The following is a 144,179-nucleotide window of genomic DNA, read 5'->3' on the forward strand; positions in this document are numbered from 1 at the left end:
TGGCTGTGGACAAGATTACTAATTAGTTTAAGACATCAGCGTTTAACTGTCATGCAGAGAGAGGTTCGCAGTTGTACCCTAGAAAAGGGCACAAAATAAGGATGATAATACTAGGGGACGGGAGGTGGGTTTGGGAGCATGAAAGAACCTGGATGGGGATGAGTTTGGGAGCGGCAGTGACGGAACGCGCTAGGAGGTGGAAGGTCGCGCCAAACCTCAAGCGAGGACAGACGCTGTTGGCCCTGAACCAGGGCGCGGGGGAGGGGGACGGGCTTTGAGCGGAGGCGGCATCCGGCCAACAATGTCCGCTGCAGGCCGAGCAGCCCCGCGGAGCGCAGTTTTCTTCTTTTGCCAAAGGTGCGCTGGGCATCCACCCCAGGTGAGTTAACAGCCGGCGTGAGGAGGCGGGACCCGCGGGGTGAGGGGCCGCGGGGCGAACGGCCGCGGGCTCCTCCCCCGGCGCTTCCGCGATCTGGGTCAGGACGCCGCGGGGCCGGACCTCGAGTCCCGGGGGCTCGGGGACTAAGATCGTCTCGCCGCTTCCCTCCCACACGCTCTGCCCGCAGGTTCCAGGTTCTAGGTCCCCAGTCTCCCACGGTAGAGAAGCCTCTGCGACCAATACAGGTGCGTGCAGAGGGCAGTGGACAGCTCGGCAGACCAGGGCTGGACGCAGCCAGGGACGTGCAGAGCGCTGAGGCAGCACTTCCGGTGGCGGCCACTGCACTTCCGGGCCGCGCGGACGTGCTGCCCTGCAGCGCCCCTGCACGGCATCCTCCAGCCTACCGACGCTGCTGTTAGTTCTCCCGACCGCCGAGCGGCATTATTACCTGCCGCTTTCCCGGGCACAACCCTCGCCGAGACGGCGCCTCGGAAGCTACGGCCCCGCGGGTCGTGGGGTGCGTGGGGAGTGGGCAGTGTGCTGCCTCGGCCCGGCAGGTCCCTGCAAACCCCGATGAGTTTCTGTCGGAGATACTTGCTAGCTTCTCACTTCGGCTCCTTGGGTCTTAACCTTTCAGTCTCCAGCAAACGATTTTCTTTTGTTTTGCTCGAAACGAACTTGGATTCTCTACCTATTTTACACAAAACGAAGGCCAGATTTTCAGTGCGACAAACATTTGCAAATAAGCCAAACATCAGACAGCCCTAAATTTAAAATATTATAAAATAGGAAAAATAAAACCTAATGAGATATGAGTATTGGAATTCACTTACAAGTATCAGGTTATCCAGGTTGCTGTGGGGAATCTGATCACAAACTCAAGGTCTTAGAGCGATTCCTTTGAGAGGCTTAAATCTCAGGCTTGTCTAATCCATAATATTCTTTTACCCCTCTTGCAAAACTTGTCATAAATTACCCGAGTCTGTCGGTTATATACTTATTTCTCCCTAAGACTCTGCTGATGAATTAAGAGAATATACATGCTAGGTATTGGTGAAAACATTATAATTTTAATTAGTAAAGCATGATTTCTATCAAAATTTAAACTAGAACATGAAAATGTTTTCGAAGTTAATTTTTCATGACAGTTTCTACAAAGAAATTTTAATGTAGAAATTTCTTTAGCGTCAATATTTTGATTATTTCAATAGAATTCTTGATTCTCATCTCTGAATAACAATTATGTATCACATTAATTTTAGATACCAATAGTTTATATTAAAATTAGCACCTTGCAAATTGAAACTTATTAACAGGAATAACATTTAGCATCTTATCTAGTCTATAAATTTTTTAATTAGTGTTTTTATTCTAATGTGCAAGTATATATTACTAATTTCATAATTAAATGTATAAAACATAAATGATGTGATATAACCTTTCAAATTATACTACAGGCAAGCAAGTGTTTTAATTTATTTTCTACATCAGTATTTAATAAGTGGCATTTTTCAAGTTGTTTGCTCAGAAGCACATTCATTTTATAGTGATACAAAACTCAAAGGTAACTTGAGCTATGTCTCTAATTGTTGTTATTTAAAACCAATACCTGCTCCATGGATTCTGGGGTTTTTTTCCAGTTGATTTTTATAGTTCTGAAGTCATATTTCAGCTCTGAACATCTCTGCCCATTCAGCATTCTCCTTCTTGTCCTCAATGATAGTTTCTGAATCTTCATGCAGCAGTACATCCAGTACTTATCAAGGGTGATAGTTCTCACTTCCTAGTTGGATGACACCTAGGTAAATGACTTGGCATCTGTGTGCTTCAGTTTGCTATCTACAAAGTAGGGATCATAGTAGTACCTGCCTCAAAGAGATAATTTGGGATTGGTATAATTCCTTAAGAAAAGATCAAACAAAATTTGATACTCTGTGTCACCTGTTTAAACCTGGTACCATCTTGGGGAGATTTTGACTTCCATTTATTAAGTGAAAAAAATTTCAAACTAGGCTGTTTTTAATTGTAAAGTCAAAGGAAGGCCCAGCAGCTATGAGTCAAGAAAGTAATCAAAATAGGAATATTTCTTTTAATAGACCTCAAGATCAGCATTTGAACATCCTGCATGAATCTTTTTACTGACAGAAAAGAGCCAAGATGATCAAGCTTGTTGTATAATTATTAGATGTGATGGAAATGTAAGTCATGAGCATATAATGGCTTTACTTAATATTTCTTGCCTTTTCACAATATTCTTTCAAAATAGTTTAGTTTCATGATACAGTTTTTTTGTGTGTGTGTGGAAATAAAAGTAAACAGCTAATAATAATTATCTACAACTTCAGCTGAAATTACAAATTGATCTTAGTTTACTGCTGACAAGTCTCCTGGATGGATGGGAGTGCATAGATGGTTGCTCTTACAGTTCACAATCATACCAACTAGGTATAAAAAAAAAAATTTAAAAAAAAATCTTTTTGCTTAAAAAGATTAATTCCAGGAAAACTGTAACTTGAGGTCAAGCAGGCCAGTTTAAGTACACAGACTTTGTACTTGAATCTTTGGCTTCAGAAGAAAAGGTTCTTAATTCTCTTGGATATAATATTCACCAACATCTGAGGCAATTTCTGAAAGATTATGATTTTAAAATCATTAGTCTTCATTTACACTCAGACCTGTAGTAAAATAGAGTTTCCAAATAGTTCTTTCTCTGCATATCTCCCTCATCTACAGCACTGTGCCACAAAAATTCTAGTTTTCTTGAACTCTGATCTCTGTTCAACTCAGACTACCAGGCTCTGTTTGGTTTTCCCCTCCCTGTGCCATAGTTCAGAGGTCGCCTCCAGTTGTAAACTTGGAGAGCATAAAGGATTTACCTAATTTGTTTCCTTTTTCTCAGGGATCATAGGTGGCAGTGCTGTAATAATCTGCTCCTTGAGAAAGTGTCAGGAAAAACAAACCAAAAAATTTACAAATTTAATTTAATGAACAGTTTACCCCCTATTAGTAACATTTCTCCCAAGTTGCTAACATAATTTAATACAGGTGGTTACCTTTTTACAAAATAGGGGAAATTGATGGGAAAACCATTTGGGAACTTTAAAGTCTGTGAAAAAGCCTTTTTATATTGTACTGTGATTACAAAAGTTCACCATAGTTCTACTATACTTATCGCCACTTTAAAGCCTCTGAAGGAAAGGGGGTCTCATATTATTATGTTACTTTAAGGGTCTTCTTTAAGAACAGAAAAGCAATAAAACTAGTGAAAATGGGAAATACTAAAGAAAGATTATGGTGCATTTAGTCAAAGGAGCTAAATTTATATGGAATTACGTGCGCCAAGCTTGGGCCTCAAATACAAAAAGGTGAAAGTTTAGGAGAAAGGAATCAAGGAAATTACTTTTTTCTCACTTTTTTAAAAAGTGAAATTTTGAAAGAAAAGGAAACCAAGACCTCAGCAGAAATGTAAGGAGCAGAAGAATTTGGGGTCAGAGGAAGAAAGGAGATGAAGCCTGCACATATATTAGCATTTCTGCTTTCCATGTTGAAAAAAACAGATGGGGTGTGTTACAAACTTGCCAAAGTTCTCTAATATATTTTGTTTCTCAAAACCCTGGACCTTAAAAACTTATCACTCTAAAGCACAAATGTGAACTAGGTGCTAAGGAAGAGCATTTTTTTGGCCTCCCTTAAGATTAGATAAGACTCAGAAATCAGCACACAAGTTACTTTAGACAAAAGGTTCAGATGGTTGAGCATAATTTGAATTCTTAAATAGTTTTTACAGAAATTTATAATGACGCTTTTACCTCTATTTATCACACCCTTTAAAAAGATTCAATAAAGAGTAAATTTCAAATCAGTTCTATAGAATACAAATTTCGAATTAAAGTTGATACTTTACACTGGACTTAAGTAATATCCTTAAAGTAAATTTTTTCACTAGGCCACATACATTATAAAGGTAACATATTTTAGTTTATGATTTATTTTACCAAGTACTTTTTTGTGTGTATATGATGTAGATTGGCTTTTGTTGATTGGATAAACTCTATCATTTTTGTCTTGGACAAAGATAGAAACAGCATTCGTTTACATTTATGCTTTTTAATTTTAGAAACAAAAACCAAGAAATGCCTCATTCCACAAACAAAGAACTGATACTTGGCATTATGGTGGGAACTACGGGAATCAGCTTACTGCTTTTGTGGTACCACAAGGTTCGTAAACCAAGGATAACGGTGAATTTACCTAAATTTCTTTCTCTGGGTAATACATTTGATTCGATGACTTTGCAAAATGAAACATACAATGGCCAAGGAACAGCAGCAATCTTTCAAGGAAGGCAACTTCAGATATTAGAGAAGTTAAATGAATTACTGACGAATATGGAAGAACTCAAAAATGAAATCAGAGTTCTTAAAGAAGCCATTCCAAAACTGGAGGAATATATACATGGTGAACTTCGAGGGAAGACAACTACTCATAAGATAAGTCCTCAGCACAGAGCTAGAAAAAGAAAGCTTGCCACAGTTCGAAGTTCAAGAACAAGTAATAGTTCAGAAGAAGCAGAAAGTGAAGGAGGGTAAGTTTTTTAAAGATGTTTCCCATGTTGAATTGATGATTTATTGCGTTATTACTATTATTTAAGTACTTTCATTATGCATTCCCAGTCATATATTCTGTTACTAACAAGACATAAAAAAGCGATTATTTTGGCTTGCATTATAATTAAAACCATATTCAATAGAAGGTAGCATGTAAGCTAGAGTACACTATGTTGAGAAAAAAGATATAAGTAACTTCCTAGTGCTAGGTGACATCACGTGAGTATTGAAGAAGACGGTAATTGTTTGCCAAAATTTGTAACGTATTTTTATATGTGGCCACTGTGTGACCCCCAATAAATGCAATCCAATAGAACCTTCTGCGATGATGGAAATGGTCTAAACTTGTGCTGCCTAGTATGGTAGTCACTTGAAGTATAGCTGGATAGCTGGTACAACTGAGGAGCTGATGTTCTAATTTTATTTAATTGTAATTAATTTAAAAGAAATAACCATATGGGACTAGTGGCTACTGGATTAAGCAGTGCAGACCTAATAAGATTTGAGAATGTACAAGTGATACAGTTTTATCCTCACCTGGGGTAATCCATTTTATTCTGAAACCAAAAGCAAAATAATATTCTTTTAAGGAAAAAATGATTTATGAATAAAGAAATTGTGCCTGACTAGTGTTTTTGAGGAGTATAGTAGGCAAGTAAATAAAGAAGCATTAGTAAATATGACATAGCCTGAATTTCCTTAGGGCAGGGACCTCATGTTTTCATCCTTGTAGTCCTCACATCTGATGTTGCTGGAACACATCTGTACTTCTTGACCTAAAATATGTACTTTTTTTGTTTCTATTGTTTTTAAAACTACTTCTAATTTGTTACTGGATCTGTTCAGACCTTTGACCATGTCCTGTTTCTTTATCTTTACTAGACTGCATTTAATAGCTACTATTTAGTGAATTAGTAACCCTTTCTTTCAAAAGGAACTAATAGTAGATAAGGCAGTTCTAGAGATAGCCTATATTAAATTGTTTGGTGATCCCCAAGCAATACTCTTTCTGTCTTTCAAGTCTCATACAGATAACCATGCTATCTGAATAGCAAACTACAAACAGTGAACCTATGTGGATAAGTTTAATGTTGTAATGAACGAAAACAGAAAACATAACAGAGTTAACCTGGTGCTGATTTAGTGATGACTATTATTGTTATTTTGCATAACTGGGCATATCTGGTAAGCCATTTGTACAAATAACAATAATTAAGGTAATAGATGGAATAATTTACATTCACTACACTCAGATCAGCTGAATATATAACTGTACATTATAACTGAATTCAGAGTAGTTCACTATCTGTTTTGAATAATGTGAGAAAAGTTGAACATGTCAATACACATTAATTCAGTCAATTCTAGTTTAGAGCTAGTTTTTTTGTGTTAAAGACTCAGTCACATTCAGGGTTCTTCCAACTTCCCTCACCCGACTTCCCCTTCAAGTGTGTACTAGGATGCAAAAGAGACTTATCATCTAGGCACAAAGAGAAGGGACATTCAGTCTTGATATCATTTGTTGGGAAGCTCCTGTGAGGTACCTCCGAAGGCCCTTTTAATCATCACTCTGAGGGTTTACTAATTACTCAGATGTTCTAGAACAGCTACTCAAAATGAGGTCTGTGGACCAAAAGCAGCAACTTTTCATCTAGTCTGGGAGCTTTATGGAAATGCACATTCTCAAGGCTCACTTCAGACCTAGTAAATCAGAACCTCTTGGAGTGGTGCCCAGGAATCTGCATTTTAACACACTCTCCTAGTGACTCTGATGTACCCTTTGTTCTAGAGGATTTTCTAACTGCTGAGATATCATTATGAAATTGTTTTAATTAGTGACAGTTATGGTTACAAGTAAACATGGGGCACAGTGAGCTATATCATGATGGAGTATTGGTTTTGGTGGGGATAGGGTGGCTGAAGTAAGAAAGGAGGGGGTTTAGGTCGACCATAAGACATAATCAACACAGAAGGTGCCTGAGATCATGGAATTGATAGAACAAAAAGAGTCAGGAATTGATTGAAGGAGAAGCAAATTTTGTATGTGTGTCATTGTGAAGTTTACTAGCTTCTTTTGGGCTAGGTCTAATTATGGGTTTCTTAAAAATAAGCAGTGAGGGGGCAATTTTAGGAATAGAAATTTAGATAAGTTGTCTATCCAGAAACTATTAAACAATTTCTATATATTACCCATACTAGTATGTGATTTCTTTTCTTTTCAAATGTTTAGGCACATCTGGATCTTCTTCCCAATCTCCAAACACATATACCTAGACCCTTTCTTAAAAATTGATAATCAGTAGGGGGACAGTGGAATGGTCTGACATCATTTATTACCTTCTTTGGGCAGAAATATTTTTCAGCATCGAGATCCAATTATAACATCGCCACTTCCTTTGGGCTAGCTCACTGGAGGAAGTGCTTCTTTTAGAGGCCCTAGATGAGATCATTAAACAACAAGCTGGCCCAATTTTGGAAAGGAAAGTTTCTTATAGAAACTATATATGGATCTTAGTGTGACTTAAGAACAATAGACAACCATCTCACATGATAGGAGAACAAAATAATAGATTGCTGTAGTGAGAACCAGTCCTCCTTGGGCTTCTTACTCTCCTACACATCTTGCTAGGTGTCCCAAGAATATAAGGCCCTGAACAATCTTTTTTTTTTTCCCCCTTGATTTTTTTGAAAAAATTGAGACTTTACTTTTTTGGAGCAGTTTCAGGTTCACAGCAAAAATTTAGGGAAAGACACAGAGATGTCCCATGAAATCCCTACCCTCACACATGCATAGCCTCTCCCATTATAAAACTCCAGCACCAGAGTGGTATGTTTGTTACAAACGATGAACCTACACAGACCGACACATCATAATGGACCAAAGTCCATAGTGTACATTATGGTTCACTCTCGGTGTTGGACATTCTGTGGCTTTGGACATGAATCTCATGGTATCACCAGAGTATTTTCACCGCGCTAAAAATCCTCTGTGCTCTGGCTATTCATCCTTCTTTCCCCGACAGGCCCTGACAACCACTGATCTTTCTACTGTCTCCATGGTTTTCCGTTTTCCAGAATGTCATAGTTGGAAACATACAGTATGTAGGCTTTTCAGATTAACTTCTTTTGCTTCATAATATGCATTTAAGTTCCCTCCATATCTTTTCATAGGTTAACAGCTCATTTCTTTTTCATGCTGAGTTATATTTCATTGTCTGGATGTACCACAGTTTATTTATCCACTCATCCACTGAAGGACATCTTGGTTGCTTTCAAGTTTTGGCAATTATGAAGACAGCTGCTATAAACATCCATGCGTAGATTTTTGAGTGGACATAGTTTTCATCTCATTTGGGTAAATACCAAGGAGCATGATTGCTGGATTATATGGTAAAGTGTGTTTAGTTTTCCAAAGTGACTGTCTTCACTTCCAAAGTGGCTGTACTATTTTGCATCCCCCCGCTCCACTTCCACAATGAATAAGAGTTCCTGTTGCTCCACATCCTCATCAACATTTCAATGTTACCTGCGTTCCAGATTTTGACCATTCTGTAGATGTCTAGTTGTATCTCACTGTTGTTTTCATTTGCATTTCTCTGATGACAAATCATGTGGAGCATCTTTTCATATGCTTATTTGCCATCTGTATATACTCTTTGATGAGGCATCTGTTAAGGTCTTTGACCTATTGTTAAATCAGGTTGTTCATTTTCTTATTTTTGAATTTTAAGGCTTCTTTGTATATTTTGGATAACAGTCTTTTTTCAGATATGTGTTTTACAAATATTTTCTCCCAGTCTGTGGTGTCTCATTCTCTTGACATTGTCTTTCACAGAACAGAAGCTTATCAGTTATTTCTTTCATGAATTGTGCCTTTGACATTACATCATAAAGTCATCGCTTTTTAGTTCTCAATATCCCAAATACCCTACTACCACTTCCTGTTTTTGTTCCCTTCCTAACAACCTTCTTTGGGAAACCTTTGAAGAAATTCCTTTCCAGAGGACTAAAGCTCTCTAATTCTCACAATACAATTTTTAGTTTGTCATTTGATTTTACCCTACATGCAAGCTAATAATTTATCCAGGTTTTCTCCAGTGTAACCTTCTAGGATTTTTATAGTTTTGCATTTTATATTTAGGTCTGTGATTCATTTTTGAGTTAATTTTTGTGAAGGGTATAAAGTCTGCATGACCACCCTTTATCCTGGCCATTTCTCAGGGTTGTGGTGAGAAACACTGAGGAATGAGGTAATGTCAGCAAGTTTAGCTGATTTACATACTGCTTGCTAAACAAGTAGCGGATTCCCTAAGCTTCGTGTTCTTTTCTTTGTAACACAACTCACTGCAAATGCAAGAGTCTCCAGGCCCTCTGCACTGCCCTTGTGGGACCTGGGTCAAGGAGTACCAACACAAACATGCTGGTGATCACATTGCTTGATTTGCTGTGGCTAATACAGTTCTCTGTTTCGGACCCAAGAGTGGTATTTCTTCAGTATCCATGGAATAGTAGCAGATTGATTTATTAGCTTGCATGTAGGGTAAAATCAAATGACAAACTGACAATTGTATGGTGAGAATTAGAGAACTATATATATATTGGAATAGTGCTGTTAACCTTACCTTGAAATGGGTATAAATTATTTCAAGGGTTTATAAACAGCAGAACAACAGATCTCCACAGCCTGTGCCCGTGGCCCACACAATCAGATAGCCTGCTTTACTGCCAAGGTAGCTGAATCTTGTTTCATTTGGGGCCAATGACATTTGCTATTTAGGCTTTTTTACCTTCTCTATATATCTTCGACCAAAGTTTGTAAAGTTACTTTTCCATATCACTGGAAGTTTGAAAAACATGGGGGTAAAGCATGTTCAAGTGAAAGAAGAATGAGTTAATAGGCCAGAGAGCAGTGAGTGAGACAGTTAGTTCCAAGTCAAGAATTATACAGATATCATATATGTTATGGCCTTCATCCTGCTGTTTTCCCATCCCTTGATTTGTTGGCTGACTCCTTGAACATAATGAAGGTAGAATACACATTTCAGTCTCATGAGTTGGAGTTTTTCAGAAAGATGAGCCACAGGACAATTTTATTCTAAACTGACGTCATCAGATTCTAGAGTCTGCTGTCATCACATTCTATGTTATTGCCATGTTAATTCCACATGCGGCTTAAGAATTCAGTCTTCTGACCTGTTCCACCTACACAGGGCAATTTATAGCTTAAGGGTGATGGCTTAGAAAGGAATGGAGAGATTTATTTTGGATTGACTTCAACATGGGAAAATGCATAAGGTAAGACTTTATAAAGAAAAAACACTTCTCCATATGTTTCATGTGCTGAAGAACATTGATATACCAGTAAACCAAGCTTTAATACTTCCTTTAGTTTCCCACATAAATGAAATATGGAATAGCTGGATTTGTATCTGAAATACTCTCCAGACAGATTCTGTTGATCCATGGTTAATATTTTAAAATGAATTAATCAACAGTATATAAATTTATTCTACTTAACTCCTTTAAATAGAGTAGTTTAATAGTCTCACACAGATATTATGGTTTATTATTTTTAAAACAGAAAGTTCTACCTTTTCCTTTAGGGGATCCTTTAGTTCCAGTGCCCTCTGATCTTTCCTTATGCCTGCTTCCCTGAGTCTTTCAACTTACCTTCCCAAGGTTTAATAGACTGAGCAGGTACTACTGTGGGTAATCAGAGGCAGTCTTTTAGACTTAGGCATTCTTCTGGGTGCCTCTGTGTGACCATCCACTGCAGCTGCCATAATTTTCTTATTCCCTGTTGTTTCCATGTTAATAAGGTGGATGTTATTCTTCAAGAGACTTGGCAGGTTTCTACTTCTGCTCCCTATTTTTTTCCTCATTTGACACTTTTCTCACTCTAGCTGCTGCAAAGAGGACCAGAGCTTCCAACCTAATTGTCCTGAAGATAAAGTACCATCAGATCCCCTGCTGCACCATGGAGCCTCTTCTATTATTCAGCCAACCACATCTCTTGATCGTAAAACAAGTCGCGCTTATACAATACGTAGAGTCAGTTTACGTAGAGGAAGTAAACATTTATATTCTCCATCAAATACATCTATTCACTCATCTCTCTCTGAAAGAAGATGCTCTTTATTAGCTAAATTTCAGAAGAGCTGTGTTTCCTTTCACCGTCAACAAAGTAGAGCAAACTTTGATTCTCAAGAAAAAAGAAACTTCAATGATTTAGAATCTTCCTCGGGACATTTTGGCTTTAGATCTCAAATGATCTCCTCTGCCCCTAAACTAAGTATAATTTCCTGTTATGATGGTGCTGCAATTTTTGATCTTCAATCAAGTAATGAGAACATGTGTAATCCAAGTGAAATCGAAATTGTTTCTAAAAAGTCAGATCCTACTGATGCTGAAAAATGTAAAAGCTCTTGTTCTCCTGACTATACTATTAAAAACTTTATAAATTTTGAAACAAAAGTTAATTCTTCAGCCTATCAGAACTCTGTTAATAGAAGCACCCATCAACAGCAAAGAGCAACCTCCTATTCAGTTCCACCTTTTATTTCCTATTCATATCAACAAAATGGAATGGCCACTGATATGCAAGGAAGAAGCCAATTAAGGGAAGCTTCCCTTCATCCTGGTTCTCAAAGTCACAGTACAAATAATTCTTCATCTGTGATTCAACTACATCCCTCTCAAAGTGAAACTTTATCTGTTCTCCATAATATTCAATTTTCTTCATTTCGTAAAAATACTAGGAGCTTTACCCCATTTCAAAATGAAGTTACTGCAGATTTCTTTGAGGATGAAAATATTGCTAACTTGGAAAGATTTGAAGACCAGTTTTCACCAGTTGAAATTCCTGAAATAAGGTCACCGCAGACTTTACCTTCTCTTAGAAGGGCAGCTCAAATCAGAAGTTTTCCTCCCAGCCACACTGTAGTCTGTAGAAATCACTGCTTGGTTCTCATAGATGTGTTCTCACTTGTTAAGCATCACAGCGTTTTCTGAAATAGGTGTCTACGTTACAGTCTAAATTTAGCTTTAATTGCAGTGTTTTTTGAAAGATAGTTTATTAACATTATTGAAATATGGAAGTCAGAGATTATTCATGTGTTTCAGGCTTTTATCGGATTTGGGACAGATTGACTAGTCCCAAATTTCTGAGTGACTATTATAATACATTTGCGCTCTGAAAATAACATCAAGCTTTGATATATAGGTCTTCTAAACATATTGCATTCTTTGAGAGTTTAATATCTTCTTTTATCCTAGTCTTATCATTAGAGATAGTATTTCTATATAATCTATGTATTACTGTATTTATCAAATTCCAAATTTTCATTTGTATAAGACTTACTAGCTGTATTTCTCATGCCAGACATTCCACTGACAGATGATTTTTACTAATGCAAGGATCACAAGTAAAAACATATTGTCATGGAAATATGTAGAATATATTGAAACCAGATATTTTAACTAAATACTTTTAATACACATTAATGTATGTATATGTCTAGAAATTCAGAGAACTCTGAAATCAGAGATTTAAAAAATGTATGTTTTTTATTTTTTAAATAAAATCTTTTCCAAAATTTTTCCAAGATTTTTATTTTAAAAAAGTGTCTCTCCAAATTTTTAAAGGAATATTTTTTATATTTTTCCATTATATTAAACAAAGTTTATAAATATATTTATCAGAATAACTAATGAATGGAAAAAGTATGTAGGCAATTAAAAGTACTTAAGTTAGAATATAATTAGTCTTTTTACAGGAAAGGAATTTACATCATATTCACTTATTTGTCATAATAAAATGCCGCCTAACTCTGTATCATTGGGCTAAGATGCTATTTTTGTGTTTTTCTCCCCCCCTTTTTTTTGCATAGAACTTAAATTTTTTTTCCCTTTTAGTTTTTCAGTTGTGAAATATATATAACATAAAACTTACCATCTTAACCATTTTTAAGTTCAGCGGCATTAAGTATATTCATATTGTTGGGCAAACATCATCGCCATCCATCTTCAGAAATTTTATCTTGCAAAACTGAAATTCTGTACCCATTAAACAATAACTCCCGATCCTCCTCCTACTAGCCTCCAGCAACCACTATTCTACTTTCTGACTCTTTGAATCTGATTCCTCTAGGTACCTATGTAAGTATAATTACGTTATAGTTGTCTTTTCATAGCTAGCATATTTCACTTAGCATAGTGTCCTCAAGGTTCATCCATGTTGTAGCATGTGTCAGAATTTCCTTCTTTTTAAAGGTGTAATGGTATTCCATTGTATAAATAAACCACATTTAGTTTATCTAGTCATATGTCAGTGGATACTTTGGTTGCTTCTACCTTTTGGCTGTTAATAATGCTGTTATGAACATAAGTGTGCAGATACCTCTTTGAGACCCTCCTTTCAATTATTTTAATTATACACCTACAAGTGTAATTACTGGATCATATGGTAATTTTATTTTTAAGTTGTTGAGGAACTGCCATACTTTTTTTCAATGCAGCTAGAACATTTTTCATTCCTCCAAGAGTACACAAGGATTTCAGTTTCACCACATCCTTGTCAACACTTGTCTGTTTTTTTTTTTTTCTTTTAATTGTAACCATCCTAGTGGGTGTGAGGTGGTATCTCATTGTGGTTTTGATTTGCATTTCCCTAATGATTAGTGACACTGAGCATTTTTTTATGTGCTTATTGGCCATTTGTATATCTTCTTTGGAGAAGTGTTTATTCAAGTCTTTTGCCCATTTTGTAAGGCTGTTTACTTTTTGGTTGAGTTGTAGTTCTTTGTATATTCTGGGTATTAACCCTTTATCAGATATATGACTTAAAAATATTTTCTTCTATTTTATGGGTTATCTTTCACCTTGTTGATCATGTCTTTTGATGCACAGAAGTTTTTAATTTTGATGTCTAGTTGATATTTCTTTTGATTTTTTTTGATGTTGATGTTGACTAGTCCTTCATTCTCAGAAAAAATCCCACTTGTTTGTGGCATATAATCATTTCAATGTTTTTGCAAATCTTTTTGCTAATATTTTGTTGAGGATTTTTGCATCAATATTTACCAAGAATATTTATCTACTTTTCTTAAAGTATGTTTGTATGGCTTTGGTATCAGGTAATGATGACCTTGTAGAATGAGTTAGGAAATGTTCTTTCTCTTTAACTTTTTGAAGGATTATGAGTAATACTGATGTTAATTTTTCTTTAAATGTTTGTGGAATTCACCAGGAAATCTATGTAGTCCTGGGCTTTCCCTTATTGGGAGGTTTTTGATTCCATCGCCTTAATAGTTATAGATCTGTTCAGATTTTTTTTCTTCCTGATTCAGACTTGGTATGTTGTATGTTTCTAGGAATTTGTCCATTTTATCTAAGTTATTCAGTTTGTTGGCATTCTATTCTTCATAGTACTCTCATAATCCCTTTTATTTCTGTAAAATTGGTAGTGATATCCTGTCTTTCATTTCTTATTTTAGTTACTTGATTCTTCTCTTTTTTTCTTAGTCTAGTTAAAGGTTTGTCAATTCTGTTGATCTTTTTGAAGAACCAACTCTTGCTTTTGTTGATTTTTTCTATTGTTTTTTATTCTCTATGCGTTTGTTTTTGTTCTAATCTTTATTATTTCCTTCCTTCTACTAGCTTTAGGTTTAATTTGCCCTTTTTTCTAGTTCTTTGAGGTAGAAATTTAGGTTGTTGATTTGAGACTTTTCTTCTTATAAGGACTTAACAGCTATAAGTTCCCGCCTTCATACTGCTTTGGCTGCATCCCATAAGTTTTGATATATTGTGGTTTTATTCTTTTGACTCAAAGTATTTACTAATTTCTCTTGTGATTTTTTCTTTGACTCATTGGTTGTTTAAGAGTATATTGTTTAGTTTTTACATAATTATGGATTTTCCAGTTTTCCTTCTGTTGTTGATTTCTAGTTTCATGTCATTGTAATTAGAAAAGATATTTTATATTATTTTAATCTTTTAAAAACCATTAAGACATGTTTTGGCATATCATGATTTATGCTGGAGAACTTTACATGTGCATTTGAGAATATTATGTATTCTACTGTTATTGAATGGTGTATTCTGTATATGTCTGTTAAGTCAAATTGGTCAATAGTAATATTCAGTTCCTCTGGTTCCAGGTGATCTTCTGTCTAGTTGTTCTACCCATTATTAAAAGTGAGATATTTAAGTTTCCTACTAGTATTAAACTGCTGTCTCTTTCTCCCTTCAATTCTTTCAATGTTTGCTTCATATATTTAGGAATTCTAATGTTTAATGAATGTATGTTTATTATTGTTACATATTATTGACAAATTGAGTCTTTTATAATTATATAATGACCTTCTTTGTCTCTTGTAAGTTTTTGACTTAAAGTCCATTTTGTCTGATATTAGTATAGCCAGAACTGTCTCCTTCTAGTTATTATTTATATGAAATATCTTTTTCATCCATTTTCCTCCAACCCATGTGCGTCCTTAGTTCTAAAGTGAGTCTCTTATAGACAACATATGATCCTGATTTTTTAAATTCATTCTAACCTGTATCTTTTAATAGGAGAATTTAATACATTTACATTTAAAGTAATTATTAATAGTGAAAGACTTACTATTACCATTTTGTTATTTGTTTTCTGTATCTCATATAGCATTTTTTGTCCTTCATTTCCTTCCTTACTGCCTTCCTTTGTGTTTGCTTGATTTTTTTTGTAGTGACACAGTTTGATTCCTTTCTCATTTTTGTGTGGATGTATTCTATAGATATTTTCTTTGTGTTTGCCTTAGGCATTACGTATAACATCCTACAATAGTATAACAACTATTTTAAGCTAATAACAACTTAATTTCAATTGCATATAAAAATCCTTCTTTATACAGTTCTACCCCCCATTTATTTTATTGATGTCACAAATTATATCTTTATTTATTGTATAACCATTAGCATAGACTTATCATTATTTTAATGCTTTTCTTTTTAAATCTTTTAAGTAAAAGAATAAAAAGTAGAGTTATGAACCAAAAATACAATAATACTGGTTTTTAGATTTATCGATGTATTTACATTTACCAGAAAATTTTATATTTTCATGGCTACAAGTTACCATCTAATGTCTTTTTGTTTCATTTTGAAGGATTCCCTTTAGAATTTCTTATAGGGTAGATCTAGGGATAATGAACTCCCTCAGCTTTTGTTTATCTGGAATGTCTGAATTTCTCTCTCAAATTAAAGGACTGCTACATTGCTAGATAGAGAATTCTTGGTTGACATTATTTTCTTTTAGCACTTTAAATATATCATCTCACTGCCTTCAGGCCTACAAAGTTTCTGTTGAGAAATCTGCTGATAGTCTTATTGAGGATCCCTTATTTGTGACAAATTGCTTTTTTTCTTGCTACTTTTAAGATTTTTAAGATTTGTTTTTAACTTTCTACAATTTGTGTGTATGTCATGATGAGGATCTTTTTGAGGTTTATTCTGCTTGGAATTCATTGAGCTTCTTGTATTCGTATATTCATGTCTTTTCTAAAATATGTGTATGGGGGGGGTTGGCTATTATTCCTCAAAATAAACTCTCTACCCCTTCTCTCTTCCTTCTCCTGGGATTCTCATAATATGTATATTGGTCTGATCTATAATGTTCCATAAAGTTTCTTAGGCTCTTTTCACTTCTCTTCATTTTTTTTTTTTTTTAAATCTTTAGGTTCAACAATTTTAAATGATTTCTCTTTAAGTTTGCTGATTCTTTCTTCTGCTTATTTGGGTATATTGTTGATGCCTTCTAGTACCTTTTTTTTCTAGTGAGGCTCATTACTGTATTTTTCAGCTTCAAAATTTCTTTGTTTCTCTTATAATTTCTAACTCTTTGTTGACATTTTAATTTTGTTCATCTATTGTTTTCCTGATTTCCTTTTGTTCTCTCTCAAAGTTTTTCTTTAGTTCTTTGAACATACGACTATTGTCTTGTTAGTCTAAAGCCTGTATTTCTTTAGAGCCGGGTTCTGAATATTTGTTTTGTTCATTTGAACGAGGCCATCTTTTTCTGTTTTTTTTTGTGTACTTTGTGGTGTTTTGTTGAATATTGCATATTTGAAAAAATAGCCACCTATCCCATCCTTTGTAGATTGATTCCATGCAGATGAAGTACCTCACTAATTAGCCCAGTGTGAGGGTTTAAGGTCTTCTCAGGTCCTTTCTAGGCATTTGTTTTCCCTAGGCCTGTGTATATGCTTTTTCCCGTAGTTCCCTTATATACACAATTGTTATTAATTATCTTAATTTCAATAAGAGTTTCACTCCTGTTTTTCTTGGTGTCTTAGTTGTCCTGTTGTATTCCTATCCCCATATTCTTTGTACCTAGGCTACCTGTGAGTCTGCAGCCCCCCTGTAGCTCTCACATGCTATAGTGCCTGCTACTGCTTTTAGTGGCCTCCAGTCTGATAGCCTAACTATGCCTTCATTTCTGCCTGAGCTCTGAGGCAAACGAAAAGAAACCAGTCTCTCAGGAAGCCCCTAGACATGCGAGAAAACAAGATCCACTCTTTTCCTTCTGTCCCAGCAGAGAAGACTAGAATAGGACAATTTCTTCCCAGCCATGCTGTGCCATGGTAAGCAAAAACACCATGAAGTTTACCACTGTTTTGAGTATGGCTTTTTCTTTCTTGGGCATTTACTTGTTTACTGCAGATCTTTGACTAGTTTCTAGATCTCCCACAAAGCTGCTTCAGTTTGTCTATTTTTATTTATTTAGTGTTTTCATAGTCCACCATCTTGCCGACATCAGTTTCTTTTATCATGTATCTTTTGAAAAACAAAATTGGGACAGTGAGGTGTCGCATAAGGCTGAGCAAAGGGAACCGAATCAGGGTGCCTGATGTAGGAAGAGACTACAGTACTATAGCCAGGTATGCTTTGCTTTTTCTGATGGAACACACTACTGATATAGCTTGTAAATACACTATTTTATTTTCATAGTAAATAATGTCATTTCCTCTTTAGGTAAGTATGCTTTCAGAGATGCTGTTATTGCTACTGAAGCTAGTAATTGTGCAGAAAGGAAGGGATAGAGAACATGGCGTAGTTCTTATTTCAAATTGGGAGCAGCAAATAGGGCCAGAAAAAGTGTATGAGGAGACCAGTGTTTGTTGGTAAATTTGATTATTTAGAGTGAACTTCTCCAGGCCTGCTAAAAGAGTGTTGGAAAATTCTGTTTGACATCAGATAATCTATGAAATACCTTTTTCCCTCCCAGTATAAATCTAAACTCTAACCCAAAGTTGATATGATTTCCCCAGGCATATTTAGATATCCCATATTTTTAAATTTTGCTTTCAAAACTTTCTCATAGTTTTTGATAAATGCTCAGTTATTAGTAGAAGACCCCTGTCCAAAGTAGGAAAACAATTTTCATACACTTGGGTGTTTCTCAATGTTGAAAAGGGATTAGCCTAGATGTTCTCTTTTGTTTTGTTGGCCAGTTTGTGTATTGTTATGATGTTACCACACTGACTTACTCTAGATCTGTCTTTTATATTATAGTTCTGAAATCTGTTCATTAAAATTCTCTTGGTTCTTCTTGCACTTGCCCTTCCATATTAATTTTAGTCAGGTTAAATTCCATAGGAAAACACCATTGTGGTTTTGATTGAAATTGCATTAAAAGTGTAGGTTAATTTGGGGCCATATGAAATAATTTAATGTTACGTTTTCCTGTCCATGCATGTGATATCTTTTTCCATTTATTTAGGTATTCTTCAATGTCTTCTGATGACATTTTGTAATTTTCTATAGAAAAGTCATTTAAAAAAACTGTTACAGCATTTTTCCTTGGTACCGCGTATTTTTTTCTACTATTATAAATGTTATATTTTATAAAATTGCATTTTCTAACTTGTTTTATAGATACAAGGGTATAATCAATTTTCAAAAATTTATTATAAATGTAAGTTTTATTTATCTGTAAATTCTGTTGGGTTTTTTATTCTGTTGAATAATATTCAAATAGTAACAGTTCTGTTTCTTCTCTCTTAATTTTTATAATTTTAATTGCGTTTCTTTTAATGTTGTGCTAAGAGGACCTGCAGTACAATGTTGAATAGAAGCAGCAATATTGTACATCCTTCTCTATTCCTGATTTTAAGAACAAAGCTGCTAATATTTCATCATTAAATTTAAAATGTATTACAGTTTTTAGTATATAAAAACTATATCTGGTCAGAAGTTCCCTTCTCTTCCTTCTTTATAGGTTTGATATTTCTTTTGTCTTAAAATTATTTTTAAAAAATTTTATTTTGGTAAACACTAAAATGATCATATAGTTTATAAAATTTATTTGTTGTACCAGAGAAATTTTCTAATGTTAAACTGTGCTTTTAGTACCCAGGACAAACTCAATTTGGTTAAGATGCTTTCTTTCGTGTTCATCGCAGTTTTTTGGTTGATATTTTTGAAAATTTTTCCATCTATATTTATGTATTAAATTGGCTCATGATTTTCATATTTTATACTATTTTTGTTTGTTTTAGGTATCAATTTTACTAGTTTCATAAAATAAGCTGAAAGGTGTTCTCTCTTTTTTAATTCCTCAGAAGAATTTGAGTGAATCTAATTCTTTGGATATTTGGATGAATTCACTAAAAAACTCTGTTTTCTCTCTCTCTCTCTTTCTCTCAATCTTGGAATACATATATAAATTCTAATTTATTTAATGGCTGTAGGGATATTCAAGTTTTTGTTCTTTTTTCTTATAAAAATAATGTCTTTATTGAGATACAATACATACACCCTAAAATTCACCCTTTTAAAGTATACAGTTTGGTGAGTTTTAGTTTATTCACAGAGCTGTACAGCCATCATCACTGTCTAATTTCCAAACACTTTCATCACCCCAAAAAGAAAGCCTATACTGTGTACCCACTCATTCTTTATCTGTCCTCACCCCTAGACCCCATCCACCATTACTCTACTTTGTTTCCATGGCTTTGCCTATCCTATACATTTTATAAAATGGGACCATACAATATATGGCCTTTTACACAGCATAATGTTTGTTCATGTTGTATCATGCAACAGCACTCAATCCTTTATATTACCAAATAATATTCCATTGTTTACTCATTTCATTTATCTACTCATCTGTTGATAGGCATTTGGGTGGTTTTCATTTTTTGGCTGTTATGAATGATGTTTTAATGAACATTCCTGTGCAGGTTTTTATGTGGGCATGTGTTTTCAAGTCTCTTAGATAGGTACTTAGGAGTGTAATTGCTGAGTCACATGGTAACTCTGTGTTTAACATTTTGAAGAACTGCCAAATTGCTTTCCAAACTTGATGCACTATTTAACAGTCCTATTAGTAGTGTAGACGGGTTCCAATTTTTCATTGTCACTTATTTCCTTATCACTTGTTTCTTTTATTTGAGAAATCCTAGAATGTGTAAAGTGATATTTTATTGTGAGTTTTGATTTGCATTTCCCTAATGACTAATGATATTGAGCATCTTTTTCTGTGTTCATTGGCCATTTGTTATCTTTTGGAGAAATATTTATTCAAGTCCTTTTCTTCTTATTAAATCGAGTTATTTCTTTTTATTGAGTTGTATGAGTTTTTTATACATTCTATATAGAAACCCCTTATCATATATATGATTTGTAAGTATAGTAGTCCCCCCTTATCCACAGTAGACATGTTTCAAGACCCTCAGAGGATGCCTGAAACCTTGGATAGCACCAAACCCTATATATACTATATTTTTTTCTATACTAAATAACAAGTATATACATGAATGAATTGTCATGCTCTAAATACAGTTGTGAAGCCAGCACCCAGATTTTAAGACAGAATATTATCAGCACCTCAAATATTTCCACATGCTCTCTTCCAGGTGCTCTGTGCCATCAGCCCCAACAGGATAACCCATCTTGATTTGTAAATGCATAAATTAATTAAACTTATTTTTCTTTTTCATACAAATGAAATAATACACTAGTACGCTTGTGTTCAACTTCTCTCAATCAACATTATCTTGTGATATTCATCCATTTTGTTGTGTGCAATTGTAAATTGTTCATTCTCATTACTAAGTATTCTTCCATTGTGTAAATATACAATATCTAAGCTATTCCTAATTGGTATTTGGTAGTTTCCAGTTGTGGAAAATTATGTTAGCATAAGCATATATACACACATATCTTTTAGGTATATACTCAGGAGTGAAATATGCCAACTTTAGGATATATTGCCAAAAATATTTCCAAAGCGATTGTACCAGTTTACACTCCCATCAGTCATATAGGAGAGCTCCATTTTCTCCACATCCTCACCAATGCTTGGTATGTCTGTCTTTTGTTATTTTAGCCATTCTTGTAAGCATATAGTTAGAGGTGTATTTTTAAATTATCTTCAGATATTGGGTTTTTCTCCCCTATTTTTTAGTGGTGATTTCTAATTTAGTTGCATTGTAAGTGAAGAACATAGTCTACTTAATAGATTAACTTTTGTGGCTTGCTTCATAGCCTTGTGTTCATGCCTGTTTTTATAAATATTACAGATGTATTGGAGAAGAACGTGTTCTCCAGATGTTTAATGTCTAGTTCTATATGTTGGTTGGATTTGAACATGTTAATTTTGGTGTTTAAATTATATCCTTATTTTTTTTATATGCTTTATCAATTACTTAGAATGTTACGTTAAAAATCCCTTATTCTGGTTAGCGGATTTAATTACTCTTTGTATATCTTTTAATTTGTGTTTTTTATATATTTGAGGCTTGTGTTTTTAGTACATAGAAATCTAAAACTGCTCTTTCTTCCTTACAAATTGAACCATTATGTGTTGTTTCATGGCCATCTTTAAATTTAATGCTTTTTACTCTAAAAAAGATTGTCAGATGTTAATTTAGTTACTTTCTTTTGATTATCATTTTATTATATTTCTGGTGCACAGAATTGGATTAAAAACTATCTTTAGCTTATGCAAACTCCAATTTTGGCCTAAGTAACTAAGTGTCATTTTTACTCAGTTAGTTAGTTATAAATAATGTAAGGCCTTGTTGACCACTATACGAACTTTTATTTTCACTCTGATTTGGACATCCATTGGAGGGTTTTGAGCAAAGAGTAACATGATCTGATCCTTAGCTTTTAAAGAACCATTCTGGCTACTGTGTTGAGAATAAACTATAAGGGTCCAGGAGATGTGATAGGAAATCATTACAGTAATCCAGGTGACATGATGATGGTTTAGACCAGGGTAGTAGTGGGTAGAGGTGGTGAAAAGTGGTGAGATTCTGGATCTGTTTTGAAATAGAACCAACAGGAATTTCTAACAGATTGGATGTTGCTTAAGAGAGAAAAAGAAGAGTCAAGGATAGTTCAAAATTTTTTTTTTTGATTTGGGAAACTGAAAGAATGAAGTTTCCGTTAATAATGTTGAAGAAGTTGAATATCATTTCATATAGTATCTTCTTTATAAAGACTTTGAACTAAATTTGAGTCTCAGTATTAGACATGGTTGCATATCTCTCAAGAAATTATTTCGTTTGTGTCTTTGATAGTATCTGCTGGGGACTGGGACTATATGATATAAAACCACATTTGTGTCCCTTGAAGCAAAGATATAGATATATAATGTATATGTTTTTTTTTTATTGACCTCACTGACATTGGGCCTTATTTTTATCTTTTATCACTACTTTAATTTGTTCCCTTATATGTTATATATCTTTATGTGCCTCCTTAAAATCTTTTTAGAACAGGACAGGGTCTGAATAAATGAAAATAATTTGTTTGCATTGTATGACACCAAAAGGAAATGTGGAAAGTAGCATGAATTTTTAAACTAAGTTAGAGCATCATTTGAACTATAAATGTGTGTGTACATGTATGTGTGTTTGAGTGCCTGCTGAATTCCTACAACTCTGTATCATTCATTAAACAATATTCAGTGCATATCCACTATGTGTCAGGGGCTATTCTAAACACTTAATATATCAGTTAATATATTGCAGGAAGCATACAATCTAGTGGGGGTGATACTGACAAAAATTACACATGTAGTAGATTAGTAAATTATATAGTATATTAGTACATGATGTTATAGGAAAAATATGTCAACAATGGTAAGGGAGATTGAATGTGGGTAGGTCGTAGTATGGAGGTTGCAGTCTTAAATAGAATAGTCTGGATGGGCCACACTGAGAAGATGACATTGGAGCTAAAGCCTGAAGGAGGTGAGGATGTGAGTTATGTCCCCTTCTGAGGGAAAAGCAAGCAAAGGTCCTGAGATAGGAGTAGGACCGGCATGTTTAAGGAACTGCTTGGTGGCCAGTGTAGAGCCGAATGAGAAGAGTGGTAGGTCAGAGAGGTGACGCAGTTGGGAAACAAACCTCTGGTGTGAGAACTTGAGCTTTTTCTCTGAGTGAAAGGGGGTACCACCACAGGGTTTCAAGCATAAAGGAGTTATGATCTGACTGGCTTTTTAAAAAGGTCACTCTGGCTACTATAGTATAACTTTCAAGGAGTTGATGATTATTTCTGCAATTTTAGGTATATTACAGCTAATACCGATACAGAAGAACAGAGTTTTCCAGTCCCTCAAGCACTTAACACACACGTAGAGGAATTAAATTTAGATGTCCTTCTGCTGAAGGCAGATAATTTACGTTCAAACGAGTCTAGCAAGATGGAGAGTTTTGAACTACTTTGTGACCACAAAGAAAAGGTAAGCGATATCGGATAATAACATGTTTGAATAGTTTTAATTTTTGATTTAATATACTGTCCCATTCATATTGTAACCATAATTGTTTCGCAGTTTTTTCAAGCTAATTGATTGATGCAAAATTTTTTATAATGTGACTAAAATTTTAAAAAAGTAAATAGAGTTTATCAGACTCTCAAATCATAAAAATGAGAACCAAATATATGAGGATACAGATTTACTTTGATCTTTATTAATTTGGTATATTTATTAAATATTATATAATAGATAAAGAACAAGATGCACTGCTTCTCTGGGGGGGCTACATTTTAAGTTTTCTAACTTATTATTAATATAAAAGCCATCAGTATTTTAATCTATTTCTACCACTGGTCATTTTTCAATGTTTAATGTTATGCTGAATTGGGAAAACCCATCTCTCTCACCACTACCACCACCACACACACACACAAAAAGGTTTGCAATATCCCAAGATGCAATAAATCTCTTTCTTCCCCATGAACAAGTCTACCCTTTGAGGATTTAGCAACTCTAAACACATTGTCAACATTTTTAAATCTTCAGGATTATATTTAGATAATATAGGTAAAAACCGTGACTGCTCTTTTGAGTATATGTGATCCATAATGACTTGCAGATGTTATTTGAAATGCTCATTGAAACATCATATTGATAGTAGATAACTGGAAAGAGAATAAAAAGAGGATACTACAACTCAGGGAGAATGTATAGATTCTAGGGACTATCAATTCTCACTTCTACGTAGCCATAGAGCCAGTGTCTGGATAATATTTATTATTTTTCAGATCCAAATGTAACTTTACATTAAATCACATTTTGTAGCCATGAATATTTTAGTTTAAAATATTATACGTACGAGAATAGCTTCAGTCATTTATAAAAACCAGTTTACCTGCCTAATTTTTTTTAAGTTGCAGTACAAAATATTTAATAGTCTTGTCAAGTTACTAAGTTAATCTAATGTGAAGTTCTATCTTTTCAGTTTAGAGATGAAATTGAATTTATTTGGAGGTTTGTTCGTGCTTATGGAGACATGTGTGAGCTATCTACAAATATACAAGAAAAGAAACATTATGCTAATATAGGTAAGTATTTTATAAAGATTGATTATCATCAAGTGACTATTATCTGTAATAAACTACTAATTTTTAATTAAAGCTAAATTTTCTTAGCTGAAACCAATCTGTTTAATCTATTTCAATATATTGTACTGAAAATATATTGGTACTGAAAAATACACATAGTCTAGGGACAGAAAGGTTTTTTTAGGACTAAAGAATAAATATATTCTGTAAAAATATTTGAGCATATTAGAATAGACAACTGAAAAATTCACATTTCAGCTTTTAAAGTTTCCAAATTTATCATTATAAAATAAGATTAGCCTTGAGTCGATAATTGTTTTAGATGAGTAGTGCATCCATGGTTGTTTATTATACTGTCTCCTATACTTTGGGGCATATTTTTGAATTTTTTTATAATAATAATAATAACAAAACAAAAACAGCCAAATGTCACATCATTTATATATATTTATGTCACCTTGACTCTTACCGAATAGCAAAATTCTTTCTTGCAAAAAGCCCCTTAACTGCCATCTCTATGTTTCAGGGTAGTAATTTGATACCAGAACTTCTTTAATTCTTTTTTTATTCCCAAGTCCTCTCTTTTCCAAGCTTTCTTTTTCTAAAATAGCACGAGGAAGAAATAACAAAAAGGTAATGATACTTCAGATCTCCTTCTAGTCCAGGTACCTGTCATTTTTATTTCCAAGAAAGAAATGTTTCCAAACTCCTTGTAATTATGTTTTTTAATGTTTGTACATTTATGTTTTTCGATTATTCATTTTCAGGTTACTGTTATTATTGAAATCCTTTTTTTTTTTTTTTAGTTTATGTAGATTTCTACACAGGGTGATTCTCTTAATGGATAAAGCTATAAAATACCACATTAACAAATTAACAATAGGAGAATGGTTTTAGAATAAAAGACTCTTTTTTTATAAAGATTATATCAACGACTCATTTTGCAGCATTAGATAGCCTATTCAAGCCGTGGGGAAATGGGTCAAGAAAGGAGGAAAGGACGTGGTATAAAATAAAACAGCTACTTTTTGAGAGAGATTTTCAGATTGTAGTTCAGTTTTGTTGCAAGCATTTTGATTTTTCAAGCCTATAGACAAACCTCTATCTAAAGTAATTATTGCATTATTAAAAGTTATTCTAAACTAAGTAAAATGATTTGAGAGAATTATTTATGTATTGAACCTGTTCGTTATTGTGAATTATGAGGTGAGAACCTCTCTGGGCAGCCTTCCCACCCTCCTTTAGATAGAGTTATTCTCTTCTCTGCTGCGTGCTCTTTTTTACCCTGCTTTTATTTTTTGCGTGTAATTTGTTTATATACCTACTGCCTCCTGAGCTGTAAACCTTTAGAAGTCAAGAACTGGGTCTCATTTGACTTTTTAATCCAAGGCTTTCATACTATGGCACTTAGAAGGCACTCAGCAAATGTTGGCTGAGTTAATTACAAAACAAGTTCTATTAACATTTTAAAATAATTATCGAATGACTTTTCTTGCACTTGGTGAAATCACTTAGTCCAGTGAGTCTCAAACTTGAGCATACATCAGAATCTCTTGAGGCTGGTGAAAGCAGATTGCTCTGTCCCAGAGTCTGTAATCAAGTAAGTCTCCCATATGGCCAAAAATTTGCTTTCTCATAAGTTTCCAGGTGATGCTTTTGGTCTTGAGACCATAGTTTGGGAACCACTGATTTAATTCAATAATCTGCCTCCCACGAACTCACATGAAGGTACTAAGTGTAAATACATTTATCTTTCAGGGAAGACATTAGGTGAAAAAGCTATTACTAGAGCACCCATGAATGGGCATTGTCATCTGTGGTAAGTTCATAGAATTTATGCAGTCTTTACAAATTCTAATACGCCTCTATAGATTACAATGGATTTTTAAAATATTATTGATGCATTTAACCTCTCTGTCACATTCACTGAAAAATATAGTAGATAACATAGTAACTGTTCTTGTTCTGTTTTTCTCATATTTTTTCAGTATGTATGTTTTAAATATATTTAAGGTAAACTTTCTTTGAAGATTTCATAAGTGAATGTATCAAGTCTGATAGCTCTGAACATGATAAATTCTAATTAAAACTAATTTAATAAACATTTTGTTTGACAACAAACACAAGAATGATGTCATGTTTATAACTGAAATGTTGAAAGAATGCTTCAAAGAATAAAAAGCTCATCAGCCATTTTTTATACCAAATGAGCCAAAGTCTAAAAATTCCACAGGTCAAAGAAAAGCCATCTATAATATAAGAAAGCTCAAACAAAGGAAATGTAATTAGGTTGGTGGGTACAAGTAAATATCCTTGGGACAAAAAAAAATTTATTCTTGAGTATATTTTGTTTTGAATTCTTTATATGTGTAGAATTATAAAACACAAATAAGAAGAGATGTATTGTTTTTAATTAACATTTCCTTTTACTCCTAGTTGTATTTTTGCAATTGTTTTAGTTCCTCAGTTTTATTTTGTTGTTTTCTTTTATAGCAGCACAGGTAATTTATGTGCTAAGGAGATAGAGTAATAAATTAATTTATGAGCCTTTTCTCAGACCTAGTTTTCCAGAAATCCACCCCTCTTGGACATTATTTTAGTCTTCTGGGGAACTCTTAGGCAAAATCTCTCTCATAATGGCTCCCTTTCTTTTTTTTTTTTTTTTTTTGGCCAAATCTGTTATTTTTTAAATTAATTAATTTTTTATGGCGACATTGGTTAACGAAATCAAATAAATTTCAGCTGTACACTTAAGAATAAGACATATATATATATGTTTACACTGTGTGTTCACCTCTCATAGTTAGATTTCCTTCTGTCACCACATATTTGACCCCCTTTATCTTGTCTACCTCTTCCCTCCCCACCGATCCCCTACCCTCTGGTAATCACTAGTCCATTGTCCATGTCCATCAGTCTCTGTTTGTTTGTCCTGTTCATTTGTTGCTTTTAGGTTTATATCCCACATATAAATGATATCATGTGATTTTCAGCTTTTTCCATCTGGCTTATTTCGCTTAGCATGACTATCTTGAGGTCCATCCATGTTGTCGCAAATGACAGTATCTCATCTCTTCTTATGGCTGAGTAATATTCCATTGTATATATGTACCACAGCTTCTTTAGCCAATCATCTATCATAGGATACTTCGCTTGCTTCCATGTCCTGGATACTATGAATAATGCTGCTATGAACATCGGTGTGCAAATATCTTTTCGAATATGAGTTTTCAAGTCTTTGGGGTAAATACCGAGTAGAGGGATTCCTGGATCATATGGTAGGTCAATTCTTAGTTTTTTGAGGAACCTCCATACCACTTTCCATAATAGCTGTACCAATTCGCAGTCCCACCAGCAGTGTATGAAAGTTCCTTTTTCTTCACATTCTCTCCAGCATTTGTTATTACTCGTCCTATTAATTATAGCTATTCTAACAGGTGTGAGATGGTATCTTATTGGATTTTGATTTGCATTTCCCTAAGAGCTAGCAATGTTGAGCATCTTTCCATATATTTGTATGCTCTCTAGGGAGAAATGTCTGTTCAGGTCCTCTGCCCATTTTTTGATTGAATCATTTAGTTTTTTTGTTGTTATTGAGCTGAGTTCTTTGTGAATTTTGGACATTAGGCCCTTATCGAAGGCATTGCTTTCAAATATATCTGTAAGTCCACATTTGCCCCACTGGAAATTCATTTTTGCCCCACCAACTCTGAGGTGCGAACCATTTCCCAAAGCAGACCCATTATTTCATTCTGCTACCAGCAGGGGGAGCTCCACCCACAAACGCTCATCTTAAACTTCCCTGGGCAAGAGTCAGGTAACATTTTTTTTTATCCCGGAAACTCCCAAGGACACATGCCAAATTAAGAAGAGATCTTTTGAAGCAGCACTTACTTGGTTTAAGATGAGATGCCACTTATATAATCGTGGGATTTAACTCCAAGGTTAAATCTTCCCAACACACACACAGTATTGATCCGATTGTGTTTCACATGATTTCTTATTTGGTATCAGCTTTAATTATACACACACACACACACACACACACACACACATACATACATATATACATATATGTATATATATTAAAATCTAATGAGTTGATAAAAATTAACAAATTCAAATGTCAATTTTATCTAAATTCTTAGAATATATGAAAAAGCAGAAATTAAAACTTGAGAAGGAAGGGGTAAAATTTAGGCAAACTGATTCCATAGTTAATTGTAATAAAATGTAATGAAAAGGTCTTATTCTGCTGGAATCTTTGTCAGTATGTTAAGATATTTTCTCATTCATTCACCATAAATGATAAACTATGGCCTACAAACCAAATCCAACTGCTTGCTTTTGTAAGTAAAGTTTTATTGGCGCACAGCCTTGCCCCTGCATTTGTGCATAGCGATGAAGTCAGGTAGTTGCAACAGCAATTCTCTGACCCCAGAGCCTAAAATGTTTGCTAATTGACCCTGCAGCAAAAGTTTTCAGACTCCTGGTTTACCAGGGGTCCCCAAACCCCAGGCCACAGACCAGTACCAGTCCATGACCTATTAGGAACTAGGCCACACAGCAGGGGGTGAGTGGCAGGCGAGTGAGCAAAGCATCATCTGTATTTGCAGCCACTCCCCAACACTAGCGTCACCGCATCAGCTCCACCTCAGATCATGAGGCATGAGATAGATTTTCTTAGGAGCACCTGTCCCTGGGTCTCTGGTGCCAAAGGTTGGGGACCACTGGTTTACAGAGTTATATGATTGTTTTTAAGCTTTCTGTTTGAAATAAAAGATGCAATCTTCAGGAATAATTATCATAAAAGATTACCAGTGGGGGAATAATTGAAAAGCAAATATTATTTTAAAAACTTGCGTTTTATCTTCATCTTTCCCAAAATGAAATTGCTTTGAAACTTTAAGGCTACATAAGCTTTCTATAAAATTCTGCTGTTTTTTGTTGTAGCAGCCTAAGATACTTCTGGAATCAAGAGAGTAAAATCACCAATGGATTTGCAATTTATTAACCAGATAGGCCTGACCTTAATTATAAATAATTTCTTAAATATTTGTTGTGCTCTACTGTTCAGAAATTATATCCACATGCCTTCTAGCATGTGATTCACAGAACAACTTGTTTTCATTTTATGAATAACAGTAAGCAAAGCAGTGTGTGTGTGCATGTGTGTGTGTGTGTCTAGTATGATGTGTTGATTAGTAACCAAGGTTCACAATAAATAAAAAATAAATAAAAAGCTGATCTTACAATCTTATATACTCAGTATACTCAGTATTTCATCTGTTACATTATTCTTCAGTTTTCTCACAGTATAACTAGCATTTGTGCCGAATCAAAAGTGCTGCAGGGAAATTAATGGAGCTGTTTTAGTAGTTGTTGAAACAGGAATGTTTGTGCATGATGAAAGATATATTCAATATCAAAGCAAAGAAAAGACAGAATTTTTGTCAAAATGCATAGTTAGAATGACCTCTAGATGGAGGTAATATACTACATTGTGTATTAACTTTTCTCCGAGTTCCTTTTAACCTGAGTGTTTAGGAAATAAAATTTTAAAGATGAACAGTATAAAAAACAGCAGCACACACAGACATAGGTGGAATTTATTGCCAGAAAAGAAGTGATGATCCTTTGGGAAAAAAATAGTCACGTGCACTTTGAGTGTTTGATATGTGGGAAGATAAATAATATTTTAGACTTTAAAGAAGCAAACTTCAAAAAAGATTACAAAAAACATATGAGTCTAGTGACAGATTATTTATAAGGGAAAACATACATATTTCATATAATGGTATTCATAAATCATGTTTTTTTCTTTTTTTCTTTATTCAGAATAGCTTGGAGAAAATGCTGAGAGAACACTATAAAAGCCTAAAGATATGCGTAAATAGTTCTGATATTCAGAAAATAGAAGATTGATTCCAGTTCTGATAGTTAGGTTGTTCTGTGAACCTCTGGATGAAGAAGTTCAAGTAGACCCAAAATAGATTTTTCTAAAAATTTGACATGATCTGTTTTTATTATTATTCTTTCTTTACTGGTAAATGGAGTATGGAAACCGAGCTTGTACATTTGGATTTAAGCAAGGCATTAGGGCAGGTTCACTCCTAACATTCTTGTAGACAAGACAGACAAGACAAGGCCCAGCTTCTGGGCTACCCATGCTGACAGAAGGGTTTGAGCCTCAGTTATTCAATAGAATAACTATCGACAATATTGTTGTCAATCTGCAGATGATTCTAGAGTTCCAGTCCTCTATCATAGACACTAGTATGTTCAGAAATTTTGCCAGTGGGCAAAGATATAAAAGGTATGCTTATAAAGCTATAAATACCCAAAATTAGGAGGAATTGGATGTATGACAAGTGACAGTAGTAATTCAAAAGATTTTCACATATCGAGATATTGAATTAATAGGGATAAATATGGAAGAAGAAATGGAGAGGAAGTATCAAAATTCAAGGACATTAGGGACAAACAATGGACATTTGAATAAAGTGTGGAGTATAATAGTGTATTAATATTGATTCACTGTGAAAAGCATGTATATTATATGGCAATATTAATACAGTTGTGATAAATGTATGCTAGTAATGTAAGATGTAAACAGTAAACTGGATGTGGGTATATGGGAACCCTGAACTATCTTTGCAACTTTCCTATAAATCTCAAGGTATTTTTAAATTAAAGTTTATTTTTTTGTAAGTAGACTAAGGTTTTAAGTCTGAATAAGTTATAATGCCCATAACAAAAAGAGAGAGTTTGGAGATATAGCTGTGTAGATTTTGCTCCCCAATCTGGAACTCTTTGGGAGGAACAATAGAACAGAACGATAGAAAGGGGACATTTCAAAAGAACAACGTGAGGCTAGGCTGGAGGTGATAATCCCAGTTTTCTCAAGAGAGCTCAAGAGTCTTTTTTTTTCAATAATCTTTTCTCAAATGCTCAGTCTCTGACAGGTGTAGAGATGTATGTGAAATGCAATCTTATTTTATAATTTCTGAGTAGTAGTATTTCCTCATCTAGTTCCATAATCGGATTACTTTTAGTAGGTTGATTTAGTCATCACTCTGGCTTCTATTGTTGTAGATTCCATTGAATATGTAGAAACTGAAATTTTAAGAAGTCAAAAAATTCATAACTGAAGTGGCCATTTTATTGGTTGTGCTTAAGTGGTGTGAATTATGTGGTCTTTTGTATCCAGGAATGGTCTTATTGTTCCAAAATAAGAAAATCGTTCACTTCGTATTTATACTTGAAAGTTATGCTTATCCACAGAAACAGTAGAGATAAATAACACCCAAAGTTACCTTTTTCATTTCATTGAGGACCATGCAAATAAAAATTAACACCTACTCTTGAAATACTTAGGTAAATGACTATTTTGCCTAAGACAAACACTCTGAAATACTCCAAAGATTTTTGCACAGAAACACTCTGAATGTGAAAAGTAATGTGTCCTCAATTTTTAGAGTAAGAAAATTACTGAACAAATATCACACCCAATTTATAGTCTAATAATTATTTATGTAAATTTTATGTTCTCAATTGAGAAAAAGTCATAATAATTCATGGAATGTTCTATTCTGGTAATGCGATGGTTCTAAGGAAGGATTAAAGGACATGGGGAATTTTTTGAAAAAGCATATTTTAAAATTACCTTTGACTTTATTTGGTTTTAATCATGATATTTATTTTATTTTCAAATGACATTTAAGGAGGCCATGAAATTTTTATTTACGAATAACAAGGATTTGTTGATATATTTTCAATTTAATACTTATGTAGTAATACTTTTTCTGAGAGCCTCTTTGTGACTTTGATGTTGATGATGGTAATAATGACAGCTAACATTTTTTGAAACTCACTATATGGTAGACACTAGTCTAAGCAACTACACATTTTAGATATTTATCCTTACAAAATACACATATGATAGATAGTGTTAGTATTCCAGTTATAGATGAGGAACTAGCCTCATGTTAATGTCAAGTGTTTAGTATCTTTAGGGCCCTCGCATTTAATTAATATTTTCATTAAATATTAATGAATGCTTCAGAGATTTTTTAATATCATATTTGATTAAAAGTTCACACTATATTCATTGTTTATCTTTTTCAGGTACGCAGTTTTGTGTGGCTGTGTAGCTGAGTTTGAGGGTTTACAGAACAAAATCAACTATGGATATCGCTTCAAGGTATTTCTTGATATTAAAAATGTTTTAATGTGGCTATATGTTCCATTAACAGGGATATTAAAATTATTCAACAATTAATCTCTAGGCATATATGTTTTTATCTAAGTGAAATGACAGTCTTCAAATAGTACTGTGCCAAAAGGAATCAAATTATTTGGGTGGATAATGATTATTATTTTTCTAGATCCTGAAAGAAGTCATATAGTAGATGAGTATTTTTTTTCAAAGATAGAGAATTAGCCTATTGGTCATGAGCTCACTAACATTAGAAACATGACCGGGACTAATTAGTTAACATTTACTGCATATTGATTTGGTGGGAGGAAAAGAATCCAATCTAGGGCTTAAATTTACCATGTATATAAGTAAACTAAGTAATGCGAAAACTCATAATTTATAATGTGCCTCTAGTTATAATAGCTCAATAAATAGCCCCTCAAGTTCAATAATTATGATGATGGGCAAAGAGTTCTTTGTTTCCCAGCTCCCTGTAACCATTTGACAGTGTCAAGGGAGTAGATTCCTCTACCACCTGTTTCCGCTATTTCCTTTATTGTACTCTAATCATTTGATATTTGTAAGCTTGCCTCTGAATCAAGTGTTAGCTGGGCAAGTCATGGGCAGACAATAATGTGACTGGATGTTTTCTATTTTTATAGTGACATTTGGCTTTAAATCATCTGTTGCATTATTAAATTGTAGTCACAGTTCTGCTTCTAGTTCTGAGCAATCATTTTTGATAATCGAACCATTGCTAAAGCTTAATTGTATTAATGATAGGGATTGAGGAAGGGGATGAAACATAGTAAAGCTCCTTTCAATTTACTAGGCACAATTCATTCAACACTACTTAAAACCTTGGGAGATGATATTTCTTTGGGCTTTTCTTTCAGGAACATCTAGATAAAGCAATCCAATTTTTACCTGAAGAACCCTATTTGTATTACCTCAAGGGAAGATACTGTTATACTGTAAGTTGAGTGCTTTTATCTATTAATCTTATTTGAATATGCTATGATTGTATGATATATTTTCAGTGACTTATACATTCTTTTATTGTTTTACCTGGTATCTGCACCAGGGAAATAAAATCAATACATACTTTATGAGTTTATAATTTATATATTTTATAATTTATATGTTATATATAGAATATTATTTTATATATGTATGTGTTTTTTTCCTTTACCGCCTTTCTATTTCCCTTGAAGCAGCCGCACTATCTTCTTTCGTGCTGTCTCAAACATGTGCCCTGTGTTGGTACACTACTCTGTTTTGTGGGAGGACTTTTTTCATTCGTCAGAGTATATATTAAGTATAAATTATGTGATCACTAGCCAGAAGATTAATAAAACCTTCTCCTTGTCTTTAAGAAACTTAATTTCGAAAGGGGACATGAGACATATAAAAATAAATAAAGGCAGCTGGTAAGTCTAAGATCGAGAGTCTTAAATGACATTAGTTCACAGAAAATTAACAGAAGGTGAAAATATATCTTAAGAGATGCATGAAAAAATTACCATGAAGATAAATGCTCTTTTTGAATGAGAAAATTAGGGTAAGCAAAAGAGGAAGTTTTTTAATTGAGGCTTGAAGAAGATCTAGGAGTGAAGAGGGAAGTTTACTTTTATTGAACACCTGCTACATATCAGGTGTGGATTTTATGCTTTATATTTCTTATCGCAAATAATCTTTATAATAGCTCTATAAGCAGTTTTGATTACACTGCTCTTAAATATTAAGACTCTGGGTTTTCATGAAGGAGGAGACTCCCCTAAGGTTTAAAAATGATTGACCCAATCTCATGTGAGTCTGGAACTTGAATGTACATTATTTGTTCAGGCTTTGAAAACCCAGGAAGGAAATTTTAATTCAAAATGGAACTTGATCTTCATGTCATAAACAAATGGCAGACGCTAATGCTAATTCTTCCTGAGGGAATGTACCTTCACACAGGCCTTATAAAACTCTCTCTGTGTAGTCCAATAATGATGAGCTCACTGTCAAAAAATAATAGAATATATAAGATATAAGACATCAGGAATGACAAATCAACAGAAAAAAAAAACAGAAATAGGTTTAAAAGAACTTCAGATTTTGGGAACATTGAATATAGAATATTAAACAGCTATCTAGATGATGTGTTTTGTAAACATAAGGGGCAAAAATGGTTGAGGAACATGGAACTACAAAAAGACCAGGTAGATTTGAAAAAGATGTCCTGATCTCATCTGATCTTGGAAGCTAAGCAGGGTCGGGCCTGGTTAGTACTTGGATGGGAGACAACCTAGGAAGACCAGGTGCTGCAGGTGTAAAAAATAAAAAAGAAAGGACTGTAAGCTGACAAGATCTTTGCAATCTGTGAGGTCAACCAAGGGTTGTCTTACCTAAAAAAATAAAATAAAATAATTAAATAAATAAAATTAAAAACTAAAAAGATGAAACAGCTTTGATATAAAAAGCATATATTATTTGACTTTCACAAAGGCCAAGAACGTGTCCCCAGAGACATCAAGTTTGGTCCTTTTCTTTTATGTATGACCTGGGCATGTTTCTTTTTCTCATCTTGAATTTTTCCTCTATGAAGTAGGCATAATAATACCTACTTTGTATAGTTTTTATGAAGATTGCATAAAATAATGTAATTTTCTTGGCCCAGGGTCTAGCACATTAAGTGCGCTCAGTAAACGTTGATGTTAGCTGCTATTATTTGCTCTTATAACAGGTGAGCTCTTGTTCTCCACAACCTCAGAACATCTAGGGAGGTGGTGTGAGACCAGGAGTCATCTGTGAATCCACCATTGTTTCTTTCTAATGATAGCGTGCCTCTCACCTCATTCAGAATTCTGGCATGATTAACTAAGCAGTGGTTATCAACTTTGGTTAAAAATATCAATATGAGATGTCGCAAGGATATGGAGCAACAGGAATTCTTACATTGTCTTGGGAGCATAAATTGGCATAACTACCTTAGAAACAATTGGCTATTATCTTTTAAATTTGACTGCTTGCCTACTATGAGACCCACACTGGTGCCTACCCTAGAGAAACTCTTGCAGATTTGCCTCAAAAGGCATGTACAAGAATGCCTGAAGCATCCTTGTTCTTAAGAGCAAAAAAATAGAAAAGACCCAAAAGTCTATTGACAAAAGCTTGGATGAAAAATCACTGATGCAGATTTAAGTGATAGAATATTTTATAGCCATTAAAATGATTGAGCTTCAGTTCACTTATCAACCTGGGTGAAATCTTAAAACTATAATGTTCAGTAAAATAATAATAATAAGTCATAGAAGGAAATAAACAACATGGTATCATTTTTCTAATAAGCCACCTAGAAAACTAGAAGGTGAGATTGGGAAGAAAGGCACTTGATGGGGTTGAGGAGGACAACAGTACTCTTTTAAATGTTCATTTCTGAATCCTTTCACTCTTTTATGATAAACACCTAATGTTCATATTTGGGAAAAATGAAAACATTTTAAAACAAATCAAAAAGTAAATGGTCATATAAAATTTAATTTTGGCAGTTATTAGTTTAAAAAATTCTCCTGGACTGTAAATATGTATATTGGACCCTCACTCTACACTCCCTCTGCATTGAGGATACTCGGAGTAGGCAGGAAGAGAGCGATGTCAGGGTCTTATAGCTACTACGCTCTCGTGCAAAGAAATACTTGCAGTCATCACAGAATCATGAATCAGATAAACAAGCAAGATCAGCATTATTTCTCACCCACACCTCTTTTTATCTGATTGAACACAGATCTTCTTATCACGAGTATTTCAAATTAGTATCTTCATAAATTATAGTTTGTTAGAATTATGGAAAAGGAATACCATAAAGGTGATACCAATCATTTATATTATTAATGGCTATGTATTTATATTTTTATATATTATATGGGTAAACATATATACATATACATATCTATTTGGGGAGAAATTATTTATTCAAAAGGTGAACAACTTTCTAGAGTGATGTTGCTCTATATTTGCAGGTCTCGAAACTGAGCTGGATTGAGAAAAAAATGTCTGCTACTCTATTTGGAAAAATACCATCCTCAACTGTACAAGAAGCTTTGCAACATTTCCTTAAGGTATATTTTGCCTATCCATTATTTTAGTGTCAAACTGGCTGCTCACCACATTAGTCCTACTACTTGTCAAGGAAATCTTTCTCTTCTCCATGTGTAGATCTCTAATAGTTTGAATCCTGGTTTTAGCATGTTCTGTTTTAAGTTTCTCATAATGGGAGTTATGTTTAAATCTAAACAACTACTTAGAGCAGCTAGGTATGCTGTGGGTCCCAAATCCAAGAGCAACTCTCCAGGTCGTGTCCTGATTATTAGACTTGGTCTCAAATGCTCCTGATTAGCCTTACATAAAAACAGTTTCATCTTAAATAACTAAAAGATACCAAAAAAGGAGAGTTATTTTAAAAGCCATTCCATAAGCTGCAGAGAGTTCTATGAAACATACTTGGAACACCAGACCAAACCACTATTTTCATTGTGTCTTAAAATGTACAGTTGATAAATGTATAATCAATAAAATGTATAAGCTGATAAAACTCTCAACAGTAATATGTGTGTGTGTACACATGTAAACATGTAAAATGCTCCACATAACCAACTTCCTATTGGCCTACTCTGTTCACCTTTCTCTGGAACCAAATATAGAATCTTAGAAATACTAAGATATCTCCCCCACCTCTGCCACCTACAATTTTCAAATTTCTAACAATATAGACAAAATTAGGCTCTGAACTGTATTGTCCAACATACTGTACTCACTGATTTTTTTTTTTTTTTTGTCGTTGTAATTTAGGGATCAATTCTGTAGAACTGAGAGGGAATTTAGAGTTCATAAAGTCTAACATGGCAAATAGATTTTATCCCACTTTCCTTCTGTAAACTATGGCTAGAATGCTTTATGAAAAAAGCATTCTAGCCATAGTTTGCTGGGATCAACCACAAGCCCAGTGGAAAAGAGTGAGGAGAATAAAAGTACAAGAGCCATATATTTATTTTTTATTTACTATAATCTTTTTTGTTTTATAAAGAGGGAACCAAGACTTTAGGAACTTAATTTTTTCCAGTGTCACACAAAGGCGAATCGAAGGTATAAATGAAGTCTAAGTCCTTTTCTTCACTTTTTTTCTACCACTGAGAATTAGTTCTCCCATTTCAAATTTTATAAGAGTATAGATCATGGTATATTTAAGCCTAATGATTTATGAAAGGTGCTAAGTTAGTTAGCAAAACTGTCATTTGAATTTGAAACTCACTCCTTCATAGTATCAAAGTTATAATGGGGGTGGGTGGGCAGGTCTTCAGGACACTGCACAGATGTTCTTAAGGTGCTAACGTATCTAAAATATTACACAGGTAAAATCAAAAGTGGTAAGAGGCAAAAGAATGCAGCGGTAAAGGTTGCAAACGCTGCATCCGACCACCTGGCTAAATCCCAGTTCTGCCCCTTAGCAGCTAATTAACATTGGGCAAGTCACTTAACCTCTCTTTCTCAATTTAATCAATAACATGGAGATAAGAGTACCTGATTCATAGTGTTGTCATAAAGATTAAAAAAATTAATACAAGTGAATTACTTAAAGAGTGCCCAGTACCTATTAAGCGCTCAGTAAAAGCCCACAGAATTTTAACTTCATTAAAATGTAAACATCTTGGCAAACCGTCTTGGAGACCTCACCATTCACTCATGACTCAGATTCTTAGTGAAAATGTGTTCCATGGTGTTTGTCTAGAGAGTGAGAAGGTATTGGAAATGCTTCTTCCCATATCTACTGTAACAACTGAGGATCCTGAGGAGCCTAGAGTATTGAGGGCTAAGGCTATGGAAGAACTAGGAGATCTGGGAGGTGGAGGGGAGGGAAAGGAAACACTACAGACCTTGGATGCCACACCCTAGGAGTGTCTGCACCCACCCGGCCCCAACAGGAGGTCATGTTCTTGGAACCCAGACATAGGACTCCCACTGCCTACAGTGTCCCTCCAAAGAACATTCACAAAGGCCAAGAACGTGTCCCCAGAGACATCAAGTTTGGTCCTTTTCCTTTATGTATGACCTGGGCATGTTTCTTTTTCTCATCTTGAATTTTTCCTCTATGAAGTAGGCATAATAATACCTACTTTGTATAGTTTTTATGAAGATTGCATAAAATAATGTAATTTTCTTGGCCCAGGGTCTAGCACATTAAATGCGCTCAGTAAACGTTGATGTTAGCTGCTATTATTTGCTCTTATAACAGGTGAGCTCTTGTTCTCCACAACCTCAGAACATCTAGGGAGGTGGTGTGAGACCAGGAGTCATCTGTGAATCCACTATTGTTTTGTCTAATGATAGCGTGCCTCTCACCTCATCCAGAATTCTGGCATGATTACTAAGCAGTGGTTATCAGCCTTGGTTATACATTAGAATCATCGGGAGAGTTTTTAAAAATGCCAGCCCAGGCCATGAGTCAGACTAATTAATTCAAAATTTCTGAATATATTAAGTTAGGGTTTATATACAATAAAACAGCCCCATTTTAAGTGTGTAGTTCAGGGAAGTTTGAAAAAGTTATGTACTCATGTAACCACCATCATTTCAAAATATAGACCATTTCCATCACCCTAGAGAGTTATCTTTGCCTGTTGGCTGTCAAAGGAACCTTTGACAGCATCCACTGATCTGCTGCTTTCTGTCACAGTAGATTAGCTTTGCCTGTTCTAAAATTTTATATAAGTGGAATCATAACCCTCATACCTTTGTGTGTTTCTGGCTTCTTTTGCTCAGCATAGTGTTTTGAGATTCATTCATTTTATCGAGTGTATTAGTAGTTCTTTTCTATTGCTGGGTAATATTCTATTATATGGACATGTCACAATTTGCTTATACATTTACCTGTTGATGGATGTTTCAGTTATTTCTGTTCAAAGCTATTGTGAATAAAGGTTCTGTGAACATGTGGATGGGTGTGTATACTAGGTGACAGGTATGGCAATATTGGGGGCAGGCTGCCCTAATCTCACTCACTGTTTGCAATCATATGATCCCTGCATCTCCTTCAGTGGGTTCAACAGCTGCAGGGTTTTCTTCAGTGTCCTGATATGATGGAAGGCTGCTGCTTGAGGATATGAGATGTTTTAAAACAAAGCTAATTTATTCAACAGTGTTTATTAAGCACATGCCTAATACCAAATAGAATCAAATGTAGGGAACACAGAAATGAACAACACAGCCCTTGCCTCTAGGGAACTAGGACAGCCAAGACCAAGTAAACAAGTACACTATTTTTTGCCAGCTGTTATGATAAAGAGCATTCTACGAGCCTAGCTAGAAACTGCCCCTTAATTAGAACATTCTACTGAGTAATACAGTTCCTTCCTTGTTATTCAGCTAAGTCCTGTGTTCCTTTGGGCTTCATTTTCTTTCGACTATGAGAGAGAAAAGAGATGTTCTGATTTATAATCATTCTGGTAATTAAACATAGTGTTAAGGTATATATACAGAATTTAAATGCCAGTACTAAAGATATAAGAAGCTGCTTATTTACATATTTGGGGGAAAGTTATCCAGATAGAAGTTAGACAGAGTTTGAGGAAACTACTGGACATGGAAGAAGTTGCGATTAAACAAAGTTCAATCTATGCCCTTCTTACTAGAATGGCTCAAGAAATAAACTTAGTAATTGCAGAGCATTGAAATGGAAATAATTGAACAAGACAGGAGAACTGGAATCCATCAGCATCATGGATGGTTCTATGGGATGTTCAAGGCTCTGGCTGAGACTGAACTTGATAACTTCCTTCAATCTGTTGGTGACCTTGCTGTCTCACGAGCAGGTTCTAGACCAGATCCACACACTGTTTATCTACTCAGTCTTGAAGAGCTATACCCAGTCTGGCTCCCCAGCCCAAAGGATTTTTGTCCTCCTACTCTGAGGACCCTTCCTTTGGGATTCTTTAGAGAGTAAATGTCCTTTACAAGAGATTTGTTTGCTTAAGGTATTGGAGCACTCCTTGGGAGTGTTAGGTGTTGAATTCCCCTCAATTAGTATCCATCTTTAAAATGTGTATATCCTTTGACTTAGCAATTCACCTTCTAGGAATCTCTTCTACAGACATAATCACATATGTATGCAGCATATGGGAGCAAGTAAGTTCATTATGTAATAGTAAAAAATAAGAATAAATGTAAATATCTAATGCGGAATGCTTAATTTAGTTATGGTATATGCATAGTATAAAATATAGCTCTTAGGATTGAGATAGACATGTGTATGATAACTAGAAAATGTGTTTGTGCTATGTTGTGGGGAAAAAAGTTTGGGACCAATATATATAAAATGGTCTCATTTTAATTTTTTTCCCCCAAAACCAATTATCTTTTGTTTATTCATTTGGTTTGCCTATGCTTGGTAAAAGGTCTGGTGGGATGCACGTCAAACTTTCAGTAATCGTTACCCCTGGGGAATAAGATTGAAATGAAGAATAAAATTAGAGAAGCTTTTACTTTTTAAATTTAGCAATGTCTGGATTGCTTGTATCTTGTAAAACAAGCATCTTTTGTAATTTTTTAAAAACATTTTTCTTCTCTTGCGCTCTGCATTCCTCTGGGTTGGGGATGAGGTCAGGTTGGGAGCTTACTTACGTAGGACTTTACAACAGCAGAAGCTGGCTCAGATGCAAGACTGACAGGTTCTAAGAAAAGTGTTCGAGTAGCAATACTGTACACCTGAAAGAAGTCTTATTTACCAGAGATAAAGAAAAGGAACGGGAATAGAAGTAGAAGAGGAATGAAGTACTTTCATAATTCCCACTTACTAAACTCTGCAGGTAGGGCTGCTACTTAGACCAGTTAGTTGTTTCAAGGATCCATCTTTAAAAGTACTTGAGGTGATGAACTTCAGATATTATTCAACTCATGGAATGTGTTGAAATGATAAGAAATCAAAATCAAACATTAATGCCAGAAGGTGCTTGCCCTGGGATCCCAGTCATGCTCTCCTCTTATTTTCTAAATAGATTGTGAGATGTCTAGTCCTTTTCCAGGGAGAGTATATCACCAGTTGTTTTTGTTCTCGAAGGGAAAGGAGAGGAAGGATAATGCGGGGGAAGTGAGCAGATGGTTATACAAAGGAATCCCAAAACCTTAAAGTATCTCATTACTTCATAAGCTTTATGATCATAATAATAATTTCATTTTAGTAGATAAGCTCAAAAACTATCTTTCTACCTAAAGGATACTTGAACTGATAAAGTGACTCAGAAGTGACATAACCAACCTAAATTCTTAGGGCAATGTGGTAAATATTTGAGTTTTTGACATACTTCCTTTTCACTGGCTGTTGGTGATGTTATTTTAGTATCACCCTGTTAATTCTCTTTTCTGTTTTCTCTTAAAATCAGGTTGAAGAGCTACACCCTGGTTTTTCTAAGTCCAATTACATGTTCCTGGCCAAGGTAATAAAGACCGCTCCTTAAGATCACTTTGAATTCATTACATAAACATGTGGTTACTTTAATGTTGTTTGTTTTCCATTTCCAGTGTTATAGAGATCTTGAACAGGTAGATAAGGCTGCAAAGTTCTGTAATTTGGCAGTGTTGCTTCCTTGCGTTACCAAAGAGGTAAGTCCAAGCAGTGCCAACGAGTGCTGCTATTTTATCAGTACTGTTCCAACTTCAAGTATGAATATCTGGAGTTTTCTTCTAAAACATTTTGACTTGGATTTAATGTGTACTGTGAAATTTTTTTAATTGCTATAAGTAACCCTTCAGCAAGAGGCCTCTGTACCTTTAAGGGACATGCAAAATTGTGCGCTAGCACTTAAAACATCCTGATGCTTGTTAGGTAGGTGTTAGACAGCAGGTAACGGAACAAGCCACACTAGGAAGGACAGAGGTCAGCATAATTCTGGGGAGCTGGTGATTAAACTGTGATAGGCGGGAAACAAGCTAGACAGGTGCCCACCTTAGAACACAAGGAATGTCCATGGGGTTCCATCTGCAGTCCCCAGATCACAGGGCTGTGGCTAACCAAGGCCATGGAGAAGATTGAAAGTGTGTATTGACATTTTCTTGGTCTTTGAACACCTACCATTAATAGAAAAGAAACTATCACATTGTTAGTTTTACTTACTAATTTGAGATTCTGGATGTGCTCTAAGTTTTAGGAATCTCACAGAGTTAACAGCTCAGTCAGTGTTCCTGTGAGCCATTTACTAGTATCATGGAAACAAAAAGAAATAGATAAATGTTGTCCTGCTCTCTTCTCATGCCACCAACCATTATCCTCATCTGAATTACAACGGAAAGAAAATGCCTCAGAAATAGGCACTCCTCCTCATCTCTTTTGGAGCGATACAGGCCCCGACGTTTGTCAGACTCTGGAATATAAACATGTAAGACATGCCCGTTGCCCTCTTGGGGCTTATACCCTGGGCCTTATAACATGAGGCCCATACCCAGATAACTCAGCTTAGGGAGAAGGCATGGAGTGCTAAGAGAGGTACCAGTAATTGGTTATAGAAATACTGAAAAGGGAGAAATCATTTTCACCTAGAGGAGATTACATAGCATTAGAAATGGTCTTTGAAAGGTGTGGATGACATGGAGGCGTGGGCGAAGCACATCACAGGTCATGAACAAAGGCACAGAGGTGCAAAAGCAAAGATTTGTTTCAGGAGTGTTCAGGGCACTCCTGAGAATAAGGCCGAAAAGGGGAAGTAAAACAAGGGTTCAGGGGTGCCTGTGGGGGTAAACACAGCTGATCAGGCTCCACTGGGCCTCTTCAGCAACCACCTGTGCAAGGCCTTGGGCTACTTATATGTTCGAGATCCTACAGGGTTGGTTGTCCTTCTAACTTGAATCTCCAGTTGGCTCCGTTGGTTAATAGTTAGTGCCAAACAGCAATCTCAGTAGCAGCACTCTTTCTCCAGAAGACAATTTGTGTAATTTTTTCAGCAAAAAATAGATTTTTGTCCTGCCGATTGCTTGCTCTGTGTTGGTGATTGGGATCCTACTGTCTTTTATGTATCTTCTGAATGATGTCAGTTTGGGTTACATGCAGTTTAAAGATGAGTGCCTATGCATTCTTACTAGAGTACAGTATGATAGTGAGGTATGATACCTTGTTTGACAAGCAAACGTTTATGCATGAAATATTGATCTCTCATAGGAAAACTGTGAGATACTGATGATCCTCAGGGTTTGATTTCTGGTACCTGAGCCTCTTGTCTCCCTCCTACCTCCCAAACCTATCTCTGTGGCTTCAAATGCCATCTGTCTACTAGGGATGGTCAAATTTTTAGCTCTAGACCTCTCTTCTGAGTGCTAGACCTGATTATCTATGTGCTACTTGACATCTCTACTTGACATCTCAAACTTAACTTGTCATCAGGCCTTTGGACCTCCCCTTCCTCCATCTTCTCCTCTTAGTAAATGGCATCCCCATCTACTCAGTCGGGAAAACAGAATCGTCCTTGATACCTTCCTGGCATTGTAGTCACTTGTGAGCACATCTTCTGTCCCTGTGAGGGAGCTCATCACACAGCACGGGACACTGGGACTATCAGCCTTCAAGCTCTAGTGCATAGAGTCGTGCATGTAAGCAGCTTTACATTCCCAGAACTTGAAGCTACAGTATTTTATCATTCATATAGACTTTTCTTGACCCTAGGAAGGTTATCTCAGGTCCTGAGAAACATTCCTCTTTTTAAATAAAAGAAATTCCTTTGTCTAAGGTAGTGTGAGAATGATTGCTAAATGAAATAATGACTATACTGGAAGCCTGAAAGGTGGACTAGCTGATTAACTCTGAGTTCTTCATTTTGTTTCAAAGAATGCATAGATACTCTAGATTCATTTGTCACATTTTCTCACAAAAAAAGACTGAATAGTTTTACTACGAGTTGATCAGACAGTACAATCAAATCAGTATATTAATGTTCATTATTAAAACTATTGAAAACCTTCCAGTTTTTTTTTTTAAATCTAGCTTGAAGCTACTTCCAAATATCTACTTTGTCCAGTTTTCTTCACCTGTTTATTTTAAATTTGTTACATTATTTACATTTTTTGAATAGGTGCTCAGTAAATGTTAAATGCAAAAATGCATAGGGATGTGCTACCATCTGAATTTGTTGCCACTCTTCCTAACTTCCACACTTGTTTTAAAGGAATAGTAGTACATGTGGGATCCTTTAAAACACATTACATGATTTTTAATCTTAACTATAAACTTCCTGATAAAGTTGATAATGACATGTATTTGCCTGTCTAGATCTTACAACTAAGTTTATTTCATAGTAGCTAGAGTATCAGGATGAATGTGTGAATTTTCATTGCGTATTTGTGTTTTCTTTACAGGATAAAGATGCACAAAAAGAGGTGACAAAAATAAGCAGTTCTTTGAAGAGGTAAATAAAAGAACTTACTCTTCAACAAATCAGATGTGGTCTCCTAAAATTCAAACTGATCAAAGTTGCGTTATTTTATTATCCTTTTTTTTCTTTTTTGATGTAAGGGTAATATGCTCAGATATGAAGGTAAAACCACATTTCTGCAGACTGTATTCACTAGTAGCACTACAAAACAAATCATGTTATTTGGAAAAATCTATTTCCTATAATGTCAGTACAAAATATCTTTCTTCGAACACGTATGCTTTATATTTTTCCTATCAATAAACTATAGTCTTCAGACTATTTCTTTAAATATTTCTTTAAGTAAAATATTTAAATCAAGCCAGTAAAATGAACTCTAATGAGTGTTTTATTGTTGCTCTCAATGGAGACTTTACAAAACAAAATAACTTCATTAATGGATGAAAATGGAAAAAAAAAATGGTCAAAGGACATGAACAAGTTGTTGGTAAAAGAGAAAAACAAAAGAGGAAATATATTGTAACTAGTAATCAGAAATGTAAATAAAATTACAATAAGATACTGTTTTACCAGGAAATGAGCAAGGATTTGTTTTTTTCTTTCAAGAAACATTCAGTGTTGGTATTGCCATGAGATGGAACATTCTCATATACTGCTGGTGGGAGGTCATTTTGGCATAAACATTTGGTAAAATATATTCAGTCTTAAAAATGTATTAACTCTTTAATCTTGTTATTCCATTTCACAGAAATAATCCTAAAGAGAAAAAGTACAACTATTTATATGTAAATATTCATAACAACACTATTACAGCAAAACACTATGTTCCACTCATGAGGACAGTGATCTTCTAACCAAGCTAAATCAGTTTTGTCTCTTTGTTTGAAATGCATTTTATTTCCTTTGTGTTCTTCAGTCCTAAGTGCACTCAGCAATTATAATTAATCGAATATTTATTGAGCTAATATTATGGAATTATCTGAGGGCTGATCCAAGTTTGTGAGGGCTTAAGCTCCTACAATTTGGAGAATCATTAAGAAAAAGAATATAAAATTCAAAATACAAAATTAGCTATGAAATGGCTTTACATAGAATGAAAAAGACATCACAACAAATTATAAAATGTAAAAAGCTGAAAAATGCCACAGATATTACAAAATTTGGAAAAATAATCTAGCGTTGTTTATGACTGTGTGGCACACTTCTAGGGTGCTCTGCCCCTACATTTTGCCACACACTGTTTGTTCACTTTGTCATATGGCTTTAATTTTTTAAACATCATTTTCTGTAGAGACCATAGAGGATAGACAAATCGATCTTTCCTCTAGCATGATTGATTGGCATTTAGTTTTTATTACCGGTGGTTTAGGAAAGCTCCTCTCGACCTCACTTCTTGTTAGCAGCGTATGCGGTGACTGAGCCCCGGAAGAACCTCAGCCTTTTGAGCATGTTTCGAGCTAAGCCCTGCTGGGTCATAGTGAGCCCTGAGCAGGGAACCAAACAGCACCTTGTTCATGTCCTTCTCCTTGGGGTTGATGTCAGGGTCTGGATCTTGATGCAGGCCCCAGAAGTGAGCTGTCACTGGGCCCAGCGCATACGAAGGTTGGAAGCCCTCCGCTGACTGTACCACTACAGATCCCACCATAGGGTGTATAGGGGGCCGTCAAGCTGGGTAGCTCTCCAAGCCTTCTTCCTGGGGCTAAGGATGCTTTTATGAGGGAAGGGGACAGGAAGCAGGAGGCAGGTGGGCACAAACCCATGCAAGTGAGGTTCCCTGAGTAAGAGCAGACTGAAACTGATCCCTCTCTATTTCTTCCAACTACCACAGCATAGGCCAAAGTCTTCAACAGGGCTTTCAAGATACCCCCTGCTCTCATGCTCTCACCCAGGCTGTCTTTCCAGAGGAGTTCCAACCATCCCTTCCAACACACGCACGAGCGCACACACACGCACATATGCGGTCTGCGTCCCTGACAGACTGGATTGGTTGTTTCTTAAAGCCTGCCTGGGGTTCTTCTGCCCTCTGGCTTGGGTTTTCTTGTGCTGGGGAGCTACCTTCCCTCCCAGGCACCTGTTTGTAGAAATCTTTCTCCCCACTCTACTCCTGCCTTGAATTCTGCATAAAACCTTCCTGACCCACCATGACTAGATGTGCTCTCTCCCTCCTCAAAACTGCAGGCACTTTTTTGTGTCCTGTTTTAGCCCGATCAACCTTCGGATCTTTAGATCTTCAGCAAGATGAAGCCAGGGGCCATCTATTACCTCCATATCTCCTGTCTAGCAGTATGTGCTCAAATAACCTGTTCAACTAAGTAAAACCACTCAAGAGCACTTCACATATTCCTTGGGTTCCTAAGAGAAAATTTCTACCCTCAGATGTGATATGACAGGAAATGGAGAAACCTAGCAGATCAGGGACCAGGAAGGAGGCAGTAAGTCTGAGGCAATGCAAGACCGCCCCTTAGATTTCAAATTTATGGCATTCTCTTTCTACCCTAAAAACAGTACAGAACTGTGTAGATTCTATCCCTCCCCATCCCCCTACTCCCCCACCCCCACTTCAGCCTTCATTGAATGAGATATAGTCCACATAGTAGGGTTAGTCATTGTGGCATTTCTGTGACCCCATTGTTCTTTTTTTTTTTCTCTTTGAAATTTTAATTTTTACTCCATTTCTAGGCTTTAGTTTCCAGTCTATTGTTTTAGCAATTAAGGAATTCCTGAATACTCCAGCGTGAAACTTAAAACTGTTTAGAACAGTCACAGAGGACCAGTCCTGACAACCTGGCAAGTGTGAGTGTTGCTCTTAGAGGATGCTTAACCCCTGTGCTCATTGCTAACAGATTGGAAAAGAGAAAGATGACAGATGATTTTTGTTGTTTTTGAAATCTGGTCCTCCAACATATACATACACTAATAACACATACTATGCTTCTAACATTTAAAAAAAATTTTCTTTTAAATGCAAAATAGACCCCATTTTATATTCATATTAAACTTCTAATTTTTCAGTGTTATCACATCAGATGTTGCAGTGAAAGCTTTTCAGTTGCTGAGATAGGTTAGGAAAGTGAGGCCATCCTCGTTTAATGGGGGAGGAAACTGGAACAAAGATTAGGTTTGCTGGAGGTCACACGCCTAGTTAGTGAGGGAGCAGGGTCCAGAACCAGTCACCCTGACTCAGTGCAGGCCCACAGGGCAAGCAAAGAAATTATGTCGGAACCCTATGAGCAGTCTTAAACCATTTAAGAGTTAATGACCTTAGGAACCAACTCTTTTGTTTCCTTTTCTTTTGTTTCCATTTACCTAAAAAGTGCTTAAGGCAGCTAAAAAAGATAGATTTCTGAAAACAAAGAAAGACTTCTTGAAATGTGTATAATTGTTACCTCAACCAGCAACATACTAGTCTCTCCCACAGCAGGGGAAATGGTTCGTTAGAAGGGAAAACAGTAATTTAAGATGGGCTTTGGCTAGGGAGCTTAGTGTCCGTGCAACATACATTCATGGGAATCGCCTGGGAAGGTGCCTTTTTCTGCTTCGGGAATGTTTTACTTCCATCTGGTTGTGGTAATTTCCCCCAAAGTTGTTGCTCATAGTCATACTTTGTTTCCCTTTTCATTTTGGTATAATTATGTGAATTTTCACTGTTCCATAACTATAATTAAGTTTCAAAACATACTTAGTTGAGATTATGATCTATCTCACAGTTGCAAATACCAGCCCCACCTCCCCCGCACCCCAACCACCAACACCACCCCAATCAGAACTATTCTGTTTGGCTCACTGAGTTGGACACAGAAGTTTAGGGGTGAGGGGAAATTTTTGGATTTTCCCAAACTCAGCTATGTATTAATAACACCGGATTTCTTTACAAAGAGGGCGGCAGCTTGCTGGGGCTGTGGAAGTAATAGCTGCACATCTCCTCCTGACCTCCGACCCTGGCCTCAGGCAGGACATGTTCTCAAAGCAGAGACACTCCTCGGGATGTGCAGGGCCCATGAGGAATGCTCTTCTGGACACAATTAGATTCCAACTTAAGTCTCTCGTTCAAGGGCGGAGCCAGTGAATTGAGTCAGGTCTCAAAAGAACCATCAGACTAAGCAGATTGTACATCACAGCTGCCAGCCTCCGACTTGGTCTCAATTCTCTTACAGCATTTTAGCAGATTTGGGGGATGAGCTGCTCACTGTTCCATCACCCACAAGGCACTCTCTCAAAAGCAAGGGCTCTCTCTTACTGTTTTACTTGTCCCTAAAGCCCATTCATTAGGAAGGGTTCCTCCTTTTCTAATTTTTGCTTCAGTTTTATTACGATATAAATTACACGCAACAAAATGCATCCATTTTCAGTGTACAGTTTTGTGAGTTTAAACAAATTTATACAGTAGTATAACACCTACCACAGTCAAGACATAAATATGTGCATCACTCCAGAAAGTTCTCTTGTGTCCCTTCCCACTCAATCTCCCACCTGCACTCCAGTGTCAGGCAACCATAGATCTACTTTCTGTCACTGTAGTTTATTTTTTAGAACACCATATAAATGGAATCATTCTTTCACTGAGCACATTTTTGTTATGTTATTGGATCTATCAATGTGCATTCCATTTTGTTGCTAGGTAGCATCTCACAGATTGAATATATTATAGATTGTTTATCAATTCACCTGGTTTGGGTTGTTTATAGTTTGGGGTTATTATGAATTAAGCTGATCTGAACATTTATATATATGTCTTTCTGAGGACATGGAAAGGGACAGTAAACACTTAGATGTGGAATTGTTGTGTCGTTTGGTCTAAGTGTATATTAGCTTTACAAGAAACTGCCCTTTTGCTTTGCAGATGGTTGTACCGTTTTGCATTCCCACCAGGTGTTCCGCAGCCACACCAACACTTAGCATTGTCAGTCCCAGTCTTTCATTTTAGCCATTCTAATGGACGTATTTGTGGTTTTAATTTGCACATCCCTGACTAGAGATTTGAGCACCTTTTGATGTGCTCGTGGAGTACTCCTTCCATGATACAGTTGCTCCAAATAGCTCAGAAACCCTACATTTTATAATTCTACAGCCTAAAGAATCCTTGTCAGTTACTGGTCAGTCCTTTTTCTTTCTTGACTTAACACTAGCAGTGTATAAAAAAAGCTGACAAAAACTCTGGTTTCCCTCCCCTCCCATGGTGAGATCATCCAAACAGACCTTCTGAAATCTCCTGCATTGAAAATTGAGCAGGAATCTTGAGCCTGTGGCACTGGATCATTGCTGGGAGAAGGGCGATATCAATCATATGTTCCTCTTCCTCCCTTGCTCTGCCATACTTAAAGGAACCGCTATCGACACAATCCCCACAACCTGTCATGAGTTTTCTGACTTCTCATAACATTATCCATGCTTCTAATTTTGTATTCAATTCTATATTTCTTTAAATTGTTATCTACTCCACATGCACATGCATTCATCCTTTAAATAGATTCAAGACACTGCATCTTATCTTGCTTCTGTGTTTCCATGGTGTTCAATAAATATTTTTAAAGTTGAATTAAATTTGCAATCTTACACAGTAGGAGAGAGAGAGAGGGAACAGAGGGAGAGACAGAAAGACAGACAGACAGACAGAGACCAAGATTGAATTTTCAGTCTAGATGTGAACCCAAACTTTTCATCTCCAAGACTTTATGAGACCCAGCCCCCCACTCCCTACTCTTGCGGAAAATGTAAAACAAACCGTAGTTAGCCTGGAAATTATCTTTATGGAATAAATCAACATACTGTTTTGAGTTTTTGCACTGCATGTATTAATTTTAAAAGAATACATGTCTTGGTTCAGTAAAATTTGCAGAAAACCAGATATCCCATAAAAAGAATTTGTTGGTTGAGATGTTTATCCCTCCAGCTACCTTTTCCTTTTTAATGACTACAAAGAACACTGGTGTTTCTTTACTTTTCAAAATCATCTACTCAGAAAGACTTCTCTGGCAGTGGCCCTGATGAGAAATCCCACTGTGCTGAAGCCACGGGTGTTTATGAGGTTTGGATTCTTCCCACCCTTTGACTGGTCTGCCCATAGGTATGTCCACTCCTACCCTGCCTCTCCCAGAAAGTATATCTTTCAGCCAAGACACTCTACTTGTGCAAGGTATGATCCAGAGAGGCCAGCCCCAGGCCACACCGGCTCACCTTCAATCCCTGCCTCCATCATATTGTGGTGCCTCTTCGATGGTGGGTTGGGAGGTTGGGGGGCCCAGAATATTGCTGCTTCACTAAAACTGTCTGATGTAGAGGAAGACATTCAGAGGGCCACAAAAATCAGACTTTTGCAGAGGAGAACTAAGGCCTTCCAAAGACTCATCCTCAGTTAACCAATCTTATTGATAAGGTAACCAGTATCCATAATGATGATCCTAAGGCATTTGAGATTCTGAAGTGCTTTCTACACTAAAAGGGAAAAATTAAAGAAGTATATGATAAACATTAATATTTTAATGTAAGTAATTTTATTATAGTCTTCTAAACTCATTGGTCTCCAAAATTCTTTATTGCATTTTTGAATCAGTTATAAAAATTGACATCTCTCAATATATTTAATTAATTTAGTTATAAATTATACATATTAGTATTCTAATAAAATGTTCATGATAAAAGCATATACACATATAGAACATTTTAAAGGGCAAGATTACCTTCTTTCTTGACCAAGAAGAAATTCTTAGCAAAATAGAAATAAAGGCACACTTTTTAATGTGTTCAAAGATATATATCAAAGCCCATTATGCTTATTAATACAGAATTTATAAGCATTGTACCGAAGTCAGGCACAGGGCAAGGAAGACATTATCACTATTATTTACTGTTGCTCTGGTAGTAGTAGCTCTAATTAGACAAGTAAATCAGATTATAACATTTGAAAGTAAAATATATTTGAAAGTAATGGAATATAATAAATGTCATTACTTACATAGACAAATAACATGCATGAAAAACCTAACAGAATTAACTTCAAAACTATTGTGAACAGTAAGAGAATTTAATGAGGTAATGCAGAGAAATATTAATGTGTAGAAATCAAAGCCCATCACAGTTACTAATAACAGCCAATTAGAAGATGTGATAGAAGGTAATACCCCTTTCACCATACCACATAACAGAATCAAATATCTGGGAATATCTGGGAATAAACCTAAGAATCGTGCCTGATAGGTAAGCATTAATCTAAGGACCCCAAGGGTTTAAACAAATAGACATTATATTTTGCATAAGAAGCCAGACAGCAAGCATCCTAAGTTATCAAAGATTTCTCAGTCTATAAATTTAGTGCAATTCTAATTAAGATACCAATGCAATTATTTTTGTATTCTAATATTCAAATAGGAAAACCAACAGCAAAAGTATTTGTGGAAATTCTGAAAAAGTTGAGTAAGGAAGAGAAACCATACCTACCAGATATGAAAAAAGTGTATTATAAGTTTATAATAATTAAAGCAGTGTTGTGAATAGATGAACAGATCAGTGAAACCGAATAGAAAAGCCATAAATACACCCAAATATACATCAAATTTAATATAATGGGTAAAGGTGGCATGTAAAATGGATCATTCAATAAATGAGCCTTCTTCAATAAATGGAAGAAAAGGGAGGTGGGAAAGGTGGGAGAAACTGTAAAATTAAGCAACGAGTTTAGATCTAGTTTAACCAGCAGGAGGCAGCAGCACCCTGAGATCCATCCTCCCATTGGACCGTGTTGGTCGCAGATCCACGCGGAGTCGCTGAACCGGTTGGTGTATTTTGAGTGTGCACAACTTTGTCTGGAGCTGTACACAGTAACTGCTCAATAAAGGTCCATAGGCTGTTTAGTCTTGAATACCACAGCAGGGGAAGGTATGCCAACCAGGAAGGAAATCAAAGCTCAGAATTAAAGAGGACAAGTAGAAAAAGAGGAAAAGGGAGAGAGAGAATAGCCTAGGTGGGCACACACCCAGGGGACTCTTGTTGATGGGCCCCACTTGGAGATAAAGAAGTACCTCTGATAGAGAACTGCGGAGATCTCATCACAGAGAGATCTGATGTGTCATCTGGGAACATCCATCATCTGCAAGCCATCCACACTGGGAGCCAAGAGGCATGGCTCTGTGTCATCTTGAACAAGTGGAGACACTTCTTCCTGCTGTGTCCAGTTCATAGGGTTCACATAAGGATGTGATGTGACAAATGCAAGTACACTTGGACTACGACTAGAGGTAATTGTTCATTTTAAGGTGAGCCTTGCCTGTAACATGACAACTCTCTGTTAATCGCCTTTTATTTCCAAACAAGCCATGGTTACATGGACTATACAGATCAGTAAGAATCCAGATACCTCCCCTAAAGGAAGTTAAGGGTGAGAGCCATGGAATAATCAGCATCTTCTTGCTGCTGTGCAAATGCAGGGCCCGGAAGGGAGCAATTACCCTGTGAGCCTCCTTCTTTATTTGCCTTCTCACTGCAGGCAGTGAGGCATCTTGTGGAATTTGAGACGCAGAGCTCAAGCCAGAACAGGCAGCAGCAAGGGCTTTCCTAGATGCACGCTCACATCAAAGTTCTCTTCTATGCTGACATATGTGACTCTGTAGCCGGTCTGATCACACACACACACACACACACACACACACACACACATTCTCCCTCCCTCCCTCCCTCCCTCTCTTCTCTCTCTCTCTCTCTCTCTCTCTCTCTCTCTCTCTCTCTCTCTCTCTCTCTCTCTCTCTCTCTCTCTCATTCCTGTGGGTCCTGTGGGGATAAAAGGGAGCCAGAGAAGTGCCGAACTGAACTGAGCTGGCAGGTGCACTGTTCTCCAAAAGTCCGATGGGAAAGCAACAAAGCCCCAAATCCACTGTGCTGACTACAGTGCTAGGATGACCAAGGCTGCTCAGGGATCCTGGTGGCTTTACTATCTATTTCCAGGGAAAGCGGAGGAAGGGATCAAGAGCAAAGACCATAGGGTGATGCACTGCTTTATCTCTGGAGCTCATTTAGTTCCCAGAAATTTAGGCTTCTAGAGAAAAGTAGGATGACATAAAAGGGTAAAGGGGTATTGGATTCAGAATCAAATTAAAATCCAGACCTGGATTTGCTTTGTGTCTGAATTTGGGCAAGTGACTTACGCTCTCCTAGCCTTCGTTTCCCCATCTGTAAAATGGTAATAAAACTCCTACTATGCAGGATTTTGTAGGGAGATTAAATAAATGCACATAAAATAATTGGCACATAGAAATGGAGACTATTTCTCAGCTGCCTCCTGGAGGGACAGAGACACTCCTGGCCGGTTGTGTCTTCCCTAGATGGTCCCATGTTGCAGTGCCGCTCCAGTTGCTCACATATAAGAATTCTTAGGTGCATGTTGACTATTCCCTTAGATTCTGGTTGTTTCATAAATATCTACAGAAACAGGCTCGGCAATGAGCTCAATGAACAGACTCCCCAAGGAAGTCCGCGGTGGCCTCAAAGGAACTTCGTGCAAACTGTGAGAGAAGAGCTGTGTGTTTCACTCCGTTGCACGTTGGATCGTTCCTGACACTGTGCTGCACACACACTAGATGGTGAGTTGGTGCCAGTTTTCTTGACTTAACTGGGTATTAAAACATAGTTCAGCGCCCTGGTGAGACTTTCCTGAATTCACGTATTTTTGTTAGACGGTGTTTTTTGTTTCCCACTGGCTACTGAAAGCTTGAAACAATGCAAGGAAGGAAACCCACGAACTGCTCGTAGAAGGGACTGTGCAACACGCTTCACACACGTGGGCTCCTTTAATCCTCCCTCCAGGGTCCTTGTGCCCGTTTGACAGGCGATGAAACACAAGCTCCCTGAGGTTCGATCACTCACACGGTGTGGCAGAGCTAGTACCTGCCTGAGCTGAGAGTCATGTTGAGCGCTTTCAGAAAGAGATGGTGAGAGGATGAGAATTTTAGAAAAATTCTAAAATTCATAAAAACGCAACACTTTTGGGTGTTTTGTAAGCCTGTAGAAGCCTCTGGAGCCTGGTAGTTGTTGACTTCACTTGCAAGCCTGATGTCCAGGATTCTTGCTACCTTTCTTCCTTTTCCTCATCTCTGTTCTCCCTCATCCTTTTCTTTTCTTTCTTCCATTTCCTCTCCTATTTTGGCCATAAAAAAGCACGTACCAGCTCCACGGTAGCCTGCAGAAATCTCCCCAGCCCAGGAGGAGGACTCTGGGGACTTTCCACGGGAGGGCCTTAGCGTTGGTGGCGGGAGCACCTCACAGAGGACAGTGTGTGGAGTGTCTGGGCCAGGCAGGGCGGACCGCTATCTTCAAGTGTTTCCTTACACAAGGCTCATTACCCTTCCTTCCCTTAGGGTGTTTTTGGTTTTTTCCCAACAATCAAATGAGCTGTGTGCTGTGTTACTGGTTCAGTTATCTTGATACATGGGGGAAAGAGCCAAGGAGAAAACTGATACTTGGTGTTGTGTAAGCCATTTTCTGGGAAATTTGTCTCCTTCGTGGTTCAGGGCTGGTTACCACTGTCTGCATCCCTCACCCTGGAGCTATCTGCGCCTTCCATGAGAGAACCTTAGCGTTTGGGGCCCTGCTCGGTGTCCTCTTTTCATCTCCCGGAAATATGACACAGCCAAACAGAAACCACGCATCTTCGGTCTTTATATCTCCAGCATCTGGAACAAAACCTACCACATAGCAGGCGCTCAGTAGAAGTTTTTTGGAATCAGAATAGAAGGTGGATGAATTACCCTGGATGCTTCTCGTAAGCTTGCAGGGTTGATACTAACAGACATATAGGGGATACGTAGAGGCAGAGACACCCCGGTCTCGCCAGATCCGATTCTGGAATCCACACTGTTCCCCTCGAGCTATACCCCCTGGAAACCAAATGGTGTGGAGTTTGTGTCCAGCTTTGATTTGAGGTTTGTAAGTGACGATAAAAATAATACTTTTTGGGAAACGGTTGAAAAGTCAGATGCTTTTTGATGCTCATTTTAATCCATCCGATTGTCCTTTGAAAGACAATCTTTATTTCAGGATTGTCCTTTAGGATTTAGTCATTTGAGATTATCATCATTGTTAGTCCACTCAGACCCAGGTGATAGCCCTAACACTGACCACCTCCCTTCGTAAGAAGAAGGCAGGGAAAAACTGAAGAAAGAGGCTGGCCACTCCAGTCTGGCAATTAGCAGTTAATTAAGAGAAACTTACATAAGAGGCACGTCTTTCTTATTCACATCACTTGACTGATGCCAAAGAATCATAGAAACTGTCACGAGGACTAGGACGTGAATGCTACCAGGTACTGGAAATTACATGTTTGGCCAGGCCAGGGCAATGGCCTGTTCCAGGAACCAGCATGTAGTGGAAAGCAGGGGAAAGGTGCTGGTTTATGTCCGAAGAAAACATCCATTACAATCAGACAGTCTCTGCAGGAGCTCGTGGGAAGCAATCTCCCATTTCTGGCCTGGGTCCCACTCACCAGTCTGTCAGCGGTTACGTCATGGAACAGTCTCTCCTCCATACTCCTCTACAAGTGAAAAAACTATTGCCCAGAGAGGCTAAGTAACTTGCTTCAGGTCACGCAACTGGTGAGTCACGGAAACTTGATTCTAACTCAGACCTGTCTGGTTCCAAAGTCCTTGGACCAGCTGCGAATGGAAGCTGCCATGCAGTCTCTAAAGTTTTTCTTGGGCACCCCTTAAGGCTCCATTTTCTCACTTCCATCTCAAAAGCCCCAGCTTCCTTTACTTGAGGGGCCCAGTTCCTCTGACCTCTACTTCCTGCTGCCCTAATACATCATTCTGTTTTGATTAAAACACTCGCCCTCCCGTTTGTGCCTATTCTTGACTAAAAGGCCCTGCATCCACTCAGAGGAGTCAGGTTTGAGCACAGATGAAGGCAGATCCCTCTTCCTCCCTTGCCGGAAAATCATCCCGTGTTTGAGGCTGAACTGGGGGTTCCCCTAAGGGTTCTCTAATATCTCTAGTTTTGCCATCTGCCCCAGGAAACCAAGCATCAGGTTTTTCTTTGAGGATAAGTGAGACAAGGGACATGAAGGTGCTCAGCCTAATGTCTGACAGAACACACTGCAGTCCCTGCTTGCCCCCTTCTCCCGCTTCTTAGCACCTCCTCCTCTCTGCTGGGCCAAGCTGCCAACCCTCTCAGAGGGGCAATTGCCATTGCAGACTCATGTCCCAGGAAGACCCCTACCCTTCAACATCCAGTGGACGAGCAGCAAAGAGCAGTTTTAAGTTGGGGGAGGGCAATGTGGGTTCGGAGGACAGAGAGTGCCAGCTCTGAAGCCCAGTGATGAGAAGGCGCACTGTTAGAAAGATTGGAGATCTAATTTTTTTCACCACATATGAATAACTCGTGTGTGTGTGTGCATGTGTGTGTGAGTGATGGGGGTGGGCGGAGAAAATAAAAGAGGAAAAGATGGCTGGGGAAGAATAGCTATAATTAATAGTCACCATTTTTTGAGCACCTGTAATCTAGATCTGGGCTTGAGTCCTGACCCATTAATAACCATCCATGCAAACTTGAACAAGTAACTTAAATTTACTAAGCCACTATAATTTTATGCTTTACTGTTGTGAGAAAGGTTTTATTATTCCCATTATTATTGTTAAAAAGGTATTATTATTCTTATTTATTTTGCTAGAGAACAGAATGGCTCAAGTGACGTGGCTAACAACTCTTATGATTACACACTATATCCCAAGCTTCATAATGAGCATCTTTTATGTATGATCTTAATTTTCACAAAAATGCAAGAAATGTTAATAGTCTCGTTTTACTGGTTAAAAAAAAAATACAAAGACTTGGAGATGTTAAGAAATTTGTCCAAGATCACATATCAAATTGGAGAAAAATTTAAGGTGAAAACTGATCTAAATATAGTCCTCGAGGGTAACAATAAAATAATAATAGCATCTATTACATGCCATGCGTTCTTGGCCCTGCACTAAGCTCTTTATATACATTTTTTTCTTTATAACAATTTATGAATAAAGCTGCTATAAACAGTCGCATACAGATTTTTATGTACACATGTTTTCAACTCATTTAGGTAAAACTTAAGAGTGTGATTGCTAGATCATATTATAAAAGTAAGTTTAGTTGTGTAAGAAGCTGCCAAAATGTCCTCCAAAGTGGCTGTGCCAGTTTTGCATTCCCGCCAGCAGTGAATGAGTACTATTGCTCCACATCCTAATTGGCATTTGGTATTGTCAGTGTTCAGGCTTTTAGCCATTCTAATAGGTGTGTAATGGTTTTTCATTGTCATTTTAATTTACAATTCCCTAATGATATATGATTTTGAACACATTTTCTTATGTGTACTTGTCATTATTATATCTTTAATGATGTCTCCGTTCAGAAATTTTGCCCATTTTTTTGTTATGGGGTTGTTTGCCTTCTTATTGTTGAGTTTGAAGAGTTCTTCTTAGAATTCGGATACAAGTCTTTTATCAGATAGCGTTCTGCAAATAGTTTCTCTCGGTCTGTGGCTTGTCTCTTCAATTTCTTTATAGTGACTTCCTTAGAGCAGAGCCTTCTAATTTCAATAAAGTCCAACTTATCAATTTTTCCATGGATTATGCTTTTGTTGTTGTATCTAAAAACATCACGAAAGCCAAAGTCGCTTCAGTTTTCCTCTGTTTTCTTCTAGAAGTTTTATAGTTTTGCATTTTATATTTAAGTTCATAACGAATTTTGAGTCAATTTATGTGAAACATAAAAGATGTGTCTAGATTTCTTTTCCTTTTTCTTTTCTCTCTCTCTCTCTTTTTTTTTCTTTTGCACATGGATATCCAATTGTTCCAGCACCATTTACTGAAAAGGCTATTCTTTCTCTTTTGAATTGCCTCTACTCCCTTGTCAAACATCAATTGACTGTATTTGCACAGCTCTACTTCTGGGCTTCCTCTTCTTTTCCATCGATCTATTCATCTGCTCTTTTATCAATACTATGCTATGTTAATAACTTTATAGTTAGTCCTAACGTCAGGTAATGTCAGTCCTCAATCTTGCTCTTCTCAATGTTCTTTCAGCCATGCTGGGTCTTTTGGCTTTCCATATAAATTTTAAAATTAGCTTGTCAATATTTTAAAATAACTGAATTTTAAATGGAACCACACTAAATATACAGATTAATTGGGAACAATTGACTTCTTAATATACTGAAACTTTTGACTCATGAACATGGATATCTTACTATTCATTTAGATATTTGATTTCTTTCATTAGAGTTTGGTGGTTTTCCATAGAGATTGTATACATATTTTGTTAGATTTATGCCTGGGTATTGCTTTTTTGTGTGTGCTATTGTAAATGGTATTGTTTTTATTTCAAATTCCCTTTGTTACTAGCAGATATATAAAAAAGCAATTGACTTTTTTTATATTAACTTTGCATCTTTCAACCTTACTCTAATTGTTTACTAATTTCAGGAGGGTTTTTTTTTTTTTTTGTCAATTCTTTGGGATTTTCTACACAATCATGTCTTCTGCAAACACAGACAGTTTTATTTATATTGTTATACATTGTTAGTTTCTTTTTTTATCTTATTGTATTAACTGGACTTTCAGTTCGATGTCAAATAAGAATGATAAAAGGAGACATGCATGTCTTGTTCCTGATCTTTGGAAGAAAATGTCCAGTTTCTTACCATTAACTATAATGCTAACTGTTGGCTTTTTGTTTTTTGTTTTGTTTTCTTTTGTTTTTGTAAATCTCTTTTATAATGTTGAGAAAATTTCCCTTTGTTCCTACTTTTCTGGGTGTTTTTAAATCATGAATAGTTGTTGGATTTTGATAAATGCTTTTTCTGCATTGATTGATATGATCATGTGATTTTTATTCTTTAGCCTGTTGATGTGGTAGATTATATTAATTTTTAGATGTGAGACCAACTTTGCAAACCTGGAATAAATCCCACTTGGTTGTGGTGTATAATTCTTTTTACGCATTGTTAGATCTGACTTGTTGATATTGTAAGAGTTTTTGCATCTATGTTCATGAGAAGTATTGGTCTGTAGTTTTCCTTTCTTGTATTCTCTTTATCTGATTTTGATATTAGGATGATTAATGATGGCCTTATAAATGAGTTAAGAAGTCATCTTTTTCTAAAAGAGATTATAGGTAATTAGTATAACTTCTTCCTTAAATGTTTAGTAGAAAAATTTGAACCTGATACTTTCTTTTTTGGAGAGTTATTAACTATTCTATTTCTTTGTAGATAGGCTTATTTAGATTATTTATTTCTTGTGTGAGTTTTGGTAGTTTGCATCTTTCAAGGAATCAGTTTATTTCATCTAAGACATCAAATTTGTGGTCATTATTTTTCTTTTGTGTTTGTAACCCTTGGGAAGTAAATCACTAAGGTATTTCCAAGAATTGAACAAAGTTCTATATTTCTATGAGGATGAGAGGAGATGATGCTTCCAACACACTTAGCACAGGCTGACAAATAGAAAGTGTTTGATAAATGTTAGCTATTGCTGTATGTATTACATTTAATGCTTACTACACTCACAAACACTATACATGTATGTTTGAGCTTTATCGTTTGCTTCTCACTTATCCCGATCTTTAAAAAGGAAAAGGCAACAAATTCCTCAAAGGCAGAACTTCTGCAATGGTGGAGCAAGAAGCCTGGAAACTCTCTCCATCCAAAATTATGGTAGAACTACACAAAATTGTTAAAACAACGATTTTGGGACTCTGGGAATTGGTCAAAAGCATGTAACAAGTTAAGAAGCATTAACTAAAGAAAAACCACTGAAACAGCTTAAAACAATGAAAATCTGTGACATTTTTGCCTGGAATTGTTCTCATTTCTCCCCACCCCTAAACTCAATTTGTGTGGTAGTTCTAACAGGGTGGGGCAAGCAATAAAACCTTGTAGCTTCTCTGTCAGGGCTGCTGACTTGATTTGGAAGAAAGCATGGAAAAACCCAATGCCAATGTGTATTGCCACAAATAGTAGCAATGTTGGTGAGAAACAAACATGGAAGGCCAACATCACAGCTTGCCTAAAGTTGTGATCCTGGTTGAATCAAGCAACAGAGAGACAGACTAGCTAGAAATTTAACAGCATAATCCAGAGAATGAGGTAGACATAGTGAGTTCCCACATATCCCTGGCAGTCTGAAAGGCTGCGCATATGCCCATGCATACATACCCACTCAGGAGAGACCACATTGGGTCTTCGCTATTCACACATCCTTCGCTGAACATGAGTCCCAGCACATGTAAAACACAAAAGAGCTTCAAAAAAAGTAAAAGTCTAGGGTAGACTTGTAAACCATCTGAACTTTGAGTGCATTTTCAAACCTGCACAAAGATTCAATAGCACAGGATATAAGACTACCTGACTCAAAGTATTTGAGCACAGCCTCTAACCCATCATTGGCCGACCACTAAGCTATACTATCACAGGGAAAACTTTAAAGGAACCAAGCTTAAGATAAAAGTAAGAATGACATTAAAAAAAAAAAACTAAGCAGAAATATTAACAACATAGAAATGAACAGAAAAAATATTTGAAGGAATAATGGTCAGAAATTTCCAAAATTTGATAAAAATTACTAATCTACACATCTAAGAAGTTCAAGGTAACACGAAGAAATCCACACCTAGGCACATCATCGTCAAACTGTTAAAAAACAAAAACAAAGAAAAAATATCGAAAGCAAGAGAAAAAATCTCATTATATTCAGAGGAACAACAAATGCCTGTTGAGGGTAAAATGTGAAGACTAGAAGCAATGACTCAATTCCACTTTGAGTTATCATTGTTTACACATTTCTCTCACAGTGAATTTTCAACTCCCCTTTGGCAAAGACCATGATTTATCCATCTACTTGTCATTTGCTTCCCCAGCCCCAGTGCCCAATATTAACAATAAAATTATTATTACTATTGTAACTAACATTTGTGGCATGCTTACTTTATTCCAAGTGCTGTGTTAAGCATGTAGCATGCATTATTTACTTGAATATTTATGACGACCAATGAATTTGAGGCCTTATTTACTCCATTTTACACATGAGAAGATGGCCACTGAAAGACGTTAACTTGCACAAACTCACACATTTCTACAAATTGGCAAAGACAAGATTTGAACGCAAGATTTGAAGAAAGCTCTTAACTCCACATTACACGAACGCCATGTGCCTGGCCCAGAGTCCCCATGTACCATGCATCCTCTTCCCCTCGTGCCTCCTCAGGGACTTCACTCCTACAACTGGCTCCTTCCTGTCCTGCCGCATCCCTTCCTCTCTCCCTGTTGGACCACTATGGCCAGCATACACACCTACTTTGAAAAACGCCTAGGTATGACCTACTTTGGAAAAATATCTTCCTTAATTATATATCTCCTTCCTTATATTTCCACATACAGCCCCAATTTCTCTGACTTTCCTCTCATGTTCTTGAAAAAGCAAGCAATGTGACCGGCCCATTAAACTGTTTTCAGATCTCGGATGTTTTTGTGGAGGCTTAAAAAGTCCATAGGGCTTATCTTCTGCCTGACAAAAATGTAATCTAGTTTTACTTGGACAGAAAAGCTAGCCTGGATATACTACCATGGTTCAATTTCTAATAGAACTCCTGGTCACTTCATTAAGAACTTGGAACAGAGACAAAACATGATTCTGCATGAACTACACGCATATTGCTTAGTGTAAGAACAAAGGACCATTTCACTATATGTCTCCAAGTGATTACTTTCACTTCTCATCTATTAGATGGATGTAATAACATGTATTATTCTACTGAATTGTTATGATTTACATTATCATGTTTAGGATCTATGTAAACAGAAAATTAGGCAATAAATATAAAAAGACTTTAAAAAATTAGGAGCACTCTGTGAAAACAAGTTATTACTTAAAAGATGAGTTTAAGATATTGAAGTGGCCTCTTTTTAAATTTTTGTCGATTAGTCCTATGATTTTTACTCATGATTTCCTCTCAATGTGCTTTAACAGAAATATAATGATTCAAAATTGAATAGTAATTCTTACTCTGAATCTAGCTTTCTGGCTATAAAAGCTATTCACTGAGCTTTAGAACTCAGGTTGGGCAGCGCCTACATGGTTGATGCCCAAGAATCAGGAGGAAAAGAGAGAGAAAGCAGCATACGAAGAAGGCTCATGGGTAATCATGTGCTTTTGTGAAACTTCTACCTGGAAAAATTACCTGGAAAGTGTCATGAAGGGCATTGTTTACAAGTGCCAGAATCAGAACTGTGAAGAGGGAAGAACAAGTCTTAACTGGCCTCGTGAGGCTGGCTGTGCCTCAGGGGAATGAGCCTCTTCAGGAAAGACATCACCAACACCAGTGACAAGGATTAAGACTTACTCTAGGGCATGAAACCTCATTAGCTCAGGCTTCATTAATCTGGAATTTATGCAATTAGACTGAGTCTGGTTTGATGTTTATCTTTGATTTGCCGAACCTTTTCTCAGGGTCATGCAAATTCACGGTGAAAACAAAATTGCAAGGGGGAACGTTGGAGATACAGCTGACCCTTCACCTTCACTTGGGATATGCCTGGAGGCATTTGTGAATGATGATGGAGCTAGAAATTCCCTCTGTACAGTGCAGTCAAGTGGAAATGAAAAATTTGAGTAACCTTCATATTCTTAAAGATCCTCCATAGATATTCATGAACCTGCCTCAGGACCCTTCTTTTTAAGGACTTCTTTTTCTTTTTACTGCCATCACTAGCAGTTGTTGTTTTTTTCTGGGGCTATTTTTAACAAACTTTTGTTCGTTTATTTCAAATCAGTTCCCAAGAATTACAGAGACTCTGAAGTCAGGTAGAAAACATTAACGCTACTTTGACAGGAAGGGGAGGGCAGTAGGCTGGGCTCACTAGCTAATGGATTCGCTCCCATATGTTGGCCTTGCTGTCCACAGGATTCAAATCTGTGCCTTCACAAAATCGCTATGTGGAACTGATCCTCAGTCTCGAACTCTGTGACTGCCCAATCTACAAATGTCAAGCCTCTGTTGTCGTTCAAAGCAGCGGTTCTTAATTTCAGTTATTACATCTTAATTCATTGTGAGATGGCAAGTAATTTATTACTAAAAATAAAGTACTGACAAGTACAAATAATGTCCCTTAAAAACAGATAAGAACGTGAGTGATCGATATAAGATTATCCCTCTAATAACTTTCTCACTTGAATCGTGATAAGCTTTTTTGAGTGAGAGAAAACATCATTTCTTCCAAGTTCAATTGCTGAAGATGCCCAGCCCTTCTTACCTAAGACCAAACATTCAATGACAAGTGGCCCTTACTAATGTTTCAACAGCTGATTATCTCAGCACTTTTAGCTTAAATTTCCTGGGAAGTTTGGGGGGTTTCATAGGAATGTCAAACATGTACACATTGTCTACCACCCATGCCAGAGCAGGAGAGCGCTTCAAAATGCTGCTGAAGAAAGTTCTAGTTCTTTCCAAGAGCTTTAAGAAGTGCCAGTTGTTTGTTTACACACTTGAAATATTGAATTAAAAGTCAGTCTCTCTAGTCCCTAAAATGGTTCCCAAATAGCATGTTAGTAAGCATATTCACACACACTCCCGCCACTCACCTGGATTACCACCCCCAAGTACACCATATTCATTCATTCAGAAGATATTTACCTAGAGCATATGAGACTCCAGTACTGTACCATGCACTGGGGATCAGCAGGGAACACAATAGATGACTATGCCTCAGGGACTTTCCTGAGATCTTCTCATCCTCCTTCCCCAGTATTGTGTCTCTCTGGTCAACCTCTAAGCATCTTTCTGGGCCCAACTTACATGGTACCTACTTATGGAGCTTTTCCTAACCCTCGTCTCCCCTCATTCCCTAGGAGAATGAGGTATTTCCTCATCCATCACACTGCGTTCAGGGTGTCTAAGTGTGTCTCCTGGAATAGAAAATAAACACCTCTGAATCAGAAAATGTGTTTATTTTTACAACAGTTTTATTTCATAGCAATATTTAACAGTGCTTAACAATGTTTCAAAACATAAATTAGATGCTGAACAAATGGTAGCCTGGCTGATCTAAATGTATGTAAAATTATACTTGATTTTATTATGCTCTATATGTAAGGACATATGAGAATTCTTCAAAAACACATTTCAGAGTGTTCCCTGTGACTATATAAGAGGAGGAATTTCGTTTGGTTGCTGTATTATCTTAGGCTATGTGTAAGAATTGTGAAACTGTAGCATACTCTCAAATGACATAAAATTACAGAGACCAAAGGGTTCAGGAAGAAGAAAATAATCAAACGAGAACTTCAAGTCCTGAAGCCACAATCTGTTCTTCAATTTTGTTTCAGTGACGTTAGCACACAGCATGGGTCTGAACTTTGCCTGAATTTAACTGTGTTCTCTAGTCTATCTAAAATGCCTACATTTCAAACAATCTGGAATGTTGCCTTTGTGACAAATGCCTTTGACTTGTTTCAGCACCCTCATTTAGGGTGCCGGCTTTGCGGGTTCATGTCCTCTATGAAGCGGCATCAGCCTGCCAGGCCTCTTGCACGGTCAAGGGGGATTCAAGGCAGGGGTAGGAATGACGCATGCAAAAATGTTTTGTTAAGCATGAAGTGCCCGACAAGGGTGAGAAGGTTATTTTCATTATTAGTTAGTGCTGTGAGGAATTGATGCTATAGACCAGGGTCGGTAAACTTCTTTTATAAAGGGCTAGATAGTAAATATTTCAGGCCTTGCAGGTCGTGTGGTCTCCGTCACAACGACTCAACTCTGCCATCGTAACAGGAAAGCAGTCGTAGCAATAGGTAAACGAGTGGGTTAACAAAGTCTCAATAGATGTTTCCAGAACCATCTCTTGAAGTTAGAAATTCACACTCGGTGCCAGGCAGGATCACTCTGCTTCTTTCTGCAATAAGTTTCTGGAAACCACAGTGGAAAACACAACAGTAAAAAAAAATGAACTTATTCTCCCACCTCTTCGTGCAGCTGTTGCTCCCCACTCCTTTCTTCAGTGTCAATGCCAAGCTCCAGGAAAGCGGAGTGCCAACCGGATTTGCTCGGCGGCTGTAGAAATCACAGAAGCTGAGTCTTAAATTTAAACGGTGACTGCTGGGGAGGGCAGTGGGGGAACCGAGGTGCCCTTCTGGCCTGAAGCGGGACAGCAGTGAAATGTAAGCGGGGACACGAGGTACCAAAGGAAGTGTCCGAAGGGCCAGCACAGCCTCCGCCAGACCCAAGGGAACACAAGCAGCTTTCTCTAAGTGCGGGGAAGGAACAGCGTGGCTCGCTCAAAGCTGGGCGTGACCTGAGCTCTGGAGCCCCAAGGCCTAGACCGTAGGGAGAGCTGTGTGGTAAAAGGGTGCGGTGACGCACAGCAGGGAGGGAGAGCATCGCGGGTCGGGCAGCGCAGCAGCGCCGGAGTGTGAGATCCTGGAGACAGTAACCCAAGGCTACTCAGCAGCCCCACCGAGATTAGGGTGGAAATCCTTTTCAATCGGACATAATAAAAGTTTCATTCAAGGGCGAGAGGGAGAGTGTATAGAATATTCCGGAAAAAGATCTGCTATGTGTTTCAAAGAATCAATTTGAAATCCTTTGGTGCATATAAAATTAATCAGCAGGCCATTTATACTTGTATTTTTGAAAACTTCGTTGTCAAGTACGTTAGCTCCAACATACGTACATAGAGAGCCTGCCTTCTCGTAATTTCAGGAATTGTTTCAGTGTTCCCAGGGGAACATGGTCAGGAACTTGGGAGGCTAAGGCAGGAAACCGTCTGGACCATACTGATGCCATTTGGCAAAACCAAAAGTAAGGGCCTGCCCACAACATATGCCAATGGGTTTGCTGAGATTATTTTATTTCAGACTATGGGCCGTGACTCATTAGTGACCATAAAATCAATTTAATGAGTTGCAAACAGGTTTCTTCTTTCCCTTTAGGTTATTAATTTATTGTTTGACAATTCAATGCCAGCACTTCCTTCACACAAGGAGGGAAGAAGAGGATTCTTGTCCTGAATCCCACCCATTTGTGTCACCTCCTTCAGAAGTCTTCCCTGACTACTCATTCTAAAGAGTCCCCCAACACACACACACACACACACACACTACTCTGTTTTAATGTATTTACAGCACACTTACAATTCACTGAAATCTCATTTCTTTATTTTCTCTTCTTCTACCCACTCAACTAGACTATGGGCTATAAAAGCTTAGAGCCTAGCTATCTTGTTCACTGCTGTATCTTCAATGCCTAGAAAGTGCTTGCCACCTAGTACACGCTCAATTAACACTTATGGCCTCGAATTAAAATCGTCCCAAGTGGCAGGTTCCAGCCCATGGCTGGACCTGCTGTTGTTCATCCCAAAGGCTGGTCTTCGACTTTCCTATTCTGCCCTGAGGACCTGGTACCACCGTTTTCCCTCAGCCTACAGGGCCTCAACACAGGCCCCACCTTGTTTCACACACCTGGGCTTGACCTTCTTTGTTCAGCGTTTTTTATATCTGCCAGCGGCTGTTGTGCTATCTGCCAACTTCAATCCAGCTTTGGTTAAGCCCGTTTGCACCAACTCTGCTTTAAAATATTTTTAAATCTATTTTAATATACAGTTTTATGAATTCCAACACGCCTAGATCCATGCAACCACCACCAAAATCAGAAACCACCCCCCCCCAAACTCCATCTTCCTTCATAGTCATACCCTTCTTCCACCTTTAACCCTTGACAACTAGTGATCTGCTCTCCATAACTTTTGTTTTGCCTTTTTGAGCCTGCCATGTAACTGGCTTCATATACTATATAACCGTTTGAGCCTGGCTTCTTTTCCTCAACTTTACTCCTTTGAGATAAATACAAGTTGTTGCATGGATCAATAGTTATTTGTTTTGTTTTTGTTTTTTAATTGTTGAGTGTCATTTCCTCGTACGGATGGACATACCACAGGTGATTTAGCTAATCATCTGTCAAAAGACATTTAGATTGTCCTTAATGTGTTATTATAAATAACAGCACTGGGGACGCATGAATTGAAGGCCAGCTGGGTGCCCATTCTCAACAGCATCGGGACGAAGCAAGTGTGGTGGACGAACACCGTGGAGTACGAGACAGCGGTTAGAAACCACGGGATTAGACAGCAACAGGACTTTCAAATCTTGCGCTAAAAGAAGGTTAAGCGACAGGATGGGATATGTCTAGAATTTGCACAAATTAAAACTACACATATACAAAACAATAATGCAAATTTTGCTGAAACACATACAGACAAAATGTACACATTAAACACTATTGAAAGGGACAGAAACAATTGCGAGGGAGAGGGAGTGAAACAAAATAGAATTTAGATTTTTAATTTTTAGAAATAGATCTTTTTTAAAAAAAAAAAAAAAAAAAAAAAAGGACAATTCAAAACTATAAAAAGAGGCTGAAAGATTTTTCTGGGTTGTGAAGAGACTCCCAGCTCTGACTTGAAGAGTTCTCAGTGGGTTAGGTTTGTGCTGTAATATGGTATAATATGTGCAATATTGTGCTGTTTATTTAGTACAATTAGTTTATTTAGTTGGTTTATTTGGCCTCTTGATCACCTAAAGGATCTCCAGTGGTCTAAAACCATTTCCGTTTATGCTGTTTGCAAAGGCAGGCTTCCATCAACATGCCTGTCTTATTCATGCCTCAATTCTGCTCTCTTTGGCCAGTGTGCTCAGCATTTATTCTATTCAAGGTCTGAGAGCAGGAAAGGCTCTAATTAGTCACAGGAATCAATACCCAGTGTGGCGCAGCCCTATCAGAGAGAGTTCTCAAATCAGGCCACTTCACAGATAATTGGTCCAACCTATGGATAGCCTTTGCTCAGTAAAGGGTCCCTGGCCCAAACAGATTATAGAACAAAGGTTTTAGAATTGTAAAACGAAACATGACTTTTTTTCTTTCTCCTCTCTATTTTTCCTTTTTACTTAAGGAATAGCTTGAAGATGCTTCTCAGAAGAGAGAAATGTTATGAATCTTCCTGGCCCTTCACAATGTCACTTACTCCCTGGCTGTGGTGTGGAATGCACCCTAGACAAAGGAGGTACGTTGCTCGTGGAACCCCAAGGATCACAGGGATTAAAATGTAAGCCGACTAGACTGTATACCCAAACGTGGGTAGGTTGGGGAGTGACAAGCTATATAGCAGGAAGACAACAGGTTTGGGAGTCAGTTCATCTCTAGAGAAAATCCAGACCCTGCTACTTCTAAATGTATAGTTTTGGCATGTTACATTACCGCCCCCCTCTCAGGATTGCTGTGGGATAATGCAATCACGCGCTTAGCATGGTGATTCATACAGAAGCGCTCAACATATTTTAGTTCCATTTTTGACCCTCCTACCTGACACATACTGAAAAGTGTTAATGAAGCCCATGCAGCCTGTATGTGAGTGAATAAAGGAGCTAGAGGCATAAGCTGCTGTTTGCCTATAGCTTTTCCATACCTATTTAAACTAGACTGTACGCGAATGTATTAATTTCCTTTCTTTCTCTTCCCTTCTCTGAGAATTGCAACTCATAGAGCAGAGAGCAGAGTACGTGTGTCACTGAGCCAAAATAAGGGAGAGTTAACAGCCAAAACTTCTGCAGCACTTGTGCAGAAAAGTTGACTGGCTTCGAGGTTACAGAAATAACATCTATGAGTTAGCAACAACCAAGCCTGTCTTATGTCCAAAGCTGCATTCATTTCCCACCCTTCGTTCCAGTCTGATATTCCAGGGGGCTGATTGGGTAGAATTCAGCTCTGCTTGACATTTTTGTGAACACCTGACCCCAATTATGATTTCGTTAAAGAAGTTTTTTCCTATGAAAATATTTACTTTACTTGTCCTCAACCTTTATGACAATTTCCAAGATCCTATGTTAGCACATCTGGAAAACAAGTGAACAGTCTCTCTTAAACACATTCATAGCCATACCTTTGGCTGCTAAAGTGATGTTCTCAAGCCAAAGTATCAATAACATGGCATGCAATTTTACTTCACAATGTCTTTTCCTGTTTTCACAGTAACAGGAGCTAAAGTCTGGAAGAAATAAGGGCCCTTGGCACTGTATATCTCTGCCATACATAGCCTGTGAGGGTTGGGCAGTGCAGGCCTGGAGAGTCACGTTAGGGACACAGTGAAGCAAAGTATTTTACCAGGTAAATACATCAGCAGAAAAATATTCCCACATAGTGTATTACAGAATACGCTCCTCCATTTTAATGGACATTAATTGCACTTATTAAGACACAGGTAACTTAAAAAGTGAATAAATGCATAGTAACAAAATTAAAAACAAAGGCTTTCATATAAAAAAAAATGAACAAAACTGTCAAGAAAAAGATTAGTGTGCTGTTGAAAGGAAAAAATGTGTCCTGAATTTTTTTAATGAAGTAGAAATATAAGGTCAGAATCTTAAAAGTATCAATCTATTCAATCTTTCAAAATTAAAAATTAATTCCCATTAATTTTGACACTGTCGTTTGCTGTTAAAATTTAACTTCTGTTTTGGTTCTTATAAATTCAAAAGTATAGAGATCAGGAATTTGGCAGGTAACTGGATGCTGAAAGTCTACTTCAAAAAAAGAAAAAAAAGAAAGCAGCCTAAATGGCCAAATAAAATGTTTACAATGCAACATTTTAATTGAAACACTTATAAACAGTAGTTGAAATGAATAGGTGCATTTGAGTATATTTGTTAAAACATAAAGTAAAACTTCATAACAAGATTATGAAAGTGATTTTTATTATTTTGGTAATAGTGTTATATTATAGGTAATTAGATACAGAACTGTTTTAATTTGGTATGTCAAACAGTAAAAACTATACAGTAATGCTTTGTGCTCAAAATCTATTTCGGGTACAACTATGCGTTACAGTCACTACGTACATATTAAAAACATAAATGATAAAATACAAAAATAAGAAAAGGTTAAATAAAAAGTTATCCTTGATTTACAAACATCTAATAAAGTATACCTTTTATCACACTGTCATAGCAAAAAACACACACTAATTAGTATATAATGCTATGCAACTATTTGATCTAATATAGATCTAATATGAAAATATTAAGGCTGTAATAACATTTCACAGGTAAAGGCTAAGTTCTGAGACATTAAGGCTTTTAGATAATCCACAAAACAAACCTGAGACATCTTTTGTTTTGGAAAAGAGCAATTTTCTTACAAAGTCAAAGCTTTAATATGTAAATGAAACATTTAATAAACAATATACTTTATTGCAATAACCTGGAGATCTTCTGACTATAATGATGACCAATAAATACATTCTTTCTCTGGCAGAAATCATATGAGGTTTTCTGATTAAGCCAGTTAATGTGATTACGGTAGCCCCCAAATTTGGTTATATTTATTTGTTTTTGGTTTTGCTTCCTTCCTTTAACTAGGTTATAAACATATTAAATAAACCAGCTAACCACCAAGAACCCACCTTACTTTTTTCAGTATAAGCACAGCTTTCCCATTGCTGAAAGTGCCAGATAAACTCAGCCCACATACATAAAACCGACATAAAAACAGATTATAGCACATCTGGATCTGGTTGACTTAATGAGGCATCCAGATTGGCACATGATTACTTTTTCTGCCACACATCTCTCAGATTAAGTAGGCAGCCCAAAATCACTGTTTCAGCTCTACTGGGTGGGCAGAAAGATAATAATATTTTGGAATTGCCAGTGCCAAAAAAATAAAGTAAACGTATTGGGTAAGTCTGATTTCTATAGTTGACTTTAGTGCCTTTAAAAATACTGCCACAAAGTTTTTCAAAGAGGTACAACTATAAGATATTATCAAAATTATTTGGAATTTTAAATAGTAAAAAATTTCAAATTACAAAACAGTTATGCTACATTGTGGATTTTTTTAAGGTCTACTTGGGATTTAACACTGGCACATGAAACACAGTTTTTCTAAATATTCATACTTCAAATTAATTAATTTGGAATGAACCATCTTTTTCCTTTTTCACCTTTTCACTCTTTTCTCTTACTACTCCCCTACAACCATTATACTTTTTCCTTTATAATTCTGATAAAAAGATTCCAAAAGCTTAATAAAATGTAACAAGCTGTAAGCACAACTTCCTTTGGATGTTTACATGCAGTGAAAGTTAAAACTTCAAACTTCACTTTGTACTTTTGCAATCTGCTACCACTTTTCTAAAGTTTTCAGGTTATTTACATAAACTGAACATATACATTTTGTTCAAGCTTTATGTTTTCACAGTTACCAAAGCGACAGCCTACTAGGTTGCATCTTAAATAGTACAACTGATCTGCTCAGCTCCACTGGTATATGATACAATTCTTAAAACAGCCTCCCAAAACTGCTTCCTGATTCTGGCTTTTCAAAATGCTGACATTAGCGCTATTTTTAAAAAACCATTTAAAAGAAAAACTAGGTCTGTTTAAAGAGAATTTTCCCCCTTGTTACCTAATAAACAGAACATCCAGATAATTTGTTGCATTTTTAACTATTCATCAGGCAAACACAGGTTATATTTCTCTGCCTTCTATAGGCTAATGGTCAGATTTCCAGTAACTTAAACTGAAACTCAATAATCAAAATGTCTTTAAAATTAAATTAAAATTTAAGCATGCCAAGAGTTTGGAATTACAACATATTAACTAGATCGATTTTCAAAAAGAGATTTCTGTATTATGAATATAATCATAATAAATATATTATAAAGTAATAAGTAACACATCTTAGAGATCCAATTTTTAGATTTTTCAGTTTTCTCAAGTTTTGGACGAGAGAAAAAGCCTTTGCTTCCTTCAACTTGGTTTCCATGATGTCAAAAAAAAAAAAAAAAAAAAAAAGATAGTTGATTTAATCAAGCTCATTTCATGTATGTGAGCCAAATATAGTTGAATTAGTTGTACTTTTCAATTTGCTATGACATTATAAAAGGTATACATTATTCAACATTTTCTTGACCAAAATATTAATACTATTTTAAAATAAAATAACTAATACATATTGCCTATGAATAATTATATATGTATACATATTGAATACTATTTAGTGACTTTTAATCTATAAAATGTATTGAAATCAGTGTATTGCAATTACATAGTTTAAAATTTAGCTGGGCTGGTAAATCTCGGTTTTCATTGTTTTGGTTGTTTTGTTTTGTTTTTGCTCATAACTGAAATTCGGTACTTTGGCAACCAAAACAGATTGAAATTTTTGACAATTTAACAAGTTACACTTTAAAATTCATAATAAATCACTGAAACCCACTATAATCATTAAACCAACGACTATTAATTTCTTTTTGAGCAAATGACTTCATGAGCCATCCAAAAAAGTAAGAGAAAGCACATCAGTAGGCAAAAAGATAAATCCATCCATAAATAGCAGAGCCCGCCTCAGCTACTTTACTGAAAAGGTGAGAAGGGACTCTCTGATCTTACCTTTTCCTTCTCACCCTCAATCACATGTCTTATGCTGTAATTATTTGCCTTTGCATATTTAACAACATATTCTGAAACTTTGCTAAATTTGGTTTTCTAAGGAGCAGATTTTAGCACACAGATTATCAATCTTGGATGCCAAGGTTATTGGAAGTACCTTTTCATCGGGTAGTTCTGTGTGTATGTATGTGTGCACGTGTTTTAACTCCAAAGAATGCTCCCTCAGGAAATCATTTCCAGCATTCTATATATATATATAAAAATTTTCTGAGCCCTTTAACTCTGACTCAAAAAATCTTCCCAGAGCTCCTGCAGAGCCCACTGCTGATCTGAGGATACATCTGTAAAACACAGCACCTGCTGGTCTGTTGGTTTCCGCTTGTATTAGAGGCCAGCTGAGAAAGCGGCACAGAGGACCTAAAAATCTTATTCCCTATCCCCCAAATCTTGAGTACTTCTAACATTCCATCTTGCTTCTGGCTTCTCACTGGAAGTCTTCTTCAGCTTGGACAGCTCTATCAAGGAGTTCCATGGACTCCCTGAGAGTGACATTGATTTTAAATGACTTGGGTTTAATGGTCAGGCCATAATCAAAATCCATTTTCGAGAGCTCATCTGGATTGGCCTTGAAATTGCACTGGTGAGCCAGGATGGAAATGAAGAGAAACAGCTGTATCTTGGAAAGCTCTTCCCCGATGCAGCGCCGTTTGCCCACTGAAAAAATCATCACACTGCTGGCCAGGTCCTTGTTGAGAAAGCCGTCCTTGTCCAGGAACCGAGTAGGGTCGAAGTCCTCTGGGTTAGGCCACTTCGCTGGGTCATGATTCACTGACCACTGGTTAACAAAAACCACCGTGCCCTTGGGAATGTGGTAGCCCAAGACAGAGGTGTTGGCAGTGGTAGCGTGAGGAATAGTGATGGGCACAAAGCTGGAGAAGCGCATGGCTTCATAAAGAAAGGCCATGACGTAGGGCAGGTTGGGCTGGTCTTCCAGGCAGGGAAGACGGTCTCTACCCACGATTTGATCTAATTCTGCCTGTAGCCGAGCCTGCACTTCAGGGTACCTGTTTGGTTTTTAATGTAAAGGGAGAACACAGTGAGGAAAATTCATTTTCTCTCATCTAGAAAGCACATTACAATTTATTTGAATCCCATTTTCTTTATCTGAATCAGTGACTGAATAAACATTTCCGCACGCCCCCCCCCAAAAAAAACTAAAACAATTTCTTAATTTTTCACCAAATTACAAGATGAGTAAGTTAAAAGTTATATTCCCTTTAATAAGCTTCCCATGGCTAATGCTATCTTTCCCATCACAAGTCAAAAAATGTCTAACTTTTCTTGGCCTGAAAAAGCATGGTGATGGACAAAGCCAACTTCTCCATTAGGCTCAGCGGGCACAGCGTCCAGAATCTACGATACTTTTACGGGGCCCATGAAAATGTTTTCATTACTTTCAAAATCAGAAGGGAAAAAAAAAATGAACTTTTGGGTCAAAGAAAATGTTTTAATATATAATTTATATTTGTCTTTATTTGTCTTTATACCAATGTAGTCATAAAATATAATTAAACATATTTTTTATGGAGTAGAGTCTACAAAGACAAAAGCACCCAGGGACCACAAAAGTTAAAATGCATCCCTGAAAAAAGATCCTTTTTTCTCCTCATCTTCCCACTGTTCTCATTTTATACAAAAATAGTTGGTATCCTCATAAATAAAGCTACAGATCTTCTAAATGGAAAAGCAAATTCCTAGTTTTCATGAGATTAGGGTACAAACTGTAATATTTATTCACTCACTGTTGGTGATATAAACTAGCACAATCCTTTTGGAAAACAAAATCTTAGTACAAAGCAATATCCATAAGGGCAACCCCTTACCACTCTTTTTAAACCCAGTAATCCATGTTTAGATAATATATTTTCAGGGAATAATAGGCACATAAATATATAACTCCAACAATAGCTGAAATTTTAAAAATGTAATCAACATTAAAGCTCAAAAAATGATTTTATATAATGATATCTTATGGCAAAATATTATGTAACCATCGAAAATTACTATGGTGGATACTTTTGCAATCAATAAAAAAATAAAGATTTTTTAAAAATTACTAAAATAAGTTTAAAAGATGGGGAAATGTCCACCGCAATAGTGAAAATGTCAGAAGTAAAAATTGTAAATAATTATTGCAACTCTGAAAAAAATTTAAGTATATATGTGATGAAATTACTGGTAATTTTAAAAATTGCTTCATTAGCATCATACTCCAGGGGTCTGCAAACTTTTTAATAAGGGGTCAGATAGTAAATATTTTAGGCTTTACAGACCAAACTCTCTGTTGCAATTATTCAATTCTGCTTTGTGCTGTAATGTAAAAGCAGCCATAGACTATACATAAATGTATTTTATAAATTTTATCAAACATACAGAAATAAGTAGTGTAATCTGCCAATCTATCATATTATCTTTTCACTAAAAAGAAGAAAAAGTACTCATCAACTACATTGTATTGAAAGCGACCCTAAAATTGTTTATTCCTTCTGCTGCCTAATCTGTTTCTAATGAAAAACAAAGTTGGTTTCAAAAGATAACATGCTTATCTGGGGATGTTAAGGGCCTATTAATCCCGTTTTGGGATGATCGATTATCGACTTCTCTTAATTCAATTTCTGTCCCCCCACACGTGTTTCTATGATCATAATACTGAAAAAGTGATTTTAAATATACAAAAAATTCAATTTGTGAAAATAACCATACAGTATCTAAGGGTTGCAGTGGATTTGAATAAAAAAAGAAGCTGTCTTTCCCTTTCAATTTCTGAGGCTCCAGCAAATTCAGCATTCCCCACCGCTAACTTGCGCTCCAAGAAATAACACAACCAGGATTTCTAGTCTCTCCAGGCAATCCAGATTTGCCTTAAGCGAGACATTTGCCTCTGGGGTAGGGTTGCCAGACAAAATACAGGCCACCCGGTTAAATCTGAAGTTCAGATAAACCATGGCTAATCTTCTTATAAGTATCTCCTATGTAAAATTTAGTTTTTTATTTGATAAATCTGGCAATACCTAACACCGGAAACCTGTTTGAGCGCCTGCTCAGAGAGCTTCGTAGAGGTCCGAGACCTTAATCAACATGGACACTGGAGACCAGCTAAACCAACCCAGCTGGGCCCAAGGACCAGAGCGGTGCGCTGGGGCCTCCTACATACGATGTTTGCCTTTGCTGCTCTGAGCTCGGTAAAAGTGACTGGTTCTCCAGTTCTTTACCCGACCTTCTCTTATCACTAGCCCGGCGGTTTTATGAAGCCGCACAACCCGCCGGTTTCTGGCTGCCTTCCTAAAGCTTCCAGGCGAGTTAACTGTCCGCGAGCCCAGGTCTGCGGACCTCCGGGCCGCCGTCCTAAAGCTTCCTTTGCCCGAGAACAAAGCCGGGACGCATGCTGGCTTTTAGCGCCAGGGCTGGGTGGCCTCGGATGCGCGCCGGGAGCCGGCCGAGCCTATTAGGCTGCCGTGTTTATTTAACATATTTACCGCGTTACCCTTTCTTTCGGAACCGTTCCAATTTCGCTTCTTCTGTGTCAGGGAAGAAGAGATCGGGGCTGACCTGCGGGGACTTGAAAAATCTCGTTTTTCCATGGGGTTGCTCACAAATTTGTCCCCACTCAGAGAGGTAGCGGCAAGACCTGAGAGGCGGAGCGGTGCTGGCGCGGCTGGTGGGAGGGCGGCGCGCGCTCACGTGTCTCGGTACGCACTGTGCCTTCCCAAGCTGCGCTTTCGGGATGTGACCTCAGATTTGAGAGGTGGGGACCTGGAGTGAAACCTCGAACCCTCCGTGCGCGGAGGTCGTGACCTCGGCCTATTTCAGTCCCACTCCGCCTGTCTAGGAGGAAAGGAAGGCCCGACCCACACCAGGAAGCTTTACCTGGTGAAAAGGGTGAGCAGCCACTGCAGCGCGGTGGAGAGGGTGTCCTGGCTGGCGCCGAAGATGTCGGTGACAGTGGACGGCACGTACTCCCCGTCGAGCCGCGCGGCGTGGTTGCTCGAGCCCTCCGCCGCCTCCTTTCCCACCGAGAGGATGAAGGCGTCCATCATGTCGCGGGGGGCGGCCCCGGGCTGCAGGCTTTCGCGGTGCCTTAGGAACTTGTCGAGGACGAAGTTGCTGAAGTTGCGGTTGAGCTGCTGGAATTCGCGGAAGGCGGTACGCACAGGGTTGGGGAAGCGCTGCAGCCAGGGGAGCGTGTCGACCAGGCTGCCCGCTCCCACCGTGCGCCCGAATTTCTCATTGTGGCTGAGCAGCTCGCGGAACTCGGAGTCGTCGTGGCTGTAGCGACAGCCGAAACACACCGCGCTCATGATGTTGGCCACCGCCACCACGGTCAGCGGCCGCGGGTCGAGGAAGGCGCCGCCCGCGCTGCGGCGCACCATTATCTCCACCAACTCACGCGCCTCGCCTCGCAAGTGGCCCTCGAGGACGCGGCGGCTGCGCGGCTGGCGCGTGGAGAAGGCGCGCAACGTGCTGTTTGCTACGCGCCGCTGCGCCTTCCAGCGCTCGGAATACTGGCTGAAAGCCAGGCTGCGGCCACCCGACACCACGCGGAAAGAGGCGAAGGGCGGCCGGTCGGCGAAGGCAGAGCCCTGCTGCACCAGGGCCTGGCGGATGACGCGCTCGCCGTTCAGGACCACCACAGGGCAGCTGCCCAGTCTGATCTGGAAGACGTCGCCGTAGCGCCGCGCTAGGCGCATGAATGCAAGGTGCGGCATCCGACCGAGGGCCGCCGCGTTTCCGATCAGCGGCCACGCAAAGGGACCCGGGGGCGCGGACCCTGGCTGCCGCCGCCGCTGCCTCAGCAGCCACTGGCCTGCGTGCACGGCGGCCAGCACCGAGAGGAGCAGCAGAAGCGTGGTCTGCTGGGAGGACAGCGAGATCGGCAGCAGAGGATCGTCCACGCTGACGCTGGTGGCCATGCTGGAGAGAGAAGGGCAAAGGCGTGACACTCAGGTGTGCAGAAAAAGGAGCAACCACCCCGCGCCCCAACCGGCAGCCTCGGTCTACCATGCGCTGTTGGATAGGGAGGTTGTACATAGATCAGGTCAGGGCTACCTCACTGGAGAAACAGCTGAAGACCTCTCTTCCCATCCCAAACCCACTCCCCAAAGGAGAAGGAAAGGGGCGCGTTTCAGCTCCTCTGTGACTCTGCCTCCAGCCCTCCCTCTAACCCAGTCGCGTAACGGTTCCTGCAATTCAAGAGCAACATGACGGCTATCGAGACAGTGGCGCTCGGTTCCCTCTGAGTGCCTATCATCCCAGCCCCTGCACCTGACCCCACTCCCGATCTGCGAGAACCCAACAAAAGATGCCGCGGGAAGGCTGCTCCGCGGACCCACTAACCTGCGTGGAGGCGCGGTTTCCAGCGGCACGGGGCTGCCAACTCCAAGGACAAGATGTCAACCTGAGTGTCTCCAGGAAGTTAGAGGCCTGCCCTGGACACCTGCTACCAGCTCTGCGAGCCTTAGCACGCACCCTGAAGTCTCGAGGCGTCGTCAGAGCCAGAGGCACTTAGATTGGGATGGGGACGGAGAAAGGTGCCTCCTCTGCGGAGCCCTGCTGCACCTGAGGCCTCAACAAAGTCGGGGTGTTCTTACAGCGTGGGGACTGAGGATGAGGGTCGATAAACGGAGTCAATCCCCAGCCCTCACGCCCCCCGCGCGGCTCTGACAGCTGGCGTCGCAGAGGCGTGGTCCGTGTGCATACAGTCACTCCAGAGTCAAAACGCGCCATCCCGTTTTAAAGGTCTGTTATAGAGGGAGGAGGCAGCGGGACCTGGCGGGGGCGGTGCTTGCGGGAGGCGGGGCGGGTTGCTTCCAGACGGTCCACCCGGTTCGGATTCTAAGTGGGGTCGCCACGCGTGTGTCACGCAAGGCGGGCCAGGCGCGCCCCGACGGCATTGGCGAAATAGCCGGTGGCTTTACTAAAAGCGACCGTATGAACTTTTCGTTTTCCCAAAAGCCGAACTGAATCACTATCATCCCCAAACGTGGCCGCACGGTTTCCCCGGAAGCGCGCTCAGGACAGAAGCTGCCCATCTCGCTTCGCTCTCCGTGGGAGCGCGCCCCTAAACTCCCTTCTCTCCCAGTGACTCGAGCTTCATTTCCCGAGAGAATCCTGCTCTGGATCTCTGGGTGCCCAAATCCGGTAAAAGAAAACTGTCAATTTGGAAATGAGGAAAGTTCGGTTCGTGATGTCGTACAGCCAACCTAGTTATTTTATCTTAACGTTCCAGCAAACAAATGGCCCTCATGAGGCCCTTGGGTGCGCAAAGTTCACCATCCACCTCGTGCAGCGAGATCAGGTATCTCTGCAAGACGCCTCTCCCCCTCCCCGAGGCCGCGACTGTCTTTGGCACACAAAGGCCAGCACTGGCGGGTGCGTCTGGCCCTGAGGTTTCCCACGTAGAAACTGACGCCTCCTACTGGAGGACGCGGGGCGGCGCAGGCTCTGTCCCTGGCCTTTGACGCTGCCCGGGAGCCAAGCTGTGGCAAGTGCGAAGGACCGGAGGAGAGGGAGGGCGCTCTGAAGATTCCCAGCGGGAGGAGGGAAAAGAGGAGGAGGCGGCAAATCGCCGCGCGCCTGAGAAGTTTATCGGGTTGAAAGTTTCCTTTGCTGTCACCTCCCCCTTGCGTGCGGAGCTGTGCCTTGCGTGCGCTGCTTCTGGAAAGTCGGTTGCAGTCATATCCCTCGGCGCTTCTCACGGCACCTGACACGCCGGGGCGGCGGCAGCTGAGGGCGGGGTGCGGGCCGCCACCACCCTCCCAAGCGCACGCACAGGCCACCGCCCGCAGGCCAGATCTGGGCGCGCGTGCGCTAGTGTTGGGGACGCTTCTTTCAAAGGAGAAGCCAGAGGCATCCGGGCCAGCGGCGGCCTCCCGGCTGGCTCTATTCTTTCCTACTGTCTGGTATAAAATATTTTCAAAAGAAAAGGTCTCAGCAAGGTTGGAGAAAGGGCAAGTTCGTGGTAAAGGTGAGATGTATTTTAATTAACCACGTAGGAATTGTATCTCCAGGCCTGCGGAGTCATCAAGTGTAAATATAAAAGTTGTGCGCTGACCACGTGACGACCCTGTGCTTTGAGTTTTGCATGCGGTGCGAATATCTATTGTTTCCCTGTTTACAGAGGAGGAAACCGGAGTTCAGAGAGGTTATGACTCTTCCAAGATAACACAGCTATCAATCTATAGCTGGAGTCAGGATTTGAACCCATTAAGTCCTACTCTAGAGCCATTATACAAGTTTATGCGAAAGGAAATCCTCAGATGAAAGACACAAATGCCTTCTTTCCTGTCCTCTCCAATCTCTATGCCTTAAAAAAAAAAAAATCAGCTAGAAGAATATTTTTAAATGCATTTTTAAATTACAGTTGATATACAATAGATATAAATTTCAGGTGTAAAACAGTGATTAGACAGTTATATACTTTAGGAAGTCATTTTTTTAATAGTTGCGTTTGTTTACAGAATTGAAGGTTCTGAGGATCATATAGAAGAAGTAGTATGCTCATCTTTTGCAATTAAATTGGTTTGAATGAGGGAGGCCTAGAGACCACCTAGTAGCAGACATTGGAATACGATTAAATTTTAAAGAGTTGTCTGACTTTTTGAGAGACTGAAACCAATGATAAGCTATCTGAGCAGAGAAGAAAATGCTTTTTTTGTAAAAGTTCATTTGGTAGCTTTTGAGAGGTTCTCTGGAAATGAGTCTACATACCATGATGAACTACTCACATCCATGATGAAGTTAGTTTCTGAGCAACTGGTTAAATAAGCATTGGTTTCCCAGAGCTGTATTGGCCTACATAACCTTGAAAGTGAGTTTTATAGCAACCTTACAATGTCCAGCTTTAGCAAGGTCCTCGCCTAACAATTCAAGACTTATGCATGCATCAGTCTCTTATTAGATTTTAATTTAGTGGATAGAAATTGTCTATGGGCTAATGCCAATTCTGAGCTTTCTACATTCCTGAAAACCTTTATTGCAGCTTCTCCTCCAGAATCTTTACATCAGGTAAATTCTTAAAGCGTGTAAAACAATGTCGTTCCTAAGACCTCCTGTTTAATTCCTGAATATTGTTGTTAGATAAACTCTGCATACCTTCCTGCCACCACAAACGGTTCAAGCGTATCCTCCAAGCTAGGATGCCTTGAGCTTAGTTAGCTCTTATTCTAGGTCATGCCTTAAAAAGGCAGAGGAACCAGTTGAGCAAATGCCTTCAGAAAGATAGATAAGCCTTTATCAATTATGACAAACCCAAATGACTGGCTATGGTAGCACCTTCTTCAGAATCTGCTGGCCTCAGGTTTTCCCAGGCTTTGTGGTGTAGACCTCTGTTGCAGGGCCAATCTCGTACTTAATGAAGATATAAGATAAATCCAAAGCACCTGTGGGTACCCCGATCCAGTAGGGCCTTCCTCTACTGAGAATTCAATCAGTCTTTTTAATTATCATCACAACTTCTCAACCAACACCAGTATCTAAGGTCCATTGATCTCATTTCAGGCAACAGCACAGAATATAGGGAGTTTCAGATTCTGAAACTTGAATTGTTTGCTGCAAATAACTTTCAAAAGAACAGCTAAGCTAAAGAGAGTTTAAAGTGGAGATTTAAAATACCTTGTATTGTATTGATTCCAAAGAACAGAAATCCAGCTTAGGCTTGTTTAAGCAGGACAAGAATGTACTGGCCCATGTGCCAGGAAGGATAACTGTTACCTCACAGGATGGAGGGACCTGGGCTGCTCTCCCCCATCTCTGTCTATGCTGATCTGGCCATGGGCAGCGTCAAATGAACTACTCCAAGAAAAAGAGACCAGTTCTCTTCCAAGGTCATTCATTATACAGAACCCTGGAGGACTCCAGTGTGTCAAGCTGGCATCAGGCCACTCCTATGGCCAAGGAGCTAGGACTATTATTATCAGAAAAAAAGGGACAGGGAGGAGGGAACATGTTAGAGAAGCCAAAGATAACGGGTCTGTTGGTCCACATGTATTCCACTTCTGTTCATTGCTTTTTGGGATTGGAGGACTGTAATAATAACAATAATAATAATAATAAATAATAATTTTATTATATTTTATGTAATAATAATATTGTTATTATTATATTTATTATTATTATTTGTTTAAATCAGCCAGAGACATAGATACATTGCTCCTGGAATCAGTAGCCAAGAAAGCTCCGCCCTTATATCATCAATCTAGAAGTTGGTTTTCTTCCTGTGCGTTCTCTCCAAAATAATCTCTGTGTTGATTTTATGGGTAAACGCCACTCTTCCAACCTTCTCCAAACACACATATGCACGTGCACTGAGAAGAGACTAGAGTAGAAGCACAATCTCTCACAAGTCCTTGATGTGTGGAATGGGCAGTAATCAGACACATGCTAGTAGAAAAAATAGGAATAAGAAGACACATCAACTATCCAAGGTGATTGAGAGTATGACAGAGGGAGGAGCTGTAGGATACTGCACATTATGTGCTGGGAATTGAGAGGATTCTTAATCATTAATATCAAAACTCCATGCCCTACCTGACTCACTTCTGCTTCCTTTCTCCTGATAATAAACAGGCTGAGAACCACAGAGCTAAAAAACAGATTTTATTTTATCTAATCTAAGAAGCTATCATTTGTAGGATGCATCACTATTTTATGTACTAATATAAAAACAGGGGGCTGCCAACTGTAATTATGCCCTGGATTGTAAGATATATTCTGATTTCAGAGATGTGCAGGTTTGTTTTCAAGTGTATTTTAGAGTCAACAAAGCACTATGCATGCTGGCAAAGATCCTCTACCTTTGTGTTAAGTGGTGGTCATCCTGAGGTTTCTTGGATGGAACAGCTGGGGCCAGGAATGTTACCTGTCAAGCCATCCTCACTTACATTAATATTTAAATTTTTTAAATTAGAGTTGACATTCAATATCATTTTCTAGTAGTTTCAGGTGTATAGCATAGTAGTTAGACATTTATGTAATTTATGAAGTGATCCCCCTGATCAGTCTAGTAGTACCTGGCTCCATACATAGTTATTACAATATTATTGACCATATTCCCTGTGCTGTACTTCAAATCCCTGTGACTATTTCCCCCTACTAATTTGTACTTCTTAATTCTTTCACCTTTTTTACCCAGCCCCCCAACCACCCTACCCTCTGGCAATCATCAGTTTGGTCTCTGTTTCTATGAGTCTGTTTCTGTTTTGTTTCTTTATTTTGCTCTTTAGATTCCACATATAACTGAGATGATAGGGTATTTGTCTTTGTCTGACTTATTTCAGTTGGCATAATACCCTTTAGGTCCATCCATGTTGTTGCCCACTTCTAATTGATGTTTGTCCATTCCTATGTTAAGTGTGGGTAGAAGCTACTTTGAAATATTTTGCTAATTTAGTCAACCTAAATAAATCTGAGTACAAGACAGTCACTTGCTAAATCAGCACAGCTTAAAACAGGTTTCTTAGCCCTTCTCCCCTTCCAACTTACTGGCCCCACTAAGCTCTTTCCATGTGGTCTGGTATTAGTGGAAGCCACAGAGCTACACTGTATTATTCCAGTTTCCTACCAAAATATTTTCATACATATTTAGAAGTAAAAGGGCATCAATGTCTGCAACTTACTCTCAATGGTTCGAGGGGAAAAAAAGACAAGAGAATGGGAGGGTATGAGAGATAGGAAAAATGTGGTAAAATGTTTAAAATTGGAGAATTTGGGTAAATGACAGTTTTTTTGTGTGTGATGTTCTTGAAACTTGTCTGTAAGTTTGAAATTATATCAAAATTAAAAGTTACTAAAAATATAAAAGGCATAAGAAAGAAATATTTGCATGACATTTTGAGTTTACATTGTCCTCTCAGCTTTTACGAAACTTCTTATAAGACCATAAGAAGAATTGGGGATGGATAGGTCAGTCAATGTCCTCCATTTGACACATCATTCTTAGAGTTCAGGGCTAAGAAAAAGTTTGTGCTCAATTACATTAGTTTTCCCCAGCACATCTGATATGATCTTTACCTTCTAGGCTGCCCTTGCTCTTTGAATGGTTTAAATGTATTTATGTCTTCTATCGTAAGCCTCCTTCAATTCCTTATGAAATGGAAGGAATATAATAATATGTAAAGAGTACCCGCCTTTAGTTTCACTGTGTTCTTGCCGTAAGTTTACTTTTTTAAGTTCACTTTAAGTAAACTTTAAGTTTCCTGTGCTTCATAAATGTAGCAGCAAGTAGAACAGTTCTCTAATTGCTTCTTCCTACTTCCTTTAATTTCCTTTCTCCTCTGCCTTTTTTTCTTCCCCTGGCTCTTCCTTCTCCTTTCTTTTCCATTCTCTCTCACCCTCCCTTTCCTTGGCTCCATCCTTATCTCTTCCTCACTCTCAGAGACCTCCATTCTTTTCTCATGTTGCCACCATCTCGGCCAGGCTTTCTCTCCCTTTCTCTCTACATTGCCTGCTTACTGAAGTGGAAGTGTAAGAAAAGGAGTCAGGGAGTTGGAACAATCAAGAAAAAAAAAAAAGGTAAATAGCAAAGGCCAAGGCTAAAAGAGAACATTGGGACCATTTAGTCTAGTCTTTCAGCCAATCCATGAGTGCCTCCTGCTTGATACGTGTAGCGTGAAGCTCTCACGAACTCAGGACAGTGACGATGCCATAGGAAGCAAAGTTCTGTGGTTGTTCTTTACGTTTGTTCCTGGGTCTCTGAATACCACCCCAGCCAGTTCCTAAAATTCACCTTTCTAACAGTGGAGCTGGGAGCCTGCGTCCATTACTTTGGTCAACAGAGAAAAACTATTTTCCTAATTCTTTGATTAAGCACAGAAAATCTTTAGGTAGATGAAAGATATTGTTTTTCATCTTAATTTCCTAAAAATAAATATTTTCCAGGTTATCAAGAAAATGCATAAAGCAACAAGTAAAGTACAAAAAAAAAAAAGACAATGTACATTTGGATTCAGCTAAATCACATAGCTATGAGCGTGTTAACTGGTAGAGCTTCCATATTCGGGATGGATTCTTGGTTGAGAATCCAGGTTCTATTCTTCTTTTTCTCCATTAAGCTCTTAGTTTTTAGGTTTTCTTCTCTTTATAGGAAAGGACACAAATTCAGGTCAAAAATTATAGTGACATCCAGGGCTTAAGGAAATAATTGGTAGAATAATAACTTAATTGGTTATTTCCTAACCAACCATTCCTAAAAGAGAACATGGGGGCTGGATAATTATATGCTGACTTTTTGACTCTTAACCCCCGAGAGGACTTTTCCATTCTACTGTGGAAGTATTTGTCTCTCAGCTGTGGCTTGTCCTATGGTTGGTTGTACTGTTCGGGTTGGAAAGCCCTAGATGTTAGGAAGTTCTTCCCAACATTAAGAAAGAATCCAGAGTGATCGTCTTCCACTGAACTTAGGGCTACCCCTTGGAGTAACAGAAACCAGCACAAGTTTCTCTATCACATAACAGCCCTTCACATGTTTGAAGATGGCTATTGTGCTGTCGCTGAGTCAACCTTCCACTAAGAAATGCCCCAGTTCCTTCAATCATTCTTTTAATAACTTGGTTCCTAGAACCTTATCCAGCTTATCTGTGCCTACTAGACAATGTAGTTTTTCAATATGTCTAAGTATATACCTAAAACTGAACACAATACCCCAAAAGTGACATCTTGTCTAGTCCAAAGGGACACAGTTAGTTCCCAGCAGTGTTTATTTTAAAGCAAACTAAATTTTTGGACTATTTTAAAATGTCTGCATCCAACTGTTGTGCCCATATTAAGTCTGAAATCCACTAAAATCTTCATCTTTTACTATAAGACTTGATATCATTCTCAGTATTTAATTGTACTTCTGCAATCGATTAAAAAAAACCATTTATTTTTGTTAAATGCGTCTTGGAGCTTTAAGACAGTGTTCTAGCCCATGGAGGCCATGTTGAAACACTTGCTGGTCTTGAGGGCCAGAGACCAGAACAGGAGCAGGAAAACAATATGGGGAAAGCATATCTAGTGGTCCAGTGACCACTGGCCCACGCTGGACTACTTCTATTCTCAAAATGTAAACTGCAGTTTATATACTATATCTTCAATATTATATATGTATATTAAATATATATATTAAAACACACGTAAATAGATTATTGTTGTGAAGATGCATTCAGTATACAAGAATGCGCAGAAAAATGGGAAAGCCCATACTCCCACCTCCTCTCAGATGTAACCACAGGCATCGTGTGCCTTCCGTTGATGTAAGTGCGTATGTTTGTACACATGTATGTATTTTTAATACAAATTAGGTCATACTAAAATTACTTCTCGGTGACTTTTTTCCAACTTAACAATTATCTTGGTGACCACAACAGAAGGTATACATCTACCTCATGCTTCCAAACTATTGCATAGTATGAGTGTAACAATTTATTTAACCATTTCTCTTGGATGGTCATTTGTGCTGTTTCCAACTTACTATAGACTCCACTGCAATGACTTCACTTTTCTCTGCAATTCCGTAATACCTACAAGTGTTTCCCCAGTAGAGATACTTTGAACCAAGGGAATATGCATTTTAAAAGGTGTTGACACAACCTCATTATCATCCAAAAAACATGCACCATTTTTCATCCTCATGAACCTAGGGCTTTGTACCAAGTACTAATGTACCAAAATACTTTTCCTTATATAAAGAACTATTGTTTTAATTTTACTTTGCAAACGTATATCTAAAACAAACAAAACAAAGATATTTCTTGTCTTTCTGACCTATTCCTTACTCTAAAGACTAAGTATGCTTGTGCTCAGATAGGCTCTTCTTCTTGACAGCTGAGGGAAATCCCCAGATTAAAGCCTGTAAGACTTTTAGCAAGGGGTACATTCCAGCTCTCCACATCCCTGTGGAAGACATCACGGAAGCCAAGCGGAGAGATTTCAGAGTGCCTGGATATCCCCTCTGAGATGATGACAATTCTTTACAGGCCCTTGGGCACAGGCCCAAATGCTTTCCGGGTTTGTCTAATCCTCCAGAGGAGATTAAAAGCAATGAAGCCAGCATACCATGACCATTAGGAGTTTGGCTTCTGGGGCCAGGCACTCTTTGGCTGTGAGGCTCAGCTCTTATTTGTAAGCACTGACCTTGGCCACGTTATTTAACTCTTCTTAGGCCAAGTTTCTCTATTCATACAAGAGGAATAATCATATCCCAACCTCAGAGGGCAGTTGTGAGCGTTAAATGAGATATTACGAGGAAACCAGTTAGCGTAGTTGAAGGCAAAGAGTGAGCTCTCAATAAAAGTTAGCCATTACCATTACTACTAATACTAATACTCCAGCTGCCACTACTAAGCCCTTATTCCTGTTCATTAAAATCAGAGTCATGCAAGGACTTGGACCTCACAGGAATAAAGTCATGCCCTGTTAGCTCACCATGATGGCTCTTGGGATGACAAGCCCTTTCCCACTTGCAAGCTCCTGGAAGCCTAAGGCGACACCAATCATCTCCTCATCTTTCTGAGCTGGTACTTTGAGTGGTAAATAGCAGCATTCCAGAGCCAGTCAAGGGTCTGAATCTTCTGCCTCTACCGCTCATAGTTAAGTGACTTCAGTTGCTGCAAATCACTTCTCTGGGTTCAGTTTGCACTTAGGTAAAACGGAAGTGGCACCAGTATTCCTTAGAGTTGTGGTGAAGACTAAATGAGCTAATACATATAAAGCTTTTAGAACAGTGCCACCTGGTCGGGGCTCAGAGAGTATCAGCTTTTATGATTATATGGTCCGAGGCCGCTTGCTCTTGCCTTTAAAAGGCTGACCTCAAAGCCATCTGCTTTGGGCAGAGGGTGTCCGCACCAATAGCCAGTTTCCTTTTTCCTCCAAAACCCAGATACAGCCGTGTAGTACCTCGTCCTCACCTCACTCGGAGGTGCCCACTCAGGACCTCTCATGCAGAGGCAGTTCTTTAGGCGGCATGATGCCAAGTTCCAGAAAGATCCTGCAGGAGGCCATGATGCGGTAATTTCCTCCAAGCCAGGCTTCCGGCCAGGCCCACTGTGGTTTTCATGAATGCTTTGCGAACAAGAAGGAATGAGGCTGCAGGACGACACTCTTACAATTCCCTGCCAAGGGTCGTTGAGGAAACATCACTACACACAGTGCAAATGTGAGGGAACAGAAGGGAGTGCTGTCGTGGGACCTCCCGGTGATTTGTACGGATGAAGCAATGCTGCCCAGCTTCCCAGAAGATACCGCCTTCTTCTCTTACATGACAGGCCAGGGTGAAAGTGCACTGGGACCTCAGACTTGGGACATACAGCACGTCCAACAACTGTACCGAAGAAGCTGAGGCCATGTCGGGAGCCTGGACCGGAAGGCAAGGCAGGAGCCCCTCACCTCTCCCTTCTGGCATGCGAGAGGAAATTGTCCAGAATACTTCCCCGTCTAAAAGGAAAAATTAAATTTACTAGTCTGTACTTTGGTAGTGACTAACCCTCGATTTTCCATGTCTCATTGTGCTGACTCAGGCTGTGGTTGCCCATTCATTTTAAGACTCTGAATGCAGAAGGAAGGAGAGGCTTGTCAGTGTCTGAGCCTTGAAAGCAAGGCACTGTGGCCTGTTCAGGTGTGGTCTCTTACCACTTGCTGTGCCCTCAGGCACCTTGCTCTCTGTCCACTATTTCAGGGACTTCCTGATAAGGATGTGACTGAGCCTGGAACTCCCAGGTTATAAGTGCCGCACCCCAGTGGAATACCTGGGTCTATGGGGTAAGTGGAAATCTCTCTCCCATCTGGACCAGCAAGTGCCTTCGTTCTGTTCTCTTTTATGCTGGGCTCTGAGCACAATACCTGAGGCTCCCTGAGGCATATCAGAGAGGTGAAAACCTAATTACACATATCATTTAACAAAGAATAAACAACTGAGAGTGTCGAAAGCCAGGTGCTCTGTGCCCAGCTAAACAGGAGGATGACCCTCCTCTCTGATGTTACAATCAGAATGACATTGCCTGTGGCTTATGCTCCTCCATTCTCTCAGCGAACCTAACACCACAGAGCAAGTTGGGACAGAGAAAAGAAAGAGGCTTACATTCCCTCCAAGTGCCAGGCACTGTATTCCACTCTTTAGATCTAATGTTTCATTTGTTTCTCCTTATCATCGTAGAAGTATGGCTATTTTTATTCTACTTTCTATGTAAGGGGATTAAAGTTCAGAGACGGTAAACTATTTGCCGGAAGTCATACAGGTTGCAAGTGAGGGGACCAAGATATGAATTTAAGTCTGTGGGCTCCAAAGCCCACCTATACCGCACCAGTAAAAACTCATTAACATTTTGCCTCTTCGTAGTGAATCTTACAGAAGCCCCTCCCTTCTAACTGTACACTAAATGTAGATTTCTCCAGCACTTCTCCCCAGCTAGGAGCTCTGATGCCATTAAACACTCCTCTTCACTTCCCCATGGTATCTGCCCAGCACGGTTTAATCTCTATAATTTACAATCTAATCTTGGAAGGGCTTAAAATTTGTTCCTTTAAAACACTGGCTGCGACATGTGGAGAATTGTAATGAAGCCTCTACATGGGCTTCATAACTAGATCTGCTACACTCAAAGTCATTATATTGAAATGACTATAAAATTCACACTATTCAAATTCTCCAGAAGTGATAGTTTTATTTAGAAGTGAGCAAAGCGATGATTTCATAGGCCCCGATGCCAAAATCTTAGCTCAGTGCTTCTCAAATGTTTTGTTTTCAGGTCCACTTTACAGTCTTAAAACTTATTGTAGAACCCAAGAGCTATTGTTTAATCTAACTTATATCAATCAAGATTTACAATTTTAAAAATTAAAATGGAACAAAATTTAAAGTATTTATTCATTAAAAAATAATAAACATAATATATGTTAACATAAATAACATAGTGAGAAATAACTATATTTTCCCAAACCAAAAATATTTAGTAAGAGTGGCATCGTTTTACATTTTTACAAATCTCTTTAATTTTTGACTTAACAGAAGACAACAGAATACTCCTATCTGATTCTGTGTTCAATCTGCAGTGATATCAAACGTCATGCAGCTGAGAGGCTCTTCGTAAGCACCCAAGAGGAGGAGAGTGAGAAAGGCAAAGAATATCTTAACAACCATAGCTATAACCTTGTGGATCCGCCCTCCCGAGGAGTGGGCTATACTTTGAGAACCACTGTCTAAGTTCAAAAGTGTGATTTTTCTTGCGAGTGTCTCTCCACACGAGGAATATCTAAAGGGCTATAATCTTGATACAGGGAGTTGGTGAGAGTGGGGGTAGGTTTCAGAGTGATTTTAGGAGCAAAGCCCCTGAGACAAGTGTGGGCACATTCAAACAGCACTGCAGCCCAGAGGTGCCACCCAGGTATCTGGCTGGGATGATGCACCTCAACCCTCAAGCAGGGCCAGGAAGAAGGTAGAGTGGTACCCAAATCTCTGCTGCCCAGAGCGCAGGCAGTGTCTTGAGTTGGGCTGCTGGGAGACCATGGTTCTGTAGAAGAGGTGGGAGGATCCTGCTCAGGTGTGGGGCCAGAGGGCATCTGAGCCACAGCCTGATATCGCAGTGGCAATTTGGATGGCTGCTCTGCCAATAATAACAATGGTAATCACAACAATATACTACTAATAATGGAAGAACTACCATTTGTTGAGCACTTTGAGCCAGGCAGTGTGCCAAGCACTTGACATAAATCATGTCATTAATCCCTCACTACCAACCCTTTGAGGTAACCATGACCGTAATCTTTTTTCTACTGACAAATAAAGCAAGGAGAGAGCAGTTGAAATTACGAACCAGTGTCACACAGCTCCTGTGGCAGCTGAGCCAAAATTTGAATTCAGGCCTACTGCTTCCATTGGATGGAACAAAGAGACAGAGTGGGCACTCCGTTCCCTCTCCAACCAGTGTTCTGGAGACTTCAGAGCTCAGTTGTATTGGGGTCACTCTGAGGGAGGTGACAGCTCTCCTTGCATGACCCCTTAGTTTCAGCCCCCTCCCCACCCAGTTCTGCCTTTTAAGCTGTCTTGCCATTGTGGCCACCGACCAGGAAGTCTGAGGGTTGGCACTCCCCCCTCCAGCCCATCTCTGAAGATCCATAAGAATTACACCTCTTCAGAGCTCTGACTTGGAGTCCTTTGGAGCCCTGTTCCCTAGCAATCCATCTGGCATAAGGCCACCTCCACATCCCGCCCCTTCTGAGCTCAGTGTCCCAGGGGTACAAAGTTTATCCCCAAGTCCCTGAAAAAAATAAACAGGGAGATTATGCGAGAATTCTCTTCCAAGGAATTGTCGCTTCTCCCCAACCAGAGGCTCTAAGGACTTTGCACAAGCTTTTAATTTGCGTGCAGACAAGCACAAAAGGCCCAACCGGATATACCTGTTATTTCCCAATGACCCGAGAGCCCAAAGTTTACGTTAAGCCTTGGGTTACAGCTCGGCTTGCACGCAAGGCTCCAGGACTCCTGAGGGCAATTAAGAGGTGGTGGTGGAGAGGACAGAGGAACAACTCTGAAGTGACAGCACATAATTTAATTCCCCCTAAGCTTTCCAAGCATGCAGACTGTTCCCTTTTTTGTCAGCGTATAACCTAAGTGATTTGTTCTACTCAGGCAAGAAATGTCTAATTTAAACCATATTGCAGCTAAGCCTGTGGTGAGGAAAGGGCTCCCTGCAGCTTGGCTTGTGCGTGGTTAGGCTGGATGGCCGCTGAGACAAAGCAGACTCCTTGTGGCCCCTGGTTTTCCTCCCCAGGTCATGATTGGAGAAACGTGCATTCTTGGGCTTTAATCAGTGCGCTCACTCTTCTGTCTCGTGCTTCACCCCTCGTGAATGGGTTTAATTTTAGTAAGAATGTTTATAGCAGAGTGTTGGCTCGCCGTCCCTAAGGTCCTGGGTTTGAATTACAGCTGAGCCGCCAGTGGCTGTGGGACGACAGGCAAAACTTTTAAACTTCAACCGCTGTTTTTCCTTCTCTGAAAAATAGCTGGGAGGGGTGCAGATTGGCACATCTGAGTGGAAAGCGATCTGGTTTAGGCAGGAGATCTCTACGCCAGCCCTGCCTGCCCCTAACTAGCTGCGGATCTGACAAGAGGGATTTTCTCTCGGCGTCGATTTTCTTATCCGTAATAAGGGAGTCGAACGACATGATCTTTCCAGTTCCTTGAGCTCCAAAAGACTATGTATGTCCCAAATCACTTCCACTTTGGCAAAATAATAATAAAAGCTATTATTAAAGTAACTATTACTATTATTCTTACCTGTGATTCTCTTTGGGAATTCCAAAAATTTTACTAGCCGGGCAAATTTTTTAAAAATTCTTCTTTAAAAATACTGTTATTGGCCCAACTCAAGTGAAACCAGAATGCTAGCCACCAGCACCCTCCTCTGCACCTCCCCTCCCCCCATGGTAGGATTTGATATGGAGATTTTGTATCTGTCTCATTCTCCACTGCCATGTCAGACAGTGAAATAGTTGCCTTAAATACGGACCCACATTTCAAGTCGTTTCCTAGGTCAGAAACACCCCCTCCCTTTCTTTGTTGTGAAAAATTTCTCCCTTTTCCCTTCCCATTGTGGAATGACTTGTTTTCTCCTCCGGGTCCCTTGAGCGTTTTGCACTATTATTCCATTGACTTCATTCTATCTGGTGTGATTTTTGGTTTCACATCCAATATATCTCTGCTCAACCAGCCCCTCAGGACCTGGAAAGTAGGGACTCGGTCATCTGTGCAGCCCAACTTCTCTGCCCTCCTTCCCTCCCTCCCCCAGAACCTGGTCTACATTCGATATTCATGGAAAGATTAAAGTGTTGGACACTGTGAATTTCATCACAGTGGGATAAGAACGCTCTCTGGTTTAGAAGTTTACAGCTGGGCTGAGCAGCACCGATCCCCATCCTCTGCCATAGCCCGGTTAAGCTGGTGATGAGGGGGGGGCTGTGGGCTTGGGGTGCTGTTCTGGGGCCCCATGAGCATATACCGTGGGGTCCTGGAGAAAGATGGCAGAGGCTGGTCTAGCCTCACTTGCTAAGAGGGCCAAATGCCCCTGTTTCAGCCATGCTTAGAAACAGCTGGACGAGCTTCCTGTCAACATGTTCTGTAAATAACATCCATCTCAGATTACTTAGAGGTTTTCTGAAACTTAAAAAAAAATTGCTACTCAGTTCACCTGTCCCAGGCTCTTCCTTCCAGTATATGGCAGCTCCCACATGAACATTTTCATTTGCCCTACTCTTTCTCCAAGGTGGACCCTTAAATGCATCTATGCCTTTATTGCCTTTGAAATAAAGTCATGTTCAGAGGCAGCGAGGCCTATGTGGGCTTGTCTTTTTCTTGCTGAATGGAAATTCTAATTTAAAGCAAAATCCTTGATTTTTATCAGGTAGAGATTTTGTAGAAAATTTGGATTTTCACTTTAAAATAAATGAGGATTTGACAAGTTAGCCTTATGAAGAAAAGTTCAGATGAAGTGTTTTTAAACACATTGGTAGAGAGTAAAGAAGAGCTATGTTATTGAAAAGGTGATTTTAGATTCTGCAAAGCTTTTATAAGGCAAACGAACAAACAGAGAAATTTTGTCACAAAAAGCAGCAAAAAAATAAAATAAAATAAAAATAAATAAATCAGGTTCTAAAATTCATTCTTGATTGATGCCCTCCCAAAGAAGATGGAGTAGTAGTTGCTGCAAATTTTGAACAATTCCTTCAGAAAAGGATCAAGTTGATTGAAAAGCTAAACATGTTGGTAAAAATATTGCAAATATTGGAAGAACTAAAAGCTAAGAAAACTGTGTCCTGGGAGATGCCTTTTTCTTAAAATATGTGAATTATCTCGCAAAGATATTAGAGGAAGACTAATCTGTATAGTTGTCGCATGTAGTCATTAACAGTAAGAAAATTAGGAATTTTATTACTCCCAGGTTCACCAAGAGCTGAGAATTTGAGGTCATTTATGGTGACCAGAAGAGACTATGTGGAGAATACAATGGATTGGATGGTAGCTGTGTCCTTTTTAAGTCTCCTCCTCCTCCTTCCCCTCCTCCTCCTCCTCCTCCTCCTCATCCTCTTCCTCCTCCTCCCCCTCCTCCTCCTCCTCCTCCTCCTCCTTCTTCTTCCTCTTCTTCTTTTTACATTAAATAAGAGTTCAATTTAATATTCAGTTGAAGAAAAGGCACTTAATACTGTAATTTCTAAAATATAATTTATCTGTCTTCCCCTGTGTCCTTTTTCTGTAATAATTGGAATAAGCATGACAAATACAATTTCACAAAATAGTCTCAGAGTGAAGAAGAGAGCTAGAGGAGACTGAGATGGGTTAAGTAAATGCTTGAGAAACAAAGCAGATAAAATCTGTTTGCTACCAAAATTGCAAATGGGGGAGCAACATTCCTCAAATGGAGGGAAATGAATAAAATCTCAGGTCCCAGAGGGTAGAGACAGCTAAACGCTGACCTTTTCCCTTCTTGCCTGCTGGAATGCCAACTTAGAGAAAAAAGAAAGGTTAGGGGTTTCTTTTCTTAATAAGACATCTCAGAAATGATACTGAACACAGTAAAGCTGGCTTTTAAAGATAAGACGGGGAATAAGAAAGGCTGTGGCACTTTGAAGCTGGTAGCTGGGGAAAGATGGAGGAAGAAAGAGGACTTTTGGTTAGGGTGGAGAGACTCCAAGTGTTTAGGACAAGAAACCAGAGAGGGAAATAAAATTGCAACACAAATGATTCGCGGGGGGAGGGCCGCGATGGGGGCATTTCCCTTTCTGATCCTGAGAAGGTGATAAGGGACATTTTGAGCTGAAGAAAGTTGTAGGGGAGAGAAAGGAGAGCCAGTCACCAGGAATGCCAGGAAGGTATGTGATATTTGATCTTATACTCTCCTGCAGTAATGTCTACAACAATTATGACACTGTGCATGAGTGTCCCTTCACCTCTGTTCTAAAAATCCCATTAGATATTTGTCTGTTTCATCAACACCATGTTCAATTGTCTTTGTTTACAGAATTCCACAAAACAACTTGCAGTAATGGGAGGCTGCTAGGATGTGACAGAGAGAAGCAAGGCCTTCCCTGAGTCCCCCGGGCCCAAAGGTACTTCTTGGAGTTTAAAATCTTTCCTTAGAGATGAGCATAGTGAAATGGGCAAAAACATTTATATTAGAATAATAATAGCACCAACCACAGCCTCCATGTCAAACTGGCTTAAATCCACTGGCATAATTGGCCTAGAAAAATCATGAGTCAGGATGTTCACACAGTGGGTTCCACAAAGTCTGAAGGGGAGGGAACAATAAAGCCAGAAAATCAGTAGAATAATTGCGTGTAACGTAAAAAATGTTCGTCGCCACGACTGTTAGAGGGGGAATAATTTGCGCCTGTATAAATATATGATATTCTTCTACATATTTTGTCCAAATGTGTGTTAGGATATCTGAAAACAGCTCCAGACAAACTTCAGCCTCCATCTTTTACCCTAATGCAGTGGTTACATAAACAGCTAAATGTATTTAAGATTCTCCTCTGAGTCCTCATCTGAGGATCTTAAATACACAAAAGATTTCCCAACTTATCACCACACACATGTGCTGAGTTAGGCAATGTTCTTTTAACTCTGAATTGTAAGTTTCTTCATGGCAGTAGTCTTAGATTTCATACAATATTTGCAGCAAATAGTAAAAGAAAAACAAGAAGGTATGATTTGTGACCTAGAAAGAGCAGCAACAGCTTTTAATTTTCATTTATCCCTGTGTCATATGATATGTTTCAGAAACTCACTTAAAATTGAGAAAATAAGTCATTCCTAATTGTACTTAAGTAAGGAAATGGCTCATTTATGAATCTAAGAAGATTAGAGGATCTTTAGTGTGTTTGTTTAGAATCTATGCCAAAATTTTTTTTAGAGGCATAAACCTGGTTTTCCCTTTTCCTTAAAAAAAAAAAAAGAAAATGGCTAATAAAACCAAATGTTTAAATAAAAAGAAAAAGAGGCCTTCACATGCAGTTATACCACTCAGGGATCTCGACTTAGCTCACCTCTGCTTTGAGTGTGGGTTTTGCACTTTATACTGTAATCCTCTGGGGTGAATCTTTTTTTTTTTTTTTAAATAAATATATTATCATATTATTGGAGTCTCAGATGACTCAATATAAAAAAAATGAAATCGTTTTCAACTAGCCGTTTGAATTTCCTTAGAATTCCATTTCCACGGGTTAACTTAAGAGCTCTTTTAAAAATGAAATTCTAATCATGTTGCTTGAAATCCTTTAATGTACACCCAATGAATTAACAGCAGAATCCCAGCCCCTGCTCTGGCCTTCCCCTTCTGGGACATCACTAACTCTGTTCATGTGCTGCTCTTCAGCCACAATGGTCTCCTTGCAGGGCCTCAAACCTCACAGTTTCTGGCCTTGCTGGGTTTTTTCTTTTTTCTTTCCTTTTTTTTTTTTTTTTTTGCCTGAAAAGTTCTTCCCAGGTATTCACATGGCCGGCTGCATCATATAAGTCTTCTCAGAGCATGATTCCCTGACCTTCCTTTCCAGGGCAGTTCCCAATTTTCGTCCCATCGCTATCAATCCTGTCACCCTGACCCTTCTAGCTAGCATCCGTCGCAATCTGCTTATCTTGTTCCGTGATTATACCCGTTTTAACCACTAGATTTTAAAACTCTTGAGAACTTCGTTTCTCATATTCACCATTCTCTCCCCTCAGTGCCAGGCACACAGTAGGTGCTCAATAAATATGTGTCAAATGAGTGAACACATGATATGGCATTGATCTATATCTCTGATTTTCTTTCTGGGTTGTCTTTGTCAAGTTTTGGTATTGATTTTAGGTATTAATTACTGAGAAGGAGAGGAGGGGTGAGGGGATGAGGGGACGGGCTTAGAGAACCAAGGACTGAGCTCTGGAGCACTCCAGGATTCAGGGTTCACGTAGAAGGGGAGGAACTAACAGATAAGTCTGAGTGGGAGAAGCCTGTAAGGAAGAAGGGAAACCAGCAGAGTATATTATCTTAGAAGAAAGAGGGGGGAGTGTTTCGACGGTGGTCAGTTCTTTCCACTGCCTCTGAGAATCAATTAAGATGGAGACCGGGATGTGTCCATTAGATTTGGTGACATAATCAGTGATCTAGAAAAGAGTAAGTAGGAGTCAGTGATGGGGACTCACTTGGAGTGAGTGAAGAGTAGGTGAGCTATGAGAAATTGGAGGCGGAGATAGACAGCTTGTTTAAGTTTTGCTGGGAAGAGAGCCTGTGAGAAGCAGCGTGAAGGCTAGAGGAAGCGTGGGCTCAAGAGACGGTTTTGTTTTATTTTGTTATCTTCGATTTGTTTGTATTTTAAGGTGGGAGATGACAGAGGTTTTGTTTGTTTGTTTGTTTTTGGTATTTGATATGTTTTGTTTTTAATGCTGTTGGAAATGATCCAGGAGAGAGAAAGAGATGATAATGATGATGCAGGAGAGAAAAGGGATCTTGCAGGATAGAAGTCCTGGAGTAGTTGGGCAAATGTGGTTCAAGTAAGACGCTGACCATTACTAGGTGTGTGAACTCTGCCACAGTGAAGGAGGAAGGCAGAGAAAACAGGTTCTAGAATATAGTGCATGTGGGGTGTGTGTGTGCAGTGATTTGAGGTGGACAGACGGGAGTGCTGCCCTATGTGGCTTTTTTGTTTTTTTTTTTAAGTATGAAAGAATGACATCAGCTGGGCACATGAGGGGTGGGGGAAGGGATGTGGTAGGGTTGAGGAGAAATGAAGAGATTGAAAGGGATTATCTTGAAAAGCGGGAAAGCAAACGAGGTAGGGGTGTGGGGCAAACGTGCAGTGCTAAGCGTTCCATTTGAGTTTTATCATCATCGGTTTGAATTGAGAGAAATGGATTTGGGGATTTTCCCAACACTTGTGGTGGGAATGTAAATTGTTACCATTTTTCTGGAGGGCTGTCTTCATCAACCCAGCAATTCTGTTCTAGGAATTCATCTTAAAGATAGCTAGACAAGTTTGAGAAGATGTATATACAAAGATGTTCAACAGAGTATTTATAATTGATTGCAAATAATTGGAAAGTACCTAAAAATATTTAACAATAAGGAATAAGATAAATAAATTATGAGTTATCCATACAATTAGATATTTTAAAGCTATTAAAGGCTACATGTCTACATTTGTTGATATGGACAGGTGCCATAATAAGTAATTGAGTGGGAAAAAAATCCAGTATTTAAAGCGATACATAGAGTAAGAACCTGTTTGTTTGACTCTGATGCGGTTTGCTGCAGAGTTCTCAGCCGGTCCTACAAGGCGCTCTGGAGCTAGGATGGCCCTTTGGAGTCATCCAGAATCAAAGCAAGGGCCCAGGGAGGGAGTGAAACCTTGAGTGAGGCAGATCCCTTCAATGGAGGGCACTCCCCAGTGGCTATCGGCAGCCAACAGTCCCTATAGCTGAGGAGAATGAGTTCATCTGTCCTGAGGGGACATCTGGATGGCATACCACAGCATCCATACACACCTGCAGCCCCCAGTCTATATTTATAGAGATAACCATAATGTCTCTTCAGGAGCTAATGAGATAATGGATATGAAATTGCTTCATAAACTGCAGTGGTGTGTTGTTATTCACTATTGTCTGTTATTCGTTCCTATCCTGCCTTCCTTCACCTTCCATAGGCCCGAATGATCCCATTTTCTCTTTCTCCCTAGGTTTATTCCTGGATCATTGACACAGAGTAGAAATCAGAAGAAGCAAGGAAGAATTTTTAAAAAGAGACAGTCTGGAGCTTTTGCTCAACCTGTGTACACCCCTCAGTGGGTCCAGTCAGTAGCTCGGGTCCTCTGCCTCACCTACATCTGGGCTCAACTCCTCCCCAAGAGGACTGAGTAGGCTGGGATGTCAGGGTCAGGAAAGTGAAGGACTTGAGCCCCTCCTTCCTCCCTCCCCGGCCAAGACATGGGCCCATGGATTATCCTGGGAACTAGAGCAAGGAAGAAAGGAAAGCCAACTCTGGCAACAGAATTTCACTGCGGCAAGAGGAGTTCGTGAGGGAAAAGCCAAACCCAAGTGAAAATCTGAAGCATGATTCAGTGAGGCCACAGACACCCTTGTCATGGAGAGTCAGACAAAGGGAAAGCAGAGAAAACAGAATATTTTATTGAACTTTTTTCTCAGGAGAATTTTTTTTTTTTTTCGTGGAAAGCTGGTAAACATCTCTTTAAAGAATGCGTGTGGTCACACAAGTTGAAGGAAGGTCTGAGCCAATTACCTCCCCGCCCCCAGATGGTTTTACATGGCAGTGGATAGGGGAGTTAAAGCTCCCAACCCACACCACAGGCCGCCCTGGCCCCACTACTGTTTTTCCTCTGCCACTAGCTGTGGGAGAGTGACAGCTGCTTTTCAGGCCCAGCGGAGGCCTGCAGCCTGATTGACAGGCACTGGAGACTGAGGTTTGTATTTCCCTAAGTGCCGAAGCTACCCCATCTCTCTTATGGCTCCGAACCACTCAGAAATGCGAACACAACAGACATAGGGGTGCCTGGCAAACAGTAGACCACAAGTGAGCAGAGAGAGAGGAAAAAAACTCAAATCCAGTCACAGAACAGAAGAAAATGATCTCCCTTTCCAGAAACACTCACGAGGATGATAGAACACAGGCAGCCCTGTTCTGCTCCCTCAGCCCCAAATAAAATACTGGTGTCATGGGACTTTGGAGGTTATAGGGCCGGAGCAGACGCCTGATCATTTTACTTATTCCTTGAACCGAGGTGATGAGTGCTAAACATGTTTATCCTGATCGTAGTTAAAGTGTATGGTTAGGTGCATCCAGACATGGAATCTTAGACCAATATCAAAAATCATGGAAACGTGGGGGAACATCCACAACCACGTTCCCATGATTTTTAACACAATAAAACAATATATTGAGTAAAATCTTAATTTTGAAAAACAAAATAAAGAACCCTCAACTCCTCACATGAAAAGATCAAAGTGCCAGATACAAAACGTTAAATGTTTCTCTTGGTGATGAGATTTTCTTCTTTGTACTTTTCTGATTTCTGATTTTTTTCTCTACAACGATCATATGTTTGTTTCTACCATAATTTGAGAACTAGAACTCAGAAATAGTTTGGTCAGATGAGCTGGTATCCTGATTGTGAACATTTCTCCACAAATGTACATTTATATGCATATGTGGTACAAATACAGTGTGTGTGTGTGTGTGTGTGTGTGTGTGTGTGTGTGTGTGTGTGTGTTCCAGAGCTCTGGGCTGCTCTTTCAATATCAACCAGGATCCTTTTTTGTCTCTGGTGAGCTCTTAAACCCTGTGTAACCTCAGACCACATTTCCGGATGGACATTCACCTAGTACTTTACCCCGCCCCCAGTCTTCTACCAAGGTTTCTGGCAAGTGGCCACTCCCGGTTCAGCTCCAATAGAGCCATCAGAGACCCTAATTTCGGTCTCCACTGTTACTCCCTGGGGTGGGAGAAGAGGGTAAAAGGAGCAGCGCCATGATTTTCTGACCTGCAGCTTTGATTATAAACTCTTTGGCGGCAGGGCTCACAGGTGGTGCCGCATTCAACAGGCTTTAGAAAGGACACCTCCAAGAGCTGCCCCTTAAACTGATAAGCTCCAGGAATATGAGAAAGGAGAGACTGTCCGATGAGCACCCTCAGGCAGCCGGTACCCAACTGAGGGAGGAAGCAGGGTCTAACTGCCTGATCCTCCAGCCTCGAGTTTGCATCCTCACTTTCAGAGGCTTAGGTTTCTTCTGACATTAACTGCTTCCTTTCCTCAAAGGGTAGTGTCATCCCTTTTCTCTAAAGAGCAGTTGAGACAGAACGGTGCATGAGGCAAAGGTTTGTATGCTCCTATGTCCCTCTTCTTTTGCATCCCGGTGGCCCTCCTCCCGTTCTGTGGTTATTCTCTTTGTAAAACCTCAGATTCTTAGCTGCCATGCCAGGGTGTTGTCTTTGGGGGCTGAACTCTAACCATCATCACATATCTGTAAATGATTAATAAGTAATGTTTGGTTAATAAGTAGCATTCGGCTTTGATATTAACAGATTTTGAAGCTAGACACAGCTGGTGACAATTTAGTGACACCAGGTCACCTTAGTTTTTTTGAGCAAGAGCTTGAAGGAGAGACCGAATGCTGCCAGATGTCCCCAAGCTAAAAAAAAAAAAAAAAAAAAAATACATAGCTGGGTGCTAAAAAGAACCCTGGATGATTTGCGCCTGCACATACACACAGCAAAAGATTTCTCCTCTCTTCGGATGTCACCTATATTGTCACCTCCTGAGACCCTGTGGGTCCATCGCATGGATTATGATGCTCTGCCATTCTTCACATCCATAGAACGAGAACATTTTCTAAACTAAAAATCAGTGTTCATTGGTTGGCTGTGAGTCAGAAATTAGGAATGCCCTGGAAAATTGTTTCCTCGATAGTGAGGAATCAAACAGCACTCCCTACAGACCATATCTGTTCAGCCATATTGAATGACTCACTCGGTGATAAGTGCTCCCAGGAACTGGAGTGACAGAGAAGAAAACTTCCTTCCTCATGGGGCTTCACTTGCGTTTCAGGGTATTTTGGACAAGAACTCCATTCTGGCCAGTGCAAGTTATAAGTAAATGTTCGAGCTTGCTCAGCTGTGGCAGATGGCTCCCTGATTCAAGCCCTTCCTAGCACGAACATCTCTGATTTTTGGCCTCCCCTCCCCACCCGACCCCAGCTCTTATCCCTGTAAGAATTGGAGTTCTTGCTCAGAGTTCCATTAGTCAGAGAAGGGAAGTTCTTTGGCTTGCTTCCTCCAGCCCCTACTCTTAAGTTCAGTCCAACAGGAATCCTCTCCAGGCTTTCCTGTTCACACAGGACCTTCTTCATTCAGGCCAAACTTTCCATTTCCATGCTTCAAATTTGCTCTTCTCTCACTAGTAGCCTGGCTGCTTCTAGAGAGTCTCTTCCTCATCTTCCAATTGTTCACAATGTGCAACCATCTTCCAGGTTTCTCCTCATTGTGCTCTCCCTATTATATATGAAGATCCAGAAATGTCTTTATTTACATTAAATACATAGTATATCTAGAGGGACTCCTGTCTTCAATGGAAGAAAAAGAGGTATAGGGGCAATATATTTAGTCCATTTATCTACAAAGGTTAACCTTATCGAAGACTAGTGGGTAGGGACGGGTAGGAGAAGGTCCCAGCCCAGAGCCACCATCTCTTCACAGTGTTTCTCTTTGCTTTTCAAAGCCCCTGCAGAATGATTGGTGTAGTACATTGCTTTCCTCCTCTGAAGACAAAAAAGACTCCTCTTTAGCAAAATCAGAGAGTTCACAAATTATCGTCCCCATTCCCTTTCTTACCCATGTGGTGGGGCATCTGGCATCTCAAAGGGCTGCCAATCTGCTACCAGGGGAGTGGCCATTGCTCGGAATAAATGCCTTCATGCCTTCTCCTTTCTCACTCTAGTGCCTTCTTCATAGATCAGCACCCCTTCTCTTCCCTTTCCACATCCTTCCTCTTCCTTCTCTTAGGAAAGAATGTTATATTTTATAGGCATCTTGTCAAGCATCTCAGTATGAGGTGGGGAACAGAACTATAACCAATAAAAGATGACAAATTTCATTGTGCGATTTAGTTCTTCATAGCAGTTTGTCATTCTGGCGCCTTTTTGTTTAATCAGATGCTTTGTCAGAAATTATAATTTAGCTATTTGAAGAGTTATGAGTAAATGGCAAACAAAACCCCTTCTTCCCTGGCAGAAACATTTGACTTTTGATAAACTTTCTAGCAGTTTCCCTAGAAACCTGATAAAAGAAAATAAAAATAGCCCTGGTTGGTAAACTCTAGCTGGACTGAGACAGCTGCAAATACAGGTTGGTGGCCCTATCTCTGGGTTTCTCTTAGTGCAGTGACTCTTATAACTGGTATGGCCCTGGAGGGACCACAGAAGCTATACCTATGGAGTTTCTCCAAAAGATATGAGCTGCTATGGAGTATGGGGCTGTCGACTCAAGGTGACTTCCCAACCCTCCTGATGCAAGCCTCATTTCTTCACACCTACGTCATCACCTGGGAGCCAAACATAATAACTTCTGACCTCAGTGTGAATGGCTTTGTGGTCTCGAAGAGGAATACTAGACGTGCCCTGCTGGCGCACTTTGCACTCTGGCTATTCCTTCTTCTGAGTTTAATGGTGCCCATGTTCCGTAGAGCCCTAGAAGACTTCCTCGTGGGCGTTGCAGGTGATGTTTTGACTTTCAGTGGTATGAACAAGGACATTTGCCTGTGAAGCCACCTGCATAGGGTCACAGACCTCTTTGACATTCTGATAAAAATTAAAGATTTTTGTATTATACAAGGTTAGTTTTACACAAAACTTTGAATATAGTTTTAAAAGGTTCATGTATATCCAACAAATGCCCACCCCGAAGTTCATAGATTGAGAATTCCTGCTCTAGTCCCACCCCATAATCTACAAGTGAGGTTTTTGAGAAACACCACAGATAAGAAGCAGCCTAGCAAAGCTGGATGCTGGAGGGAGATTTGGTCTTACACACAGTGTGATGCTGTGTCAGGACCAGCCCTGGTAAAACCCATCCCCAGAGACACATGTTGTTTAGGAAGAAGCAGGCTGAGTAAGAGAGCAAAGACTGTCCACTAGAGAAGCCAGCTCTGCTGAGAGAACCCACTCAGAATCAGCAGCCATAAAGAACAAGAGTTATTTTATTGGCTGGAGAGGAGAAAGAACATGAGTAGTTGGCAATCCAGGGACAGTCAGAAAGAGCATAGACAATGACCAGGGGTCAAACACAAATGACATGTGGGAGAGTTTGGCAGAAGCATGGATCGTGACCCAGAAGTAGAGAAATGATAGTCAACGTAGTAGAAAGGCAGCAAGAGGTGAAGACCAAGATCAAGGGCACTATAGAACTGCACAAAGAAGTCTGGATTATTTCTGAGACCCCGATCCGAACTTTGACGAGAAAAATCACTGGGGAGGACTTAAAGAAGACTGGATTTCCAACGTAGTGGGTAGGAGCATTGCTTTTTGGGTTCTTGCTACAAATAGGGTACTTTGATTCACCAAGAAACAAAAATGAGAAAGAGCCCTTTATGATATGTTTTGGCTTGAATTCGCTGGTAAAACATGGCAGGAGTCAAACTGGTACTCCAGGTAAGTCTCCTACGGCTGTTGTCTGGGAAACGCCAGCTGTGCAGCAAATTGTCGTAAATCTTTCTGAACCTCAGTTTCTTCGTTAAGTACCAAGGTTTCTTCCAATGTAAACATCTGATTCTATGACCAAATTGGCAGGCCGGAGTTGGGCTCTTTCAGCTCAGCACATTTAAATGAATCATTTCTGAATTGTTGTAATAAGCACTATCCTCTTCACTCAAGTATTCCCTTGAGGAATAATTTTTTTTTTTTTTTTTTTTTTTTGGAAAACTGGGTAAGGGAGGATACAAGAAGCTATAAGGAAACCTATAAGAGACTAAAACACATTTGCTATAATTAAGAAAGAAAATGAAAAGGACAACAATCAAAATTGGAGTTGTGATTCAGGTTGGCTGATTCCAAGAGCAGACACCACCAGTGTTAGGGCTCATAACTAGAAGTCTAGACGTGAGGAAAGCCTCAAGGTTGGCTAATTCAATGGCTCCGTTCTCACTTCCCCATCATGCACAGTTTTTTGTTCAGCTTAATTCTCAGGCTGGGGTAATATGGCGATTGCAGCAATATGGCCAAGCTTGACATTGGCACATAACAAAGTCCAGGGAGAGAAACTTTCCCTTCTTTTGGTTCTCTCTTAAAGATGGGGAATTTTCCAGAAGCCCCAGAAAACTTCCCCTTGAATCTCATGAAAGCAAATTGGTTCATATACCTTTCCTTAAACCTATCACTGACAGGGGTGATGAGATAATGCTTAGACAATTTAGGCTCACTCTAAAGGTACAAAGACTACAATGGGAAAAGGGTGATTATCTGAAAAATAGCCAAGATTTGTTGAATTCATGAAGTAAAAACTGGATGCTGAACAGGCAAACAGTAGTGTGCCTACCACATGCTGTATTTCAAAAGTCTTACAGCATTGTTTTCAAAATCATCTTTTGAAATACATTGGGTGCATGACTACGCTCTGCATTTTACAAACGGAGTAATTAAGCTCAAGGTCACATGATTGGGTTAAAGCTCAGGACAAAGACTTTACTACTCAGAATCCAGGGCTTCTTCAAGTACATTGCAAAAGTTTTAAACTCTTGGCTTATTCTTTTACCCAGAACACCTATTTCTGGGTATTATTATAAGGAAATAATGAATGGGAAAATAGGAATAGAGAAAAACATGTTTTTACATATATATACTGGGATAAATATATATAAAAATTTCCCTCTCTCTCTCCCTCTCATATTTAAGTGGAAACAACCTGAGAGCCCAATAATATGTAATTACTTAAATCAATGATAGTACATATACGCATTGAAATATTATATGTTTATTATAATTATACTGTAGAAGAAAAGACGGTGGCCTGGAAAAATTGTCACAATATATTGCTACACAAAAGCAGAGTAGGCTATAAAACTGTTGTGAAAGAAAAGCAGATCTAGATGGATGAAGAGAGATACACACACGAACCTTTCATCATTCCTTATCTTTGTGTAGTGGAGTAACAGATGATTTTAATTTCCTACTCTGTGAGAAGTTTCCTACTTACCTCTATCTTCCAAATTTCTTTGGTGAGAAAATGAGAACTTTATAATCAGGGGGGGACATGTCTGTTAGTTGTAAACAAATATTTTTAATTAATTTTTTTTTTTTTTACTCGAACGCTGATTTCCACACATAGCTGCTAGGTCCCAGAGGGTTTCATAAAGGATTTCTGGAAGTAGAGTGCGGAGGAATGGCACTAGCCCTCACCATGGCCCTTGCAACAGCCTCCTCAGACCTGTCCTCAATGCTGATGAAATCTTAGAGTAAGAAACATCACTTGGGAGGATTCTAAAATTTCTACCCTGAGCTGCCTTCAAAGAGTGGTCATCATATCTATGGATGATGAGTGAGGCACAGTAGAAACTTTGGGGGTATTGGGGAGAACAAAATGCTACAGATTCTTCTTAAGGCAACACTTATGATAATAGTGTTATTTCTGATGTTTAAAACTCGGTGCCTCATAAATATTGGGTAAATGAAGAGATATTATGTTGAGAAAAATAATTTGAAAATATTAAACAGAAAAAAAAGAAAATATTAAACCGTGAAATTACCAACTTATAAATACTCAGCACAATGCCCGCTACAAATTATATTATGGTAAAGGACAGAATGACTCTCATACGTTCTGCTTTTTCTGGAATCATTCCTGGGTCTCCTGACCACCCAAGTCTTGAGGAGTTTTCCCACATTTATTCCAGCTGTCACAGAAGAGAAGCACTTTTTCTTCTGTTGACCTTCTGGCCCCCGGTGACTCCATCTCCTGCACCTATGAAAAGCACCCAGGAAAGAGCAGAACCAAAAAGCTCACATTTTCAGTCTCAAAAGTAAAACCGGAATGAAAAAAAAAAAAAGCCCAAAGCCTGAAGGAATTTAAGAACCAAAGTTATTCAGGGCAGATGCAAAACTGAAGTGGCCCACCCACCCCACATTCTTCAAATAGGTGAACGTTGGAGGCTGCCAGGTCCTGAGCAAGTATCGTTAAAGAAGAGCACATCCAAGGGAACCCACTGTCTGCTCTGCTTTGAAGACAAACAGCCCCGTAATTAGAAACAGCTTTATTCACATGCCAGATGTCCATGCTTCGCTTCCAATTATTTTCAGAAACACCATAAAGGACCATTAGTGACGGTGTGAAATGTCTTTTTCTTTTAAAAGAATCTGTTCGTCCTTATGAGTTCAGTCTGATGTGAAGATTGCAACCTGCTTATTCTAGGGTTTTGGGTTTTGGGTTTTGGATTTTTTTGTTTGTTGTTGTTGTTGTTGTTGTTGTTGTTGGCAGGATAGAGATGTGTTTGACTAGAATTTTTAGCACCAGAAACCCTATCATATATTTGGTTTCAATTACAAAGAGCAAACAATCTTGCAAAAATTTTAATAGAAGATCTTATATCTCACACACGAACATGTGCACGCGCACACACACACACACACACACACACACACACACATTGGTACACCCTGAGCATTTCCTACGGATAATATAAACAATCCTAAGTTCTTGAAAGCACGGGGTCCATATCATGAAATAATAGTTCTGAATTCTGCACTGGTCAGACCACTTGCAAATATAGTGTCACATTCTGGAAACCACAATTGGAAAGGGATATTGACCAATTAGAGAAACCCCAGCGAGCATATCACGACAAGCATAGACCTTAGACTCCTTTAGGGCAGAGTCTGTATCATGTTCTCTCTTGTACCCACTGACCCTGGCACAGTGCCTGATACCTACAACATGCTCAAAAATATTTGTTGAAGGAATGAATGAGTAAATGAATCCATATTTTATGCCTCATTGTTGAAGGAAGCACATAGGCTTCATTTGGGAAATAAAATATATAGAGGGCATAACAGCTCATTTCAAACGCTTAAAAGGTTTCCATAGAGAAGAGGGCAGAAACTTATTTTCTCCTGTTCTTTGGACCAGATCTAGGTCTACTTAGTGGAAACTATAGGGAGGCAACTTTGACCCAGGATCATTACAGTATGTGGGTTCACCTTGAAAAACTATGGGATGCTTGGGTACATTCCTGGTACTCGATTTTAATTTGAGTATTAGAGGAATACAGAAAGAAAAATTGAGGTTTGTGGACAAACTAATAATTCGTTTAAGAAACCTTTGTGTGTGATGCCAGATGATGTTAAGAGCAGGGTAGGGAGGTAACAGAAAAAGGACTTCCTTCCTTGCGAAGTTTATGGCCCATTCAGGAACACAGACCAGCGAGCCTGTGATCACAGCACACAGCACACAGCACACACAGGTGAGAAGGGATGTGATAAGGGAGGTTCAGGCACCTCAGCAGTGGGCTCTCAGGCATCCTAGGAGGCTTAGATCAGGAGGTAAAGGCAATGGGCAGGGGATGATTCAGGGAGCATAAAAACTTGAGGCATGAACCACTTGAAACCTGAGTCTTTATCTTTCTTTTTTTTTTAATTTTTATTTTTCAATTAGAGTCAATATTCAGTATTATTTTATATTAGTTTCAGGTGTACAGCATAGTGGTTAGACACTATAATTTACGAAGTGATCAACTCAATTAGTCTAATATCCACTTGGCACTATACATAGCTATTACAATATTATTATTAACTTTATTCCTTATGCTGTACTTCACATCCTTGTGATTATTTTGTAACTACCGATTTGTAGTTCTTAATCCTCTCACCTTTTTTACCAAGTCCCCAAACCTCCTCCCATCTGGCAATCATCAATTTGCTCCCTGTATCTAAGTCTGTTTTCATTTCATTTGTTTGTTTACTTTATTCCTTTGATTTCACAGGTAAGTAAAATCATGGTATTTGTCTTTCCCTGTTTGATTTATTTCACTTAGTATAATACCCTCTAGCTCTACTCATATCATTGCAAATGGTCAAAATTCATTTTTTATGGCTTTGTAATATTCCATTATATATATGTACCACAACTTCTTCATCCAGTTGTCCGTCGATGGGCCTTAGGTTGCTTCCGCATCTTAGGTATTTTTAAAGAGCGCTGCAGTGAACACAGGGGTGCATAGATCTTTTTGAATTAGTGTTTCGGTTTTCTTTAGATAAATACCTAGAAGTGAAATTCTAGGTCACAAGGTAGTCCTCTTTTTAATTTTTTGAGAAACCTCCATACTGTTTTCCATAGTGGCTGTACCCATTTGCAATCTCACCAACAGTGCACAAGTAAAACCTGGGTCTGAAACCAACCACATTTCCCACTTCCAATCTACTCACTCTGGGCCTGGGAACTTTTCTCCTACTTTAGCTGTGCTAATCAGCCTTGATGGCCTAGTTTTGCTTTTCAAGTTCTGAGTGTGATTGCCAAGGCTTATTTGAAGGCTCTGCGCCTATCTCATTTCCACTCCTGGCCCATCTCTGAGGAGTCAGAACTTTAGCAGACACCGAGCCTTCCAAACAGAGAGTAAGCTTGGGATATCTGATCATCTCGGCTGAGATGACTCAACACAGGGGCCAGAACCACGAGTTAAGTCAGTGGTGCTACACTCAACCTGACCAGCGGTATGATGAAAATGTTCTAGAATGAGAGAGTAGTGAGGGTTCCACAGCCTTATGAATATACTAAAAAAACATTGAAGTGTAAACCTTAAAATGGTGAATTTTATAATATGTGAACTGTGTCTCAATAATAACAATTTTTTAAGAAGCAATAAGAGATGGCTCCTGGAGGAGGCTGAGCTTAAATATCTCTGTTTAAACGTCCCGCTTTCCTTGTTTTTACTGAAAGGGGAAAGGTTTGACTTTGGACATGATGTTTTCGCCAGTTTTAGAAATTCCTAACAACCTACAGCCCTGTTAAGGCATGAAAAAATCTAATTAGTACTGACTCCACACACAGTCTATTAATTAATGCCTAAATAATTACATGTTGCCAGTTTCGTGATTTATAATTATAAGCATGCTTTCATATTTATCATCACAGGCAGCGCTGAGTAGGAAAAGAGTATCTGGAAGGAATATAGCTTGGTCTTGATTTTACTATTAACCTAGTCTTCAGTGACCTTGAGCAGATGGTGCTGAGGAGGCCACAGAACCTCTGGGTCTCTTGTTATCCATTATAGCATGAGGGACTTGACACAGCAGGCTCAGTTTGTTCTCATGATTTCAGGAATCTAATTTTCAAAATCTTCAAAATAACTTTGAAAGATAAGTAGGCAGGGATTATTGTCCATATTTTATCCATGAAGAAACTAAGGACCAGGGAATTGAAAGGACTCATTAATTTTGAATGAAGACCAGAGGTGAGTTCCCTTGAGTTCTAGTCCAATATTCCTTCTTGTGTGAGAGAAGTATGTACCCTTCATCCCAGGAATTTATCACCTGAGGTTATACAACTGATGAGCCTTAGAGGCAAGATCGTAGGCTCTTGAGAAAGGTAAGCAAGAGAGGCAAGGACATCAGAAAAGGCCGAGTGGGGGAGGTGAGTCAGGCGAGGCTGTTTGCTGAGCAATTAGCATTCCCTGGAACACAAGGAAAGTGGGAGTTGCCAGGAAACCCTGAATTTTCCAACTTGGCAATCAGTACACAACTGAGTTTTTATAGGAAATTGCCCAGCTCTTTAGAAATTTCATGTGGTATAAATATGACCCTGAAATTCTATATATTAACTTAGCAAAGGCAGGAACATTTTGGAACCCCTAGATTTGGGAGATCTACTTGCATTATTATTATAATTACTTTCAGCAAAACTGTATAATATGAAATTACATTGCTAAAAGAAATTTAATTTTCTGATCTTTGAAATGTCTTAACAAGTACAGCCTAAGCAAAGTGAAGCTGGAGTGGAAAAAGCAGTTTAATCTGAATCAAAAAAAGTTACCTCTTGGCACTGCATCTAACTAACTCTCTGTGTATCCTGAGACAATTCACTTAATCCCTCAGATCTTCAACATCATCAACTGCAAATAAAGTTAGAGGAGATCATCTTCAAAGTCCAGCAAAGATCTGAAATACTATTATCAGATTCCACATACTAGACCATATTCTCTTTCCTAAATCTTGGGGATTTCTGTCTCCCTGAGCCTGTTCAAGTGGAATCTTCCATGTCACCCTCATTCCTCTTTGCCTAAGGAACAGAAAGTTCAGCCACAGTCTGGACCCACCTCCAAGAGCTAGATCTAGCAGGTGACACCTAGTGACTCTGCCATGACTGTCTACCCTGCTAGAGAAAGTTACCCCAAAGAAACATATTGAGCTTGCACTTAACTGGAAAAACAGTATAGTATAGTAGTTAAGAGCATCAAATCCTAAATCTGCCACATACTAATGACCTTGGGCAAGTACATTCACCATGTCTAGTACCTAGTGAGCACTCAAGAAGGTTAGCTGTAGGCCTTTATAAAACCATTGTGAGATGGTAAATGTCACACAGGTCAGATTTCTAAGGAGAAATGCTGTCCCTCTTTTCTCCAACATTTCTGGCAAAATTGTTACCCAAAGGTAATAGGTCCAGCCTGTCAAGGAGGGAAGGGAAGTGATCTCTATCCAAGCAGAAGAACATTTGACTTGACATTTAAATGGGTGGCTTAAATTCTTATGAAGGAGTAGAGTGAGAGCAGAGGTAAAGAAAGGGAAGGGATGGAAGGGAGTTTTAAAAATAAGATAAGAAACAAAGTAGTGAATGAGATGGTTAATGCTGATAATTTCTATTTTATGATAAAAGGCCTTTCTAAGCAAATTCTAACCATTTTATCAAGAAGAAGGAATAAATTAGCTAACGTATGTTCCCACTTAGAGAAATGCATATGAAATTTCTCTGCATGTGGAGTTTATTTAAAAATTAGACATTGTATGTTTTTAAATATATAGATACATTCTTGACATCGCATTCCATCTGATATGATCTTTTTTCATCTCTTCCATGTGCCATTGATTTTCTTATCAACTTCAGACTCAGAGATGATACCACACCAGCTGCAAGTGGTCTCACATGAACCTGTCAACCGCTGTAGACGGCAGAGCAACTCAGAGTCAAAGCCAGGCCACGCAGGCCTGGAGCTGACACATTCTGATGCATTAAAGCCTCAGCATGTTGCTAAAACATGAGCTCTGAATCCAGATGCCCTTGGTTCAGTTTTAACTCCATCATTCCTAGATGTGTGACCTGTGGCAATTACTTTCCTAAGGCTTAATTTCTACATCTGTAAAATTGGGCTAATGATAGTACTTGCCTCAAAGAGTTGAGGATTGAATGAGGTATTGCATGGAAAGCACTCCAATACATACCCACGGACAATGTTCAATACCCATTTAATTAGTATATGGGGATCTGATGATTGATCCCAAGTTCAAAGATATGGGTTAATGTAAACATAATGTAAGAGCATGAGGGTGATGAATTTTAGAAGATATATTCCATGGTCCATGCCTCATATCAATTTAATACCTATTTTCTGCTATAGTATCCTGAATCTCAGAACACACACACACACACACACACACACACACACACACACACACACACACACACAAAGAATCTCTTGGTAACAATCAGAAACATTATAGAAGTATCAAAAGTATATTCATTCAGCCATGCAAATTATAAAACCATAAATAATAATTCTATTTGTTTGGCCTCAAATTAGAGCAAACTTTCTGCAAGAAAAAAATAAAAGCAAAGGAAAACATTAAATGATAAAATATATGCAATTGGAAATTTATCATCTTAACCACTAAGTGTACAGTTCAATGATATTAAGTACATTTGCATTGTTGCATGACGATCCACCCATCTCCAAAACTCTTTTCATCTTCTAAAACTGAAATTTTATACCCATTAAACAATAACTCTATATTCCTCCCTCCCCCACAGCCCTTGGAAACCAACATTCTCCTTTTTGTCTCTATGATTTTGACTACCTTAAGTACTTCATATAAGTAGAATTATCCTGTATTTGTGTTTTGTGATTGGTTTATATTTTACTTAACATAATGCCCTCAGGGTTCATCTACATTGTATCGTGTCAGAATTTCCTTACTTTTTAAGACCGAATAATATTCCGTTGTATGTATATACCCCATTTTGCTTATTCATTGATCCATCGATGGACACTTGTGCTGCTTCCAATGCATATTGGTGTACAAATATTCTTCTGAGACCCTACTTGCAGTTCTTTTGAGTATATACACAGAAGGTGTATTGTCGCATCATATGGTAGTTCTATTTTTAATTTTTTGAGGAAACGTCATACTGTTTTCTATAGTGTCCACTCCAATTATTTTTACCCTGTCAATCACCACCATGCTTTTCACAAAATGCCTATAAAAATTAGTCACCATTCATTATAAAAAGCAGTGTGCTAGTGCTTTGTTGGCCCTCTTATTATTCCAATAGCCCTATGACTGAATATTTTCGTCACACCACTTTATAGATGAGGAGGTCAGAAAGGCAGGCTTGCCCTGGAGCCAATGTTGTCAACATAGTAGGTGTCAGTCACCTCTGATAGGAGTTGTCAAAACTCAGGGACCCAGTGCCCTTGGTTTGGGTAGAAGGAAAAGGTAGTGTGCTAAGAACAAATCTAATGAACATCTAGGACTGAGTTTAGAACAGATACTGTGTATAGAGCTGGGGCTGAGGCCAGAGTCAGAAAAGCACCATGATAAAAACCAAAGTCAAGCAGTTTTGTTTTTAAAATTGGTAGGAGGATTAGGGTGTAAATGTGAATCTTTTTTCTCTTACCATCCCATCCCATTTCTTACCATCTTACTATACAGGTACTTCCTGTAACTATTGAAGCTCTAAAACTATTGAAGATGTATCTTAAATATCGGTGCACTGAGTCCTCTTAAGCAGCTTACACTGCATAAAGTCAGGTGTTCTCTGGGCCAAATCATTTCCCCCCAAACAGTGCAATACGCCTAGCTTTCTCATTACACAAGGCTCTCCGATGCTTTTTCCACCTTCTCTCTAAGATTCTAAGTGCTTTTATGATCTAACCAATTCACCTGAAAAATTGGCAGCAGGCAGTTAGTATTATTTTCAAGTTATAGACTTAGAAATTGATATATAAAGAAAGAAAGAAAGAAAGCTGCTCTGCCATTTGGAAAACCATCTGCGATGCTATAAAAATGTCTCAGTGGACTCTTGACCGCATAGATCATTATTTTTATTGCCCTCTTCCTAGATGAGATGAGGCTTAGTTTGAGAGAGTTGTTTATAGTTTGGCAAGCTATTAAGTAAAAAAACTAATTTCAATTCTCCATTCTGATGGGTGATAGATTAAAGGGAATTTAGTGTAGGAGAAAAGGAAATGATAAAAATGGAAAGGAAATCTTATACTTAAAGATTTATTCAGAAGTCTTTTGGATAATCGATGGATTAATTAATCCAAGTGTGGGCTTGGGGTCAGATGAAGTGGGTTGCATTCCTAAACTACCATCATAACCACTCAGTTAATTTTAGTTCCCACAACTCCTTTTCAACACTAAGCCCAGGACTGAGATAAAAACGGTTCAGCGAGTTAATGCATGACCAGGGAATCACAAAGGAGAGGGCTGAGAAGCAGAAGAGAGATAAACAGCTCATTTCTTGTATCTTTCTCAATATTCCTTGCTCTCTCGCTGTTGTTCCCATCTATTTTTCATTCTATCTTATTTCCTCTTTCTTCCCTTTCATTTCCTCATTTTGGGACACTGAGAGGCCATGGTCTTGTGCCAACAGTTGCGACACTCTTGGTAGTCATGGCAGCCATGAAGCTGTGGTTGGACCCCATCTAGCAGCCTTCAGGGAGCGTCTCATCTTCAGCCAGAGGGAGTCTGGAACTGAGCAGGGAGTCTCCAGCTCTCAAGTAGATCCTTCACTTTTAATTTTGTTTATGATGTCTCTTGTCAAAGGTTATTTAAAATTCGAAGATGGGTAGTCTAATCTGTCAATCTTTTCTTTATGGTTTCCAGATTTGTGTCTTACTTAGGAAGAAGGCCTTCTCCCTGCTAAGATTATATATTTAAACAGATACATCATATATCTCTAAACAGACATTTGGGCAAGCTGACACTTGGGAAATAGTACTGTCTCATACAAGTAAAACGTGTGGATATTGTGCATATACTTGGACTCGCTCGCAGATTGATTCTCTCCAGAAAAGTACCCAGAGTATCTTTCCTCCTGGCTCCTTCTCGTACTGCCTCCCACCTCCATTCCAGCCATCTCATCTTAGAGTGGGGTAGTATTCACTTGCTATAGCCAGAAACCCACTCAGACTAACTTAAATAAATGGGATTGTTTATACATTTATATAGGAATATTAGGAAACCCAATTTTGAGACTTACTCCTGTGGCACTGAAGAGCCTGAGTTCTCCCCTTCTTCTCAATTTTCTTCGTCCTTGGGCATCCATTTCATCTGGTCTCTCTGATCTGCCTTCCCTCATTTGCACATGACTTAAGATGCCTGCCTGTCTCCCAAGATCCTGCCACAGAATCTTAGGAGTCCAGCACCTATAGACAACTAACAGCTGTAGGTTCTCAGTGTCCCAGCTCCAACTTCTATATGAAAATATCTGATTGGCTCAAAGTGGGCCAGGTGTCCACTCCTGGTTCAGTTTCTGATGACCAAAGGTTTTGGTCATGTGGTTGCCCCTCAGAAACTGCAGGCAAGGTAAGGTTCACGAAAAGGGAAAGCGGCAGGGAGGAAATGCCTGGTGTAACTAGTCCAATTCCTATACCCATATTGCTCTGTGACTTCTGTTCCCCTTCAAGTTTGCCCTTGATTTGTCCCACTGGGTTTCGCTTTCATCCATGGTTGAATTTACACCATATCCAGGACCTTTTCCAGATGGACTGGGGTTCTGTTCACTAGAGGAGGCTCTGTTCTACAATTGCATTCTCATGGAAGTTAGGGAGAGAGGGAAACCTGGGTTACAGATGGAAGAGGATGAGTAAGTCCAGCCTCCCTGGACACAGCCACCTCTGGGGATGGGTACTGTTTAGTGTGGCCACTTACCACCGTGCAAGTCACCGACAGCGGTGAACATAGGAGGGTGAACATAGGAGGGTGTGAAGGCTGCTGTAATCCATTTCTGTTTTTAATTCTTACTGTACATTACTCTTGTCACATGGCTGGTGGAGTGTGGTGGTGGAAATCAACAACAACAACAACAAAAAGTTGAATTTAAGAGTTGCTTCTGGAGTTCTCTTCCTAGAGTCAATATAGTCTAAAGAAGTTGACTGCTACAAAAATAAATCTTTTATATTTTCAGACTAAGGATTTGGTGGTAAATGGAAGGCGAGGCTGTGGTGGGACTTTGGTGACACAGCCTCTGGTGTCCTATTTACTTATCTGCCAAAGTGGCAACTCTCTGCCTGGTAATAGAAGATCTTCTGAGACCCCACTAAACTGCAAAGTTGTGTTCTCATATTAGTGCGATTTACAACTTACAAATAATCTAATCAGCATGCCACTTTTTAGCACGCCAAAAAAATATTCACTGCTAAAATGCTCTTTGGAAAAAAAAAAACATGAAGGCTACATAGTGAGATCAAATAAATATAAAAATTTTGTTAAAATGTCTTCTCTGCTTTGTCCATCTTTAACCAGCTACCTTCCTCTAGAACATTCCTCCAGAGTATAAAATGCCTCATCGGCATGAGCTAAAAGCATACATTCGTAGTAATTCTCCACGTGAAGGCTGTTGTATAAGTCATCACAAAGGCAGGGCTGGGTTTGAAAATGTCTTCCCACATCAGTTTTCAGTAGTGACCTAGGCAACTGTTGCTGACATGGGAATTGGTACTGATGACCTTTGAGATATTAATTATCTTCTTCCATCTCACGTATGATTCTTTGGGGGAAATATGATCATGGTAACTACATGTGATGATTTAGATTTAGATTTTTGTCTCAGGGTTCAGGTATGGTAAATATGCAGAAGCCTAACAGGGTTTAAGGTTATTTTCGGACTCCTGAGCCACTGCAGATGGAAAAATTGCAGCTTTGGTGTTTGGGCTACCTCTGATTGAAGGCACAAGCCTGTTCCATGGAAGTTCTAAATCACATATGCCTGAACATGATCACAGCTGTATCCATGTCAGCGACTGGAAACCAGCTTCACAGTATTGGTAACCAAATTCATTTTACATGAGACATAAACATGGTTTACTTGTTCTTTTTATTTGTATTTTCTAGTGGTCCTCAAAGAGTCAAGATTTCCTACTGTGAGGAGCTTCTATTCTAGTTCCATGAATGACTGATGCCCTAAAATTAAATAATTGCTATGTTCCAGTCAGACCACCCTGGTTTTGCTCATCAGAATCAAGTGGGGAAGTGGACCCCTTAACCCACCTCTACTAGGAACATTGGCGAAGAGCAAGGACAACCCCTTGTCCCCAGGAGAATTGGTCTGACTCTACAGCAGGGGCCAGAAAACTGTTTCTGCAAAGGGCCAGATACTAAATATCTTTTGCTCTTGTAGACCCTTCGGTCTCTGTTACTCAACTCTGCCATTTGCAAGAAGTTATCAGATAGATATAGATATAGATATAGATATAGATAGATATATTGAATGGCATGGTCGTCTTTGGCCTGCAATCCACAGGCTGTAGTTTGCCAGCCTCTGCAAGAGTCAAGCCCTTTTCGAACTAGAGAGGTCTATGCTTGAACATTGGTCCAGAAAATAAATGAAGGCAAACCTCACACAGTTGATGTTGTACACCTCTTAAAAGATTTGTGTCAGTGTTGATCTCTGGGAAAGTCTTGGGTACCAGCTACATAGCCGGGAGAAAAAGGGCTATTGGAATCAGAATCAAATGATGGGAGCCTCCAGGGCCCTCCAGAGCCCTCACTGTCCAGGCTGGCATAACAATAGGCCACAGTCTCCTAAGTTTTCTGGCTGGAAGAATAGAAGCCACAAATATGCTGCCGGGCTGGGCTCCTGGCTCTGGAGTGGGGCTGGCAGTAGTGGCAAGTGGTGAGTATTTACTGTGGATACTTAGCTTGGGGCTAGTACAGGGTAAAGAGTGCTCGGTGGCACTCTTGAAAGTCAGCAACTTTCAAACATGTCTCTTCTGTCACCAGGTGTGTATTATCATCCTCTCTTAAAGAGAAACAATGTGAGCCTCTTCCTGACAGCTGAGACTGTGTCAGAGTTCTCAGAGTGTGATCTTGACATCATGACAGACAGGCAGCTGTCGTTTTTTGTATCTCATCTTCAAGCTGCCTGAGCCTGGCTCTGCCCCCAGTGACCTCTGCTCTCCTAGCCACTTATCTCCAGGAGCCCAGAGACTCCTCTAAGAAGTGGCACCCAGGCTGCCTCCCTCACAGCTATGTAGGCTGGGGGAGCACCCCCTGTTTGGGAGCCTTCTTCCAGGGCTCACATTCCCACTCAGTTCAGAATAACAACAAAATAGCCAGTTTGTAGGCCAACTTGGCATGATGTAAAGCCTTTTAAAGAATGTCCTTGAAGCTTCTGTGTTTCAAAACATTTTCAGAAAGTTTTCATTGAATCTTTTTAACTATTGCTACAGGGAAGACCCTGAAACCGAGGCTGGGGTTCTAAGGAGCTCACACTGAAGCCTCTCTCAATGTGTTTCTTTTTCAAACAGGTTGAATGAACAGAATCGAGGCAGTTAGTATACAGAAACGATGCCCAGGGATACGATAAATACAGTGAACTCCTGTAGCATTAGAAGAGAGATGAAAGAGGTTGGAAATTATCCTCCAAGTTCGTCCTTTTAAAGCACATTATTTACTTTCAAAGTACTGTTTGTGCAGAACCCAAGGACAGGAATGTACTGACCGACCCATCCTTCTCCTGGCTGGCTGCCTTCCTGATGTCGGTAACGTAATCGCTTACAGCAGGGGACTGGTAAAATGCTGGCTGGAAGCACAAATTGAAAAATACACAAAATAAGCTTTCTCGAGTCCACAAATTCACCAGCTACAGCAATTCATTAGTAAGCTACAGGACATTGCAGGTGCTGGGCGTGGGGGGCGTGGGCTGGCGCCACTGACGCAAAAGTTAGTGCGTGCGCAACACTTTCCCAAACTCTAGGGGCCTGCCTGGTTTGTGGCACATATGGTGGGACCTCCATCAGGGCTGGGTGGAGCACCAGGCAGCGCGCAGCGCCCGGGGTTGGGGGCACAAGACGAAACTCCACGGGAGCCTGGAGGTGGGTCTACAGAGCATTGTATGTACAAAAATGCATTTGAATAGTAAGTCTCTGCCGCTGAGTCCTCTCCAGCTGGGGGCCTGGAGTCCCCAAAGAAGCAGGGTGATGACAGCAGAGAGGGGACAGGAATGCCAGTCTGCCAACAAAATTCAACAGGTTCTCAGAGGCCAGAAATTTCAAGATTTCAGGCAGCGGGCCTCAAAGAAATGCCATTCACTGCAGCACAAGTCCGGTGCCTTTTTCCAGGACAAGGTGGCATGGGACTGCCCGAATTCCTTCAGTTGGTGCAATTGTCAAGTGTCTTTGGAAGACCTTCCTTTTAATGCCTTCTCTTATTCCATTCTTTTGGTTTTCAAGGGAACATAGCTTTATAAGTGAACTTGTTCAGAAGCACGGCATTTGCTACGAGGGGGTGTTCATATTCTCCTAGTATAATATCATCAAGAAGCTAGAAGAAATCATAGATTACTGGGAGATAAAATGGATTCAAAATATGCCCTTAATGCTGCCATAGATCTGACACCCCTGAAACATCTGGAAGGTGTTCGTCAGAAAATGGATTCTTCAGGAAAGGCACATGTGCATAGTATTTCTGAGTTCTTGCATATTCAAAACTGTTTTTCTACATCTTCGATACTTGCAGAATAGCTTGGCTGGATATAAGGTCTTGGTTTGTATTTTCTTAGTTTCTTAATGAAAATGCTCCTCCATTGTGGTCCTACATTATGTGTTGTTTTTTGAGAAATCTAATGCCAACCTAATCCTATATTTCACTCAAGCTATTTCAGGTTTTTGTCAGAAGGCCCAACAGATTTTTTTTCTTTCTCTTTAAAGCCAAGAGTTTCACTAAAATATATCTCTGCGATGATCATTCCAGATCCTTTTACTGTATAGATTCGGTTTGTGATTTATTTCTGCAAAGTTTTCTTGGATTATAATCTTAAATATTAGTTCCAATTCATTGTTTTGATATCTTCGTTTGGGAACATGCTTTGACTTCCGTTGCTACTATTTTCCTCTGACCCTTTTTACTTCTTTATCTCATTTTTACTCTCTTGGTTGTTTTCCTGTTTTTCTTTAAATGTCTTCAATTAAATTTCTATGTAAATGTATTGTTCCTTGGGCTTTGTAATTTGGTTTTCATTTCTGGTATGATTTGATCTTTTCCTTTTATATTTTTCTTAAATTCAACAATCATGATTATATTTCTTCTTTTTTTTTTTTTTTGGTTCATTTCTGTTCTTAGGTTTTATATTTCTGATTCAGAGTGTTTTTAATATATCTTGAAGTTTTTCTTTTAAAGATAATTAACTTTTATTGGAGTATTTTGCTAGTTTTCCTGTTTCCTGGGATTTGGGGGCGGGTAGTACTTTTTTAGCTCAATTACTTGGATTCTCATTTTTAAACAACAGTTTCGTTTGGGTATAATCTTTTTCCTATTCCTATTCATTTTATGCAGAGGGCTGCTAGTGTGAGAGCAGCGTCTCCTATCCGTTTTGCCTTTTTCTGTGCAGACTCTTTTATGCAAGATGTTGGTGGTGAGGGTGAGAAGAAGGAAAAGGGTTTAATGTGCCTTTTTTTCCAAGATTATTAATTTTATCCTTTCAGTTCTTTCTTTCCTTTTGCTGCTGTGCTTCTGAATGATATCACCACTCCTCTCTTATTCTCCCAAAGCAGCAATGTTTCTCCCAGGCCCCACTTCCGGTCTCACTCATTTCCATTTCCTTTCCCTGCAGCTGGTGCTGTGAACTACCAAGTTCCAAATTGTTGTATTTAATATTCTTTGAACTTAGTTGATTTTTAACTTAGTTTCTGGAGTTGAGATTGTTGGAATTTGGTTCATTTTTCTCCTCAATAATTCGAAGCTTGTAGTATTCTCTGATTCTTAGTAATGCTGAAAACATGTTATTTTCAATTTTCTCTCCTTTTTTATTTTATGAGTTTTGATTTTGGGGGAATTGGATTTTGGGGTTTTTTTTAAAGTTGTATGGAGAGATTTAAAATCAAACAACCATCATTGTTTTCTATACCTGGAAGTCAGCAAATTATGTTAGGAAACAAGAAATAAAAGACTTTTATATTAACACACATTTTTATTTCCAGTGCTTTTTATTCTTTTGTGTAAATATATGTTTCCATTTGGCATCACTTTTCTTCAGTTTTAAGAACTTTTTTTGTTTAAACATTTCTGTATACATATGGGCAATGAAGTGTCTTAGTTTTAGTTTGTGTGGAAAACTTGTTATCTTGCCTTCGTGTTTGGAAGATATTTTTCCAGTGCATGCAATTCTGAGTTGAGAGTTTTTCTGTTAGCACTTTAAAAATGTCATACCAGTCTTCAGCTTGCGTCGTTTCTACTGAGTTTGGAGTCGTTCTTATCTTTGTTTCCCTGTGCTTGATATATCTTTTATTCTCTGGTTGCTTTTAAAATTTTCTTTTTATCATCACTCTTCAACAATTTGATTATGATGTTCCAAGATGTGATTTTCTTTGGCCGATTTTACTTTCCCCAGTTTGATATTCGGTGAACTTCTTGACTCTCTATGATGATACTTTTAATCAGTTTGGGGGGAAAAATCTAACAATTAGTTCTTGAAGATTTTCTATCTCAATCTTTTTCTTTTTCTAGGGCTTCAATTACATGTACAGTTGGGCATTTAGTAGTGTTTTACAAATGGCAGAGGCTTTGTTCTTTTAATTTTTTCCAGCATTTTTTCCTCTGAGCTTCAGTTTGGTTGCTTTCTATTGCTGTGCGTTCAAGCTGACTGACCTTTTCTTTTGCAGTGCCCACTCTGATGGTCCTGTCTCAGCCCTTTATCTTTCATCCTGCTTCTGGTCTTTACCTATGCTCTTCCATCTGTGTGAAATGCTCTTTTCTCTCCGCACCACCTGGTTAGCTCCTTCTCATCTTCCAGATCTGAAATCAATCGTCCTCTTCTGGAGGAAGCCTTCCCTGGACCAACAGACCAAGTCAAATATCACTCCTTTGTGTTTACAGTGGCATGATGTACCTCTCATTTGTAGTACTTCTAGCTTCTATGATTTTACATTGATTTTCATGATTATTTCACTCATGAAAGACACCTCTGCTGAATTTTAAGCTCCATGAAATAAAAAATTGTAAATGATTTTGCTCACTCTTATATATCCAGCATCAAGCACAGTATATGCATTCAATATGTTTTTATTAAACAAGTATAAAAATTTTCTTTCATAGTTCTCTTTAATAATTATGCTTAGAGTCATCTCTACCTCTCTAGCAAATGAATTAAGCAGGAGAGGAGGTGAAGGAATGGTAAGACAGTAAGAAAATCCAGTAACACAGAAACAAAGTAAATTCATCCCTTAAATTAGGTTGTAAGAAGAAATCTTTGCTTCTTCCTTAAAAATAAAAATGAGATATTAAAATTGGTACTTTGGTCCCAGGAAGATAAATTATAAACTGTCATCAAAAAATGTCTGCTGGTGGGACAGGTAACTCACTTTGTCCTTCCTCCCTGTAGGCCATGAGAAGCCATCAAAATGATTCTGCCATCAAGGGAATTGTAAGCTCCAAGTCTTCACCTGCTTTTTAATGCTTTACTTCCAGCATGAGAAATTTCTTTTCAAGGGATTCCCTACTATACTGTCGAGTTTCTGGCTGGGCTAGGCTATTGCTGTCTTGATGGGACAGGGTCCCTATTTCTAAGGGAAGGATATGGTTTGGGATTGTACTGAAGAGTCTAATCCTGGAGAATTGAAGGTGATTATTAAGACCAAGTATGAAACAATGACTGGTGACCAGAAAGGAGTTGATGTCAACAATTGCTACAGAGATAGAGCTAGCTTCTGAAGGTGGAAATCTAATCCATAGTCTAGGGATAAAAAAAACTAAAGGTAAGGAAAGATGTAAAGGATGATCCAGAAATTAGATGGTGTACACAAGGTGGATGCCGGGTGTTTTTTTTGAAAGACCAAATACTTGACTTAAATATTTAAGTCAAGTATTTGGTCTTTCAAAAAAAAGAAAAAGAAAAAGAAAAGAAAAGAAAGCATGAACTCTATCTCTTCTTTAACTAAATACTGTCAATGACTAATTCGTTTGGAACTAGAAACTTTCTTTTTCCATATGTTAAGTACAATTTTAAATGCACCTTGGTTCCCCAGTTCTCCATAGAAAAACAAAATGGTCAATAATTCATTTCAACATTCAAATTTAGCTGAAAAGCTTCTGATTATTCAACCCCATAGATGTCAGAGAAAGTTCCAGAAAGCAAGTGGGAACCAAAAATCTGTGAGCACATTTTTTTTTTTTTTTAAGTTCTCAGAATCCTGAGGCTTAATCTTATTTTAGGAAGAAGAATCTGTTGATACCTGAGAGATTTCGAGCCACTGGAAGATGAGACTCAGCATGATGAGGCAGGGGAAGCCAGGCTCAAGCCACTTGGGGTATTTCACCTACTTCCCGCACGCCTTGCAGCCCTCCCCTAAGACATCCGTTGGGTGGGAGGAGGCCCGTTGCCAGCGAACACAGTCTGATGTTTTCTTTTCCTGCTGCAGGAAGTCCCCCTTCCTCTGCCACCCCCACATCTTCAGCCTGAAAACATCTTTTGAGAGGAGAAGGGAAGCCAGGCTGTGAAAGGCAGATATTAATAGTGGGGTTTGAAGCATTACTCCCCCAGATGTTGAAAGGACACTCCAGAATGATTCACTGAAGTTTTGATGCTTAGTCAGTATTTGAGAAGCCACTGAGAAAATTCACCCTGGGACGACAAATTCCTAAAGTCGAATGAGATATAGCTAGCTCCTACCACACGGTCTGGCCTTTGGTTACCCCTGACTTCATTCTCCCCACTCTCTTCTCTTCCTGACTTGGCTGCAGCTACACGAGCCTCTTTGCTGATTCTCAGACAGCCACATATGCTCCTTGCGCACAGCCTTTGCCCACCCTCGTCTTATTTGCATGGCTTGTTCCTTCCTTTCATCCAGGGCTCTGTTCAAATGTCATCTTGGTAGACTGATCTTTCTTGGTCACCCTGCACATGCCCTGATCCTACTTTGTTTTCCTTCACAGCATTTTTTTTTTTTTTTTTTTTTTTACCACTTGACATGTTTAACAGTTACGTGTGTGTTCGTAGTATGGCTTGCCTGACTAGAACATAAGATCCATGAGAGAAGAGACTTTCTGCTAAACCCTTGGCACATGCTGGGTGCTAGATAAATATTTGAAGAAGGAAGGAAGGGAGGGAGGGAAAGAGGAGGATAGAAGAGAGCAAGGAAGAAGGAGGGGCGTAAGAGTCGAACGGGAAGCAAAACGGGGTTTCTGAAAGTACATGTGGGGGGCACCGAAAGAAATATTCCTACTTCAGCTGTTCCCTGCACCTGGGAAAATTTTCTCTGGATGTTCAAGAAATATCTTCCTTTTCTGTTAGGTTCATGTTACATGAACTGTTGGTGATGTTATCTTCTCCCATTCCCCAAGCCCATGTTAGCCTCTGCCTTGGTGCCTGTCCTTTTGTTCTGACTTGTTAACCCCGACTATTCCCCAGCCGCTTGAGGCTGGGAGTCCTGCCCTCATCCTCAGTCTGATGGCTAAGACACTTCTGCTTTGCCTTTTAGGAGTCTGTCTTCCTCCCTTGTCCCCTATTCCAGTAGTGTCTTTCCCAATGTCATCTGACGGGAACCCCATGGACTCCGGGCTGCTGCACAAGCAGAACAGGTAGCCATCCCCTTCGGAGCCAACTCCAGCTGCCCCTCTAGAGTCGATCTCCACTGTGATTTTCAACCTCGGGCTGGATTCCAGTCTCTTCTCTCAAATAACTGTGGTACTGCAGAGTAGACCATCTTGCCTTGCACCCAAGTCATGATTCAAAGTTATAGAAAAGAGAATTTAAAAAAACAAAACTACACTAAAAAATGACCTGGCACATACATACCTCAAAAGGCCTTTGGCCTAATAGCAATGTGTCACATCAAAGTAAATGACCAAAAAAAAAATAGTAATAATAATAAGATTTTCCCACTTACTTCCCTAAAGTGAATCAGGCCACAGAGATAGGGGCCTGGCCAGGGTTCTGAGCCCTTCCTGCTCCCAAAGACCATTTGGCGTGCCTATCAGATGGACTGGTGTGTGGGTCTAAGCCGAGACAGCAAGAGGTGGTTCCCCTGAGGTGCCAGGAAAGGACCTGAGCTCCCCTGGACTCGTACCTCTGGGTAAGACCTGGTCTGCCTCTGCCTTTTGGAGGTCCTGCATGACCAGCAAGGCCTCCCTAATCTGTGCAGGCCTCTGTTCCAAACGCAGACTCCCAACACTGACCTAGAACCAGAGCCAGGTGGCTTTGGTCTGGAGTTTTTCTCAGCTAGACTCACTGCTCTGGGAATTTCCCAGAAAGTCTTTGCCTGAGAAACTCTTTGTCCTGGCACAGCCCTTTCCCAGTCCACTGAGACTGTTTACGAAGAATTGTTGATCGATGAAGGGTGCTGTCACAAGCTGCAGTCAGGCTACTTTTCTTGAAGGCTAATCACATAGCATTACAATTACACAGACTGAAATTCAGAGAAAGAGAACAGAAAGCAGACAAAGGCCAAGAGTGGAAGCATACCTGACATGGTGTAGAAACCAGGAGAGGCTCATGTGCCTGAAATGGAGTCATTAGGAGGTAAGAAAAGTCAACTCGGTAGGACCTGGTAGCCTGTCGTGGTGACTGGAGCTTTCACTATGAGTGAGAGACTAAGCAGACAAGGCAGAAACAAGAAAACAATTAGAAGACTCTTGCAAAAGTCTGGACTTAGAGAATGGTGACAGTCAGTTATTAGAACTGGTCAAAGTCTGGATATATTCTGAAGGCAGAGCCAACAGGATTTGCTAGAGGATTAGATGTGAAGTTTTGAAAGAAACAGTGCAGTCAAGCATGATGAAGTCTCCATTAACTGAGATGGAAAAAAACTACAGATGAAGCATGTTTTGGAGGGAATATCAGTGTTTCAATTATTCACATTTTACATTTAGATGCCTATTAGATTTTCAAAGAGATATAGAGTAGGCAGCTGAGTATGCAGGGCTAGAACTCAGAGAAGTCCGGACTGGTAAAAAGTATCAAAGTCCTCAGCATTTAGGTGAAATTTAGAGGGGTGAAACCGAATAAGACCACCAAGGAATGAGGTATGAGTTAGGAAGGGAAGAGCAGAGGTCCAAGACAGAAATCCTGGGGTACTTCACGTTAAGAGAGCAGAGAACAGAGAAGGAGTGAGCAAAACAGATGGAGAAGCAGCTCTCTGGAGGCTGAGCGAACACAGTGCTCCCACCAAAGAGAGACTAGTCAATTGTGTCATCATGCCCAGAAATCAGGTAGTATGAGGACTGAGAGGCGACGACTGGATTTAGCAACCAAACAGTGATGTGCTGGTGAAAATATTTAACAACTGTCCCTCTGGGGGGAGGGGCAGCTCTGATATGTAGAATTTGCCAATTTCCATGTTGAAAATCCTCCCACCATAGCTGATTTCAAGCTGTCAATGTAATGTCACTGAATGCCGAGTCGAGAAGAGATGTGCACAGTTGTCTCTCCAGAGAGGCAGAGCCAGCTGGCACAGCACCCACTGTGGAGCACTGACGGTATCCACTGTCTCACCAAGCCCTGGCTTTGGCTTCTAAGAGAAAACCGCCTGATCAAGCAGGAACCTGCCATGGCAGAACCCGCATCACCCAGACAGAGCCGACCAATGTTTATCTTATTAACCGACATTCAGTTGTTGGGGACAGCTCGATCACTTTACTGGAGGCTCTTCGGACTCAGTCATGGTCCCCGAAGCCCAGATTCATACTAACCTTTTTAAAGAGTGCACTCCAACAAGGAAAAGCTGTAAGGCATGTCCCCTAAGCTCACAAAAAGTGCAGATCGAAGTTTTGCAGACCCAAACCAAGGCACACAAAGGAGTGCCAGCGGCCACCAGAAGCTAGGAGAGGGGTATGTAATGGATTCTTCTTCAAGGCCTCCAAAACTAACCAGCCCGGCTGGCACCTTGATGTGGGACTTCTGGCTTCCAGAACTGTTAGGAAATAAATTTTCATTCTTTGAAGCCACTTGGTCGTAGTCTTTTGCTACAGCAGCCTTAGGAAACTGAAAAGGACTGTCAGGATAAGAGCATTCTTCACAGAGACATGAGGGAAGGAGGAGAGAGAAAAAAAGAAGGTTGAGAAGTGTGGTCCCTGAAGCCAAGCGAAGACAATATTCCCAAGAAGAGGGAGCGATCCCCTCTCTGTCACCTATAACACGTCCTGGACTCTTGGTCTTGGTGTGAGCCTGACTGGCTCATCATCAACTATGCCTCAGAGCTGCTAACATCTGGTCAGTTTTCTTAGCTTACTGGTTTGACCAGTTTTGTTGATGGGAGCTACTGTTTCGGCAAGTTTGATCTATGTAGACAGAGCTTAAATATCAGAGTGCATTGAGTTAACCAGTTGTACACACACTAAGGAAATAAGCTTCCAAGAAATAATATTGATATTGGTGATGACTACCATGCATCAGAAACACTTCCTTGTGGCACCTAATGGTGCCTAAGCTTTTCCCATGAGTTTTGTCTTTATACACAGGCATCAGATAAAATGCAACTGTGTTAATAGAATTAAATCATCATGAGCCATTAATACATCACTTCTGTGGGAAGCAGCTCTCTGGTGATATATTGTGGAGTGAGACAAGAGAGAAAAGTCTAGAATCTAGGCAAGACCCAGAAGGAAACTGTCTGGGAGTCCTGGGCACTTGGCAATGTGAGCGAGGAGTTGGGGAAAGGAGTAAAACAAATATGATGGGGTGAGAATAAATCATGCTTATGTCAATTTCTTCTCGTGTTGGCTAGTGTTCAATCTTTTTTGTGCCAGGGACCAGTGCTCCTATGAGAATCTAATGCTTAATGATCCCAGGTGGAGCTGAGGTGGTGATGCTAGCGCTGGGGAGTGGCTGCAAATACAGACAAAGCTTCGCTCATTCACCAGCTGCTCACCTCTTACTGTGCAGCCTGGTTTCTAACAAGCCACAGACCAGTACCAGTCCTTGGCCCAAGGGTTGAGGACCTCTGGTGTTGGCTATTCAGAGACCAAAAGTGGTCATTTACTGCGTTTCATTTAAAATCAATTACTGAGGACCTACTAAGGGCAATACATTTTATTATGTGGCTACCAGAGCCACGAGGATGAATTGGTCCACCAGAGGTCTGACTCTCAGTGGGGTAAGGGGACTTATGCTGTAAGTGACAATAGAGGGAAGGAACGTGATGCCACATACCCCAGCTTCTGGGTGGTGATGCCCCCAAGAGAACAGCAGAGTTTTTAATGTTAAGAACTCCATGAAGTTCTACCAGAAGGAAGCCATGAACTTCAATAATACATTAAAGAGTTCACAGGAACCTGGCTGCTCAGAGACTCGAGCTTATGTCAGGTATCTGCCAACAGGGAAGAAGTGTGGCACCTTTGTGTAAGTCACAGCCCACGTGCACGTGCTTCTGCCATCTCCTAGGGAAAGGAGCTTCAGAGAAATAGCAGAAGCTTGAGAGACAGAGGATCGGTGGAATCTTTTGGTTTATGTGACATGATGTTATCGGATCCTTGCCAGGAAGAAAAGCACACAGCATTTTCTTCATGAATGCCCTGGGTTTCACCATGGAAGTGCCTCTGCTATCCACCCAATTCTGAACAAATTTCCAACTGAAGGTATTCAGATGGAATTTAGGGGATTGGTCGATTTTCTGATTCATTTTTCAAGAGTGGGCATAGCTTTGGGAAAACTGTATTTAGCCTCCCAGCTCTCTCTTTCCATCTCACATAAAAATATATTAAGAATATGAACCCAAATGAAGCAAAGATCAGAGTGAAATAAAAGTTGACACAAAAGCTTCAGTAACAGCAGCTGACCCTGGAACTCACAAATAATAAAGAAAACTTCAGGCAGAAGAGTCTGGGATGAAGGGGATATTAGTGAGTGGAACTGAGCCAGCCGCATCATGAAATTTTGCAGGAAGGAAAAAGAGGGATGGGGAATTAATTATAATGATTTCCTCCTAAAACACTGAGAATCGGAGACAACCGCATAGGTTATTCAGAGGGTAACTTCTAATTCTACACGGTTTCAGAGAGCTTTCTACTCACAAAGGAAGCTCCAGGAACCTCTGCCAAGCATATGAAATTGCCAACTTACAGTCAAAAGAACTTGCTTCCGAGCCTCCTTGGAAAGAAATATATGGACACAGATGGCAGGTTTGCTTTCCAGTTTAGTAAGGAGTAAACTTAAGTTTGTTTGGTTCTCTTACTAGTTTCTATCCCCTGCTGATATTTCCCTTGGCAGAGAATGATCGCACTGACCAAGCCAAATGCAAGCAATAAATCTAGTGATGCTTTATAGTCTATTAACTCCAGCAAGGGGTTAGGAGGCCCCGAGACAAACATGCTTATTGTGATAGGTTCATTATTTGAAGAGCAGACCAAACCCTGGAGGGGTCTAGTGTCTAAGGCAGAGGCTGAGAATGAGAATTGGGGTTTGGGGTCATTCCAACTTTGTTTTTGGTCACTCTTCTTAGAAGATAGTGGGCAGACCAGAAAAATCCTTCTGGAGGGGAAGCCAAACAAATAAGGATTTTAGTAAGGGTGAAAATGAAGAAGGCCTTTTCTAACAAAGCTAAGAGGACAAAGTAAAGGTTGCCAAATGCTGTTCACCCCATATTATTGGCAGTGAAGCAAGTTGAATACTTGCTATGAAGACTAGCCCTTTCTAAGAAGTGACTCTGTTGAAAAAAACATCCTGTGTTTTGCTAAATGGTCTGTCTCTAAAGAATACTACAAAAGAGAAACTTTAACTGTGATTTGACCAAGTCAGGTGGTCTTGAAACTCATGAGGGCCTGAATCCCAAGGATTCAGATTGATGCAGAAAATGAAATAAACTAAAGAAGAGAGTATAGAACTCAAAGCACTACTTACTTTTTGGATGTTGTCTGGGCAGAAGGTCTCCACTTCCTAAACCTGACCTGGGATAGGCTGTCACCTCTGAGCTATTTACACTAAAACTTAGGTGGCCTTAGGCATAAAGTATAAAATAAATAGGATTCTCTGTTGATTTATGTTTTTGAACCCAACCTATTCTCTTGTGGATACAAAGAGGGTATGATAAAATCAAAAGCTTTAATTTAATATTTCAAAATCCAGGCACAGATATTTAAAACAGACTAGATGTGCCAGAATAAACTATCTATCTGGAGACACCTTTTAAGGAGATAGCCAACAGGGCTTCTCAGGCTCAACCTGGGACTGTGGAGGTGGCCTCGGGGGATGCTTAGAGGAGACACATGGGAAATCAGGAATGTGAGTTGAAATGCCCCATCACCGATAAAGTTGGCAAATTGAAAAACCAAAATGGAGAACAACCTCTTACATTTTGGGGCAACTTCTTGCATTTGGGAATAGGACATGCTGGTGAAACATTTCTTCAAGTAATGCTCTTTCCTGAGAATGTTTCTCTTGCTCTCTTTACTTTGCTTAAGTTTGAGACTCCGTCTTTTTTGTAGTGATTTTGGGAGATACAACTTTTGGCTATCTGCATGAAACATGTTATGAAAGCTATGTTATGAAACAGGATTTAATTCATTTGAGTTTTCAATCATGGCATTTAGGATACTGAAAACTAAAGATGCGGTTTTCACACTTCCCATCTTTATACCTATAGATCACAAGTATTTCATGCCAGAGGTGTTTTGTTAAAATCTCTATGGTTTGCTATATCATATCTCATAATTTGCTAAAGTCTATTCTTTAAAAAGTTCTAGGCAAAAACAATGCAGCCCATCTTCAGTTCTGAAGGAAAGCTGGAGTAGTTCATAAAATAATCATCTATTCTATTTTTATGCGAAGCTGTGTTTAAGATATTTTTAGAGGAGAGAAGTACACTTTTACTTATTCTTAGGCTACACATTTAACCTGAAATACACCCACTCTGAGAGGTGTGCAGCCAGAGGGAACTCAAGGCTACAGGGTAAACCTGGTGCATCATTATGTGTTGAAACAAACGCAGATATATTATGAAACAGAACTTCATTCAGTGATGGCCTTATTGAGTATTTGGCAAAGCTGTTGTGTTTTTAAGCTATTTTCTTTAGACATGAGCTTGGGATCCTCTTCTGGCTCCCTCAAGCCCCCGTCTCTTATCTTTGAAGCCATCGTTAGCTAGACATAAGATATATTCTTTAAAAAGCCTAGTGGCGAGCATCGTCAAAAAGCAAAACTTTCAAAATTCCAACTATGGGCTGAGTAATTGCAAAAAGTTTAGCTAAAGCCACCCAGCCACAGTATAGCGTCCTTCCTGCCCAAGTATTCTTCTCTCCAAAGAGAAACCTTTTTTCTCCCATTCTAAGCACCATTTCATTAGATACTAAACAAACTTTCATCTGAGAATCAGCACGACTGCATTCTAGAATTCTACACTGAAACAAAAAATTCCTAACCTGGAGTAGAATCACCGAATGTCAGAAATAAAAAGAGTTGTAGAAACCACTCCACTAAACCTGCCAGTGTTACAGACGGAGACTCTAGGTCCTGTTTGATAAAATGACTCACCTAAGGTCACCTAGGAATGACAGAGTCTGGGGGCCAATGGAAAAATACCCTGTGTTGTGACTTTACCGAAAGCAAATATAAGACTGTTGGTCATCTTCAAGATCCTAATAGAGATGAGGTGATGGGGTGCAGAGAGTGGAGGAGTTATATTTGCCCCCTTGGAGAGCCAAGGAGTAGAGAGAAATATAGATAGCTGGGAGAGAAGCTTTATTACATGTTTTGGTTTTCTGAACTTCAAGACCTTCCCTCAAATCTCATGACTACTGACCTTGATGACTGCCTGGTGCAAAAGCCTGTACCTTGATACTTCAGCTTACATACAATCCAAAACTTTCCACATTCCAGTGTTTCTCACTGAAAGCGTTACTATTATTTTAGGCAGGACAATTGTTTGTTGCATGACTGGCTGCTTGGCATCTCCGGCCTTCGTCTGCTTAATATCTGTTGCATCTCCAATCATAATTATTAGAAGAGAAGCTTAGATACTTCCAAATGTCCCCTCAGAAATCGCCAAAGACCAGATAGCAGAGTTGCATTTATGTTGAGCAAAACACATCTTGGTCAGGACAAGAAAGCAATCAGAACAAAAGACAAGAGTGGTCTCAATGACCACCTTTGTCCAAATGACCTGTGGGGTCTGTTAAAAGTTAAGATTTTCAGGCCTGCCTTTGGGAGATAAGATGCAAGGATATATATGTATGTATATATGTATGTTTGTGTGTGTGCGTATATACATATACATACATATATATAGTATACATATATATTTAACAGTACACTAAAAGTTTGAGAACCATGCCTTAGTGTAGCTCTCAACCCTAGCTCATAGGACAATCAATGTTTTAAAATGCCACTGCTTATATCCAGTCTCAGGAATCCTGAGTTAATTTCACCCACAGTGGGGATCTGGCATTGGATGCTTTAAAAGCTCCCTAGTGAATTCTGATATGCAGCCATTAAGTAGTCTTTACAAGTAAGAGGTGACCACAAATTCATTTCCTCCTTCTCTTTTCTGGACAAAAAGCAAACAACTTGAAACAATGGTTTTCAACCTTGGCTGAGTCTCCCAAGGAACTTTATAAAATCCTGATGCCCAGGCCAGGCCACATCTCATATCATTGAAATTAAAATCTTTTGGCATATGACTCAGGCATCAGTAATTGTTAAGGGTACCCAGGGGACTTCAATGTGAAGTCAAGTTCGAGAATCAAAGATTCAGAATATTTGCCTGTCTTCTCTCATAATCATTTGCTCTTGGCTTATCTCTCCTCCAATCACCTTGTTTGAAAAGTTTGAGAGAGCTTGTAAGTGAAGGTTAGGGTAAGAATGGTGAGGGTAAAGGGCAAGATTCAAGTGGGTTCTCTTTGCAACTTAATTCCTGGCTGTTTTTATACAGCACTCTGGAAGTAGATAAATGGCAATGGAGAAACCTGTAGACTTATTATTATATATTTCCAAGAGGAAGATTCTTGGACCATATTGAGCTTGCTTTTCAATCTCCATTCTTCCCAGAGGTTTCTAAATATTGTTTCAGGATAGGGATTTCAGCTTTTACTCTTTTCCAACATTTTATTTATGTGGCATGCTTGGGTCAAAGAAGCAACAGAAAGTTGGAAGCATTCTCTCCTAATTAGTAGACGTCTCAGTGGCTGAAAATATTTGCCAGGAATGGTGCCAACACAGCTTCAGAATGTTAATTACTGTCATTGGTCCTCAAGCCTGCACACTGAACTGATAAGAATTGTTAATATGTCATCACTGCAGTTAGAAACTCATGAAATACTTTTGTCTTATGCCTATTCAATGTCACTGGGTGGATTAGAAGATCAAATTTACCCCTCTTTTAAAGAAATGTTTAATCTGACCTTAGATGCTAAAGGCAGAAGAGTAATATGAAATCTAGACAAAGCTGCTTCCTCTTTGACATGTCTTACAGTCATGTCAGAGCAGGGACTGGCAGCTCCAGCCCCATCTTGTTGCTCCTTTCTTGAGATAGAAGGGAAATTGTTCTTCTTTTTGTGCTAGGCTAGGTCCCAGGTGCTCAAAGTAAAACCTTCTAAGTCTGGAGTGCTCTGGCTCCTAATATTAGGGCCTTTCATTACATGCACGCGCGCGCGCGCGCGCACACACACACACACACACACACACGCACAATTTTCTCTAAGGCATATCATTTGCATTGGGCTGCTGGATGGATCCGGGTGTCAAGGTGAGAATTACCAGTCCACACTCTGATTCCCTCTTGATCATTAATCCTTCCCTGCTGGGCGGCCTCATTTGGGTCCAGCTCTGATCATCAGATAGTTTAATAAATCGAAACTGTAAATCCTTCTTCCTCCAAAGGATCCCCTCTCCTTACTTCAGTAGACAGCTATAGAGGTGGAAAGGGAAGGGCACAGCCTGATGAAATAGAAGAACAGCATCTAAACCACAAATCAAAAATGTCCTCCTATAGGTAGAGCCTACCTTAAAACTGCAAACCCTAAAGGGACCACTCAAGTAGTTCTTCCCAAAATTTCAGACATTTTACACCCCAAATGGCCTCTTAGAACTTAAAATGGCAGCTTCAAAAGTTTTAACATCTAGTTCCCACCAGCTACTATTAGTAAAATATTGTGCTAAGCCCTTTATATCAGGGACATTACTTGGTTCTCACACAACCCAAGGAGAGAGGCATCATATCATTATCCCCAGTCACAGAAATGTGCCCAAATTTACACAGCCAGGAAGTGTAAGGATATGGGTCAAGATGTGCCTGAATCTGAAACTACACACCATTAACTGCTCTGCTAATCCTTTGATGGCTCCTGCTGCTCTGACTGGGGGTACCTGCCTGACCCAGTGCTGTGTGACTAGAGCATGGTCTTGCAATGTTCTGCATTTTCATCACAGTTTCTACCATCCCTCTTCTTGATCTTGTTACTCTAATAGCCTTGCTTCAGCTTTTGCTGAAATTGGAGAGGCCTTTGCCAACCAGTCTCGTGGTTCTTTAATTAGGGACTAAATATCGTGTCTTTGTTCTCCAGTCTTTTTCCAGTTCCCTGGTATTATAAGCATTTAGAAACTAAGCTTCCAGATGTCTTACAGATGCCCCCCTTTGCTCCTCTCCTTGCTTCTCTGAACACTTAGAATAAATTCTCTAGAGGTTGGATCAAACACATTTTTTTTTTTTTTTGGTATCAAGAATATTAAAAAGTAATAGGTCTGCCAAACACCTTTATTCTCTCTCACTTCAGGGTGAGTTCTAAGTCTGCCTACACTTTTCTTTATCTACATATTTTCATTACCATTTGGAGTAGACAATTGTTTTGTGCCTTCCCAGCACCCCGATTGTGCTTTATCCATATGCAGTCGATCTCTGACTCCAGGGGTGGACATGTGATCCCAACCTCACTACTCAGAACATTACCTTTTCTGCACCAAAGGATTGGCTCGACGATATCGATAGAATCAAATAAAGTGAATCAGAATTAATTCTAGCCTTGTCTTTACGCAACTGAATAAGACTCGAACTGGACTTATAGCCATAAGGATGTAAGTGTGAACTTGCTGGCAGCCACCTGTCCACCAGGAAGGTGTGAAAAGAGAGCCCACAGAGAATACAGAGCCAAGAGTTAGAGAGACCCTGGGTCTTTATGACATTACCTGAGACTTTGTATCCAGCCATGACTCAAATATACCCATGGACTGTTCAATGACATGAGAAAATAAATTATCTTTTTGTTTAAGGCAAGTTTATTTTCTGACAGTTGAATAAAACATTCACAACCAAGACAACATTCTTCTCATTCATCATTAGATAGCTCCTCACACAAAAGGACATCCAGAATCTGCTCTGGGACAGACTGACACAAAAGCATCCCTTGGCTAATATGTATCCCTACAACCAGAATCCTGTCTACACATGAAAAACAGCTTTGTGAATAGTAAACCCAGTACAGTATGAAGTAATGTTCTATACCTTACTGCAAATTGACTTTGTCAATTAGAAAGTTAAAGGGAGAGACAGATAGAAACTATTTAAGGCTCTGGGGACAGGTTCCTGAGGGATGCTAGGATAGAGGTTAAAGGGGAGAAGCTGGAATGGGAGAAGATAGAAGGGATTGATAAGTATTGAAAATAAACTTCACTTTGTCTGAGGCGTGTTTTCATTAATTGGCTTTTAGACCTGAAACAAGAGTAGCAGAATTGAAAACCTAATAAAAACAAAACCCACGGAGAGAAGAAAATTTTTCCTAATAGCCCGAGTGAGAGTAATGACATGAGCTAAATCCATTTGAAGAATAAATAAAGAAATTACTCCACGCAATGGGACTGACTCATTTGTTTCAGAACAAAATACCATGACGTATTGGTTAGATCAGGGAAACTGGCCTAAATATAGCAGAGGGTAGGAGTGACAGAGATTAATTATTTTGTTGGAGGAGAACGGGTAAAGGAACAAAAAGTTCTTCCATGGCAACCGAGCATAAAGTTTTTAAAAAGAAGTATTTAAATAGCACTTCAACCCACGATGCATGTTGCAAGGGGCTTATTCAAGAAAAAGTAGATGTTTGAAATTCACTGAAAAAATAATAAATTCAATTTTATTTCTTACTTATGGACCTGACTTTTCAGGGCCAGGACTTATTAATTGGCTTTCAGATATTAAGTTTAGTGAAAAGAAGAAACATTTAAACTTTCCTTCATGATAGTGATTTGTAACATTTTCCATGTCGCTTTACACACAGAAAATGACAATTTTATGGCAGTAAGGTAAAAAGACTAGGGTATTTGAGGTTGCTGACCTGGGCCGCCCCAGGTCTATCCATGTCCCCCAAAGACTGAAGAATACCTCTCTTGCATACAAGAAAGCTGGGTCCACCAGTTAGGAAGCTCAACCAAAAAGCGTCTGTGTGGCCAAGCCTACACTGAGGCCACATGGAGAAGAGGGGAAGGCGCGGGTGTAGAAGGCAAAGACCAACACTTTGGCTCTAGTTCTGCCAAGCGCAAGACATTGGACAAAGACCTTAACCTCAGCGAGCCTCAACTTGCTTACGTTTAAAACTAGCTTAATAATATCTTACATTCTCTGCCTTCCAGGGTCACTATGAGGATCAAGATTCAAGCATACACAAAAGTAGAGAAAATAGTATAATGAACTTCAAGTATCAATCACTCGAATTCTAGAATCATCAGTCCTTTTACTTCTGCTTCATCTATACTTTTTTTCCCTACATTCTCTCTTTCTTTTGGCTGCAGTGTGTTAAAGCAAAACCCTCATTACCCTATTTCACCCTCCTGTGTTTAAGGGTACATTGCTAAATATATGGATGTTTTCTTACATAGTTACCATTTCATTATCACACCAATCAAAGCTGACAATAGTTTATTGGTATCATCTAGTACACAGTTCAAATTCAAATTTCTCTCATTGTCTTTAAAAATGTTTCTTTATGGTTGGTATGCTCAAACCAGGATCAAGCCAGTCCATGCATTTTATGAGTTGCTCTGTGTTGATATTAGTGGATCTGCTAACCATACCAGAATATATGTCAGCACCTGTGGTGTTAATAATTTAGCCTATAAAAATCAATTCTAATGTAATCTCGAAGTATTGTGCCACCCACCTGTTTATTAATATTTTAACATCTGTGGATCCTTTTGAAAATGGGTCTAATTCAAAAGGTTCATTTCAAATATATTTTTTTTGGCTCTGGGGACAAAAGTAATTGGCAATAAGCAGTGGTAGGGGCAGCTTCTGTCAACACGCAGTAGGAGTCAGGGAGAAACCATGAACTCTCTCCTACAGCTCTTCCCAGCTACTTCAAACACATGTTTTTTTCTTTTCATACAACAGGGAGACCTCCAGGCTCCTAATCACCAGCCCACAGGGATCCCAAGTTGCTGGAAATTTCATAAAGCAAAATTCCCCAGGGAGTTTCAACAGAGGTGTTCAGGAAGCCAAAACCCTATTAGCTCTTTGGCCCCACGCAAGAGCCCAGCTGCAGACTAGCTTCCCACATGCTATGCTCCCAGGCACTCTAGCTCAGCAACCGTCTTGTTTTCCTCGGTGTCAGTGCCTGTCCATTGCAGGGTAATTCTTGGAAGTCTTGAAAGAATGGTCTAGATGAGGGCAGGGTTAGGGAGAAAACATCATCACGTCCATTCCCATCATCATACCATACATTTCTATAGCACTCTGTGGTTGCTAATTGTGTTCATGAACGTGACAGAACAAGTTCAGAACTATTAAACACGACATCTATTTTACCAAGAATGGAGTAGTAGGAGGAAAGATGAGATTACATGGAATATGTCTCTGAAAACAGGGACAACTAATTTTCTAAGGGATTGCCAGCAAAAGCTATGGCAATGTCTACTATGAAACTCTCTAAAAATATTTCTGCATGGAAAGACTATTCTATGATATTTACTAGAGTAAGGAGGGATGGAGGAGGTAGAATAGTTCTTCTGGAAGTCGTGTTCATAAACAGAACAAATTTCAGTCCACGAAGTTATACTCGAAGAAGTATTACCTAGCAGCTAAATAGTTCCAATCTTTACTTAAGCCTCTTGAAGATCATTATTTAGGGATCGCTTCTCAAAAGCCTTTCCCCAACTTACAATACTCTCCCTCTCTTCACCTGCTTCAGAGGCTCTCCCTAACCAAATCCTAAAATTTTCTCCAGCTCCAAACAACTCATAAAATGCATGCATGGACTGGCTTGATCCTGGTTTGAGCATACCAACCATAAAGAAACATTTTTAAAGACAATGAGGGAAATTTGAATTTGAACTGTGTACTAGATGATACCAATAAACTATTGTCAGCTTTGATTGGTGTGATAATGAAATGATAATTATGTAAGAAAACATCCATATATTTAGCAATGTACCCTTAAACACAGAAGGGTGAAATAAGGTAATGAGGGTTTTGCTTTAACACACTTCAGCCAAAAGAAAGAGAGAATGTAAGAAAAAAAGTATAGATAAAGCAGAAGTAAAAGGACTGACGATTCTAGAATTCGAGTGATTGATACTTGAAGTTTATTACACTATTTTCTCTACTTTTGTGTATGCTTGAATCTTTTCCTAAGAAAATTTTTTTTTTAAAAAAAGAAAATAAATACGATATACTCCGAATATTGCAAAGGAAAAAATAAATCAGCAAAATATATTTTAAAACAACAATAAAAGAGTTATATTGTAGCCAGATAAGTACATCAAAAAAGACTGACATATTTGAGGTCATTCATAGAGTCGACAGTGCAGGGTGTGGTATATTTATTTCAGTGCAAAATATTAAAATTGCAACAGCAGGATCGTGCACACAAACATTTAAAGCCTTTGCAATTCTTTTAAACCTGAATCAACTAGCCTCATAAAACATTTTCTTATTTCTCTTAAAACTAGAAATATTCTATTGGTTTCCTTTTTCTTTTTTTCTTTTTCTTTCTTCTTTTTGCCACTCGTGTTTATTAGCTTGTCACACTTCTGGTCCACATGACAAATTGTAAAAAACCATAGGAAATATTTGGGACTAAATAATGTAGTACAATATCATTTTTGAATCATTTTTGATTTATTTAAATGTTTTAATGAAAGATTTTTTTTTTTTAATGCTCTTGAATTGAGTAAAATATAGTGAAAGATTGAGGTGAGTTAGGGCTCGGAGAGGGGAGGGAAGGAAAGTTGTGTTAAAACTTTTCAAAATGGAATTTAACCTCATATTTTCAAAGCATCGTTTTCTGGCAAGATTCACTTTTCCTTCCACACCCTCCAGTCTGTGGCCAGTGTCTGGAGGAAACTATTGCTACACATAAGTGGGATTTTAAGAAACTAGCATGGATTCTAAAAGAAGCAGCCATTGGGGGGTAAAAAATAAAGCTTTCTTAGGATCCTCCCCGAGTTAAAAGACAAGTGATATTTATATCCAGTTGATGCTAAAAGTATGAGTTCCATTTGAAAAACATTTAAGAAATTGGAATTGTCCTAGTCCGTCTTAGATGAGCTAAGGCTACCTTGCACTGCTAATCACTAAAGCAGAGAACCCAGAGGTGGGGGGCTGCCGGGGAAACAGGCTGGGGTGAGCAGAACATTGCTTGAGCTAGAACAATCAAAACTTTTCCATTTCTCACAGTCACATGTAATTTTCCATCATTGGCTCTTATTTGAGCAAGACTTTGTCTATGAAACATCGATCCAGCCACTGATTTAGTGGCAAATTTGCTTAGTTACTTTGCATCTTTTTGGCAGGACAGGAAAATGAACACTTGAATGTTTCAGTTTTCACCCTGATGCGAGGTTGGAGGAATGGAGTTTTTTCCACCTAGAGAGGTAAGATGAGCACACAGGCAGCTATAGAACCAGGAAGAAAGCGAGCCATCCTGTAGAAAGATGGAATTATGTGCTGAGATTTCAAAAGGAGAGAAAAGGACATTGTGTCATCAGAGACAAACTATTTGAGTTAGACTTTGAAGGACAGGGAAGGAGAATCAAACAGAAGATACAGCATAACAAAGTCATACAGGCTATGACGTAGAGGGGGCGTGGGTAGGGAGAGGAGATCCATTTGACTGGAATGCAGGATAAATGGAAGGGAGGGAGAGATCAGAAGATTGGACAAGTCCTGGAATGCTAGGACAGGAATATCAGGTGTTATGCGGATACTGGGCAAGGGCACAGAGAGTTTTTAAAAAAGGATCAGAACTGCTCTGTTGAAGATAAATTCTAGCAGAGTTGAGTAAAATGAATTGGAATGAGAGGACAGATAGAAATAATCACTAACATTTTTGAGTACTTTGCTGGTGCCACTTTATATACATAATTCGATTGGATTCTCATAGCAACAGATATTAGTATCCTACTTTATAAATGAGGAAATTAAGCAACTTGCCTAAAGTCCTATACAGTTAATAAGCAATAGAGGCAGTATACTTACTTGCTTTTAATCATACTTGACTGCTTTTGAGGGAGGCCAGTATGGGTGGGACATGATGAGGTTCTGAACTAGAAAAGTGGAAAAGAGGCAACAAATTGGCCAGACTGTAAACATTTGCCTGTGGAAACCGTTGGTTTGGAGCCTGGATGAAGAGAACAATGATACTATCACTAACCTAAGTAAACCAGAAGAACTTGATATAGGATAAAAGAATTTTAATTTGCTTTTAGCTATATTGAGTTCGAGATGCCATTAGTAAACTTCATTGAAAATGTCCATCAGGCAGGTGGAAATGTAGTCTGACTGCTAAAGGGAGAAGACAGAGCTGGAAAGAGAAACTGAGACATCACGTGCAAGCAGGAGAGAGGTAAACAGGTAAAGTCTGGTGGCAGAAGAAAAGCATCTGGAAGGAAGTCACCCTAAGTTATTTATCCTCTCTCTAAACTGAAAATAGAGTTGCCTTTTGAGTTTTGTCAGCCAGCCGCCTCCCAAACTATCTACCCCCATTCAGGAATGGAATGGAGAAACGTGGGACAAAATTTTACAAAAAGGTCCTGTGGAATAATTCTCTGACTTCCCATTGTTGAGAGGAATAGAGGCAGCTTTAGTAGAAGAGTGAGGATTCTAAACAAAATTATGAAGGGAAATCCATTCTCTCTTTACTTCATCTTCCACTAAGAGAAGAAGACAAGGGTGTCCATCTCAGACCTAAAAGTCCTGATGAGTCTCCCAGGAAGCCATCACACATTGCTGCCCAGGGCTGGCTTTGAGGGGCTAACACAGGTCAGGGAGCACATGCGCTTTATTTTAGGGGTGCCAGGCAAGGCTTAAATCTTGGTAAGAAATGCACCACACTCCCTGAAATTCTCTATCTGAGCAGTCAGTTGGACCTTTTCTTAAAACGTCCTAAAAAACAGAGAGTGCAGTGGGAGGACAAGATTCCACTGCCGAGCTCTCCGCAGGCCCTACAAATGAATGACTTGGGGTCAACAGGGGTAAAAGTGAAACCATAAACATAGCAGGGGTTTGTGCAATCTCATCGACATCAAGGAAATCACCTCATCACTCTCCGTTCGATGGTCAGATTGTCTTCTCTTAATTCACCATCTTCCTCACAACTTGGCTCAGCAGTTTTTGTTTCAAATCGCATGTTCAGGAAGATCTTGCATGTTTCTGTTATGAGTATGCAGGGGTCACAGTCAGACGACTCCCCTGCTGTGAACTTGGAACTACGGGAAATAAGATTGCCCGAATAGACGAAAACTTTCAACGTCGATGAATCAGAGAAGAAATCTGGGAAATCACTTTAAAGTACAAATGTGTTCCTGGGACAGCAAGACTTGACTGGACTCTGATTGATGAGGTTAATATATCTAAAGAAATAATACTTCTGAGAGGAATTCAGCTCAGTTAGGAAGTGTGCTCAGAACTATAGCCCGGAACCTGTGGTATTTTGATTGATTAATACCCCTTTTCCTGATTTCTTTCCATGTGATTTTCATGAAGACACATACAGAGAAAAGAGTACATATCAAAAGTATACAGTTCAATGAATTTTTGAGAGAGAGCACACTGTGTTACCAGCTCCCTGAATCCTTTCTCACATCCCCTTTCAGCTTTTCGACCCCTGAGAATTAACTACTATCCTTATGCTCTAACATCATAGATTTGTTTTGCTTGTTTCTAAACTTTATATAAGTGGAAATATACAGTATACTCAGTTCATAATGTCTGGCTTCTTTTACTCAATATTATGCCTGTGAGATACATTCATATTTTTATATGTATTGATGATTTATTCTTTTTTCATTGTACAACCATATCACAACTTATTTATCCACTGGACGTCAATAGACATAAAAGTAATTTCCACTATTCTTTTAATAAGTTATTTTTCTACTAATTTTTGATGCTTACGATTAAGAATCCTGCCAGACACACTTTTGTTTTAATTCTAAATTAAATTTGAGTGAGAAAGTAACCAAAAACTTGTGTTTTTCTGTAGAAATCTTTCCTTTTTAACAATGCTTTTGAGGACATGGACATTTTCTCCGTCAGCTATTTGGCAAGGAATATCCGCTTACTCTGTTTCAATAGTGAGGCCAAATCAAGAATAACATTCCATGTAGATAAAGCCCCGAGTTCCCAGCTAAAATAGAGTACTTTCTGAAATAACAGCTATAACTTTGGGTCTCTTAGGTTGCTACACAATTTGGTTAGGAGATTTTCTCTACAGAGGCCAGTGAAGTGGCCATTTCAGGGTATGTATCTCAGCAATTAAGAGTGGTCTACATTCTTGATTACACAAAAGAAGAGGTTTTGAGGTTGTGCTTTTTTCTCCACAGTCCCCACTTTTCTGGCTGCCACTCTCAGGAACTCTGAGGAGCATTATTAATAAGCCAACACAACCCAGTGAAAAAGAAAATGACTCAATTAAAAGGCAGTCATATCAGTTATTTGTCAATTACTAGGCTCTTTCCTTTTTCAAGCACGTTTTAACATCCTTCATAGAAGAGTCTACCCTGTCTGAGTGGGGCTGCAGGAGAGCAGAATGGACCACTCTGTCTTTTCATCGTTTTCCTTTTCAGCCAGCCTGTATGAATTGCTGATGCAATCATTTGCAGCCTGATTTTTGAGCAAAGTGTTAGACCAACCAACCGTTGTTCCCCTTGGTTGTTTAAGGAGGCAAACACTTGTAATAGCAGTGGCAATTACTCACTGAGCACTTACTATGTGTACCAGGTATGTGGGCCGAGGACTCTGGGTGCATGCCGCTTCCTTAAAGGCCAATCTCTCCATCCGTGTTCTCTATACCGTCCCCTCATCCTTCCCAAGGACTTTCCTCCAGTAATTAACCTCTCTTACCCCTACATAATCAATTTTTCCTGCCCTCCTGGATCACTTCCATGAGCAGACATGTTCTAATACTTCCTTAAAAAGAAAAATTCT

General features: G+C 39.1%; 2 protein-coding genes and 1 long non-coding RNA gene across 6 annotated transcripts; 2 read left to right on the forward strand and 1 right to left on the reverse strand.

The window, feature by feature from the left end:
* Nucleotides 1-512: 512 nt before the first annotated feature.
* Nucleotides 513-45,791, forward strand: RMDN2 (regulator of microtubule dynamics 2). Of its 3 annotated transcripts, XM_036224690.1 has the most exons (13): nucleotides 513-624; nucleotides 2,476-2,577; nucleotides 4,497-4,964; nucleotides 10,890-11,858; nucleotides 23,545-23,719; nucleotides 24,723-24,825; nucleotides 26,584-26,644; nucleotides 32,953-33,028; nucleotides 33,922-33,999; nucleotides 37,030-37,128; nucleotides 42,442-42,495; nucleotides 42,581-42,661; nucleotides 45,401-45,791. In XM_036224690.1, exons 2-13 carry the CDS (start codon nucleotides 2,570-2,572, stop codon nucleotides 45,452-45,454), a joined length of 2,226 nt encoding a protein of 741 aa, XP_036080583.1. In that variant the 5' UTR covers nucleotides 513-624; nucleotides 2,476-2,569; the 3' UTR covers nucleotides 45,455-45,791. The 3 variants fall into 3 exon arrangements, with proteins under 3 accessions (XP_036080583.1, XP_036080581.1, XP_036080582.1); XM_036224688.1 differs by lacking the exons at nucleotides 513-624; nucleotides 2,476-2,577; nucleotides 10,890-11,858 and having other exon boundaries at nucleotides 4,480-4,964; XM_036224689.1 differs by lacking the exons at nucleotides 513-624; nucleotides 2,476-2,577; nucleotides 4,497-4,964; nucleotides 10,890-11,858 and adding an exon at nucleotides 16,889-17,606.
* Nucleotides 45,792-71,144: 25,353 nt separating this feature from the next.
* LOC107519646 (cytochrome P450 1B1) lies at nucleotides 71,145-79,626 on the reverse strand. Its single transcript, XM_016162529.2, has 3 exons — nucleotides 79,257-79,626; nucleotides 77,790-78,833; nucleotides 71,145-74,926 (listed from the first exon to the last, which is right to left on the reverse strand). Exons 2-3 carry the CDS (start codon nucleotides 78,830-78,832, stop codon nucleotides 74,347-74,349), a joined length of 1,623 nt encoding a protein of 540 aa, XP_016018015.2. The 5' UTR covers nucleotide 78,833; nucleotides 79,257-79,626; the 3' UTR covers nucleotides 71,145-74,346.
* Nucleotides 79,627-84,152: 4,526 nt separating this feature from the next.
* Nucleotides 84,153-107,468, forward strand: LOC107519647. Of its 2 annotated transcripts, none has more exons than XR_004951928.1 (2): nucleotides 84,153-89,654; nucleotides 99,600-107,468. It is a non-coding gene; the product is annotated as an uncharacterized LOC107519647 (long non-coding RNA). The 2 variants fall into 2 exon arrangements; XR_004951927.1 differs by lacking the exon at nucleotides 84,153-89,654 and adding an exon at nucleotides 95,003-98,244.
* The last annotated feature ends 36,711 nt before the right edge of the window (nucleotides 107,469-144,179 follow it).

The sequence above is a fragment of the Rousettus aegyptiacus genome, unplaced genomic scaffold (genome assembly GCF_014176215.1).
Source record: "Rousettus aegyptiacus isolate mRouAeg1 unplaced genomic scaffold, mRouAeg1.p scaffold_m13_p_7, whole genome shotgun sequence".
Taxonomy (NCBI): domain Eukaryota; kingdom Metazoa; phylum Chordata; class Mammalia; order Chiroptera; family Pteropodidae; genus Rousettus; species Rousettus aegyptiacus.

Bases quoted from the DNA above. Each gene is read 5' to 3' on its own strand.
- LOC107519646 (XM_016162529.2), bottom strand. From the start codon at position 78,832: ATGGCCACCAGCGTCAGCGTGGACGATCCTCTGCTGCCGATCTCGCTG. The intron at 74,927-77,789 runs GTAAAGCTTCCT...AAAACCAAACAG, and splicing joins CTGCTCACCCTTTTCACCAG to GTACCCTGAAGTGCAGGCTC.
- RMDN2 (XM_036224690.1), top strand. The intron at 11,859-23,544 runs GTCACCGCAGAC...CTGCAATTTTAG, and splicing joins GTTGAAATTCCTGAAATAAG to GTATATTACAGCTAATACCG. The intron at 42,496-42,580 runs GTAATAAAGACC...TTCCATTTCCAG, and splicing joins ATTACATGTTCCTGGCCAAG to TGTTATAGAGATCTTGAACA.